At 40.9% G+C, this 144,179-nt stretch overlaps 1 protein-coding gene across 2 annotated transcripts; it reads right to left on the bottom strand.

Moving 5' to 3' along the window:
- Positions 1 to 70,520: 70,520 nt before the first annotated feature.
- On the bottom strand, positions 70,521 to 139,064 carry CLIC5 (chloride intracellular channel 5). 2 transcript variants are annotated; one of them, XM_066545934.1, is made up of 6 exons: positions 138,579 to 139,064; positions 93,889 to 93,998; positions 93,423 to 93,548; positions 91,982 to 92,088; positions 72,933 to 73,114; positions 70,521 to 70,713 (listed from the first exon to the last, which is right to left on the bottom strand). In XM_066545934.1, exons 1-6 carry the CDS (start codon positions 139,062 to 139,064, stop codon positions 70,546 to 70,548), a joined length of 1,179 nt encoding a protein of 392 aa, XP_066402031.1. In that variant the 3' UTR covers positions 70,521 to 70,545. The 2 variants fall into 2 exon arrangements, with proteins under 2 accessions (XP_066402031.1, XP_066402032.1); XM_066545935.1 differs by lacking the exon at positions 138,579 to 139,064 and adding an exon at positions 120,094 to 120,359.
- Between the last annotated feature and the right edge of the window lie 5,115 nt (positions 139,065 to 144,179).

The following is a 144,179-nucleotide window of genomic DNA, read 5'->3' as shown; positions in this document are numbered from 1 at the left end:
GACCTTAGAGGTGTTCAGTTACTGTTTTTCATAAGCACCACTTTGATGCCCCCTGTTTTGCCTTGGGTATTGGCTGTAGATCCTGCTGGCTTTGGGATTGTACTTTTAAGTCAGCACAGGCATTTTCCACTGACTTTGCTGGTTATGGGATCAGGCCCTATAAGAACATATCCCCCTTTGTGAGTATTTCATTAAACCAGTGCTCACCTGGCTCTCAAGCCTGTGAAGGTGAGGTATGTGGGTAGTTAGATCAGGCTCCCTGATGCTGTCAGATTTTTCTCTTTTATAGATGATTTAGGAAACACTGAAGGAGAATACCTACATACAACACATCATAGAGGTAGGATGAACACACCTATGCAACACCTGTGCAACTGAAAACCCAACTAGGAGCTGAGACATGGAATCACAGAATGATTTGGGTTGGAAGGACCTTGCTCCAACACCTACCATGGGCAGGGGTGCCTTCCACTAGGCCAGGCTGCTCAAAGGACCATTCAGCCTGGCCTGGAACACTTCCAGGGATGGGGCAGCAATCACTACAGATGCTACTGTCTCTCTGAAGTAGACTTAGAGGAATTCTCTGGAGGAACTTGAAATGCTTTTGCTAGTCATGCAATATTTTATCATAGAAAGAAATTTTTCCCTAGTGCTGAATGCTTTTAAGATATGACAGCCCCTGTGATTTGTTAATATTTACTATTTTGATTAGTTTAATACTTTAACAGATACAAGGAGGACCAAAGGGGAAAATGACATCCCACCGTGGCCAGAGATGAAAGAGGCTGTAATTTAAAATAAGAAATAACATCTCAGACCATTGTCTTTAGCTTCTGTATTGCCTCTAAAGGCTTATCCTTCTGCAAAACTCTTGCCATAAATTAAATACCTTCTCCACCAGCTGTAAGAAGGAAAAGATGATTTTGAAATCTGTTCTCCACTGGAAGAAAATGTGTATTCAAGCTGGACACAAGGTTGTGTAGGAGGGGACCAGGAGCCAGGTGCTTTGGGGCTGCAATATCTTGATGCTGATCTTGCCATCTCTGTAATACATTGAACATTTTTTTTGCTTGAGAAAGGCAGCCATTCTCTTTTTTAAAATGCAAATTCTATAAAAATTAACTCTCATTTATAATACTGACCCAGCACAGTTTTCTGATGAATAAAAAAGTCCTGTCTTCCTCCAATATATTGATTGCTCTCAAGAGTAAAATAATTGAATACTCCCTTATCATCAGGAGTGAAGTCATCTAAATTTTGCTTAAGGATGCTCATACTATTTGCCTCCAGATCCTTTGAACCAAAATTCTCCCTGGCTATGTATTCTTTGCCTAAAACAATGCCTCCTTCAATTCTTATGCTGATGTCATCTGAGGCATTCAGGATGTGCTTACAAAAACTGATGGATTAAACCTCACAATGACCCTGGAAAACAGAGAATTATTATATTTCTAACTTGGTAGAGTGGGGAATTGAGACAGAGCAAAAAAAATTCTCTTTACCCAAAAGACAGCTACATACAGTCTTAGCAGTGGAAGGCCTAAGCAAACAGAGCCATTTTTTGTTCTCTGCACTTCAAGTCCATTTTCTAGCAGTAATACAACACTTCCCCTCCCCTATGTAATACTTTCCCCTCTTCCTTCAAACATCTGTCCTTGAACCTCCTGCCTCGCTTAAATGCATTTTAATCCTTAGTTTCAATATTTCATTCAAGTCACCCCAATAACAGACACTTTCAAGAGTAAATAATTCCATTTTGAATCATCCCCTTTTGTATGTGAGTCATTCTTCCCATGTATCATATTTGCAGTCAGATGCTTTGTGCTTTCCAGCTGAAAAGTACCTCTTGTCTCAGTAATTATTTAGGAATCAGTATCAGCTTGCTATGTATTAGTAAGGGAAAGCTTCCAAATATTCTCAGAAGCTTTCTTGCATTTTCATCACAGCCAATTCAATGGCAAATCTGATTTTTATTCATATAGAATAAGCATGTCAAATTTTGAATCCCAGTACAGTCTTTACAGCAACCCTATATTATGTGTTCAGTTTATCCCATGTTTCCATTGTCTTCAAAAAGCACTGGATCAGGGAGGGATAGAGCTGAGATTTTGGAACAGGTTTTCATTGGCAAAAATAGAGTGAGGGGCCTGACCTGAGGCAGTTTGCATGCACAAGTATCATGGCTGTTCAAAACCTTTGGGGATTTGAAAGTCTCTTCCCAATGCCCAGTGCAGTAAAACAACCAGATCCACACCTGCTTTGTGGAAAGTGTGTCTGGATGGGGTGGAAGTGCAAAAGGGAGTGTGTGCTGTAAACTCACACCTGAATTTGATTCATAGCTGCCCTGTGTAGAGAAGCCTCCAAATTTATAGCAAAGGCAAATAAATTGCATTCACCGCTCTGCTGTTTGCTGTGATCATATTCAATTGGACATTGGAGTTCAAAATTAAGGTCTTGCCATCCTGTTATACCCAAAGTCTGGGTATAAATATGACATTTCCAGTGTCTGTGTGAAATAATACGTCATGGTCCTTGCAATATTCTGTGAAATTATTGTCCCATGTCACATCTGTGTCCTGTTTTCTGCCTTGTTTTGTTTTTAAACCCAGGAAGATAATTCACTTAAAACTTGAAGTTTTGGAAAAAGAATAAGAATTTATCAAATTCAGCAGAGGAACAGAATGCTTTTCCTGTAACCTGAAAGTTTATGTGGGATTTTGACAGCTAGAGGGAAAATTATTTCTCTTTTCTTTTAAGCCTGTCTCTCATCTCAGGAATTGAAGCTTCAAGGCTCTGGGCAGGCGAATGATGCCAGAGTCTATTCCAGGAGCACCCTGCAGTGACTGAAAGGACACTTGGCACACCCAGATCTCCTCCCCCATCCATGTTAATGGAGGATTCTCAGCTCGGGTTGGCCTTGGTCACTCAGGCCAGAAAATCCCCATCCATGCTGTCGCATGTATAGGAAAGGCTGACTGATTAAATAATTCTTCTACACCATTTTCCAGGTCCTTTTGGAACAAATGAGACAGAAAGAAGCCCCAAGAATGCCTGAAATAAGAACAGCAAGGTTCAGCATTTGGTACCCATTTGGGGGGCGGGGAAAGTGACACAAGGCAGCAGAGGCAGATATGCAAAAAATTGCATTTGGCATCAGGGAGTCAACAGATAATGAAATGTAGCTCAGGAGAAATGTGGGCAGAGGGAATTTGCCTTAGCTTATAGCTGGAATTAATTTGTGTTGTTGTGGTGTTCACACATCTGAGCCCACCTGACAGAAGTCTGCGTGTCTCCATGCCTCAGTAGTAACTCAGTAGTTACTCACAGCAACTATTGAGTAGTAACTACACAGTGTAACTGTAAATGTAGATTTCTAAGAAAGTCTATAAGGATCTATTTGGTGTTTCTAGAGCCTGTTGTTATTTTGTCATGTGTTTGATACCTAGAGGTAATACCTGGAGTTGGTTCCACCTTGGTTCAGGTGAGACAAGCACGGTGTAGGCTGAATCAGGGAGTCAGTCCTTTCCCCACTGCCAAGCACAGGTCAAGGATTTGCTGATCAACAACGATTTTTGGTTGATCCATTTTCAGCAAGTATCTTTTGCATCAGCAAGTCCTGCCTCTTCAAAAACTAAAGTGCTTTGCAGAAGTGTGTCCCTTTTGATCACAAATAGGTGAAGGCAGCTGATGTCTGTCCAGTGCTCACACCCAGGCTTGAGCTGTGCAAAAGCTGTGCTGAAATCCGTGCTCTGCCCACTTCACAATTAAGATTTGAACCTGCACTTTCTCATTTCTCTGGAAAGTTTCCTGGCTGTTTAATTGCTTTTTTTTTCACCAAAGAGTTGTATCTGCCTAGCTGGAGTTAGTGCCCTGCTGTTGAAGTACGTGTTAGTCCTTCTACAACAACAGCTGCTCACATGGCCAGTAGGAAACAAAAAAAAAAACCCTTAAGCACAAAAAAAAACCCAAAAAAGCCAAAAAAAAACCCAATCAAAAAAAACCAAAAAACAAAACAAAAAAAAAATTGAAGGTCTTAATTAAATTGACCAAGTGACCCAATGAACTGTAGGAATCCATGCAAGTTCTAGTCACTTCTTTAAGGTCTGGAGGGGAATTGAAATCTGCAAAATCTGCAGAAGGAACACTCTTCTGACAGCTGGGAGAAGGTGCAGGGTATGGATCTCATCAAAGACAGGCACGACCAGGAGCCTCTTTGGTTTGCCTCATTCATGCCTTGCCAGGTCTGCTCACTTTGATGATAGAATTCCTTCTCGTTGCAATTTCAAGGAAATGGGGAGAAAACACACAAAATACTTCGGAAAATGTCACTAAGGCTTTTAGAACAATTTTCTGTTAAGGAGGCAATGTTTTGTCTCTAAGGGGGATTTGCAGTGTTTCAACCAATCCTAAATAGGAAGCTGAACCAACCTGTCACTAAAAGTGAAACATTGACTCATGTTGAAGTTTGAGCCTAAACTTGTAACAGGCCTTGGGAAGAACAGCTAAGATCTCCTGCATCTGCTTCCTATCTGGAGGTAGAGGTAATTAACTTTGCTTTACTTTTGACTATGATAAAAAAAAAGATGAATTAGCACCAAAAATATAAACTTGAGTTAAAAATAACAAGTCTCCTCGTATTTATAGTGCCTCTCACAGAGAAGTAAACTCTTGATAAAACTGTCAATAGTTCCACAGAGTCACAATGCTCATTCTTTAAACCTTTATTAATCCCATTCAAAGAAAGAAAGAATTCAAAGTATTCCTATTGTTAAATGTGGTGAAGTGGGGAAATGCTAAGAATTCTGCTCCAGTAATATTCACTGTTTGTAACAGCTAAAATAACAACGCCCAAACTCATGGACAAATCTGACATGGAGACAACTTTCCTGGCCTGAAAGTTCTGAGAGCAGCAGATGATGCACATCAACTGTGTTGAGGAGACAGCCTAGGAATATTAAAACCTGAAATACACATAACAAGTGACAAGCTAATCAGTCTTCCATAAAACTTAACACAGCTCTCCAAGGAAGAGCTACAGTCCTTAGGAAAACATCCCTCTAAGATATCTGTCAGCAAAAAAGTAAAGAGCAGCTATTTCCATGAGATTTGTGAAGGTTAGAAAATACAGCACATCGACTAAATCCTGGAATACATGACCACACAATGGTAATAAACTGTCTGTCTCAGAGCCTTAGTTTCCCAAACTCTGTTGGAGGTGACTGAGACTCATTTCTAAAGCTTTCAGCTGGGATGTTTTATTTAATAGGTTTTGTTGTGTGGGAACTGATCAACACCCATGATATGATAAGGTCTGCCACTTAATTGGGAAATGGTTTGACTTAATGAATTTGAGCTCAGCCACTGCCAAGTGCTATCAGAGGGTGAAATCAATGTACCAAAAAGCCCCACCAAATGTTGTGTTATGGAAATGGGTGTCAGGATCTGGCTGGATCAGATTCTGATGGACCTAATTTGAGAATCACATGGTGAGGTTTTGTGGTTGGAATTATGCAGAGAGCCAGTCTAGGTGATCTGAATGGTGCCTCCTGGCCCCAGGAGATATTAAACCAAGGGATGTTTTGATCTCTGTGTTGTTTAAAACTTATTTCTTGTGTCTGTTTTCACACTATGAGTGCAAGGCATCCGCTTGCACTCATATTTGTGAGCTCTTAGCTGCTCTAATCAAGATCCTGCAAATGTTGTCTTTGGGAATGGGGCTAAATATATTCAAAAATGTTTGCAGGAGCAGGCATTAATCAGAGCAACCCTTTCTAAAAGGACTGCATTTAATTAAATTAATTATGTTTCTTTGTATTTAATTAATTCCATGCTTCAGGGTTTCCACTGGAGGCCTAGAGAAGCCAGGAAGATTTTTCTTCCCACCTTTGATGAACAACTTGGCTGCTGATTTTTGGTGTTTATTTTTTCCCTATTTTACTCAGATTCATCACAGATTGTCTGACATGGGACATGAGGTCAGGGGCACTGCTGCTTCCCTCTTGATTTCTTTTTGCTCCTGTACTCAGGTTTAAATTGCTCATCCGTTATAGGGTCAGGAAAATCTTCTCCATATCAGATTTGCAACAATTCTCTGCATTGGGTGGATTCCTTGGGCATTTTCACCTGGCCAGTGTCCTGCAATTAAAAGTGCCAAAATCAATGGTGATGATTTGAGTCTGTTTTGGTCTCATCATGTTCAATATTATAGTTTTAAAGGTGTTTTCCTTTCTGGTGCTACAGATTTAATTTTTAACTTTTTTTTTTCCCTGAGTGTTGGGCAATGTAGCTGATGATATTTGGATTTATGCAGAGAAAAGGCCCTTGGGGGACCTCCCAGGCTTAAGCATCTGCTACATCTGCTCACAGAGGAGTAGATTCTGTAACCCAGGTAATCTGACATCTCTGAAATAGCTGAGCCTGAAGTCAGAGCTTAAAATTGTTTTCATAATTCTTGGAGAAAATTATGCATCTAACAAAAGGCAGACTACACAAATGACAACAAACCACAAATTTAAAGAGATTCTAATGCTGGGCTCAAAAAAGATAAGTGATATATTTCAGAAATTATAGATTCCCATTACAGTTTATAGCAGCCACCACCCTGTTAAGGGCTCCAACATTGATCCATGGGGAAGAACTGTCCCCTTGCTGCAGAGGGAGAATGCAGAGCAGAGCCAAGGATGGAGGGTGGGATCTCCTCATGGCTGGCATGAAAACAAGGAGGAGACCATTTCTTGTTCTCCCTCCATGTGACAGGGCTGCATCTGCGTACTCAGCTTGAAAGAAAACCTTATGATGAGAGCTGGGACAGCAAGGTAGCCAGGAATAGATAGGGATTTGTGGTGACCATAATTAATTAGGGCTGTGACAAAATACTTTGCTCAGAAGGAACAAAGTTCATTGAACTTTGTTCAGTGTTGCAGTGGAATTAATATACTGATAACAAAACATGGCTTTATTTTATTTTTCTTTTTTAGAAATAAAGCATATTATCGATCATAGGGTTTAAATTGGGTTTTCTACTTTGCTTTTGATTTGGTTTTCTGTTTTGTTTTTTTTTATTTGGGGTGCATCAACACAGAGACACATTCTTCAGAAAGTCCCAGAGGAAAGGTCAACATCCAAGACTACCTTCAATGTGAATAACACAGGGATGGAATTGCAGAAATGCCTTAAGATCATTCTGTGTCTGTAGAGGACAAAGCTTGGTTCCCACTGGGACAGCTGAGACTAAAACCAGTGCCCTTAGAGTGAGGAGCAGGGGCCTACTGGAGCCTTGGGGCTCAGGCCAATGCTCTGGTTGTCCATGTAAGAGATGTAAGGAGACAGCAGCATAGCTCCTCAGCAATCCACCTTTCTGGGCTCTACCATGTGGAAACCTTAATTATCAGGCAAGTCTTGCTGTGAGCTAAGCCAGGACCAATGTCACTAGATCTTCTCAAAATCCTCCCACCCTCAGGTAGAGAGAGGATGACAGAAATGTTTTGATACAAGTACTCTGTGGTTCAGCTCACAAACTGGGCTGGGATTGCAAATGCTGTGATGAGGCTCAATGTAGAGTGTTCCAGGGCTTGCTTGAGATCAAAGGCTGTGTCATTTTTCTGCCAGAAATATTGGTCTGTGAGGGAAGGAAAATGATTGCTGTTAGTGCATCCTGTCAGGTGTGACTTGCGGGGGTTTTGTGCTCTTAGGGTTCCCTATCAAAAAAACCTGACTTTCCTGGCTCAAGTGAATTTTCTGCAGTAAGGGTAAGAAGAGAGATTTTTTTATTTCCTGGGCCTGATTGTGGAATGAATTTCCCCAGGAATTAATGAACACCACAAGACTCACTGTCCTCTGGTAAAATGCAAGGCATCTACCTCTGTGGTACCTCCTCTGACATGGGACTTGAAAAGATTCCTTGGGAAAGCAAAATCCCCTATGGCACACTGGTGTCTGCTGGGGAAGGAGTGACACAGAGCAGATGACAAAGGTCAGTCACATCTCTCAGTGGGCTCCTGGAAGGTGGTCATGCACTGTGGTTAGGAGCCCAACACAAAAAACATTCAAACATACCATCCCAGGGTCTGCCAGCCCAGCACGGCCCCAGATTTATAGTACAGCCACAAGTGGATTCTGCCTCAGTAACAGGATGCCTCTTACAGCCTCAGTATTTGTTGCTCTAAAACTCTAGAAGATTTTAGGTTGGTTGTTGCATTTTACTTTTTCCAAAAGGTTTTAAAGGGAAAAAAAAATATACAAGAAATTCCTTCCCTTTAACAAAGCTGTCTCCTTTTTTTAGATTTGCAGCTGAGGAAGGGTGTGTTCAAGGAAGAGAATGCCAGTTTGTTAGGAAAGCTTTTATTTAACAACAAAAGCAACCAAACACCAACCAAAACAAATGTCAACAAGCTCACAGGTAAATAGTGCAACACAACAAATCAGAAACTAAATGTAATGTCAGTCAAAAAAAAAAATTATCACTTCTAAGTAAAAGCTACAGATAGAGCAAGCCAGATGCCAAACTGATTTTATTATTCCTCTATTTAGCATGAATAGGCAAATGTCAAAATGCAGCATCTTTTCATTCGACAAAGTGGAATTTTACTAAATTAAATCAAGTTGAACAGAGAGACAACTGTAGTTTAGACAGGCACTCCCTCCCCTTCTGACACTGTGGGCCTGCTTGGCAGAATGCTCAGGTTTCAAATGAAAGAAATGTGTTGGAATAGAGCAAGCGATGAAAAAAATGTCCTTAACAGGAACTTCATTAATTAAAACCCAAGAGGCTGACAAGCCTTGAGCTAATATCATGCAATGTTGGGGTAGAGGGTATATAGTACTCAGATCTACAAGCCAGGTTTATCCCCTGCCCCTATTATCAGGACTGGAATACTGTAATTTAAACAGTATTCACTGCTGGAAAAGAAAAGAAAAGAAACACAACATCAATAAAACTGAGCATGTTGTACTTCTGCTAACCTTAGGGCAGTGTGCAGCTCTCATCATTTATAAAACTCTGGCTATCAGTGTGAGGGTGTTATGCTGGGGCACATCACCAGAGTATCTCTCAAAGTACCTAAAGCAGATTAGCCCCTAAAGCAGATTAGCCCCAGACTGCCTTCACAGCAGTTGTCATGGACTTGTTGACTTCTGGCATTTGAAAATCCACCTTGGATAGGATTGTGGCTGATTGTCCATGAGTTTTGAGTTTCTCTTAGCTTTCTACAGCTGGATTGGACTCTAGACTGGAGGGGCATCACCCGAGGGCCTTTTGAGAACTTTTTCTGGCAACAGCAGAAGAGATGTTAAGGAAGAAGGGGTACAGCATTTCCTGAAGATCACACAATCAACTAGGTTGGAAAAGACCTTTGAGATCATTGAGCCCAACCTATGACCAAATGCCACCTTGTCAACTACTGTCAGATGTACCTTGTCTTCCATAAGTCCTATAAAGCAGATTTTAACTTCTGGTTTGTAGGGTTGTTCTGCCTGCCATAATGCTGCAAGGTATTTTTCATCATAGGATCCCCTGTAATTATTCAGTTTGTCTCTGAATATTTATCAGAACTTTTTCCCTGCCACTCACTGCCCTTCAAGCTGGTTTTCTCTGGAAGTGTCATCAAAATATTTAATCCCCTTGCCAGTAAGAGCACAGAAAAAATATTTATTCCTGTCAAGTAAGACAAGGAGAGAGTGACTGGAGGGGAGTTTAGACCAGACAAGAACCTTGACAAGACTGATGAAAAATAAATCCAAGAACAATTAAAATAGGAACTCTGGGATGAGATGGTTCAGGCAGTGTCTTGATGGAACCTGAAAGCAAAGAGATAGAGAGACTGGTGGAAAGGCACGTTCCTGGACATTATGTAGTTGCATGAACCAGGCCTCATGTCTCCTTCTACAACCTTTGTCACTTTTAGCTTAATTTCAACATGTGGTGATAAGGAAATTTTGTGATAATGAAGCAGGAACAGCTGTCTTTTCAACTGGTGAGTATTTAGTCTTTTCACTGAGTTCCTGCCCTGCTCACTGACAGAAACAGTGATCCAAAAGCAGGGAAATACCACATTAGATTGGGAAATGTGAAATGGACATTTTTCACTGAGGACAATAGAAAGGAAAGGGCAGGAATTAGGGTTAGCACCTCGCTCATTGTGCACTTCTTTGCAACAAGACGAATTAAAGAATCAGTAGACCTTATGAGTCTCCTGTTGCACTGAGCACCTGTGGGATTAACATGAGGCAGAGAAAGAAGAAAAAAAATTGCAATATTGCAAAGGATATCATAAAGGAAACTGGTTTGCCATCTTTCCTTTTTGATTTGGTTTTAAATTTAATGTAAATTTCACACAGAGGAGGGAGCATATTTTTAAACAAAACCCACAGCCCTGTGAAATTTCATCTTTTCATCATGAAATAACAGACCTTCTTTCCGTTCCTTCTGCTGGTCAGTCCCATCCCAAACCCAGAGTCCAAAACCCATGCTCAATAAAGTATATGGAATAAAAACAATACACGTTAGAGTACCAAACAACTGGTAATAATCAGGCTTTTGAAATCAGGGGAGCAAAAGAAAAGGAGTTGGGCCCATTTGCCAAAGAAAAAGGAAAACATACCCAAGGCTATTGTAAAAAGAAGAAAAAAAATGGCAATCAGAAAAATTTATTTCTCTAAACAGAAATTGCTTACTAATATAAAGGTCTCCTCAGGGCAGAGGAAGGCTAGCAGCAGTTAGACGTAATTATCTCATTGACTTTCACCTCCAGCTCTATGGCAGTCCCAGAAATCTCAGCGGAGGTGGACAAACCATCTGATGACTCCAAGTAAGTTCTCCATCCATTATTTTAGGCCATATGAATGTCTGCATCCAAATCTAAACACAGCTTATAGCCTATGCCTATTTCTAAATTTATCTTGACAGTATCTAAAATTTATCTTGACAGTAGAGTATTTTTCTATTACTATTATTGGAAACAAGATAAGATTCCAGCTTTGACAAGTGAAGTTAAAGATTTCCACATGGGATTTGATCACAAAATTCTGGAATATTTCCTACGTAAGTTCCTAATGACTTCATGTTTAATGAAATTTTGAAAAATTGGACGGCAAATCTCAAATTACTAGAAATAGCTTTCAGTGAGAAATTCAATCTCAGTTAAAATTCTTCAGTTCATGGAGTTTATAATAAAGATAATTGAGCAGTGATGCAACTAGAAATTTTCACTAGAAAATCTGTGAAAATGCTCTTAAGGTGGGAAGCCTCAGCATGCAATCAGTCTTTACCCAATCAGAGAAAGGGATAAAAGGAATGGAAGCTCTAAAAATTATGAATAGAAATATGACAATGGAAGTGATTATTCATAATTACAAGCTACAAGGAAAGCAATGATATATTCACCTGAGGAACTTTTCAACAGGCTATAAAATTGTCAAAGATATATTTTCACCAATTCAATATTATGGCTTTATCAAACAAAAATTATTGGAGTATTTAGCCAGGCTAGTTTGGATAATCTGATAGATACATCTCCATATTAAATGTCTTTTCATCACTTTTCTGGCTTTAAATTTGATGACTAAATTAGTCTAGTGGTGATGTTCCAGCCTTGAACATCTATGAAGCCACAGACAAAACCCTTGCAGAATGAGCACATGGTTGTGGTGCTTTGGCACAGCTGAGGGTGGTGAGGCACTGGAACAGGTTTGTCAGAGAAGTTGTGGAGATGCCCCATCCCTGAAGTATTCAAGGCCAGGTTGAAAAGGGCTTGGAGCAGCCTGGTCTAGTGGAAGGTCCCTGCCCATGAAAAGGGACTGGAAATAAACAGTCTTTAACATGCCTTTTGACCCAAAACATCCTGTGATTCTGTGATTATGGTGTTAAAATTTGAAGTAAATTGCATGTTTCTATTTTAAAAGTCAATGCAGGATTCGTACAGCTCATGTATGTTAATTCCCAAATGAGGTGAAAGGGGTTTCGGCTGCTGGAGAAGACTCTTCATGTCAGCCTGTGCAGATCTTCCCTCTGAACAGAAACATGCAGAGCAAACTGCAATTTATCAGCATGAAAGAACTGCCAAGGGAGAAATTAAGATCTTCCAGTGTCTCACATGGAGCCTTTGAATTCAGGCTGTCTTCATAGTAGGAATATTAAGTGATCTGAGGAGACTGCCTTACAGTCATTCCCAGGCTTCTTTGTGGAGTAGCTGGCAGAAAAGATGGGAGGGAAACAGCAGAGAAAGGTGAAAGATAAAAGGAAAATTTTCAAGTGAAGTGTTCCACTTATTTAACTGACTAAAGTTCACCATCTGTGTAGAGCTGTGTTGAGAGCCAAGGAATTTGCATGTTACAGTGAACCATTTATGAAATACACAAATACACATATAAATATATTATAGTAAATTTTCTTGTAGCTGGGGTTTTTTTACCATTAAAAGACCCTGTTTACACTAATGTTCATAACTTTACATTGATCACTTGCTATAAGGAATCAACATTTTTCTAAAGATGCTAAGGATTTCACAGAAAGTTTCTCAGGAATACAGCTAAGGCACTCTTAAGCATTTACTTGAAGTTTTCATTTAACTTCCAAAATGGAAATATTTTTTTTTTCCTTCTAAGTGCTCCCACTACCACTTTTAGCTGCCTGATTCCTTATTTTGTTTTAATTGGATTATACAGTGTGTATTAGGATCAAACCAGGAAGAATGTTGCAGGTGAAAATTTTTTCACTTCATTACACAAATTGACCTCCCTAATCCTTTCTGACACATAAATAAGAAAAATCCTCTCAATAGCAGCACGTGATATCTCTATGGGTTTGCATGAAGAAATTCAGTTTCCAGCTTAACTTTGTTTATGTGAAAGGCTGCAGATTTACAACAATGAAGAATCTGGAGGCTCAGCTGCTATATTCTAGTAGATCTTGGCATAAAATGAAGTTCTGGGCACATCTGGACACTTAGTGGCAGCGTGTATGGGTAGGGAGAGAAACAAGAGAAGATGCACAGAGGTATCTTGCTCCTGTGCATTCTTTTGCAGTATTTGTCAGTCCAGCAGCATGTATAGCTCTAAATTATTCTGCACCTTCAATATCCAATCAGTCTTCAGCTAAACTCTCTGCATCTCTTTAAGGAAGTCGTGATGGGGGTTCGGTTCTATTGAACTCATTAATTCTTCTACCTTCTCCATGAAAATCGAGGTTTAAGTAGATAAAACCTACAGAGGGGTCTCCCCTGGTCTTGCACTTTCAGTATGGGATGGATTTGGATCAGGATGAACTGATCAGGATGAACTGATCATTTGTCCAAAGTGGACAAATGATCTGAAAGAACAAATAGCAGCACATGCAAAATTCCAGACTGAAGGATGAATAATCAACTGTACAAACACAAGTTGAGGAGTGAAAGTTTTAATAAAAGTGTCAGGGTGTTACAGTGGATCAGAGGCTGAGTGAAGGTCCATCAAAGCTATCATGCTGTTGAGAAAAAAAAAAGGCAAACACAAGACCATGAAGCCCCTCTTGCTCTCTTCAGGATCAGGATGTCCCCAGCGGATTACAGCATCCAGTTCTGACACATCTCTTAGGGAAGAGCATTCCCTGACCAGGACAGCAGAGAAATTCACCTGAGGTTGGGAGAAAGGCTAGAAAACCTGGTCTGGGAGAAAAAAATTAAAGAACTATTTTTAAGACAATAAACCTGCAGCAGCTCCTGAAGGTATCTACCATATATTCCTGTTTACGTGCAATGTCCATTTGCTTTCCTACTTTAGCCACCATATATGGACACATTTCCCTCTGCTCCCATTACTGAAAACTCCCAGGGATCCATAGAGTCCTCCAAATTTGGCTTTGACCTCCTCATCTCAAGCCTTTAGACAGCTCCAAACCTGTCAGCCAGCAGGTCAGGGCTCTCCCCAGCCAGCTGCCTTGCAGCTTCTGGATGAGGACTTGGCTGGGCCCTGTCTGCTGTGTACAAAATAATCTGGGTTTAGGCATCAACATGTACTTGATTTCTTCGCCCTGTAGAGCAGTGTCTTCCCAGCTAAATTGCAGGAGTTGTTATTTTGTAAGATAGCAGGAAAGTAGTCAGGTTTGAGCTATAAATGCAGATCCATTGCCTATTCAGCTCCACAAAATAGCAACTGCTCATCCTTAGGGCCATAAAATAAACTATAATAAAACACATACTTTCCTAAAAGAGGCTGTGATTCAGTGAAGCTGAAAAAGCTTCTTTCTGAATAGGCAATAGAACAGGTATTGGGATTCAGCCTCTTCCACAGGTGCAGCATTTGAGCTACACCAGACTTCCATGCTCACTGGCTGTGGAGAAATTTGTGATTTATTGAATTTACTCTGCACCAGGGAGGGTAAAACAAGTAAAGGTTGCAGGAGCATGTGCACTGCCATTGCAACACTTACTGTTGTGCTAAGCAAAGGTGCTAATCACAAAACAAAAAAAAAAGCCTAAACTGCTCAAAAAACCCTAAAGATACATTTTCATAGCAGAATATCTGATGCAGGAAAAAGTGTACAAATGTATGCAAACAGATGTACTGTACTGGGTAAATTGTGGACACTCCCATTGAAAAACCTGGCCATGACTGACCAGCAAGTTCAGAATAATTTGCAAAAATTGTTTAATAAGTAATCATTAATATGGAATAATTCCAGGGGAATCATGGAAGCTAAAAAAATGTGATAGACTTATTAGTTACATATTTTTGTGAATTATTAGCCTGCAGTCTGCAAATAGCACATATATCTTATTAAAGAAACTAATTTTCTTAGAAAAGAAGTCTTAGGATAGGCCTGAACTATAGTCAATATTCCAGCTGTTCAAACTGATTTTATCTTCATGAAAATAATTCAAGCCTCTATTTATTTTTTCTGTTGCTACTGAATGAGAGAACTCTGACTCCATGTGTTGCATATTCACCCATTCAAATATCTGATTATTGGCATTCCAGTCCCCTTAGTCTTTAGGCAATATCTCCAATGAAAAACTTCCCTATGAGGTGATGGAATATTAGATCAGACCTTGTGGTCATGATCAATCCACGAAACGAAGCTAAACACAAGGGAATTGTTTTTAAACATACATTGAACAAATCATCTGAGGGCATTGCAAACACTGAACAAAGGTGCAATTTGGAGAAGAAAATATCTTGTTTTGCCTCAAATGTACCAAGCATCTCCAGGAGCCCACCTTATGGGTGGATGTGTGCACCTACACACACTTGCACACACGCACAGAGCCAGGCACATGCACATACACATCCATGTGCATATAAATAGTTTCATGGCAGGTGCCTCCAAATGGCAGTGTTCCCACAGAATCCCCAGCTCTGTTTCTTGGCATGGAAGCAGACTTCCCTGCCGTGTAAAGACATGCTGTTACGCTCTTATGAGTTTTAATTTTCTGGCTAATTGTTGACAGAAGATCATGAAATCTCAGGGCACCCAGTCAACCCTGAGACTGCAAGGGAAAGTGAGGAGCCCAGACACACTTAGCAGCTCTTAATAACTTGTTGAATCTGAACTTCTGTCAACTCTGGCCTTTATTCTTTCCCTAAATCTGCCCTTGGAGCTGTTTTCTGTGTTGAGACATCTTGGGAGCCAACAACCAGCATGAAAGGAAGGATTGCTCTGCCCATCCTTGTAATCCCCTCTCTACAGGAGAGGTGCAGACATCTAAATAAAGAAAATTGCACTTTGTATGTCACCAGGCTCCTCATCCATCATGCTGCTCAGCCAAAATGTGTGCAAATATGCCCCCAGTGAGCTATCTATGGGGGAACAGAAGAGAGAGCAGGAGGGATTGCTATGTCTGCCTGGTTTCTAAGAAAGCAATGGACTCCCAGCCTAGGAAAAAAAAAAAGTGTTCTGATTAGAACACCACAGCCCTTTTTGATTCATTGCCTTGGAGAAGTGAGAGCAGCTTTGGCATATACCCCTGCTATTGTGTGCCAGCTCTGAGAGAAGCCACACTGAGAAGCCTGGGGCTGTACACCATGAGCAAAAAAAATAATCCACCGCAGTAATTGCTTCTTGTTAGTGCAGCTCAAACCCACAGACTGCAAAAGGTTAAGCTTTAGGTATAAAACCTAAATGGAGTCTGTCATGTTGTTCCCTCATAAATACAGTACTGTACTGTTTAGTTTGTTGTTTAAATCCTAATCTTGCTGGTGCCTGGACCTTCTGCAGAAGTCTGAACATGAGAGAAGATTTCTGATGTCAAATTCATTTTGAGAGTAGACATTTATTTTGTTTTGTTGGGTTGTGGTTTTTTTGGTGGTGATGTAGTTCTGGTTTATTCCTGATTATTTTTTTAATTAATGTTCTTACTCTCTTCACTGGAGTCAGCCAGTGTGAGCATGTGACATGCAGAAACACACGTGTATGATCATGAAACAATATTGTGGCCACGTGCCAAGGAGAAGGTCAGGTCCTCAGGCCATGAGCCCGTGGGTCTACGTGTGAACACCTTCACTGTGGGAGCACACCTGAAAGGGTTGGAACAGGGCTCCAGGCTCTCTCTAGGGAGGCTGTGGAGAAGCCACAACCCCCTTGCCTGGGCTCTGAAGAGAAAACAGATTTCTCAAGCATGGCTAACACTGTCCCAAAAGACTCTACACACAGTTAACCTGGGGAACTCACCACCACTAGACAGAATTGAAACCAAGGTAGAAGTGCTATTCAAAATATGGCTGCTGAAGAACACCACAGAAACATCCAGAAGTACCTTAGCTTGCATAAAAATATGTGCATATGGAAAGCAGCAGTGAATTTACATTCCTAACAGGCAAATTTCTGCAGTCTACACTCATTAACAAATTGCCTTAAAAGGCAGAGAAACAGTTAACCAAAGCGACATCTCCCTGCAGAAACACTGCATAAAAATGTACAAATGTTGTTTTCCTTCTCTGTATCAGCTTGTGTCCCAATGAACTCCTATAAATTATTCTGCAATACAGATTCTGAGTAGTACAGTTAAGCTCATCCCAGATAAGAAAGGTTTGTTGTTTGCAAAGATGTCATGGTTTTACCCACAGTAATAATGTATCCCTAGACACAGGAATCTCAGCCTGCTCGTGTGAATCCTCATGACTTGCTACAGTGGGAAAATATCAGAGTTAAAGATGGGTCAGAAGATGTCGAGTGAGGGATCAGCAATTCAGTCCCCTGAACTAACCTCTGGAAATGCTTTTACCAAATTCGGGGTGAAACAAAAGTTCATCTTGAGCCATTTCAGCATGACCTCAATTGTGCTGTTCAAGCTATACAGAAGGCAAGAAAGCCTTTCATAGCAATTTCTCTAATTTAAAAGTATTTTCATTTAACAGATTTCAAACAGATTCCATTTTTCTATGACAATTTTTGTGAAGCAATTCATTTAAGCACTTATCAGTATGACAAACAGGATATAAAACCAACTTGAGAATGAATGAGATTTCTAAAAGCAATTATTTTGCTCTTGGTTAAGACAAGAATTTTCATAATACTTTTAATTAAACATGTCTTGTAAATAGTCAAATAAAACTAATAATATTGGCAATTGTGCACCCACAAAAATTTATCAGACAACTTCCCCTTCTTTAAAGCAAGCAATTTAAAGACATTTGTTCACCTGCTCTACTCTTTTGCTTGAAGCTATTAAACATTCAGTTACACTGATCTGAGATTGCAATCATGTCTGGTGTGATGAAATGTGTTAGATTAGATTTACTGACTGGGGAGCCTGGATCACAACTGCTTCCTATTCACTTCAGAATGAATCTGAAATTACTCCTTTCAAAATCATTTTATGAACCTCAAACCTAATTCTAGTCTCATTTATAGGGTATTTTACGAAAACATAACTCAATTTCTATCCTCTGTCCTGACAACCCTTGTCAGATTCCTGCTCCACCAGCAGTTGCCCATTAGATTGGGTTCCTCAAGCATGGTCCATGCTCTCCTGATCATCTCTGTTGCTGGTCTCTGATTTGGGGGTGGTTGGTTCTGCCCCAACTTGCTCACTCCTACCCTTCCCTTTGGTGTCTGCTCTCTCTTTTCATGTCTGTGCTGCCTCCCACAAATGGAACTTACCACCAGCTGCTTCTCTATCACCCCTGTTGGGTACAGAGACTCTTGGGGAGCCAGGGTTTGGCTGATTTCCCTCTTACCCAGTATATTTTCCTCTAATTTTGCTAGTCTTCTAACTAATTTTTTTAGTTGTTATTTCCAGATAACTCTACATCATAATTTTACCAAACCCTTCAGTGCAGTTTTCCTCAGCTCACTTTTCCCTCACCATCTCCACTTTGGAGCTCCTTTCTTCCTAAACTTTCACCACGTCGGATCTCACCAGTGCTTTCAAAGTTGCAGCATCACCTTCCTCTGGGTTTTGGTGCCATTTCTTTTGCTCCCTTTCTGTCTCAGAGCATTCTGCTTCCCTCTTTCTGATACAAACAGGGGCATATGTGTTCCTGCTTTAGCACTGGGAGCCCTACCTACATGATGCCTTGTCAGATCCTGTCATCCTTTCCTCTGAATTTCTCACTTTCTTTTCAATTTTACTGCATTTCATACCCGTCCTCCAATAATTGTTCTCTCACTGCACCTCCAGAGATACTGGTCAGGATTTAGGGTGCCAGCACACTTTGACTGCTGGTTGTCACACTGAGCAGCAGCTGTCACCTTACCCCACCCTTGCTGTCCACAGCCACCTCTTGTTCCCTGTCTCACACCTACAAGACCTTGTTACCAACACTTGGAGAGTCACCAGGACCCACTGAGTCACCAGGAGAGCCTGTGTGTGAGCCATTAGCCCTTGGCAAACACGGTGTAAGACATCTAAAGTGGGAACTTTATTAACACAGGGTCTGTATTTATACAGCTCCTAGTTGGGGACCTGACCCCAGAGTTCAGGTTCCCCAGGGGCTGAGGCACAATGACTAATAATAGTACTAATCCCACAGATATCCGCAAGGGAATGTTTTTCATTACAATACAGATGCTGATGTTTGAGCACAGGGTTTCAAAATCTGCTTGCATTGTAATTTAAAAGAAATGGTTATGCTGTGGAAGGCCCTTTGACCCGTCTATACCTGCTCCCAAAGTGATATGAAATTCATCCCCTGCAGAAAGGCAGAACAATGAGCCAATTAGACCCCCAAGACCCACAAAGGGTGAGTTATGTCCATAGAGCACCTACATGTTATGAAAGTACATTGTTGAAAAAAGTACCCTAGCTCTGGAACAGTCTCTTTGAACACAATATAAATGCTACTGTGGACCACAGGGGTTAATCCATTACAACAAGGCAATTAGATTTAGTGACTGTTTGGAAGATAAAAGCAGCGAGTCATAATCAATCCTGAGAACCCAGACATGATAAATTTCCATAATTTCCTCTTACTTCATAGATCTGAGCATGACAAAGCGAGTTAGGGTGGAGTGGTTACAGTCCCATGTCAGAAATGCAAGAGGAATTTTATTTTTATTAAACAAGTTACATGTGAAAAAGGAGTCTTTCTCTCACTCTCCTTCTGGCAGTCCCATTCCAGATGGTGATGTGTTTAGCCCTCAAATATTTTGACAATGCTTTTTCCTAAGCTTTGAATGTCAGTTTCTGGAGGAAGACAGGAACAAAAGGGGCTTCTTTCCTGCTACATCCAGGGCACTTAAAATGGAAGGTCCTATTCACCATTTTCTGGTTAAATCCTGATCAGGATAGTTATACTCTGCTTGCAGCTTGTTTCACCCACCATGGTGGGTGGGAAAGCACAATTCCAGTCTTGTCTGGAGGTGGGACATAGTGTTATGCACACCCAGCTGCTTCCCAAGGCACACTTCAGCAGTGGACCTAACAATTTCTGCAGCTGAGAGTGGCAAATCCCCCAGCCATTAAGCAGTGTGCGGTCCACAGAGCCAACACCTCAGGCCAGTGTGAAAGGCTGGCTCAAAAGAAAACCACCCTGGTAGTTTGAGTTCTGCAGCACAGATCAGCCTGGCTGCAGGAGGATCCTGCCTCCCTGACCATGTCCTCCAACCGCTGTGTTGGCCTAAGTTAGGTAGCTGAGGTTGGATGCCTGCTTGGTGTAACTCCACTGACCTCTCTGTGTTGTGATATGCCTACAGAGGAAAAGATTTTGTTCTCACTGGGCATTGAAATGTTGACGTGGGAAGTCACAGCTCAAACTTTTCTGGAGATTTGGGTTAGAGGAACAGGCACTGCCACCCTGCACAGCACAGCTCCTCCTGCCAATGCTGCCTGGGGTTGGGGAGCAGCTGGGGAGCTGGGATTTGATCACAGGCAATGGGATTCATCTCAGTTTTGGCTCCCCAGAAATTAGTGGCCTAACCTAGGCAAGCTATTGAGACTCCTTCTGAACTCAGGAGGAAAATATAAGAGAGGGATTAGAATGATAGAAGCATTAGGTTGGGAAAGACCTTTAAGATCAGGAGTAGGCAGAGGTTACTGAGGGATAAAATCCCTAAATAGGAGGGATTAGTATATTGTGAAGGTGCTAACCATACAACACAATAAACAACTTGTTTAGGAAAGAAATTTAATGTTTAAAGAGCTAAAGCAACTCTTTTAATCTCTAGCAAGTTAAAAGCAAAAAAATTAGATAAGATGCCTGAAAATGTTTGATACGTCCAACAGCTAGTTAGCATCCTACTCACCTTTTCTCCTTTTCCTAAAAGAAAGCCCCAAATTAAGCAGATTGGTCTGGCACTTTGTAAAGATATAAGTTCAGAAAAACCACACAGGGATTCTCAGTAAGAAAAGCTGTCCCTAGTGGGACAACCCTATTTTTTCCTAGGAGAATATCAGAGTTGCCTTCTTCAGTGAACCCCCAGCTCAGCATCACAGGAGTTGCCAACCAAAAAGGTGACAGAGCTCTAAGAGCAAATAAACAGCATCCTTCTCCTCTCCCCATCCACCCATCAGACCCAGCACTGTGCATCTGCTGGCAACATTCGGGTCGGGAGAAGGGGGACGAGCTGCCTCTCTGGCTGTGGTGTTACTCAGTGACACATAATCCCCTGTTTGACAACTGGCCTGCATGTCTGTGGTGATGTGACCAGCTAACAGCAGTTCAAGCATTCCTCTACTGTGTGCAGCTTATTAGGCCTTTCAACATTTTTTCTTATTAATATGAGAATATGTGAGGAGGAAGAACATGGTACCAATTAAGTACAGCCATGAATTTTATGAACAGTATGCTGGAAACCACATTAATGACTTCATCAAGGCTAAGTGCACACATCAGCCCAGTGATATTTACTTCTTAAAATAAATGTAGAGCTCAGGAAAGACTCCCAGCTGACAGCCCTGAGGACCAAAGCACCCTCCCAGCCACAGAAAAGACACAGTGAAAGCAGCAATGGGATATACCTCACTGCATTGCCATGCACGTGTGGGCCCCAAGCCCATGCAAAAAGGTCACCTCTAGACTGGCAGAATAATTCAATATTCCATCCTTTGCTGCTTATCTGCACTTGGAAGAGGTTCCTGTTTACGCCAGCAGTAAGGGGATCTTTAGTGCTACAGTATCCAGAGCCTGGATTCTCCTCTGAACTGCAGCAAAACAAATCAAATTACAGTTCTCCAAGAGTCAGCATCATTTCAATGTACCTCTTTGCCTGGTAGGAAGCAGGGGCTCTGAGCTGCCTGTGAATTTAACCTTTGTTGTCTATTTGCTATTTTTTCCTAATATATTCACACCTTTTTTCCCCTTGGGTTCAGAAGAAGTTTACCATAAATATCCCTAAACCTTGCCTATTTTCATTACTGTGGTTCCCTTCTTCAACACATCCTTTGCCACACTGTCTAAAGATGACCAACATGAAAAAATATCTTATCCCATTCCTTATCATACTGACCAGCAATGCCTCAGTGACTTTACTCCGGGCATACCTGTTGGGTTATTCCCATCCAGCGGGTGGCCAGTGGTCAGCTCTATCCCACTGGATGATTTATTCCAGCTCCAGACATCAGACACTCCCACTGCATTGGTACACCTCAGGAGTGGACAGTCTCAGACTATTCTAATGAATGGTTGGCTTCTGAATGCAGAAAATTGGAGGTTTTTTAAAGACTTTGGGTTTTTTAATGGAAGAAGTCACTTAAAATGCAGTTTATGCAGTGAGAACAGTGAGGTCCAGATCTCCTGCAACAACAACAAATATTTCAGACAACCCCAACCACAAAATTCATATCCAGTTCAGGATTTGAACATCCATAAACTTTGTTCTTGGTTGTGAAATTCAGCTCAGATTCTCATGGCAAATAATTTCTAAGGCCAGTGTCAGAACTGGACCCAGGCCATTCTCTGCTAGGAACTGAATCACTGCACATAGAAAATGGGAAAATTGTCAAGTGAAGTGAAATATACTGAAAAAAATGCTAATGGACAACCCCTTCAACAATGGCTGTTACCTGGGCACTCCATGCATAACCCTGTGGGCTGCTTCACCCTATTTTCTTCAACTTTTATTCCAGTGCTAGTGAAATTTATCACATGCTGGTTTTGCACAGGTACTATTTCATGAGACGATATTTGAGATAAAACACAAAATCAAGTTTTGCTATGTATTCTTCCTCATACTGAAGGAACTAAAAGAATAAAAGAAATGGAAACAAAGTTTTTCCAAACACATGACAGAAAAGAATTTTTTAACAAACTGAATGATGAACTTGTGAAATTCATTACTTTTACATAAGATTACCGAATACACCTCAGGAGCTAAAACAAATAATTGATTTTAAAGTAATCTTCTTTTGATTACTTTGAGCAATGAGCAGAGCAGATCTATCCTGGAAAAAAAGCCATAATTTAATCTCTCTATAAAGAAATTTCTGAGGTTTATTTTTATGGGTTTTAATGAAGTTAAGCAAGTGAGGAAATCATTCTTCAGATAAATCCAAGTAAGAGTGCTCTCTTCAACAGAATTGCAAAATCACAGATCTTCTGGGTCTGGAAGGCATCTCTGAAGATTGCCCAATCCAAGCCCTTGCTCAGAGCAGGGTCACCTGCAGCAGGTTGCCCAAGACTCTTTCCAGGTGGGTTTTGGATATGCCCAAGGATGGAGATTCCACAACCTCCCTGGGAAACTTGTCCTTGTGCATAACCACTCTCCCAGTGGAAATGGTTGCTCTTATGTTTAAGTGGAATTTTGCTGTGTTTCACTGTCCTTTCTTCATTTACTGGGCTCCATGAGATGAGACTGGCTCTGCCTTTCCCCCTAGCCCCTTCAACCAAGCATTTATACACAGTGGTACTTTTATTTTTCTGATGTAAATTCTATATCACACAGTCCTGAAAACACATATGTGTGTATATATATCGATCTAAAAATATAAATAATCACAGTAATGTGGCTGGCTTTAAAACTGCACATGGTCCTGATCATTTTATAGTTACTCTTGTGTGCAAGCCTGCACAGGATCAGAACATTTAAAATAACCAATCTGGATCCCAACAAGAAATATGCATCTGACCTCAGGATGCCAGGCATCACACAACCATAGCTAAGAATTATGTGTGTCAGGAAACTTACGTGGAGAAAGATTAGAAATGGAAACTATGAATATTTAAGTGTCTCCTTGGGTTTTTTAATGTAAATTTCACTGAGGCCAATCTCTTCAGTCCATGTTTTTTTTTTAAATATTTCCATACCTCTCGAAGTATCTAAGGTATGTTAATAGCCAGCTTTTATGCAACACAAGCAAAACGACACCATTTCAACTTATCAGAGTTCCTGCTTAGCAAAAATGTCACCTTTACACAGTTTTTCACTTATTTTTGTTGAGAAGTAAAGTCTCTTACTGCACCTTTTCTGAATTAAAAAAGGAAGGGCAAAGGTGGATGATGAAACGTGCTGTGAAACACAGTTATATATGAGGAACCAGGCATGTAATGTGTATTTTCATAACGTTCCCAGCAGCAGCCAAACTTCCACTTCAGAAGTGCTAGCCTTTCACATTTCTTTTTTTCTATGGGAGGGAAGATTTCCAGCACTGTGTTTAGTTTCCATATCACGCTTTTGCTGGAAATGTCCTCTTTCCATACAGTACCTCTGAGTCACGGCTCAACGGGAACGCTGACTATAATCTCCTCTTGACATTAAGATGTTGCTGAGAGACCAGAGGATATTTCAAGCAGTGGAATTCATGTTCAGCCACATGTTTGGGCTGAGGACCAGTTAAACCTTGCTAGAGCAATATTTTTCTATGCCGTTAGTTTTTATACCAAACAAGGTCTGTAGTAACTGGATGCCTCAATTGAGCAAAGCTGTTTACAAGAAATAAATCACTCCTGGCATTAAGAAAGCACAAAGCCCGTGACTCTCAAGCAGAGCATCATTTAGATCTTTATTTCTCATAAACCTAACCCCCAACCCTGTGCATTCTCCTACATGGTGACTTTGAGTTGTGGTCAGTGCATTTCCATAACCCTGTATTACCATGCTTACCTATTCTTGCAGCTTACTTGGGTGGAAATGCATAATCCACGATTTTACTGCTCAAAAAAGGTAAAAAAATGCAGGTGAAGACCTGACATGAGGTAGAAATTTTATTTGCTTAGTAAACCAAACCTTAATTCTCATGCAAAAACCCCCAGTGATGCATGAGGACCAAAATTTGGCGCTGAAAACCGTGTGTGGCTGGTGCAAGCCCCTGAGTTTCAGGTCCTCTTTCCACCAGCCCACAGAGGATATGAGTTATTACAACTCCTGGTTCAGCTTTCCGCTCTGGAGGCTCCTGGGTTGCACCCTGACGTGTCAGGCAAGCAGGACCCATCTGACACTTGTGAGCCTCAGGCCTCTGCTGCAGACAAGCTTCCTCCAAGCAGAGGGGGAGTGCAATCCCTGGTGATGAGGAACTCAGTTCTCAGACAGATTTCAGACCAGGAGGTGGTTGTTCTGTTCCATTTCTGGAGCAGCACCCTCAGTTTTACAAGCCCCAGGGAGCAGCTGCTGCCAGCAGGGAGCACCGAGCAAACGCTTGGAAGGAAAAAAGGAAACAGACCCCAGCAGGTTGCTTGCTTCCCTCTCCATCACAGGAAGGTGAGAGCAGAGTGCTGGACCAGAACTGGAAGTCAACCTCAAACCCACAAGATGTCAACCCTGCCCATGGCCATTTTTGCATCAAAGTGTCAGTGACTGGGCACAACCACAAGGTCATCTCCATCCCTCCACCTTCCAGTGCAAGATCAGATCATACCCAAGAGGCTACAGAGCTTGGTGCTCCTTGGAATAGATTTCTTTCCAAGCTGGAAGTTTCTCATCTCAGATAAAACTGATATTCAAACCTCTGCGTGATGCATGTAGCTATTAGTTCCCCTTTTACAATGTCAGAAAAGGAGTACTTGCATTTTGGTGCCTGTAATCTCATCTCTCCAGACAGTTATCTTTCAGCATCAGAGCCTGCTTCTTCCTCTCTTTCTGTACAACATGTACCATAAGAAGACCTTGATTTTTGACTCAGACCTCTCATTTCCTCGCCATGGAACTGAAAAAAAGTTATTTTGAGACTTTAAACAAGTTCCCACGCAACAGAATTTCACTTTTTATTTCTCATATAGGTAGCAAAATGGTACCAAAAGCAGTTACTGCTCAAACATAAAGTGTTTTACCTAAATCATATATATTATATGATTCATTATTTTATGTGCACTGCCTTTGTCTTGAAACATTTTTTCAAATGTCCAAAGGGTTCTCAGCCCATTTTACTCACCCTTTGAGATCATCAAGTCCAATCATTAACTCAGCACTCAAGTGCACCCCTAAATTATGTCCCTAAGCACAACATCTATAATAATAATTATAAGTTCTCTTTTCTGCTGACAAATTAACAAAAATATTTGTCATTCAATCTCAAGAGTTTGTGTGCAGAAATTTTGTTTACTGTAGGAAAGGTGATTGACTAGATATTAATGATGACACTTCTGGTTCTAAAAATATGGCTTACATCCACATGAGAGTCAATTCCCTGTATTGTTTTCAGGTACTCTGCTAATTTTAAACAATTTGCTAATTTTCCCATTCTGCAAATGGCTTTTTAAAGATGTACATTGCAAGACAGGCCAAAGGATCCTGCTCAGAACAGCTACATTTATTAAAATAAATTAAATGGGATCAAGCCCCTTTCTCTGGTCCTAAGAGCAGATGGCAGAGCATAGATCATACCCATGTGTTCTACTTCATCCCCAAAAATTCCACTGTGTCATTTCCTACAGTGCTTCTCAGGAACACCATGAAGCAGCCAGCACAGACCAGGTGAGTGACCAGGTGAGCGCCTGGCACAGGCTGAGTTTCAGTGCAGAGATTTAGCAAAGGTCACTTTTTCAGCTTTTTTGGGGATTTGTGCTTTTTTACATTATTGAATAAAACATAACCTTGACTGATAATCCAGAGAACCTCCTTTTCCATACTTCAGCTATGGACAATCCCCTGCCCATCTCTGCACAGATGCAGAAAATTGCATTTTTGAGCAATTTTGAATTAATGGAAGCAGAGGTGAATGTTCCTGTCCCAGGCTCACTCCATGAATGCAGGAGCTGGGCTCCCTGTGTGGGCACAGGCTGAAGCTCTCCTGTGTGGGCAGATTTCCAGCCTCAGTGGCAAGAGCAGCAGGTAGATCTCCTGAGACTCACGACGGGAAACTCTATGGCTGTGAAGTGCCTTAAGATGCTTTGAAGTCTCAGCTGTGAATAATCATAACATTTCCACAAAACTGACATAAATTCTATGGTGATTATACTGAGTTCATGTTAACTGTGGAGCCAGAGGTATAAAGCTGTGGCACCGAGTGGCAAGTGTGCTCATGAAACTGGATAGCCCATGCTGTAATTTGTAAAACTGGAGCGTGTGTTTGGCCACTGGATAAAATTGGAACAGCTTAACTTTGTGTCATCAGTCCTAATAACATTAATAGCACTTTTTTCCTAGATGGTAATTTTGGCCAATATTCCTCAAAGTATTTTACAAAGTGACAAGTAAAATTAACTCTAGTTTATAGGATAATAATTCGAGGCACAGAGCGGTGAAATTTCTGGCATTAGGACTCACAGTCAAAGATCTGAACACCCTGCCCACCAGACTGCCTTCTTGGTGGTGCTAAATCCACATTTTGGACCAGCAGATACTAAACTCATGTCTTTATATACTCAAATGCCCTTTCAATGTTTTATGTATTTTGTAGGTATATTTGTAGGTATATATCTTCTATGTGTGATATAAAAGGTTCAGGCTAATTGTGCTAAAGAGAAAACAATTATTGGAATATTGTTTTGTGCCCAAAGCTGTGTGAGAGAAAAAAGCAGGAGAAAAGAAAGCAGGATAGATTTTTAAATGGAGCAGTATCACTCGTGAGTGCAATTCGCCTTTTTTAAACTGTTTAACCATCCCAAGAACTGTTGTTTTTCAGAGATAGTGAAATAGGGAACACATAGGCACAAACAATTTAGACAGATAAATTAAGAAAAGCAATTAGCAGGTAGGAAACACTCAGCCAGCTCTACTCATCTTATAAGCTCAAGTGTTGCCTTCACCCTCTCACACAGCAGTAAATAGGAACAGAGCCAGACACACTGGGTTTAAAGGTTCAAACACTTCCTCCTCCCCTGCCCAACAAAGAAGAGAGATGTCCAAAATATTTCCAAAGCAAATTACGATGGAGCCAACCACAAGAACGTCCTGCCATTTCACAGTGGCTTGTACCAAGCCAGTCCTGCTGTTTTCCCGGCGGAGTGGGGAGAAGAGTCGCAGCGTGTTCTTCAACCTCAGCCCCGTCAGCCTTTTCCAGCCTCAGGAATCTCTGCATAATTGATGACCAGCTGGCCTCTGTGGCCATCTAGGTGATTAGCAGTGTACTGGCAGAAGGGTGAGAGCCATGCACTTTGGATCACCCTCCATCAAAGTTCTCTTGTGCTCAGTGACAAGGTTGAGGATGGACTTGTCATCTGCATGGTACTGCTCCACCATGAAACACACCACTGGAAATCCAGGAGGACAACACCAGTGTTTTTTCTTACTTTCTGACAGCTTGGTTTTCTCCAGAGTTTTTCAAGACCTTTCTCTTGGCTTTCTTAAGAGTGGCTTCAAGTTCAAATGCCCCATTTCTAAAGGGGACTTATTAAAAAGAGGGAAATAAGCTTTTTACAGAGGGTGATAGTGATAGGAAATGGGGAAATAGTTTTGAACTAAAAGAGAAGAGAATTAGATTAGATGTAAGGAAGAAATTCTTCCCTGTGAGGGTGGTGAGGCTCTTGCACAGGTTGCCCAGAGAAGCTGTGGATTCCCCATCCTTAGTAACATCCAAGGCCGGGTTGGAAGGGGCTTGGAGCAACCTGGTCTAATGGAAGGTGCCCATGCCCATGGCAGGGAGATTGGAACTGAATGATTTTTAAGTTCCCTTCCAAACCCAAACCATTTTGTGATTTTGTGATTATTTACAATACTCTTCATTGCCCAGATGTTGGGGCCAAGAGCCACAAAAAGTCTTGGGTGCTTAACCTGTCCTAATTATCCTTCTAAGATCTAAATCCTTGAATTACCTCCCACCTAACTTTGGAGGTGCCTCCAAGGCACCATCAGCTGTATTCCGTGCATTTGCCACAAATCCTTCCTCCTGGCACTGCTAAAAAGCAAACAGTCTAACATGTGTGTCATTTCTAAATGCTGCCAATCCCCTTTTAAGGGTACAGCTGTATCTATCCAGGAAACTACTCAGCAGTGGGGAGGACAGGTGAATAAGGAAACTCTAGCTCTTCTTCACCACCTGATGTGGGATATCCCTCTGTGACAGCACTGGGAAGGAGCTGGCAGGAGCACAGCCCTCTGCAGAACAGCATGAGACCTTAACTCCATACTATTATTCAGACAACACTGTCCTATATGTGGCTTTCATACCATTATGACTCCTTTTATACATCTTCATAACTTTGTGAACTTAACCATTCAGGCTGAAATTTTACAATTGTGGTTCACCTGTTTACAAAACAGAGCCCAAGGAAAAATAAGTTCCATTGTCTCACAGTATAAAACTCAACAGAACACAAATAGGTGTTTCATTAAAAAATTCTCCTATCCCTCTTCTCCAGAGCAGGGATTTGGAATTCAGCAAGGGGCTTACCCTACTGTCAGAGACATGCCTTTTCCTGCAAAAACCTTCTCTGGTGAAATTATCCGGTGAAATTATCCTATGAAATGAGCCTTTGGGAACTCTGAGGTCGCACACACTCCACAGAGACTTTTTTTTTCAAGTTTAACAGCTTTGGAGTTTCCTCCAGTCCTGAGCCAAATATGAGTTTCTAGATAATTTGCTGCTCTTGGCTGTGGAAGGGGTGCTGGTAATGCTGGGGGAGCACGGGGACGGGAGATGCTTCTCGTGTGCTCCCATTGCTCCTCCTGCTGGAGCTGAGCAGCATGAGGGAGGTTACTGGGGAGGGAGATGGGTAAAGCACCAGCTGTGTGGGTATAACTAAGGCAAGGAAAAAGGCTTGTCCATTAAGGCTTTTCCCACAATTACTGAAGTTGGCAATTTATATGATTTTTAAAGGATAAGTGTACTTTCTGTGCAAGCTTTTTATGCTGTCAGTTGAATAAAAATAAGTAATTCTAATTGCATGGGGAGATGTAAGCACAAGTGTTCCCAGCACCAAGAGCAGGGATCTTAGCAAGAAAGCAGATGGGGCCTCTTACACCTCTCTTTTTTGTCCCTGTAGTCCCTTACTCCATTTCTCCACATCCTCTTGAGAGTTATGGGACTGCCACATGGCATCTCCTGGATCTCGAGACTTCTGATCCTGAGCACTGGATGAGACCAAGATGGTTTGGAAGAGACAGGATTTATCCTTTCATTATAGAGCCACAGAATTGTATAGGTTGTAAAAAACTTCTAAGAACCTTGAATTCAACAATTAACCCAGCAATGCCAAGCCCCCACTAAACCATGTCTACACATCTTTTAAATACCTGCATAGATCTTCTGCACATGGAAAGAAAACTGAGACTGCAAAAGCTCCCTAAACTATGGCTTTTCCTAATTTCTTGCTTGCCTTTGAGACCTAAAGCTTTTGAAGAATAGATAGATGTATTCATGTGTTTGTGTGTAATATCCATTTTCCCCAGCTCATTTGTGTCTGGAATAACACAGACACCAGACTATCCAGTGTGAAAATGTACAATATCCCAGGTAAAAATGCTGTCAGAAGTTGGCATTTGGCTATGGGCTGCAAAGCTGAGAGAAACCCAAAAAGGAAATAAAGGAGAGTGTCATGAATCCAGTTGCTCAATAACCTAATGCAGTTTTTCAAAGCCTCAGTGGTGGATTCCTGTCTCCAGGCTCTCTTGTGGTCAAGGAAGTGTGAGGAGCCACAAATGACAGCATGTTCTTGGCAGCAGTGTGCCCGCCTTGCAAGTCTTGCAGGACTCTGGTTCTTCAGGTCTTCAGGTTTTCATTCACCACAGAAGTAAAAAGGGCATACACATGATTTTCTAAATTTTCTTTCCATCTCCTGTACTTCATGCATATCCTCTGGTTCATACGTGTGTGAGTCTGAGAATGAAAGAGGAAACTGACGGATTTATCTATTTCACATCACTTTTCAGTAATGTTATTAGAAGGGAAATGAAAAAAAGAGAAGAAAACCTATCAAGCAATGAAAAGGCATTTTTAGAAATGGAGACAGTAGACAGAACTGAAAAAACCTGTCTGAAATGTCATAAAATTTTATATGGACATAATTGAAATTTCTCAGCAAATCCTGAAGGGAACAGATTTATTATACATAGTTGTGACACAGGGTAGCAGATGGCTGGATTCACTTTGAATTTCACTATAGTGGTTTTCTAAGTATCTCTCACCACTAGAAGACACAATGTCTGAAGTCCTTCCTAATTGTAAAGGTAAAAGACTTTGTGTTGGACACCATGTGAGATAGACTTGCTTGTTGAGATTCCTAGTGAAAGGAGGTGTTCAAAAATCACTCCTGGCAATTGGGAGAGGAATAAAGAACCATTGCCTCACCTCAAGAGCAGCTCCTCACCAGGCTGTGCAGGGCTGCTTTTTGAGTTACTGAGTAAGACAAGCTCTTCCACAGCTGGAGAATACCAAAGCTTCCTCTAGAGCTTCAATGAAGAAAACCAGGTTAAACCCAAATAATACTCCATGGTGAAAGTGAAAATCCCATTCTTTTAAACCACGTCTTCTTAGACAGGGATACATAACTGAAGTTAAAACTTTCTTTGGAAGACAGAGAAATTGAAAACTTTGCTTTGGACAGTTCAGAAGTTTTATGAGCTTAGACACACAAGGTGCAGACAAGGAGCAAGGAAGGATAAACAAAAAGCAATAAGCTTGAAATTCAACAAGAACAATTTAGATTTGACTAGAGAAGAAACTTTTTAAAGCTAGGAAAGTATATTGCTTAGGAATTTGAGTTTATCATTACAGGCTGCTTTTTAGAACATGCAAAAATGTCAAGAAAAACATGGATCATGTTCATATCTTCTTCAAGACCTTCATGAAGTCTTTTCCAGACTTCCTGACTTAATACTCCTCAAATTCTGGTATGTCACATGCACACATGTAAAACTACATTAAAAAGACACCAGTAAGGTTACAAAGCAGGCTTCAAAACATTCATAGAAATTAGGCTTTATGTTTTTCCTATCTTTTGCCCCTGCACACATGTGTGATGAGATGGCAGCATTATCATTGCCTGACTGCCATTTTCATTAGGAACAATGGCACTGGGGCTGGACTGGACAGGTATGGGGCCTAAATACCATGTGTCTTTCTATTCCAGACCTAAGTGATAATTGAAGGGTAAACTGACTTTTGCAGTGCATTACCAACCACTGTTCTGGATGTGCTCCCAAATCAGCTTTTTTTCTGCTGGATGTTACAGTGAGATGGATTGAAGACCAGTTTTGGAGCTGGTACAATTGAAATTGTGCTGCACCTCCTTGCTGATGATGGTGAGACCAGAGGTGTTTAATGATATAAAGAGACTGAAGAGATGCTGTAGACCTTTTGCTTAGGTAGTTTTTGATTTGGGTCTCCTTCAGCAGAGCTTAGGCAGACATCACCAGTTCTACCATGAGTGTGCTTTGGGACAGGTCAAGAAGACCACTACATCCATAACTTGTATTTGTAAGAACACAAATTTGCTCGACTGTCTAAAATGCCTTCAAAAGTAGAACTTCTAATTTTTTTTTCTACCAGCATGAGAGGAATTAATGAGATTACAGAATCTTGAAGGACTTACCAGTTTGCTGGGCAAAATCTTTGAAAGGTTTAATCATGTTTCAGTATTGTTTTGGTCAAAACAATAAAGGTGCAATAGCAATTCTGGTACATCTCTATAAATCTTCTAAATTTGAATGTGTGTGAAGATTGCATTTATGGTTTCACAAGCAGCTAGAATCTGTAATGCCTCAGAGGAACCACTTTGTCAAAGTGATGAGTGCTCAGATGGTTGGTTATAATCTGAGTCAACACTTCCCCAGTTACAGAGATGAAGAAGACATCATAATAATTGTCAAAATTTATGATCTCAGAATTAGTGGTTTAATTCCCCTTCTGCAGCTATTAGCTCCTTTTTTTTTTGCAACTCCACTTCTGCACTCTGCTCCATTTGATGCAAGCTTAATAAGCAAATCCTCCATTTCTTTTTCTGCTCCTTAATGTTACATGGGCAGTACTAGACACAGGAGCCTTGAGGAAAAAAATGCATATGATTAGATAACTAAAGACTATCATAATTTACAGTGCCAGAAGGCAACATTTGGGACTTGATTGACACCCTTAATTCTGCCATTTATCAGCTTTTAAGTGCTTGATTCTACAACTATAAAATGTTCTTTCAGGTTGGTTGGATTATTTATTTATTTGTTTTGAAATATAATATCCTAGATCTCAAAAAAACCCATTTTCCCTTCCCCTGCATGGCTCATCAGGTGCCACCATGCCAACATTCACGTGGGAAGGACTGGGCTCTATTGACCCAGACTGTGGACCAACCTCTATTAAAGATAAAAGAGAAACTTAGCACTGAGACTAAACTGTCCTCTCCTACCAGAGACTTGTGGAGATGAGAAAACTTCACCAGCAATTTTCACAGACATTTACTGACTTCAAAGGAATAATGAGCAATAGAAATGCTGGGAGTCATCCAGGCTGCAGTGAGCACAAAACCAGGGCTCATTCCTTCTTCCCCTTCCTCTCTTACTCCTCCCAGTCTCCTTCCTACTTCTGAGTATTCCTAATCCCATCCTTCTATGCTAGAAGACTCAAATACAGCTGCTCAACTCACAGCAGAAAAATATCAGGAGTCAAATTAAGCATGTGGACATTTAATGATTCCCTGGATGGACAGATTGAAGAACAGCAAGTCAGAAAAACAAATAGATAAAAGCTCCTAAATATGTAGCACAAGCAGAGGTATGATTTTGTCTGACCTGCAAAATACCTGATCTCAGATTTCATACTCTCACTGTGCTGAAAAACTGCATTAAAAATATTTAGGGATGCATTATACTAAATTTACAAAATCTGGAGTCAGCACTTGTTCACACACATCAAAGCCCCATATAAACATGGGCACATTTGACTCCGTTGTACAGATGTTAATGACTTTTTTTTTCTGTAGAGGTTTACTTTTTGGTCACTCCTGTGGTGGGGAAGATAATTTTCAAGAAGCCCAGTAAGTAAATTCAGTAAGGCCCAAGGAAGTGGGTATTGTCATCTGTTAACTACCATGTTGAGCTTTGAAGTCAGGAGAAGCCACAGTGCTCACCACATGGCCATGGTTAATTTTGAGTGGTAATGTCTTCCTCCAGATGACATTATGTCAACCACTGTAATAATGTGCTCTCTCTAGCTTTGAAGGGTTTTTTTTTTTTTGATCAGTGTCTAGGATTTTATCGGAAGAGTCATGGACCTTAGGGGAACAATTGCCAAAAACTCATTGTGAAATTTTGCAGGATCAGATTACTGTGGTGGAGAGAGGGTGAGAGTCCAAGGCAACTTTAGACAAATCTGTCTAACTCAGTTTATTTGATACAGGTTTTACAATTGCACAAAGCCTTATTTCCCTGTCAATAAGAAAATACTGTTGCTTAATAACAAGAAAATTACATGATGTTATTTCAGCTCAACAGAATGAGCTGAAATCTTGTAGCAAAACCTTTTTTTGCCTTAAGATAGTATATTTCTATTAATATGAAAGAATAATGTAAAAAATGTTTGTGAGAAAGACGTTTTATGAATGACTAAACATTTGTCAACTCTTTATTACTCAGGTATTATGTACTGACAAGACTAGTGCTCTAATACTTTATATTCTTTACCTTTTTATCCTTTGAGTAACTCCTTTTCAGTAAAAAGAAATTATCTTTCAGATCTGTAACAGTTATTAAATTAAATTAGCTGAATTAGATCCTCATTATCTCAATTAAAATATGATCCAGAGCTAATCAGGCCCCCTGTGTATCATCCATTACTGTATTACTCTTACAGTACTACTTACCCATGATCAAACAGCAAAACCATGAGATGACCAGAAACTGAATTTATGTCTCCAATACCCAACTCCAATGCCTTGACCACAACATCATCATTCTCTTAAATTGGTTGCATTTGGTTTTGGTTATCCCGAACCTCATCAATGAGGTTTTGCACAAACAGAAAAGAATCAGCATTGGGCTAAAAGTAGCAGCCAGTGGGAGTTTTCCAATCCCAATGGCTTCTGTGGGCTTGAACTGGTATTAATGAGGGCAGGACTTGCCCTTCTGCTACTTGACCCACAAAAGAATTTCAGTATGCAGTGCTTGAGAGGTAGGGATAACAGGAAAAAGATGGTCAGGATATGGATTTGTGCATGTCAGCTAGTTGGTCTTTTTATGCATTTCTTTTTCTGGGGGAAATGATCAATCATTCCTCAAATGTACTCATCTCACATCACCTTCACTACTATAAGAAGTGTTGCATATTGTTAAGAGTAATTCATGCGTCTCATCTTAGAATCATGTGTTTCAGCCAAGGCCTGCATGAGACCCACATACAGAGGTTCTCCTCAAGCTCAGGCGGTTTGTGAGTGGGGAGAGTTTGGATTCCAGCCTAACTGCCTTCAAGACACATGCTCTGGCAATCTGAGGAGTTAACAAATTTTAATTTAACAGATCTTGGTAATTTGCACCTAAAAACTACCCGAGAGAGATTTTGCTGGGTTCATACTTATTTTTAATAACCACAGAAGCTCATAATTCCTGAAGACCAAAATTCATGTTCAAGTTTTCCAAGGCAGAAAAGTGAGATGATGCAGATAGCTGACTGAGGTGACTTAATTAATGGTAAAATTAAAGGAATGTAGTAAAGTGATTCAATAAGCAAAGAATTTAGAACTAACATGTAATTGAGGCCACTCAGTAAGTTCAAATTCAGATCCTTTTCTGATCCAACACATTTGGTCTATAAAAATATCTTCTGAGACATATGAGGTACATAGGCTTTTGCAAGGTCAGCTGGGTGTGTTGTCATTCTCCTGCAACCATGAACTTTGCACAGTCTCAATAGCACAGAAGTAAAATTAATTAAGAAATTATTAGCTAGGAGATGTCAGAAATAGGAATGTCAACAGGAAATTAGTATTTAATAGGGTACACCCCCCGGGCTCCTACAGGGGTTAGTATTGTGTCATGTCATCCAGTGCTTTGATCATTGTTCTGTGAACAAGTATAAATATTACTGTTCATAAAGTTTTCAGATTGCACAGTTTTCCAGGTGGCTAAATAACAAATGAAGACTAAGCCTCAGTACTGAATGAATTGGATCAGTCAGTAACCTCATCCCAATCAAGCAAGAGATGTTTTGGCAGGTACAAATGGAAGTATAGCTCCATAAATAAGTGGTTTAAACAGTGCAAAAGATCTCCAGACCAGCAATGGATGCTTTTCTAGAAAACACAGATAGTTGCATTAAAGTTATGATTTGTCCAGGCAAGATGTAGGTCAGATCACATTATTTCTAAATGTTCAGTTTTGGATCACAAGAACCAAGTTAATCTGACAACAGGTGTACACTTCTGCACAGAAGTAGTCACTCTGGACTCTATAACCACAGAGCCATAGTACTATGGAGTGGTTTGGGTTGGAAAAGGCACTCAAAGATCATCCAGACCAACACCCTTTCCCTGGGCTGGGATATCTTCCATTAGAATAGATTGCTCAAAGCCCCATCCAGTCTGGCCTTGAACACCTCCAATGACAGAACATCCACAGCTTCTCTGGGCAAGTCATTTCAGGGTCTCACCACCTTCATCACAAAAAAATTCTTCCTTATGTCCAATCTAAATCTCCCTTCTTTCAATTTAAAACCATTGCCCCTTGTAGACACAATACAGACAGTGGTAATAAATCTTTCTCCACTATTCCTATAAACCCTCTTCAGATACTGAAAGGACACAATAATTTGGAGCCTTCTCTTCTCCCAGCTGAACCACCCCAGCTCTCTCAGGGGGAGGTGCATTTTAAACTCATGATGATCTCTTCCAAATATAGATAACAAAACTAGACTAGATTAAGCAATCCCCAAGGGATCTTATTTCTTTCCTTTGTTTATAGTAGATGCCTGGGTTAGCATCCTCAGTGTTGCTTTCTAAAGTTATACAAGGTAAATCCCACCTCAGGTGAGAACAAAGGAAACAATTCCCTCTAAGTCATGAGATACTAACATATCTTTTACCAAATTATACCTTCAGAACAGCATAAATCAGGAATAGCTCAATTCACTGTTAAAAAAATGACAACTTATATTGGAAGATAGTTTAAGAAATTATAAGAGTCCAGTTTTCAAAAACAGTTTCCCAGTTTCACAGCGTGCTTTTTGAATCACAGACTGTGTACCCCTCATATTTCATTTGTATCATGATATTGCAGATTGAGTGAAACAGTGTTTTTGTGGTAGTAATGCCATCAGTTTTCTCTTAGAATCAATTCATCAAAGTAAATTTCAACAATAACATCAATGTTTTCTGATTGGTGGAGAGTTCAGTGTGTCTTTATCACAAACTCAACCACATCTGTCCTTCAAGCAAGTCTCCTGACATTTCCAATGACGAGGAAGGGAGAATGGCAGGCCTGCTCACCCCTACGTGTCTGGCTTGCCTCCCTGACGTGACATCATTGCTCATGCCCTACTCCAGTATAATCGAGCAGGTCAGTGGTTATTCCAAGCCTCACCCATTCCAGATTCCACCCTTAACCCTCCAAAACGAGTCTTTTATAGTTAAATGATTCACTTATTAGGTAAAATAAACACGAAAATAATGTCAAATTAAAATAAAGCAAAGTAGCATGAAGTTAAATTCAGGCTGACACTGAGCAAACAGTCTGGCTGGAATCATTATACCCTTTTGGAAACAGGCACGGATATCGGAGCATGGATCCAATTAGTTTCAATTGGGAGGACCCTTCCTGTTCCTGTCTCCCTGAGCTTAAATCTCACCATTTAGATGTTATTTTAGAGCCAGGGACAACTGTCCTGCAGTTGCCATCTACAGGAACTCAAGAAACCTGCAAACTTTCTTCTGGGCTCAAGACAACAAGGTACTGAAACAAAGCATGTCATTTATCCTTTGAAAAGATCTTTAAGACCTTCAAGAGGCCTTGGCTTCTATGAAAACCTGGAGAGAGAGCAAACCCAAGCCAGGTTCACCAAGTGCAAGCACTGGTCTTCGTGTCTGGAGCCAACAGAGGGGCCAACATACACAGACAAAAAACGAGGGGAAAGGGATGTGCAAGGGCTGCTCTGCAGCTGCCTCAGAGAAGTGATGTACCACTATTTCAGGCTGACTTTTATTAATTGTGATCCACAAGGGATTTATTTAGAGGCACTACCAGACCACCTACAGCTGCTTCTTGGCTTTTCTGGTACCACCCCTTACCTCAGCCGAGCAGAGGCACAATGACACACAAAGTGATGTGAAAGAGCAAGTCAGCAGCACTGGTCAGACAGCTCTCCCTTGTTGAAGTTGTGGTATCATATAGGGAAAACACAAAACCACAAAATTAACTTGGTGGTGCCAAGCGAAAGTCAGAGAGGAACTTTTTACAAGGATAGGTAGTGATAGGACAAGGGGGAATGGCTTTAAACTGAAAGAGGTCAGGGTTAGATTGGATATTAAGAGGAAATTCTTTATATGAGGGTGGTGAGGGCCTGGCACAGGTTGCCCAGGCAAGCTGTGGCTGTGCCATCCCTGGAAGTGTTCAAAGCTGGGTTGGATGTCACTTGGAGCAACCTGGTCTAGTAGAAAGTGTCCCTGTCCATGGCAGGAGGGTTGGAATGACGTGATCTTTAAGGTCCTTTTTGACCCAAACCATTCTGTGATTCTGATTCCATGCCAGATCAGGCTATGTTGGACAGAGGATTCTTTACTGAGTATGGCTGCTGTTGGTACCACTCAAACACAAATCCCAGAAGAGGAAGTTTCCCCAAACTGAGCTTCCTTGAGCTCAGTGAAACAACATTTTTCATGCCCACATGGGAGAACAATTCCTAGCAGCACTTGTAGATTTTACACCACTATGGAAACCATGCCCAGCGTGTGTATAGTGCAAGGTTCATCCCCACTTGTTTGCAAACATTCCACCACTCTGAGAACTGGTAGTTCCTGCCAGCTATGTCACAAGAGGCAACATTTTAATATCCTGACCCAACAGAACCCAGGAACATCTCAGCAGCTACCTGTCATGAGGCAGCTGTGAGCACCACAGATATGAGCAGCTCCTGATTTTGTATGCAGTGAGAATCAAAAAGAATGTCAGGATGTAATTTCAATAACTAGGTCTTTATTTATATTTTATGAGGAAATGTGGACATTGAATACCTTTTATTTTATTCAAATTATTTGTAAAATCTGAAAGCAAATCGAGACACAGTATTTCTGCTGTGGGTATTTTTCTTCTGATTTCTGTGTATTTTGTGGCAAGCAGTTTTCATCTCTCTCTCTCTGCTACACCTGGAATTAACAATGCACATAAGTGTGTTATCTACATACTTAAATTCCCTTTCAGCCCAACAAAAACCATACATGTATTTTTTATTAATGCACTCTTGAATTTGAAAATTGGGTAACAGTGATTAAAAATAAAAATCAAAGCTGATATCACCATTTCTGCCAAGTCAGAGTGATCCAATCAAAACTTGGCATAATCAAGGGGTATGAATTCTTCCAAACATTCATTACAATCTTTAAAACAATCCCTCATCCAAAATCTGATACAGCATCAGTCATCACTCGCACAAAGCATTAACAAAAGAGGTATAAGAAAAGGCAAAAGCAAGAAGTTCTTATTAAAAATCACGCAAATGGGGCAAGAAAAAGCCTAACTTTATTTTTGCTATACTTGCCCTTCAAATATGACAGCTGATGTTGTTTACTTAGGCTTGTGTAGGTTCAGTATTCTCTGGATGGGGTCATCAGCTTTTCAGCAGGACACTTCACATCCTGGCAGTGTGTCACAGGGTTCTGGCCATACAAATAAAAGCCATGTCTAGACAATTCTTGAGAAATAAAACCAGTAAGATGGCATTGCTGTAGAATTGCTCCCTTTCTGTCCCTAGAGAAGCTGATGATCTGTCTCAGCATTTGGCAGCTGCAGGCCAAAACTACAAGCATGAATGAAAAAAGCTGGGACATAAGTTTGGCTGGGGAAAGAAAAAAGACATGAAGATATTACAATTTGTAGATGTCTCCAGATGTCTCTTTACTATTTCACGTAATACAGCATTTCATCTCTTAGTACTAAGAATGTCTTAGAAAGAAACATTTAAGACCTGTTTTCATTGTCATCACACTGTGAGCAAGCTTAGCGGACACTATGGCAGGGTAAATGTGTTCCCATTGACCCCACAGAAATCAGAAACTAATAAGAAAGGCTTCTGGAAACACCACCTTGAAGACACCCATGAAGAAAAACACTGCTAATCTCATTCCCAGTAATGCATTTTTTACATTTGTTGCCCAGGGAACCTGTGGATGCTCCATCCATGGAAGTGTCAAGGCCAGGTTGGATGGGGCTTGGAGCAACCTGGTCTAGTGGAAAATGGCCTGCCCATGGCAGGGGATTGGAACAAGATGATCTTTAAAGTCCTCTCCAATCCAAAGCATTATGTGATTCCATGACTCTATGATTTCCACAGTCTTCCTTGGCACAAGGTAAAGTGCACAAATTGGAATCCCTCCCGTATCTACTTTGCAGCAACAGATTGCGCCCATTCTGGCCCCTTGAATTTTGTAAACTGTGCAGTCTCAGCACGCTGGCTACTGTTTTGTATATTAAATTGTTTGGGGGGGGTGATATCAATAAACAGCTGCATGGTCAAATTAGTACTGTTTACTGTCAAATTAACAAGGAAAGTGATACTTTCTGCTCTTTGTTTATAACCCTGCACAGTTGGCCCTGGCATCAGAAAGACTAAATGAAAATGGACAGCTCCTGATGGTAGATGGTCTCTGAGATCAAGCAGAAGGGAAATTTTGTTTGTCTTATAAGCTAAACAGTATCTTTTCAGGTTCATGTGTTCAGAATAACAGCTATTCAGCTGCACCAGCTGTTTTGTATTTCACTGCTAATTGTGTGTCTCATTCCTTGCAGGTCATTGTTTGATTGTTGATGTTCACTCAGGATAAAGGAACAGGAGTCCAGAGCACATATGTGTGCATGAGGTAGAAGAGTGGGGAGATGTTTAAATTCCTGGATGAAAGTTGTATACAGCTGTAGGGTTTTTTGTTGTTGTTGTTGTACTGAGCTTTGGAAGATAGACCCTGGCCTTTCAGCACAGTCTCCTAGCTCTGCTTTTGGAAAGATGATGTAAAAGCAATGTCAAACACTTGTTTGCAACAGTTATGTGATACTGCACCCACACCGAGGGTGTTTTACTCCAAAAAATGCCTCAAAAAAATCTACAAACAGACTTTGAGTCTAAAGAAATCTGAGCTTTTCAGTCAAAATATAAATTTTGAACAGAACAGAATAATTGCTTTCATTAAAATATCTACTTTAATAAGGAAACTTAATTTATTCCAGCTGACCCTTTCTTTAGGTGTGGTCTATACTATTTGAATCATGAACATGTTACCTCTTCACCCTGTTTCTTGCCATTCACTCACTCTTCTGCCTTTTTTTCCTTCACCTCGCCAGTTACTAAAATTTCTCTTATAATAGTTTATTTTCTATGCTCCTTTCACTCAGACAGAAATATAGAAAGGCTGTCATCACATAGCAAAATAAAAATAAATGGCCATAAAAAACAAGTACAACCTTTGTTTGATAGTTTTCCCGCTAATTTTACATTATTTGCCTTATTGTCACTTCAAGACAGGTTTTTGCAAGACACATTGCTGTTGGTGTACCCTTGTCTTTAATCCAATAATAATTCTACCATGTATTTACAAAAGTATAGTTATGAGAGCTGTGTGGACAGCTTCCTCGAGCTGTATTTCTTGTCAGAGGAGACAAAACTTGGAGACAGTAAATACACAGACTGTTTGCATCCTTCTGTTAAATGCTCTGAAACTATGTGAATGAGTGTGGCATAAATGCTTGGATGCATTAAACCCAAAATGCAGCTCTTCTCTGTCTCCAGTTAAAAGGCTTTTGTGGTGATATCATGTTGATAAGAACTTTGAAATGCTATAAATAGGTAGATAGGATCTCTAAAGAATGTGTTTGAGGTCATTCTAACTCATCTATCTCAAGAAAAAATTCACTGCAGGCAACATTTGCAGACCACATAATGTTTGGCAAACAGCTAAAACAGTAAGAGGGGTCATTGTTCCAGAGGGGCAGATCAGTACCCGAGTTAGGTATGAAGGGTGGGATGAATCACATCCAAAGTGCTTTCAGGACACAGTTAGACATGTGCTGGGCATCTGACCTGTGTTTTAGTCACTGCAGGTTTCATCCCAACAGTCAGTGAGGTTCATCTGGCTGTAGGCACCCACATCTGGCCGGAAGTTCTTTGCCCAAGGTTCTACTAACCAGAGCAATAAGGTTTTGACTATAGTGGGAGTCAAGACAAATAGTTCACTGGTGGATATTGGCATCTGTAGACACCTGAAATGGTGAGTTAAGGTGGCATCTAAGTAACTTCCCTATGTTCCCTGTGTAAGAGATGGAGGTTAGAGAAGAGTGTTCCTCATTCCACCCTAAAGGGGTAACTGTAAAGTAACAGGTAGGATGCCATACTCTGCTAAATTCTGAAAAAACCTCCTTGAGTGATTTACACAATCCACACAGCTTTAGACAACTCAAATTCAATGAGATGAGAGAGAGGGGATGGGGAAAAGGCATGGGGGGAGAGAGGGGGGGAAAAAAGGAAGGAAGGAAGGAAGGAAGGAAGGAAGGAAGGAAGGAAGGAAGGAAGGAAGGAAGGAAGGAAGGAAGGAAGGAAGGAAGGAAGGAAGGAAGGAAGGAAGGAAGGAAGGAAGGAAGGAAGGAAGGAAGGAAGGAAGGAAGGAAGGAAGGAAGGAAGGAAGGAAGGAAGGATAAAATTGATTTTTCTTTTTTATTAGAAAACAGCATGATGTATTAAGAAACTATATGGTGATCTTTACTGGCATTCTTAGAGAACAAATGATAATGTGCTATAAAGCAAGATATCAAATCAGGATCCTATAAATTGAATTTTTTCCTGTACTTTCATCTGGATGTTTAATGATATACTTCTGAACCAAAAGCCTCTGTAATATTATTCCTTCAGTATAACACTTCACAAAGGACTAAACTTCAGAAATAACTGAAGCTATTTCTGAATGTTTCTGGACATTTTTAGGTTGATGAAAATGTGGAAACACAGCAGCAAAAGGTGCCCAAATAATATACAACATACCTCTGTTAAACCTTGAACATGGTGTCTACTTTATTTTACTCTAACAGCATTTCTGTTATGTGATGCCAACTAATGCAGGGCAACTGTAAAGTCAAAGAGGATAAAGGAAATCACTTTTTCAAATTTGTGCCAGACTCTTTCAAAAGACAACTAGGAATGTAGCAAAAAGTGATCAAAGGCAAAAGAGCCTGCCAGGCTTTATTTACTCTCTACTCTCTGTCTGTTGGGGATTGACATTTTTTATATTTTTGTTTCTTTTTTAAAAACAATAGTTTAGACAAATGTGTCTAGACTGATGGTAGAGCAAATGTGACATTAATTATGGATTCTTACACAGTGGCTCAGCTTATGCGGGCAGTTGCCAGTTCCCAGGGAAACAAGAACTGCCAGGCTGCCAAACTGGAAATAGCTGCTCATCTTACCATGGCCCCATCTCAGAGTGTGACTGGTATCAGATGTTTCAGCAGAGGCTGCTGGCACAGGGACCTGGGCAGCTGCAGGGCAGCAGAACCAGAAATGTGCTGCCATATGTCCAGGTGTTAATGGAGAGGAGCCTGCAAGGAGATTGATTTGTTCTCACAGCTCTGCAGGAGGTACTTCAGATCCCATCATGTGCCAGGTAAAAGCCAGTTTGGCTTGGAGAAGATTTTTCTGCAAATATGGTGAGGCTTTGTTAGCACCCAACCAGGCCCATTTAGTGAAATCCCTGAGCCTGATCCCACAGGATTGGTTTGCTCAGGCTTGACCACACAACAGCAGGGACCCAAGCATTAGGCAATATTGCAGATCTTTTGCAACAGTGGAAAACATCTTCCTTGCTGGGGACATCTTCCATTTTGGGAAGGCTTTTGTGCTATTCTGATTCCATTCCATTGGTGGCTCTGAATAAATGTGCTGTCAGCTAATAAACTAATGTCTTTCATGTCTCAGTTGCTTCAAAGTAATGGGTCTGATATTAAAACATATAATAATAATAATAATAATAATAATAATAATAATAATAATAATAATTTTGAAGTTAAATCCTTGTGTTTCGCTCTGCTGAAAATTGTGTCAGGACATCAGATCTCCCTGCATAATAACCCTTCTCTTTGTGACATCAGCAAAATATAGAATTATGGAATCACAGAAGGATTTGGGCTGGAAGGGAACTTAGAGACCATTCAGTTCTGAGCCCCTGCCATGGACAGGAGCACATTCCACTGGACCAGGTTGCTCCAAGCCCCTTTCAACCTGGCCTTGAACACTTCCAGGGATGGGGCATTTATAGCCTCCCTTGGAAGCTCTTCCAGAGCCTCATCAAACTCATAATTTCTTCCTGATATCTAATCTAAACATACCCTTCTTCAGTTTAAAGACATTTTCCCTTGTTCTATCACTCCATGCCCTTGTGAAAAGTCCCTCTCCAGCTCTCTTGGAGGCTCCTTCAGGTACTGGAAGAGGCTCTAATGTTTCTGTGGAGCTTTCCCTTCTCCAGGGTGAACAGCCCCAAGCTCTCTCAGTCTCCATAGAAGAGGAGCTCCAGCCCTTTGATCAGCTTAATGGCATCTTCTGGACTCATTCCAAGAGGTCCCTGTTCCCCTTGTGTTAAGGGCTCCAGAACTGAATGCAGCACTCCAGGTGGAGTCTCACAAGAGCAGACTGGGTGATCAACAGGCTTTTATGCCAAGATGACCAATGGTCATATTAAACGTGCTCATTCTTAAGAAATGGTTTGTGACAAGCATAATTCTTGAAAAAAAATCTGATCCAGTAGCCTCCTTCCAGCCAAAAACATAACTTTTCTCATGGCATTCATTATTTCTTTCTGTTGTGCTGATTCCTTACAGATCTTCCAGCTGATTCATATTTGGTCACTGATGAGCCACCACATATATTCTGAATTCTTGTGGCGTTTTAGGAGCACACAGCAAGATACAAACACATTGTAATAACAGGACAATCTCATTTAGTGTGGAACATATTGCTGACCATACTCAGTTTAGGCATAAAAGCCTGAGTTGTATTAGTGTCCCAGACCAGGTTCTCAGCTTCTACACAAGTTTATAGGTTTTGTGTTATCAAGAAAGGCATTTTTTGATATTTGAGCTTATTTAATAATCTAAAAAAACAATATGAGATGAAAGAAAGAAAGAAAGAAAGAAAGAAAGAAAGAAAGAAAGAAAGAAAGAAAGAAAGAAAGAAAGAGAAAGAAAGAAAGAAAGAAAGAGAGAGAGAAAGAAAGAGAGAAAGAGAGAGAGAGAGAAAGAAAGAAAGAGAGAGAGAGAAAGAAAGAGAGAAAGAGAGAGAGAGAGAAAGAAAGAGAGAAAGAAAGAGAGAGAGAAAGAGAGAAAGAGAGAAAGAAAGAAAGAAAGAAAGAAAGAAAGAAAGAAAGAAAGAAAGAAAGAAAGAAAGAAAGAAAGAAAGAAAGAAAGAAAGAAAGAAAGAAAGAAAGAAAGAAAGAAAGAAAGAAAACTATAGGCAAATTGTTCTGTCTTCTTTTAACAAAGACTCAGCATAATAATTTTTAGAACTTGCCAGTGACACAACCCATTATTGGTTTGCCCATATTAAAAACTTCCTGGCTTTATATTTAATCAAAAATAGCTCTGACTGGCAGAAGTGCTGAAGGCTGTAACCTTCTGGTTATCCACAGAACTAGAATAACAAGGGCAGCAGGGCAACCTCTCCTCACCCTGCCTCTTCACACTGTCTCTGTTCTCCCAGAGGGTCCAACTCTTCCCACTCAGTCCAGGGCTGTTTTGCTGAGTCTGACACCAAAACTGTGCGACTGAGTTTCCTGTAGGGATGCCAGGGATGAAACCAGAGTCAATGTGCAGCCACAAAGAATCCCTTAAAACTTAAGACTCAGAAAAATGACTCAGACTGGCTGAGGAAGCCAATTCATACAGATAACTACTCTCTGCAGCACTCAGGCTAGGGTGAAAGAGGTGGGTGAAAACTCCTGCCCTGTTATTAAAAAAGCAATTTCCCTGAATTCTCCCTGAATTGAATTCTCCATTGCCTTAAGTGATCTGCTGGTAAAAGTGCAGCAGTCAGCTCCCCTGGTGCCAGAACCACAGGCGCTGGGCACGGCCGAGCACCGCGCGTTCTCTGCAGACAGCACGCTTCCCAAAACTTCTAATTCCACGCTTTTTGAGAGGTGTAAATACAAGGCCACTGAAATCAGGTTGGGTGGGGATGGACCTTACTCTTCCCTCCTGTGTGTATTTAACATGGAGAGGCAAAGGTTATGGGGAGATCCCATTGGAGCTTTTCTGTCCTTAAAGGGGGCCTAAAAAAAGAGGGAGACTGGCTTTTTTAGGAAAGATAGAGAGAGGAGAAAGGGGGAATGGCTTTAAAAGAGATTTAGTTTAGATGTTAAGCAGATAATCTTCACTGTGAGGGTGGTGAGGCCCTGGCACAGGTTGCCCAGAGAAGCTGTGGCTGCCCCATCCCTGGAAGAATTCAAGGCCAGTTTGGACAGGGCTTGAGGCAACCTGATCTGTTGGAAGGTGTCCCTGCTACCTCATCTTTAATATCTGTTGATGTTCATGCTGAACATCAATTCATGGTTCTTTTTTCCCTAACGCACACAGAAAATCCAGATGCACAACCTCCTATTGGAGGATCCATAGTGCAAAGGCACTAAGCCCATTAAAAGCGTTTATTTCATTAAAAGACCAGGCTAGTGCCTGGTGTGAAAGGAACTATCAAGAAGGATAAGAAGAAGGTAGGACCCCCTGGGTAAAGCAAGATCTACCAAATGGCAGTAAAAGACACTGAATGACATGTTGAGCTTCCTGAGTAGCCAAATTCCCTTAAGTGACCAAATTCTCCTAGGTCCACATTTGGACTGACATTGTCCACCTTCCAATTTTATTTTTTTTTTAATTTCTAGGAGAATATTAATTTTCCATTACATCTTGGGCAAAGAAAAATTCCTCTTTTTCAGTTGAATGTATAAGTAACATCATCACATGGATTACAGAAATGAAATATCTGCCATGCTGTTCCCACTGTGCACAGTTTTATTCATTTGCTTAAACTTGTTCAGCTTCTGCCAGTAGTCAAATACTTACCTTGAGTGCACAAGAGGAGAACAGTGACTTTCCATCTACCTCCATTTACAAGATGTTTCCTTAACCATGTAAATTTAAGAAAGTGGTATTGTCCCATGGAGATTTCATCAGTGAAGAAGCTGGAGATATATTCTAGATATTTTGTGTTTAAGTACTTTTTTTATTAATGTTTCTCTGTGCCTCAGGTCCCTTGTTCTTAAGCATTAATGCATCCTAATGCAAGTAAAGTAAAATTAATCAGCTCTGTTTATTTAGCAAATTCCAAAACAGAAGTGATATTTAACATTAGTAAATAATGTAAATAATAAATGTGCATGTAAGTCTAATCTGAACTCATTTCCAAGAATGCCCTAAAGGACTAAAACACTGCAAAACAGTTGACTAGGTGTTTTTTGAAAGGGAATTAAGAAATACTTTTTTTATTTTCCCTTTGATTTTAAACTATATTTTTATAGGCTTTTATAAGTTTCTGGTAATTTCCCTGGTTTTGTTCATTCCTAGTTTTTTTATATTGAATAATGTCTATGTTTTGGATTAACTTATTTTGCTTTTCCCTTTCCAATATTTTTTCATTTAATTGGTCACTTGTCATGAAAAGTGCTTATCTTTCTCCATCCTTACTGTGATGAGAAATGTCTATGAGACAGCAGACAACAGGCATTTTTTCATAACTTTGTTTTTTATATAATTGGTCTTCTGGAACAGAAAATCCCTTAAAATACATAGGATGCAATCTCAGAATAGGGTTTTTTATTTTATGAAAACTTGGTTTCTTCATGGGGGTGAGTCTGAGGCTGTTGCTATGAATTATATGCTCCCAGCATCCAAAGATTTTGAATACTCACTGCCAAATGCCAGAATTTACTATTAATTTATTTTGACTTCTTCCTGCCCCATAAATGAGAGCTCCTGATACAGAATGGCTCATGCTTAGCATGAACAACATATGTGCAAGACTGAACACTCATGGAATACACACATTCCCTGTGAAAACACGGGCAAAGGCACAGCAGAGAACAGCAGGGGGAAGGGAATATTATCTAAGTTGTGAGAGGGAAGAGAAGAGCCAAAACACAACAAAAGGAACCTCTTGGATGGTGAGTGCCAGGGGAGGAAGCTGTGCAAGCCTCTGTGTGGGATCTCACCAGCATCAATGGGGTACTGATGGCCCAGGCTCAAGGCCCGCTGAGACCCTTGGAAATCCCTCCTGTGCTGCATCCCTGCCCTTTCTCCTTGACCCCCAGCCCTGTAGTTCTTGTCCCAGGCCTTCTTTGCTGACTTTTTGCTCAGCTAGCTCAGCTCATTAAAGTACCAAAAGATATATCCAACAAAAATGTGTGGAAATTAGCTGTTTCCTTCCATTTTCCAGTGGTAGCTCAGCTCACATAGACATTGGATATGCAGAGGAGCCACTCAAGGGAAGGTGCAGGACTGCAGGACGCTGGTCCTTGGCTGTCCCATGGATTCTACCCCACTGCCTACAAAAATCTGCCAACAGTTGTTTGTGATGGATAAATATTGATGGATAATAGGGTTAAATACTTTATTTTGAATTCAAACACACTGATGGCACCTATACTAGTACATAAACATGGGAGCAATGCTTCCCTGAATGTCTATGTCCACACTGCTAAATTCTCCCCGAAAGTGAGAAGCTGCATCTGAACAGCTGCTGGGAACAGTCTGAGCTCTCTGTTAGCTCCCAGCTCACAACTGGGTCCTGCTGGGTTCAGGCCAGAAACATGTTGGGGAAAAGTCAGGCAATTCAACAGCAGAGACAACAACGGGGCTGCACATGAAATGCTCCTTGGCACTGGTTAATCTGTCAAAAGAGGTGAAGATACTGTGTCTCTTATTTTAAAAAATTAAACAAATAAACAAAACAAACAAAAAACCAAGAAACAAACAAACAAAACCCCCACCAATAGCACCAGCAACATAAAAATCTGGATCGACCAAACCCACTACTGCTTCCCAAGACACTGTGGGCTCCATCCACATTTTGCTTCCTGAACCCCTCCTAACAGGATGCCTTGAGTCAACAAGTATTTTCTCACTAATTTGTTCTATATTTATCCCAAGGTTGAGTGACCAATCTTTATTGATTTCTTGCCCTCCATGAGAGTTTTGTTACATCTCCCCATCTCCTCTTTGTATCAGATGACCGTGCCATATAAACATTTCCCAAATACTCCCAGTATGTGCACTGTTGTCATTTCTTGAGTTCAGAGCTCAGGACTTATTTTCAATGCATATTCAGAGTGTGGGGGAAGGAGAGAAAAGGGAAATTTTACAGAGTGAATTTATTTCTTTTTTTTTGCACTAGAACTAGTCCATATTAATTCCAGTTGTGCTGATGAAAGAAAAATTGTTCTTGGTGTTGCCCAGGAGGCTCTTGTAGACTACAGAGTATTCCACTTCTTGGTTGTAGACCAACACAACCTCACAGAACACAGAGCTCTCTCTTCACAGCTTTCATCTGGCTCAGCCCTGATTTGCAGAGATATCAATAAGAGCTTTTCTCCAGGCTCCACTGGGAGATGTCTACAGCTCTTGCCCAGTTTGCTTCCTACTCTTCACATTTTGCTGGCAGCTGCCTCTGCCACTGGAGGGACAAATGTGTTCTCAGTATCTCCTAATCACTGGCCTATGGCACTGCAATGAGAGGAGGTTTTTGGGGGACTGGAGCAGAATTTGTGCCTTTCAGAGGGGTGTTTCAGTCAGTGGAAGCACAGATACTCCTGGGGGTTGGCTGTAACAGCAGCTGACAGCCCAATCCAGCAAAGTGTGAGAACCCAGTACTTCAGCTCAGGCCACCCCGATCCCCATTTGTGTGCACCTGAGATAATTCTCACTTGACTCCATCCATCATAAAGCTAAATGTCTAGTCTGAGATGGTCCTGAGATGGTCTTTGGGAAAAGAACAGAGCCTCCCTTCCTAGGGGGGTGTATCTACAAGAAGAAAGGCAAACAGCTTTGTGGGGGTGCTCATGTCACATCACTGATGGCAGATACACCTTGGTCTGAGGCAGCCAATGTTAGATGAGGACAAGCCCATCCCAGGGTTTTGGTGTGAGCCCTCATCTCAACAGGGTCACACCAAGGTGCTCTGGCCCCCGCAGAGGCCACACACAGCCCTTACTGATCGGGTAGTTCCTAAAGATAAATGAAACCCTCAGTTGCCCTCCCACTCCACCTCTGCCTTAAGTAAGTGATTCTCATGATTCATAGAATCATAGAAACATTCAGGTTGGAAGAGACCTCTAAGATCATTAAATCCAACCATTAACCCAGCACTGGCAAGCCACCTCTATCAGCACCACATGTCTTTTAAACCCCTCCAAGGCTGGTGACTCCACCACTTCCCTAGCCAGGCTGTTCCAGGGCTTGATAACAAAGTACTACAAATAAATTAGCAGACTGGTGATTCACAGGTGCAAAGTTTCTAAGACAGTTTAACATTTTTCTGATTGAAGTTTTTTGCAGAGTGGGATATCACTGTCCTGGTGGGAGACATCCAGTGCTGCTGCCTGAATTAATTGGAAAATCTGTCCCAGCCTGTAGATACCAAATGGCATGAAAATCAGCTACTGGATTTTTAGAAAACCCAGGCCCTTGCATTTCAATCAATTTCTTGTTTATCTCCTCCACAGCTGTCACCTCTTGCAGTCCACAGCGAGTCAGAAGCAATTCAGTGCTAGAAAGTAGTAAATAAAGAAATATAGAGAATTGCAAAGAAAGGACCAGCAGGCCTTATTTTCAGAGCTCATCTTCACTGGTACTGCAGACATGGCATCAATTTGCAGCTCTCTGAGACCCAACACTTGCTATTCACAAAGTTGGGTAACCACCTGCTCCTCTCAGCCACTGCATGTGCGTAACCTACACGGCCAAGAGGTTTTTACTACAAAACGCAGCAGCTCCTGGTTTGTACCACTCCAGGCTGCCCTTCTGTGAGAAGCCACACAGCTCCTCAGGATGCTGCTGATGGCAAACACCAGGAAGGGGTTGACCACTGGGTGCCACCACCAAGCCACGGCCCAGCTGGAGAGGCAGCTGCAGGAACCCAGCGGGGATGGACGCGCGGGGTCAGACGTCCGGTCTGAGCCAGGAGCTGGTTTCTCCCTGCCTAGAGAGCATGTGGGCATGCAACACATGCTTAAAACAAGGAGAAGATGCTTTGGAACTGGCATCTCCACCGCTGCCTTCGGTGCCCACAACTATGTTTGCACAAATATATGAGGGGTATCAAGAATTTTATAATGATACTCCCTCGCCCATGGTTCCAGTTAAAACCGCTGTAATAAACAAAACACACAGAGCACATCACTGGCACCAGAGGCTATAATTTTCTCTGAGCAGAAATATTACCAAAAAGAAAAAGAAAAAAGAAAAAATGCAGGATTTCATCCAATTTAGGAAGAAATCTCTGCAGACCTTTCATTAAACTTCTCAACCATTATTAAAGGAAAGTCAGTAGCCAAAAATTCTTTGATGATGACATTGAATCATTTGATGACAGAGTATTTTGGGAAAGGCTACAGATGGAGATCACTGGTAAAAACTTTGAGTCCCAGGAAGAATAATCTTTCAAATGTCACAATACTTTCTCTTTTGTGGGGGAACACTTTTAACCCTCTTTTAAAGCGAGCTCCACCTTTTCTCTGAAATCCTTTGGTCTTGTAGCTATGAGGAAAACAAAATGTGACATCTTTCCTTCTGAAACTGCAAATATCTTGAGTGATGGCAAAGAGAAAGCAAGTACCAAACAAGGAATCTTGGTACTGCAGGATATGAAACACGCAACTCTCAAGCATACTGGGAGCAGAGGTGTTCACTTTCTTATTTTCCTGCTAAAGACATTTCATAAAACCACAATGAAAACATGGGCTACATAATGAACAATTCATCACCACGTGACTCCTCATTACTCAAAATTCTGTTGTCTACATATCTTTATGTTTCAAATATCCCAGATTATTTATTTTTCACTAATTTTTAGCACCCAGCTGTGGACACCTTAAAGAAACTGCTTTTGAAGGTGCTGGTCAGTGCTGGTCAGAGGATGGAGTTATCTGAAGGTGCTTCTCTTGCTGTGTCACACCTGTCCAGTGACACTGACCTTTTATATGATCTTGTTTGGGTTTTCTTCATTTATATGAACTTCTCTCTAAATTCTGTGGAAATGCTCCTACTCAGTAAACCAAATGAGCACCTCTTCAAGCCCGTGTTAAACTCTATTCCAGCTCAACAGACCATGTAACCCCTTGACTTCAATCATGGATTTAAGGATAAGTATGTGCTCATGCATTTTTCCAGGTGGCAGTCAAAGAAAGGATGTGATCAGAGCTGCATCTGGCCAGCTTTGATCACCTGCAAAACAAAACTAAGGGCTACCTGTGCCCACCCCTCTGAGACCAAAACAGTGATTTACCACAGAGTCATAGAATAAGTGTTTGTGTTAGAAAAGACCTCACAGGTCATTGAGTCCAACCACTAACCCAGCACTGCCAAGGCCACCACTAAACCATGTCCCCAAGTGACACATCCATACAACTTTTAAATACCTCCAGGAATGGCTATTCCACCACTGCCCTGGGCAGCCTGTTCCAATGTTTCACAACCCTTTCTGTGAAAAATATTTTCCTAATATGCAATCTAAACTGCCCCTGAAAGAACTTTCCATTTCCCCTTATCTTTTTGCTTGTTATTTGGGTGAAGAGACCAACACCCACCTCCACAATATCTTTTCACATGGCTATAGGAGCAAGAAGGTTCCCCCTGAGCCTCCTTTTCTCCAGGCTGAACCCCTTTCCCAGCTCCCTCAGCTGCTCCTCCTCAGGCCTGCGCTCCAGACCCTTCCCCAGCTCTGTTCCCTTCTCTGGACACACTCCAGCCCCTCAATGTCTGTCTTGTCATGAGTTGCCCCAAACTGAACCCAGGATTCAAGGTGTGGTCTCACAGCACAGGGGACAGTTATTTTCCTGGTCCTGCTGGACATTCTATTGCTGAGACACAAATGAAGGTGTTCACCCAGTCCCCAGAGAACAGCAAATGAGTAAAGCAAGCAGGTGGCAATGACTATCAGCCAAACATAGCCCATTTTGGTGCTCTGGAAGGAACAATTCCTTTTGAGATGCTATTTAACTTAAAAATGCAATTTAATTTCTAAATGCTGAATTACAATGAGATATTTAACTTTGGTAAATGAAGATTAAATGTTTTGGTGGGGTTTTGCATGTGCATCCAAACCAGAAATTTTATTTGGAAAATTTTGACAGGATTACATTTTTAGTGAGAATTTCCTATGGGCTGAAAAATATTTTTCATCTGGGATACACATTGCTCAGAAGATCCTTTAACTCTCATAAGGTCTATGAGATGTGCATTCAGATTTTTGGGAGGTGATGACAGCATTTAGCTGTTCCCCTGGGAGCTCAAGACACCTGTGCAGCAAGAGGTTCCTGACTAGGTCTCTGGAGGTGATGAACCATGCTCAGGGAGAACATCAGGATTTCCCTGGCCTTGTTCAGAGTGGGCAAAAGCAGGAGAGGAGCAGGCCTGTGGTGTCCATCCCTTTGGCTGTGTTTTAGTTTGGGCTGGAATATAGTTAATTTTCTTCACAGTAGCTGGGATGGGGCTGTGTTTTGGGTTTGTGCTGGAAGCAGTGCTGACAACATGGGGTTGTTTTTATTATTGCTGGGCAGGGCTTGCATAACACCAAGGCCTTTTCTGCTCCTCACTCCATCCCACCAGTGAGGAGACTGAGGGTGCACAAGGAATTGTGAGGGGACACAGCTGGGACAGCTGACCCCAGCTGACCCAGGGGATATCCCAGATGATAATGTATCCTGTTTCAGAAGAAGGAGGGACGGGAGGATGTTTGGAATGACAGCATTTGTCTTCTCAAGTCACTGTTACATGTGAAGGAGGCCTGCTTTCCTGGGGTGGCTGAACACCTGCCTGCCCACGGGAAGTGGTTAATGAATTCCTTGGTTTGTTTTGTTTGTGTGCCTGGGTTTTGCTATACCAATTAAATTGTCTTTTTCTTAACCCACAAGTTTTCTCACTTTTACCCTTCCGATTCTCTCTCCCACCCCACTGGGGGATTGAGCAAATGCCTGCATGGTGCTCAGGGGCTGGCTGGGAAACCACCACAGGCTGATGCAGGACTGGTGGCACTGAAGGGATAAGGGCTTCTTAGTCAGTATTATTTATCAATTGCATTATTTAGCCCCAATGCATGGTGGACCTCAACCCTCTGCATGAGATGGGAGGTGAAGAGCTAAAAGGGAACATGGCACAGGGAGATGTGGCAAACAGCAGGAAGGAAGAAATGGTAATGAGATTATCATGTTTATTCAGTGTCTGGTGTCCTACATGTTCCCAGAAATAATGGAGCACTTGGAGCCTCAGAGGAGAGGGCTTCAGAGCATGATCTGTCTATTTTTTTCCTGTAGGACCAGCAGATGGCAAAAAGGCCCTAAGGAAACATCAATCCCTTTGGCTCTCACTCTGTCTTCCTAACCCACTGCCCCTGGGTTTGCCTTGCCACAGCCACCACTTGCTCCTCTCCTCTTCCTTTCTGTGGAGGAGAAAACCCTCCTGTGAGTCAGGAAAGGGAAGGGATTGTCTTGTTCTTCACATGGTATCAAATAATTGATACCTGATAATTGAGACAAATAATTAACCTGACTGTTTGAGTGATGAGTGAACATCTCTGGACAATCCTCTCTGTAAGTGGAGGCTCCAGTATGAAATCTTCCTTTCATTTGGAATGAAATCTTAATTTCATTTTGATTGCAAATTCATGGGAGTAGCACAATGGCTAAAGAACTTACTGTATTATTTGCATATAGTGTCAGATATTTTCATTATTTTATTGCTATTACTATGACAGGATGTCAGGCTGGGTGGACAATCTCTTTCAAAGCTTGCTGGCACTACCTATTGATGATTTGTCACCATCCCTTATGCTTCCCTGTAGTTTTTTTCAGAGGAAGGGATTAACCAAATGCTCTGCCCTCACCTCGTGACAGAGCCAGGCAGGTTCTGCTCATCTAAACTACTCTGGATAAACACCATCACTGAATTAAGGAGTGCTCAGGCAACCCCTTAACCGTGGAGAGAGTTGTGAACGTTGTAGCAAATACGTGGGACAAGGACATTTTCCAGCAGCTCAGTACTTGCTTAGCAAACCACCCTCCACAATGTTGGTTACAGCCCCCAGGGGCTCTGTAGGTAAAACAAGACCAAAGCACTGGGCAGAGAGAGGAGTGTTTGTGAAGGAGGATCTCTGCCCTCTGCACTGCCCAGGGCTGTTGGTGCCACCAAGGTCCCACCTGGCCACTGTGACTTGTGGCACTGGGAAATGCAGTAAATTTCATTCAGGTCTCTCCCAAAAAAGCAAATCATAAAAGTACATTAAAATGTGATTTGTTGAATGGCGACCAACATAACAAGCCACCCCAGACAGCTGATTTCCCCAGGCCTTCCCTTCCTGACAGGCAGCTGGAACTGATAAAGCCATAATTGCCCCTTCCCCTTCAGAGAGCATCATGGGGAGGGGTGGAGAGAAAGCAGCCTCTGTTCTACTTGGGCACAGGACTCTCGTGCAAAGCAGATCTTTGGGTGGAACTGGTGCAAGGGTGTAGAGAAAACTTGTATTTTAATCAACAAGTATCACATATATTTATAATACCTGTAAATACTGTTGTCCCTCTACGTTTCCCAGCCCTGGTGCTGCTGGTCTGTCAGGTGCTGGTGGAGAGGATGGATCAGAGCTCCATGCTGCTCCTCCATGGCACAGATGAGCCATCAGCAGTTTGGCTGCCAGAGGAGCTGTGGAATCAGGCTGGTCTCCCAGGAAACAATGGCATTGTTGCCACTGGAACAAACATCCTGGTGGGCCATTTGTGTTTATCTGGTATTTCCATTCTCTGCTGATTAACCCAGCCAAGTGAGGTCTTCATGTGGTAATTACAGCACAGCTCATTTGTGTGTGTTTTACAATGGTGTTGATATAATCCCACTAGAGCACCCCAAGCATGTGCAAGGAGTTCCCACCAGAAATCCAAATAACGCCCCAGCACTGCTGACAGCTTAATAACATGACAAAGTTCAGTCTTGCTGGATGTCAGGGACAGGAATGCAGCTCAGGCTGCTCTGACCTGGAGCTTTCAAAATACTGTACAGTTGAGGCTGAGTGTTTGACAAATAACCTTTTCTTTGCCTGCTCAAATCCATCAGACGCTACCAGGTGCCATGGAGAGGCCACATGCCACTGTTAAAATGTTAAATTGAGTGGCACAGCCATCGAAAGCTCTGAGGAGGGACATTTATCTTTATTATTATTGTTATTAATAATGCAGATATTGCTGTGCATTGCATTCCAAGGTATTTTTGCAGCACTAAATCATCCAAACGCCCATTGACGGCCCTGATAAATCACACAATAAACCAAAATTCAATACAGCTGTCAGCCCAGACCCTAAGCAAAATCTCAGTGAGCTTAATTATAAAGTTCAGGCAGAGACTGAGCCTGCTTCTGAGGGGACAAGGGGCAGCCTGGCACTGGGATGAGGAGCAGGCTGGCATTGCCGCTCCAGGAGCTCAGGAAAGGCTGCATCAGCCCTGTCCTCCCATCCACAGCATCCCAGCCCTGCCACAAGCAGCAAGGTGGGGATAGCTGCTCATGGCAACACCTCTCATTGCTTTCTTCTTTCTGCTCTTTCCACTCTGCTTTACTTCCGATTTATTTTAAGGTATTTCTCTCTCTTTGTATTATTTTTGCTTTTCCTTTTGTTCCTCTCCTTTCCTTCCATCCCTTCTCTTTCCACCATCACTTGCTTTCTGTCTCACCATCCCTTTCTTGCATCCCTTTCTTTCTCTCTCCTTCTTCTTCCCCCCCTGACCCCCCCCCCCCCCAAATCAAAGCAAGGAAACCATAACCCAAAGGAAGAACAAGAGTTGAACCTGTGCCAACACAATGGGCCAAGAGGCTACATATGGAACCAGCAAATCACAGAGCCATGAAGGATGTTAGTGATTTAAAGTTATGTATATTGAAGTCTGGATCTTAAAATGAATCCATAATAGTAGAGGTAACTAATGGAGAGACTTAACTGACAGCAAGCAGAATTTTTTTCTCTAACATTGTTATGTTCCCACAAACTCCTCTTTTCCTGTCCCCACCCTTCCCCTGCTCCCCTTTCTGATTAGTTCAACATCCATGCTGACAATGAAAGGCTAAATCTGCTGCTTTATGAATAAAGATTTTACCCTATACACCATAAATATGAGTGCTGGTTGCAGAGCAAAGCATCCAACTGGCTCCAACATCTGTGGGGCTCTCCCTGGGGAATCATGCCAGTGGCAAGGGATGGGGAATATTCCCAGCAGAGCAGGCAGGCAGCACAACTCTGGCTGTGGTGTGATAAATAACCTTCTGAGGATTTGGGATTCAGCAGAGATGTGGTGCCAAAGCCAGCTGGTCCTGTGGTGGCTCAAATCCCAGCTGCACTGATTTTCTGCCATCATTAAGGATGACAAGGGAAAACCAGACTAAAATGCTGCTCAAAGGGAAGGATGTCACTGCACATGTGTGCATGTATGGATAGGTGTGCATATGTGTACAAAACATTTTACAAAGCACAACTACAGCAAAGCATTGCTATAATTGCAAAGTCACTCCAGAGTCAGGAAAGATCAAATATTGATCATTTGCCCCAAATTTGCTACGTTTTATATGCAAGCTTCATGGTGGCACTGGGACCTGAGGCAACAGCTGAGGGGCAGGAGCTTCTGAGCAGGCACAGCTGCACGTGGAACCTAACCCAAATACCTGCCTTTACTCCTTGGTGGATATATGTATAAAAATTTATAAGTTTTTATATATAAATACATAAATATGCATGTGTATCTTGGCTCAGGCCATCTAGTACCCTCCCAAACTAACCTTTGAAATCAGCTGGAAGCTCATTTGTCCAGGGGGTGTTTCTAACAAGCCATTTGCAGGCAGCTATTCAGTTGAGGAGAGTAAAACAGTATGGACAGGAGCCAGTTCGTGCCAGTTTGTCCCAAAGGTTGGGAGTGATCCCAGTACATTGAGTTTATTGGTACAGCAGTCCCCTGAAATCACAGCACAGTGTGAAAATCACATCTTTAATAGGTGAAATGTAGCATCTAAAGCGAAAACTCATCTCTGAAGTTTTCAGTCTTGGTTCCCCACACTGTGAAACATCATCCTCTGCCCCTTGGGGACACAAGAAGTGATCTGGTGAATGTTTGTGAAGCAGTCACAAACAACGCTGCCGCAGAAAGCACATGATATTGTGACTGTTTTAAAGAGTTTCCAAACAGGCTGAGCAATAAGGAATAAAGAAGGCCCAGCACGACTCTGTGCCAAGAAAACAAATTGCATCACCCATTGAGGGCACTGATAGGCCAGGAGCTGTGCAGGATGTGGTGCATGAGCTGATGAAAGCTGGTACCACAACCCGTCCACACCAGGAGTTGGATGAGGATTACACAGGTGACCTGAACTCCAGCAGGTTCTTCAAAGTCCTTCCCTTGGCACCAATAATGTTCTTTAATGTTTTTTTAACAAAGGATTGAGGGAAGGGGGACTTCTTGCAGTAAGTTCTTTCTCACAATTCCCAATGAATGCAGTTTCTGTCCAGCTTTTCCCAAAACTTGTGGCTTTCAGTGCAAGGGAACCAGAAGAATTCCCATCTGTTATCTCTGCTTGAAAATTCAGGAACATAAGGGTTACAAGGCTTACGTGTATGCTAAAGAAAACACCCTTTCTTCTTGTTTTTGGCAGGTTAGACTATTCAAACTGCTGCACCTTCTTCCCTATGGCATTAAATTTCCCTTTTGCATTCTGCAATGCTGATTTAGGGAAAAACTCAAAGAGATTAAAGTCCCTGGGGTGTACACACAACACCCAAGAGAGAAGAGTTTTGTTTCCCTCTAGCTAGTGAACAACAGGGTGGGTTGGAAATTGGCCACCAGCCACTGGCATGGCCATGCTGGGCTCTGGAATGGTGGAGGAGCCAGTTCCAGTCCTGCTGAGGAGTGACCAGACTGTGGGTTTTCCTTTTCCTCCAGGCTCCTCCAGAGAAAGGCTAGATCCTGTCAGCGGTGGCTGAATATTGGCCAGATTGTGGGGCATGTGGGTATAGCCTATATTTATTTTTTTAAAGTATATATTTGTTTGATGTTTTGCAAGCATCTGCTTAAGATTTCTGTGCTTATCTAACGGGAGGAAAGAGGCCATTCTTCCCAAAGCCAATTCAGTGCAAGAAAATGTCATAACACTGCTGGGCCCCTTCGTTTCATCCTTCGCCAGAGGGACTCCATAGTTCCTCTGCTGCTCCTTGGAAAGCCAGGAACCGAAGGCTGGCAATTAAAGGCATCTGCTGGGCTCATGAAAGGAAAGGCATGCATGAGATATGAAGGATGGATGACACCTGAAATGTCTAAACTCTTGTCTGGCACAGACTGGACTGATTGCAGCATGTGGAGCAGGATGTGTGGAGTGTTACGTCAGGTAGTCAGATAAAAAAGAAAACCCAAACTAAACCCTCCTTGACAAAGCTTCCCCACACCCCATTGCTGAAGGAAGAGGTGCCAGCAGCTCCGTGGAGCCCATCAAGGGCTTTATTTTTTACATAGCAAGCAGGGAGAGACAGCAGTACAAATCCCCATCAGAGAGAGCGATTACCTGGGTAGAAGTGAATTTTCAGAGACTGAATGACCAAAAAAATGACCAGCAGCAGTGAGACATTGCAGTGGAAAGGGGAAGCTTTAGCTTTGCTCAGAGCAAATGCAAAAGGAATGATAAAATGAAGACAGGAAAAGTCACAAGTGATCTAGGTTGTTACTCACCCCATTTTTCATCATTCAGATCCGCAATCACAATCACTTATGCGCAGAAACCACTTATTTTACACAGTGCCTAACGGATCTGATGCACTCAGTTTTACTACTGTCAAACATCACCCAGACCAGTGTCCAGAGAGCCTGAGATCTGTGTTAGGTTTGTTTGTACAATGAGAGGGGACAGAGCTGTAGGGAATAATTTTTAATGAAATAAACTACAAAACCACCAGTGTCAAACATTTTTTGTGTATGGTCAGTAGGTCAAACCTCGAGGGTTGGGGCTCTTGGCAGCCCTCTGTGAATTATTCAGTACTGACCACTCTGTCAGAGATACTCATCAGGATGGAGCAGTCTCATATCTGTGGTTCTGGCATGACAGTGACATGATGGAGCTGTGCAAGGTGTGTTTTTTCACAGCAGTGTCCCCATCAGCCACAGCAGTGCACAGCAACCCTCAGCAGCTGAGTGACTGAACAGCAGAGCTGAACTTCCATTCAGGACTGGCTACAAATTAAGCAAAACAAGTATTTATTAATTCTTTGATGCGTCCGATGGTGAGTTTTTCAGATTCCCTGGATTTCTTTCATGCTTCCATGACTGGAGAGAAAGGGAAAGATCATCTGCTATGAAGGTGCACCTGGGTGTTTGCACATTTAGGGCTCAGTCCAAAAGCAATCAGTCAAGGCTCTGGATTTGTACAGTGCTGGACAAGTGAAATGGCATTTCAGTACTAGTTTGAGCAGAAACATTAGGCTGGCACTTACCATCTTGGGTCTGGAGAATTTGAAACAGATGCCCATTTTTATATCATGCACAACATCAAAAGAGATGTGGTACCAGAGCAGTGCAGCACTATAGAGATGTGACCCATTGGGTACAATGTTTGGGAGCAGAAGAGGAGTCGATATGTAAATTCAGAGAAATCCTGCTTGTTCCTCTCCAGCTGCAGCTGTTGGATGATGAACTCTTGTTGTTTCAGATGGAATGTGATTCCCTGTCATTTGCTATGAGAGGGATTCTGAGCTTCTGTATCTAAAGCACCTCTGGAACTGGCTTGCTTTGGGGAAGCTATATTCAAAGTTCTGTGCTGGAATTCAATTTACAATACTTCACATTTGTGTATTGTAATCCCAGGAAGAACATCCTGGAGCCAAGGCACCCAGCCCTCCTGTGGCTGTGTCTAATCTCTCACAGCAGAAACAACATAAGAAATGAGGCAAATGGAAACCTACTTCCTCATGGATTTTCTCTCAGCCCTGGTGTTTGGGGACTTCTTAACTTGGATATTGCTTCCAAAGTTTCATGTTTAGCAACACTTATGGATCTATTCTTCAGGAAGTTGAACCCCATACTCATTTTGATCTGCAGAGTATCATCCAGTAAAGGGCTCCAAACTTCTATTACACATTGTGTAAAAAGACTTTTCTTTCTGATTGCTTTAAACTTGCTGCTTGATTATTTAATTAGGAGCACATACCATCTGATATGAGAAATAGTGAATAGTCACACCCCATTTCACCCCTCCATTATTTTATATTATAATCACACCAGTTCTCATATCCCAATCTTAGAGTAAGGGATAAATATAGCTGTACTCAAGCTCTGAGCTCACATTTGGTTTTTTTGCAGGCAAAGAAAAGTTGCCTGTTTAAAAAAAATTTACAAAATTAAACAAAGTTCCACAATAACCCAATGAGAAAATAAACCACTTTTATTCAAATTATAAGGCGTTAATCACTCTTGGAATATAATTATAAACAGCTCCAATTCAGGAAGGTGGGTTTCTTCATTTAACACATACTCATTTGAAGGATACAAAAGAAGTATTTGCTTCTATATTCAAAAGCTTAAAATGAAACAATGAGCAGATACTTTTTTGTGTTTAAAACTTAAATTTAACTCTTCAATAATAAAATATACTACCTATTATACAAAAAGGACAGTATTTTATTCACAGTTGACAGAGTCTCACAATCATAATATTAAACGTGAACTGCAATGACATTTTAAATAGATTTTTCCTATTATTACAGATTATGAGGGTCAGAGCAGCACACAAAGGCCCTAATCAGGGTCCTGTCATGTAAAGAGCTGCACATGCAGAGAACAAATATAGAGTTCCTACCCGAAGAGGTTGCACTCTAATCTAAAATTGCACATTAAGAGAGGATGTTCCTTGACTGAAAAACACAAGTACACAAAGGGATCCTGGCTTGCTTTCTTATCTGATGGAGGCCTCTGGATACACAGTTACTTTTCACTGTCAGACACTATAAAATAGTTCTTTACAAATAAATTACTTTCCTTTGAAACTTATCTGGTCTGAGTTTAAAGGTAATTCCTGATTTCTCCACATGAATTTCAGATCTTGCTTTTAGCCCAGCACTTCAGGTGGGAGCCCTGAAGAAACCATTAGACATTTCTGTGATTAATGACATTTTGGAGGAGGAAATCCAGTCATGTGAACTCAGGTCTTGACCAGTAGCTAAAAATTTAAGTGTGCTTTCAAATGAGCTCTTTTTTGCCTGTATGATGCCCTGAAGAGGTATCAATGTCTGACCATCATGTCATGGTTCACTGCCCAAATTTTGCCTTTCAATATCAGTGCAGGTCTAAGCAACTGTGGGTCTGTTGGGGCACAGGTTGCTCACACACTGATAGGAAACTTGTCCACATATCTATTAAGACTTCCAGACTGGTTCCTGCTGTCCTCTCTCAGTGGGCTCCCCTTCCTCTCCTTCAACCTCAGACCTCCTCAAAGTAACCAGAACTGTGCTCCAGATGAGTCAGGATTTGAAAACTAGGTTTTGGAGGGTAAAAAAGCACTTCTGCTCACCCCCAAATCTTATTCTGTAACTTGGTTTTGATCTTCAGGCTTTAGAACTGAAAACGGGTCACAAAAAGAAATCTATTGATAACAAAATCATCATTTTCTAGGAAATACACAGCAGGACCCTTTATTAAAAAAAAAATAAAAAAGAAAGGATAAAAAGGAGCAAAGGGGGGTTACCATCATAGCTCTGAGGGTTTGCAGTGATGAGGACCTGTTCTCCAGGAACCAAACCAAGCAGCTGTTGGGAATTTGTTCATTGCCTCTGAAAACACAGTCAGGAGTAAAAACTGTCAGGTTTGCACCAGGAAAGAGGGTTGGGTTGGGGAGTGGGGTTTTTCATCCCAATTTCTTACAGTCGATAATGCCCAGCAATTTCCATCACTAAACAACACAACATACTCCTGGTTTCTTTGAAACACAAGGCTGGGAAACACAGCAGCACTGGAAATGAGAAGTGAGGCAGCAGCAGAGCAGCTCGGTGCACTTAAGGGAACATTTTTAAGCCATTTAGCAGGAGTATTGCTCCAGCACTGGAGGCTTTGAGCATTCAAGCACGACAGGGTGTGCATTGTTGTGCCAGAACTGCCTGCCCTGGGTGTGTGTGGTGTGGGGCAAGGGGCCAAGGGCTGTGTTTAAACGCACCCACACGAGAAATGCGATTTAGGCAGAACAAAGCACACTCCTGTTGTGCCTCCCCGTGATTATAAAATAGATCTGTGTCATTATAAATAGAAAATGACTGGTGACAAAGATGCTGCTTTGACTCACTTCTGAGGCCAAGCTCCTTCGCTGCGGTTCCTGATGTCAGACCAATTTAGCGGCTGCGCTGCAGGCGAACGTGTCTGATTTGGGGTTAGCCAGTCCACATCTCATGATGGCTTAATCTCATTTTAAAACAGCAGGGGATTCGCTGGGGTCCTTTGCAAGCATCGCTCCCTCACCCAAGGACGGCTTCGAATGCCTTCAAAACTCGCTGTGCCCACTGCAAGGCTCGGATTGCTAAATACCAAATTACCTTGCCCTCCAAGGGACTGCCAAAGTTTCGGGGTCTGTGAAGTTGAGGTCCTGCTTCCACACAGCTAATGGTGTGGTTCTTGTTTATTCCAGTGGGAACCAAATCAAAGACACAGAAATAATAGCGCTGTTTCAAAAGTGTAAGTTTTCCTCCTTATGCCACTTTCCATCCCAACAAACTTCACAGCATTATTAAATTAAACAATGCAGATAAATACTCTGAATATATAAATATATGTATATGTGTATATATAGTTTTTATGTTGTACAATAAGTAATTAAAAAAAAAAAACAAAACAAAAAAACCAAATACAAGCCCCAAAAACCCAAACCAGAAACTAGAACTGAAGCCTCTATTGCAGTATCTGGAATATTCTGTTCATTTACTCCTAAACATGCTCCTTAAAAATACCTGCAATCTTTCTGCTTCAATAATTTAATCAGAATCCCACTTACATTTGTATTTTATACCACAGTTTATTCCCAAAACTGGAGATAACCTCTCATTTCCTGAAAGCTCTTAAAAACTTTCTTAATGAAAGAGTAGAGAAATCTGCTGTTTGCAAATTCTACTTACTTATTGCTAACTTCCAAACTGAAGTAGTTAATTTAATGAAGGAGGAAAAAAAAGGAGTGAAGAAGAAAAAGACTAATTTGGTGCCTGTAGCCATTTCCCAAATTCTTCAGAGTTTATGGACCTAGAGAGACAGGGAAAGAGCAACTTCTCAGCAGTGCAGCAGAAATGGCCAAAATGACCCTGTGAAACCCAAGCAATTCTGGGAATTAAAAGATGTTCACTCCTGTTATGGTTCTACACTGCAAACTGCTTTTAGGGCTCCCAGTAGTACCCATTAGCAACAGCCAAGCTTTTCTGTTTTAATTTAATTTAATTTAATTTCCACCAACAAATTCCACCCTGTGGTGAGAATTGACAGTATCATGTTGAGAACCATTAAAGCATATTTGGATTGTTTTTACTCCATGTATACATAAAAAAAAAAAAATCCCCCACCCTTCTTAGTTTTCTTTGGAGAAGCCACTTCATAATAAGAGTGAGGCAGACACAATGGAGGCATCGTTGTGCTGTGGGATCCCACCGCAGGGAGTGTGGCTGGAGATACAGCAGAACATGCCTTGGCATTGCACTGCCAGCACAGCCTGGGCCCTGCTCCACTCTGAACCCCCCATGGGACCAGAGCAGAGCCTGGCAGCCCTGCTCATGTCCCTGCAGTCACCACCTGGTGTCCTTCCTCTGCACTAAGAACCTTTATACCACTCAGCCTCCTCCCTGAGTGCTCTCTGTTCTCTCTGTACCCGAAACATCTTCATGCTTATATCACCTTTGGCTTTACTGGGAATTCCTATTGGGAATTCCCCCACTGGGAATTCTGCCACCAGATTTCAAAGGGAAGAGAATAATAATGCCCTTCATTAATACAGACTTTTTGTCATGGCTTTTAGGCCCCTCTCCAGGCAGGCAGGCAGGCAGGCAGGCAAGCAAGCACATGTTTAACACATCAGTAGTCCCTGTTCACATGCTGCAAGCTAGAAATGCTCATTAGTGCTGGATCTTGGCTCCAGCTGAGCTCCAACACTTCAGCCAGGGAGGCAGGCTGGAGGAAAGGTGGCCCTCAAACCTTTCATCAGGGCTGCATCATCACTGGTGGAGCAGTTTTGGCTCCTCCAGAGGGTGGTGGGTCCCCTTGGCAGCAGAGGCACAACCTGCTGAGCTGTGACAATGCCACCATTCAGAGCTGCTCAGCTGATGAGCACAGCTCAAATCCACCACATTCAAACGCATCCTTGGGAGTGTTTTCAGGATTAGTATCCCTCCAGTGAATGGTGAAAGGGGAATGAGCTGGGGCAACAGGGGAATAAGATGATTGCTGTGGTCTCTGAGAGGCTGCTGAGTCCTGAGTGGGGACTGCTTGAGGGGTTACACAGGACTATTCGGGCTTTTACGTCACATGTTAAAAAATGGACATATCAAGCTTTGGAAAACAGAACTGGATGGGGTTTCTGGGCTTCTCTGGGGCTGAGTGTTGTTGGAATGTGGGACAAGGGAATAAAACATCTTAAGGCTCTCTGCTTTCCCTGCACATGAGCTGGAAGGGGAGAAAAGGGAGCGGGACTCCTCATTTCACTGCTGAGCACTGAGTGGGCTGTCCTAGCTCAGTGTCCAAGCCAGCAGAGCCCTCCTGAAAGGAGGAAATGGGAAATCTGTGACTCAGAGGGAACATGTCTACTACCTGAGAGAAACCCCCAGGCAAAGCCGCCTTCAACATGCTCCCTTGCTCATGTCTGTGCTGAAATTCAGAGTCCAGACTAAACAGTTACTTAACTCTTGGTTAAAGGGTCCCAGATGAAAAGACACAATTTTAGAAATTATTTTAATGCTGTTTTCTCCAAAAAAAAAATCATTACCTCCTTAAACTTCTCAACAAGTATAAACCTCCCAGCTTTCCTGCCTCCTCTGGAATTACTAAGTCATTGCAGACATCAAAATTAATGAAGAGATGAAAGATTCAGCAGAGAGACAAAATCTTACTGGAAAAATAGTTCTTAATATAAAAAACAATTCAAGAATAATGGATATGTTTAGAAAAGTAATAAACAAAGACAAATTTCCTGATGCTTAAAAGAATACACATTAAGGAGGACACAAGACCTAGGGGTTATTTTTTCTTTAAAACACCAATTCTTTTTTTTTAAATAATGCTTCCATGTGCTTCTGGTTTTACAGGAGTGTGATTTCCACTGGCTAAATTTGTGCAGTACTTTCAACTCAGTTTATTAGCCAAACTCAGGTGATGTAGACAGGGGGCTTCATCCCACCAGATGGAAGGGCTACACTAAAACAGTTTCTCCTGTGCCCATCCACAAGAATCCTGCTACTTATCACTGAGGAAATGGTTATGGCTAACTTGGAACTGAATTTGAGCACAGACAAGAGAGGGAGAAAGGTGTTTAGGGGTTAAAATAAAATAAATATATATCTAAAATAAATAGCATGTGCAATTCAGGTGAACTTTCTTGTAAGAAACAAAATTGTCTATTTTCTTTGTGCTATAGACTGTCACTTGCCCTGGCAGTGGCTTTTCAGCTGATGCAACCAGAGGAGTAACCAGTAGTTCCATATTCCACACTAGACCTGATAAAGCAGTATCATTATATGATTTCTATAGGAAAAAATGTTTCTTAGAACCCCTGGTTTAAACAGACTTTAAAGAGATACTCTTTAGTCCTACCTGTGCTGCAAAATGACCTCTTGGCAATTCAAAGAGTTCTAACAGAGAATAAGAGTAACTAATCTATGGGAGCCTCAAGAACTCCCATACCACTGCTAATAGAAGAAAAATCAATATTCCTTCCAATATGAATGGAGTGTTGGATTGACTGAGCAGGGAGCTTTGAAATAAATATCTAAGAAATGTTTGGATGAAATGGACATCTTCACAGACATTTGGTCTGCATTTCTGAAATGTAGATGATTAAATCCACATTGTTGGCTTCTTCCCTCTCTGCACTATGTCTTTCTTTACATCTTACAAAAAAATTTATGAACAAAGTTATTGTAAATCTGCAATGTCTGTCTTGTCACTTAGATTATTTTCAGAAATGCTGCCTTGCCAATGTAGATATACAATTCTGCATGATTAATATTTATTACTTATAATTCTAAATACAATGGAAGGTCACCAAAAATGCTCTGCCTAAAAGAGTCTGGAGCCCTTTACAATCTCGTTGGTGATGGATCCTGAGCCTTGAGAACTGAGCTCAAAATCTTAGCAAAACACTTTTCTATGTAGGATTTCCAGTATTTCCTGCTTCTGGCAATGGATAAAGCCAAGAAGCACAAAGGTGAGTGAAAGTTACAGATCTGAAAACATGAGCTTGGATTTCAAACCCAAACAAAGGTCAGGGAATGCCTGAACCTGTCCATGATCTTGGATCAGCCTATAATAGAGTTATGAGTAAAATGCAAAGTTAGGATGCAGAGTGAGACTTTAATTCAGACAGAACTGGCACTGTAGTTGAAAACTGCTCCATTTCCCTCTAATTTCTCATATACATCATTATATTTTATCTAGATATTTTGGAATACTCTGTGAAAAATTAATATATTTAAGGTTTTTTTTGCAGTTTATTGAAAGGAAATTAGCCTGGGGACTTTTAGATTTTATTATGAAATCTTAAAAAGTTTTTAAGAACATGCAAATCATCTCAGAAAAAGTTCATTTCATTTATAGATAATTTTCTTTTTGATATAAGCCCAACCATTTTTAAACATAATTTTTTTAAAAAACAGATGCAATTTGAGGTCACTGAAATCAACTGATTGTGATTTGGCCCTCTTCTATGAAAAACAGAGACAAACTTATAAGAGAATTTGAGAACTATGAGATTCAGCAAAATGGTGAAGATTCTGAGATGGAAATCAGGGCAGACCTTGGTTCACCTGCCTGAGATCTGCTGCATGTTTGGACAGTCTTCTTTTAGGACACAAATATAATAAGCAGAGAGTAAGAATCTGCATCTGCGTCTTTTTATCCAAAAGTTCAAAGCAACTGTGACTAAGAAAAGCTACTGACTGAAGTGCAAACTTGGGAAAAGGCAAATGAGAAAAATGTATTTTCTTGATTGACAGGATCATACTGAGAGTAAAAAATCCCCTGGACCATTGATCAGATAGAAGACTTTTCTCTAGGAACAAACTTGCAGAGCTTTGCTAATAACACTTTTCTAAACTGACCAAGCCATCCTGACCCAAGTGTTGAGTGAAAACAAAAACCAGAATGACAGAAAGAAAGGATCAAGTCAATTAAGATAAATAAATAAATAATTGCCAGAATTTTTAAAAAGAAAAAATAAGAAAATAAAATCACAGTAATTTCAATCTCATGAAGAAATGTTTTTAACAAGCCACATCTGCTTGTGCAGATACTTCTAATCTCATCTGATTTTTCTGGCTGCTATTAGTGTTCTCTGAGCCAGCTGATTTCTCAGCAATATTTTAAGGAGTGCCAGCCTTCGCCCTCCAGTCTAGCCACTGCTAAAATAGCCCATTCTAGGAGAAGACTTGGGAGTTCATGGATTTTCTTCCAAGGTTTTGAAAGTTCAGAACAAATTGACCATTGCATGTGAAACAATAGTCAACCACAAACTCTCTTCAGTCAATGAGCAACATTCTGCTCCCAGCTGGGTTAGTGTGAAAAGAGGAATTATCCCACTAAAGCAAAAGGATGGTTTCAGATTGTCATCAGCATCATAGGGCAGAGCCTGACTTTCGATGTTGTTCCACTTTCCCAGCTCTCTCACTGCAAACATTTCTGCTGTGAGGTTCCCCTTGGTCACAGCTCACCAGCTTAGGGTTTCCCTCAAATCACTGCAGCTTTAGCAGCTCTGATTAGAAGGGGAGCCACATCAAGTTACAGTTCAGCTTTATTTTATCTTTTAAAACAGCAATAAATCCCTTCACAAACTGAAACCCATGAACCATGTGCTCTCCTGTAGTACTGGAGCACATGAGTTTCAAGTGAAAGAGCTGTCATTCTGAATCTGCTGAAGAAATGTGCAAATAATCATCAGTGTAAAGCAGATGTGCCAGGTAGGCACTGCAGACAGAGGAAAATAATCTCTTTTAGGAAAAAATGCCTAATTCAGAATTGCAGAACCTGGCTGGGCAAGGCCTGGATGAGTGGGATTGAGGCACCATGCACGGATTTCTGCTAGCACACTTGCTGAATTCCCGGCTGGAAACTTGCCTCTCACTGTGCCAGCCTGCCCTCTCTGAGGCTCTCACAGCAAACTCCTCCTGGGGTGAGATGCTGAGCACTTGCAAGTGACCCATCTGGAGCCCAAGGCGACAAAAGCGCTTCCCCTGCCTGGAATCCATGTGCAGCGACAGCTTCCCACTGCTGATCCAAGTTTCCCAAGATAGCAATTACAGAGGAACTGACAACCAGGCAGTCAAGATGACAATATCCTGCGTGGTTTGGTTTGCTGTGCCAATTCCCTCTGTGGGTGCTGGAGTCAATCTGCTGCCCCTGTTATTGCTGTGTCTGTCTGTCTCTACCAACCAGCAGATCCACTGGGCATTTTGGCACAGGCCCTGCTCTTCCAAGGGCTGCCTGCTCAATTGCTCTTTCACCCTCTTGCTTTAAACATTCGGATCCAACAACACCATGCAAATTTTATGCAGAGTAGCATCTGCAAGTCTGACATATTCACTCAGGCTTCCCCCTCTTGCGCCAAGTTAAAAATTAATACCCTATAAACTCCTGGGCCTGCTAAGACAGAAGATGCATTCAGAGAGCTTATTTAAATATAACTGCTAAGAGCATTTCTGCTTTAGGGTCAAACTCCTATTTTTCTCCTCTCTCTCTCCTAAATTTTGCTCTTGCCTCAAGGATCTTAATAGAACTGAAGGAAAAAGCGTCCTTGAAATAATCTAGAGAAGAACCATAATCTAGAGAAATCACCAAGTTCTATGTGTTCCTAACTCTCTTACCTGAAATTTCAGCTATTTTTAAAACTCTAAAGGATGCAGGTCATGATGTACCCCCAACACAGAACAAGAAACTAGTCAAGTGGACTCATTTCCAATACTGATTGCAAATAATACTATTTGAGCCAGATCTTGGGTTAGACTTCAAAGGGTATCCACCCCTACCCCCCACCTCCATTCCCCCACCCCTCACCCCACTACAGCTGCCTTCCCTTTTCTCCAGGGAGAGGCAGATTTGTTGCTGCCCAATACACTTGGAACAGGTGAAGTCACAAAGATGACAACCAGACAGCATAATGATAAAGTACATGTTAAGGCAACAAGGAGCAGAGTCTGTAAGAGGGGATACTGTGCCATGGCTGGGGGCAGTTAGGACTTGCTGAGCCTCTTGGCCACATCTGCGTAGGCTTGCTCGATTTCTTTGTCTGCTGCACAGGTGTTGGTGAACTCATCCCTGCTGTACGCGTTCTTCAGGTACCGCCACAGCCCCGTCATCTCCGCCGGGAACTCGAAGTTGCGGTATTTCTTTGCAACAATCTAAAGCAAAGATAAAACACCTGAAAAAAACCCATCTCACAGGGGATGCATCTCCTTCTCAGGGAGCTTCTTGCTCTCTTCTGTCATATAATTAATAGCAAATGAGAGGAATGTTTGGAGAATCAGGGTTTTATCATAGAAAAGCCGTAGAAGTGCTGCTGGTTGTCCCATATCATGCAAGGCTGCTGCTTGGCCTAAGGATACTCTAAAGCTACGACCTGGCTACTGTCACCAAATTTCAACTTTTATGGTACTTGAAATTAATTGATTTTACCATATTGGGGTTTTGGGGGGTTTTTTTACGAGTCTTAAGTACATTACTTAAAGCTGAGACACCACATAAGAAGGGGCTGAATCATCAAGAGCAAGACAGATTTAAGAGAAAGGCATTAGTAATGATTATAACATATTTTCATATTAATTATTATATTTAACTTTTTTTATATTATAGTATTATATTTTTAATATATGTAATATATTTTGCCTGGTAAATGGTGTCAGAGGATATAACCACCTACAGCTGTTGGAAGGCTGTTGGAAGGCTGTTCATGAAAAGGAAAAATTCAGGGTGGTATGGGTACCATGATTAGGAAACCAAGATGATTTAGCATATATTAGAAACAGGAGCATTGGGATAAACTGAGGGAGAAAATGGTTATTTCAAGACTTGTTAGACTAGGAAATTGTCTATCAAGGCAAATTTTCGATTTCTAAAAACACTTAGGCCCTTATTCAGGAAAATAGTTAAGTGCATACTTAATTTTAAGCACCTGTACAGTCCCATTGAAGTCAATGGGATTAATCTGCACTTAAAGCTAGTTGGTTGGTTAAGTACCTTGCTGGATTGGGATATTTCAGTTTCCCTGTAGGAATATACCATATAGAATAAGCTTGTGGTGACAGAGTGAACTATCTGATAGGAAAGGATGGATTAGCTAATTTAATGAGTGCTTCTCTAATTTTTCTGACAGTATAAAATTGTTCCTGGGCATAAATTACACACATATGTGCCACAGAGCTCCCCTTTATTTTTAAAGCACATGGTAGAGCTGTTTTCCATCTCAGATTTCTTAGGACAGTCATGTTCTCAGAAACGACTATGATTTGTTTCTATTACCAGGATCCACTTGGTATAAGCAAGTCCAAATCCTGTCCTAAACTGCATTTAATTAAGCATTCTTGCCTTCCCTGATGCTTCACACGCATATGGGGGAGATAAAACCTGCTGGGCAACTTAAATCAACATTTTCAAAATTTCCAGCACACATCTTCCATCAAATGAAAAAATAATTCACCCTTTTCTTCTATCTGTTAAATGCTTTTCAGGCAATAACCTATAATAAAAAAATTTAATTCTCTTTTTACATCTTTCATTTCATCCCTAGGAGACAAGAACCAGTGAGGGGCCACACATTCATTTTGCATTGTCTGACTCCAACGTTGCCAATGAAGGCAAGCCAGAATAAGCACTAAACCTGTGAGGATATTATCACATTTCTCACCTGGTGACTTATGTGCTTTTTTAATTTTTTTTTTTTTCTTTTTGCATGTGTGCAGTCAGCTCCCAGGCTCGGTTTACGTTTTGGCTCACAGAGCCAAATTAGATGCATGACTTGGCTTTAATTCCTAGCTCACTCACTTGCCAAGGTCTGCCAGGTACTTGCGTTATTCTAAAGCAACATGTCATCTGATAAATTAAATAAATGCAACATTTAGAAGTCAAGATGATGTACATGATTTGCTCTTTACCAGCAACCATAGTAATCTGAAATCCTGGACCTTGGCAATGACTTTGATTTGTTAACTTCTCTGTGTGAAATACCAGATGGAATAAAAATTCCCCCAAGAGATGGACTGCTGATCTTAAGTTACAAATGGGTGGGAACTGACTAAAGTTTTGACATGTTTCTTAAGGGCATTAGGAACTAATTAATACAAAAGACTGCTGCTACTTACAGCTGGGTAAAAATAAAGAGACAAGACATCTAGAACTTAGTACTGTCTTCACCACTAATAAGTGATGGGACAATTTTCCCATGAACTAAGCATAAAGTTCCTTTATTTAGCCTGTAGAAAACACTGAAGAGCAAAACTGTGTTTCAAACTGCTCTTCTAGGCCTTAAGAACTCTCTGCTGAAATCCACTTTGGCTTTGGCACTCAGCTGTCAGAGCAAGGCACATCATATAACCATCTTTGACCAGCTCACGACATTTTTTACCTTCACAACGTGGAGCTTGGGCAGAAGGTTGCAGTCAGCAAGTGTCAGGTCATCTCCATCCAGAAACTTGCGTTTAGACACTTTTTCCTCTTCAGTGCTGTCTGCATCAATCTCCTCGGGCAGGGGAGTTCTCAGGTAGTCATCCAGCTTCTTCAGAGCCTTCACTAAACCCCTTTCAAGTGCTTTGCCAAAAAAAGTAAAGAATAAGTGATTAGGGTAGAATAAGAATTGTTTAGAAATGCTCATTATCAATGGCTATGGTAGTGTCAAGAAAAAAAAGCCAAGAAACAATTTATTCGCTGTTAATTTGTGCTCCAAAGCTGACACAATCCAATGGCAAAGTAGCCCAGCAAAGTACATCTGCATAAAACTCATCCTGCAGTGGGAAAAGGGACACAGGGACCTTGCTGTACCATGTCTTCTCCTGACAAACAACAAAAAGCAGTGGAAGAGATCACAGAAGGAAAAAACAGCTTGTCAAGATGAGACACCAAAAAACCACATATTGCCTATGATACTCTTCTGGTCTGTTGAAAGCCATCACACAGGAACTGGGACCCTGTACACTGCTCCTTCATTTTTCTAACCAGCTGCATAGGACTGCAATGAAGCAGAATTTTCTAGCATTACTTCAGCTCTATCAAGTCTTAATTTTACTTCTTTCAACACCCTTGCAGAGTAATTAAAGGCAATAGCAGTAATTCCAAAGATGCTAACCAGAGCCCCATAGAGCTGAAAGATATGCTACAAATTAGATGAGATATTAGCCAGTGTTAAAATTCCCATTTAACTCCAGTTCAACTTGGGTGCAAATGCTCTTTTTCAGAGATCTCAAATAGTCTTGCAATGGAGAGGAGACTCCAGACCTCTTAGTTCAGTTACTGAAGATCATGTCCCACACTGTTGCTGGCTCCAACAAATTCCAATGTTCAAATGCCACCTAGACCTTTACAGCAGAGTGCAAATTTTTCACTCAGGCAAGGAATTTGTGTTTTTATGCTTCACTGTCAGGACAATAGAAAAGCTTGCTTGCAATTGCAAGTGCAATTTGCACTTACAAACAGCTGGATAACTCTGTGCAGACTTGTGCATTACTCAAACTGCAAACACTTGGGGCAAAGAAGGGTCTTTCGTGTTTCTGTCTGAAGGGTGAAAAGTATGATGGAGTCCTGGTCCCCCACAAATGCCCCAAAGTGCTAAAGCAACAAAAATAAGAAACAGCAAGAATTTACAATGTGCAAAAATAACAACATGACTCATGGGCTTAAGGCCAGAATTTTAGCTGGTGAAAATTACCTGTGGTGATTTATACTTGCTGCAGATGTGGCCTAGAGTCATTATTAATGGCCTAATACTGTAAAATCTTATATCTCTGAGTAACTTACTGCCACTGAACTTAGGGGAGAGTTACTCAGGTGGTATAGCACCACAAGGCCTATGGAGATAAGTACAAGGACCAATGGGTTCAAACTGAAAGAGAGGAAACTTGGTTAATTACATGCAAGAAATTATTTATGGTTGCCCAGTGAAGCTGTGGCCCCATCCCTGGCAGTGTTCAAGGCCAGGGTGGACAGGGTTTGTAGCAACCTGGGATTAGTGGGAGGTGTCCACAGCAGGGGTTTGCAACTAGATGATCTTTAAGGTCTTTTCCAACCCAAACCTTCTACAATTATATGGTCCTAAATATATTTATGGACCACAACAGGCACTCGAAAGGGCTGCAGCAATCACCCTTCACAGAGAGCCTTGCTGGCACAGGTAACCACAGGCTCTGCTGTCAGCTGCCCCTGTGCTTTTGGCACTGGGAGAAAGGCAGCACATCCAGGGCCACTGAGAGAGTAGGAGCTGAACACCACAGAACATGATTTCCCTGCTGCCCTAACATCCATTAAACCTGTGCCAGCAGTGGAAGTCAGATTAAGCCACTTGATGCCTTGCTCCCACTGAAGTCTCTTGGCCCAGCACCAGGGAACCATACCAGCTCTTTTGTGGCTGACTCTGAGACACAGTGGCAAACCCTGGCTTAATTGATTGACTGGAGAAATGACTGCAATCCAACTGAAAACACCCCCACAAACATAGCAGGGAGGGAAGGAATTTTATTTCTGAAAGCAGAGCATCTAAAGCGACTGAAGTGCTGCCATGCATAAAACAAAAGTGTTGCCATCCTTCATTTAATCAATTCAAATTGAATTTTGACACTGACATTCTGCTGTCAGATGCTGGCAGTGGTGCCTTTAATTTCCTGCAGCTGTCCTGCCTCACAACTTCCACGGGAGGGTAGGAACTGTGGAGTGTGGCAGCACTCAAAGGATTTAGCAACGTCTTTTTGGTTTGACCTGTAACACCTGTTGAATAGACAGTTCTGCTTCTCTTGGTCAGCCTCAGACTATGTCTTACAGTGTGTTCATGCAGAGAGAGTGGACTCCAATTACTGTGATTTCATTAGTTTTGTTCATCTGGGTTTTAGAGATGGCTCAACACTGACCACTTTCCCGTATTCCCTTCACCCAGTAGGATTGTTGGTTCTCCAAGTCATCTGAGCAATATTCCAGTGTCAGGAGGATGTTTGATGCTTTGTGCTAGTCCATGGGATCAGTCAGGTGTGTGCACAGAGACAGCAGCAGCAGCAGGTGAGGTGTGCTTATGTAACTCTTCTGGAACTTATTAGGTTTTGGGGGATTTTTTTGCTCTCATTGCTCTATCAAAGTGCGTCATGGCTGTCCCAAAAACAATGCCTGGAGTGCAGCCTGTTTGTGACAGCAAGAAAAACAACTGTCTGAATTCATAGCTGGCTCTTGCATGCAGCAGCTTTAGGCCAGAAATAAGTGTGTATGTTCAGGGCTCAATACATCTGTGACCTAATTCACAGCGTTTGCTGGAGCCCACAGGATGCTGACACCTCACATTGAAATCACCACAGAGTCAGGACCATCTTATATCCTGACAGGCAAGAGCTGAACAACTACTTATGACACCAATGACCCCATTTTTTTAATCAAAACTCTTCTTAGTAAACTAGATCTTAGATCCTAGTAAAGTTCTCAGGACAGCCTGGAAAATAGGAAAATAGTGAATAAGAGAGAACTGCTCTCCTTCCAATTAAATTGTGACAAAAAATTGAAAAACTAAGAGAATTGAAATCCATAAATTGCCACATGAAATGGATTTTAGGTGCACAGGGTCAGATTTTTAAAGCCTGCTGATGATTACCAAGGCATTTTTTGAAATCCATATCCAAATATCCATGTTGCAAATCCTACTTTCTAGGTGCCCTAACACACTCAGATCTATCTGTAGGATTTGAAATCTTATGTTCCTTGAGAAGGTACTCAGGGAAATCCCCACTCAAAGTAGGAGGATGCATAAAAGAATCTCATTTTCTCTCTTACCTGGTAGATACTTATGCATTATTTGAAAGGTGAAAAATTGTGAATGGAGACCAGGAAATGACCTCTTCAGAATAGCCTACAGCTCTGTAACTCTTCCTCTTCAGAATAGCCTACAGCTCTGGAACTCTTTCCTGAAGAAAGAACTGTCTGGGTTCACATTACTGACCAAACTCATCTTGGATTAATTCCTTAAACTTGGACTTAATCCCAAATTTCCCATACTGTGGCTATTTCATTAAAAGCTGGGTGACTCTCTACATTGTCTCCACTGAGAACACAGGGGAGAGGATGCACTCACCAAGGTAGGGGCCATGTGAACACCAGTCAGCACCAGACTGGATGAAGACATTTAAAAAGATGTGAAGATCTAAAAGGTTCCTAATCCCCTATTTGTGAGAGTACCACCCACAGTGAATTTCAGAAGTGGCTGAGCACCTAATTCCCTTGGCAACTTGTCCTCTGGGAAACATCATTAAAGAACTAAATAGCTTTGCTGATAACAGCCAATGGGTGGGATTAATCTTCCCCAAAGTGAGTAAAATTAAAAGAATAGGTTTGAATTAAACACCCTGGGAGCTTCCTCTCTGTTCAGTGGAGTTTTCTCTTCTACACTTGGTTTTGGTGACCCCTAAATGAGCTCTGGGGAGAACTTCTCCTGAAGTGTCTAATCACACCCTCGCATTGTCTTGGTAACGTCAGGGTGGAGAATTCAACATTACAACACCAAGTAGAGCCAGGCCTGAGTATGTAGCTCTGTGCTGCTTTTGAAACTTCTACCTCCAACTGCTTCTCCACCCTGCAGACTTTCAATAGGAACTTAGAGATCCCAAATATGATCAGCTCTGAGAGAGGAGCCCTGTCATCAGCTTATCCATGCTACAGCTGAAATGTCTGAACTCCTGGAAACCATTTTTCTGGACAGTGGAATCACCAAGCACAAAGGCACCAGCATCATATAGCCTTCACTGGGATATATTTAATATAACCTTGAATTCCAAGAAATTCTACCCATGTATAGACAAAATCCATGGTGGAACCATCTCTCTCAACCTGCTCTACTTCATTCTGGGCTACTTATGCAGCCAAAGACAACTTCTAGCAATGACAGTCATGCCCTGTCGTCCCACCAATAATAAACAATAATATTAGTAAAAAAACCCTCATGCGCTTTTTGTGATTTTTCTTCTCCCTTCAAAACTAGGATTTTAAACAACTTTACTTAAGAATTCTGAGTTAGAAGCCAGAAAAATAGCACTTTCCAACCTCAAAGCAACCACAGAACACTTAATGAATGTATTACCATCTGTCAAATGCACAGGGTGAGGTTCAATTTAGCTGATGATACCTAATTCACATTGACATTCTGTTTTCAGCAGAAGGTTACTTGATGTTGAACAATGAGATTAACAAATTCTGACATGCACAGAAATACAAATAATGTAACAAAAGTTAATAATGGGCAAAACTCTGCTCTCAGTTACACTGACATAAAAGAGGAGTAACTGCATTGTCAACAAGCTATTCCATATTTACTCCAGTTCAACCAAGAACAGACTTTGGCTCTGTTACTCAACTCTTCAAGCAAAAACTTCCTTAAACTCTTAGTCTGTGCAACTATTTCCAGGGGATGGAGAGAAACCCTTGTGCCTTGAAGTACTTATACTACATCTGAACAAAACATTGGAAAATGTAATGCATGGAGCAATCCTGCAAGTCTAGGAGAGGGCCAGATGACAAAGATACATTAATAGGTACTCAGGGTGAAATTTTGGCCATCCTGGAGCTCATGGAAGTTTTGCTGTTGACTTCAGTGGGATTAGGATTTCTCCAGAAGCTTTTAAAGCCAAAAGAGACTATTTTAATCAGTTAATCTGACCCCTGAAATAATACCAGCCATAAAACTTCCAGCGTCATCAGTCGTTTCCATCTCTGTTTTCTGTGGGTCAAATAAGGCTGAAGCAAAATGGAAAGTAACTCGAAAGTAGTAAAAGAAAAATGGTTTGGAAAAAGTAGAACTGATTCAGACTGCTCACACCCACAGCATTTGTAGAGGTCAGGCAAGGACTCTTTTTCCCCTTCCTTGAACTCCAAATATTTCCTTCCTTGTTTAATGTTGGGACAAGGAGAAATAGCAAAGCAGACAAAGCACATAAACACCAATCTCTGTGGCCTGAACGAGCCACTGGAAGGCAAATCATTCCATATTAAAATAGTACCCAAGGAAAAACTGAATTACCACCAGAGAAGCCTCAATCTCACTTTCTCTATCTCTCTCACTCCCTGTCATAGGCAGACTGGCTGCCTAAATTTAAAATAGCTAAAATGAGGTGAGATGACTCCTTTTTTATGTGCTTGTGTGGAACCTCTTGCAGGTAAGGATTTCACGTGAAAGTTATTATGGAAAAAGATTCAAAGCATAGAGGGCACAATCAGAGTATGAAGAACAATAGATTTTTAAGCTAACTGAACATAAAAACTATTTGATGTATGTGAAAAGAGATCAAAAATAGTTTTTTAAACAAACTTTAAGCAAAAAAAAGAGCAAGATTTCTAAACAAACATAAAAACAAGGAAGTCATGTTTGGGGATGGTTGGTTAAGTAAGTCTTGCCTAGACATCCAATAATTTTTGCATCACTTTTTAAATGGTGACAATCTTCAAAATTAACATATCATTTCCAAATTAAAAGGAGAACAACCTTCTGCTTCAAACAGTTTAACAGAAAACACTTTTACTTTCCAAAGCAAGTTATTATTCACAAAATTCCACCCACATTTGCCAATAAATCAGGTTACTCACACCACCCATGGCATTTGCATTAAATAAACCTTTTGTCACAAAATATTTTCTCCAAGTCAAGGACAAATATATGCAGCCCTCTTTCTAAGTGATTATCCCTGTGACAACAAGGCTTCAAAGTGATTGAAGCCCAGCAACATCTTGTCTTTTGTAGCCAACATCTGAAACTACCTGAGGCTGATCTTGGTACAACTGCAAGGTTCTTAATTGTCAAGCCCAGGCAAGTACAACAAACCATGATCCATGTACAAAAATGAACAATTCCTGCTGCTACCCTGGATCGCTGATTGATGTTTTCCCTTTTTACTGCTTTCTTCCACTGCCCTCCTGTAAGATTTATCCTGTAACACACGCAAATGAACTTGGTGAAATACCAATGAGGGAAAAGGGGGAACAGTACATAAATATTCACAGTCTCAATCAAACCATCTGAGATTTATTTTTCCTTTAAAAAAACAAACCACCTTTCCTGATCACTTCCAGATTCACAGTTTGATATTATATGAGACCCAATACTGTTTTCTGGTAGGAGAAAGGAACAGGCTAAGAAACAGCAATTTAAGGTAAGAAAATAATATCATTCCACTAGTCTGACAGTCTGATTAAAAATCAAGGATTCATATTTTCACTCTATTTTTTCTCCATCCTGCCCTCTTTTGGTTTTTTTTTATTCCAGGCTGGCTCAACAGAGTATTGTAACTTTAATCTGTATAGATTAATTCTTCTCCATGGAGGAGCTGTGACTGCAATACACATGACTCTGTACTCCATATTGAACAGTTTACCTTCCCCCCTGTGATTTCAATAAAACCCTTGAGATCTGAGTGCTGCCTTGACTTCTTCTGTTCAGCCATTTAAGAGTTGGGTGCCTTGTCTAAGCTGATTCTGTAGGTTCCCTCTCTGCTCAGAGGGACTGAGCATCTCCAGAGGGTAATTCCTCCCAGCTGCCTAAGACACCTGATTCAGAGCAGTGTGACTCACTGCACACATGCCCTTCTTGCTGCATCAATTACAGATGAAACCTAAAGGACTAGCTCAGACTAGACACCTCACTTTCAGGGAGGTGAAGTCAGGCAAGATGAATCCTACCCTTTGAATGTAATTTCACAGTTCACCCAAGTGATCTAGGATAATGCCTCCAATTTTTTTTAAAGTTACTTAAATATTAGGGTTTACACCCCACAGGGCAAATAGATTGCCCATTTGAGCATTGCAGCATCCTTTCCAGGCATGTTTCTGCCTCATAAAATCCCCAGCTCTGAGCAGCAAATGAGTGGGAGGTCACTGAGAGAGCCATTGGAAATGCAGAGGAGGATGAAGGTTGTGTGCTCCCATGCATCCAAGGCATTTAGATGCCTAAGTCTGGGCCAAAGGGAGTTTCTGGGGTGATTCAGCTCTCCTATTAAAGATGTTCCACTCCAGATAAATAATTCAATATTCACTGGAAAAGAGACTTGTGCATGTTCCCACAATAAAGGTGAATGCCCACACAGCCTTGTGAAAAAGCCGTGATCTCGCTGTCTCTGCCCACTTAATGAATCAACAAATACCTCGGGCACACAGAAGAGAAATAAATTAGTGTCTCTTACTCCTCAAATCCACTTTTACCTGGTTTGGGGTTGTTTTAGGGGACAGGGGCTCATGTTCATCTTCCAGACAAGTCAGAGCTGGGACTTGAAAAGGGGTTTTTTACTCCCAGTCAGTGCTGGGGTGAGCAAACACCAGGAATGGGGTGAGTCACAAAAACACAGGGGCACACATGGAAATAGCCACACAACTCTGGTCCTAAATCACCTTTCAGACACTGTCTGAGCCAGGCATAAACAGGGACACATTTTCCATACATGTAGACACATATATGTTGTTCTGTGTATTTGCAGTGACAGAAATGGAGGTGCTAAGCACCAGGAACACTTCCTCCAGAACTCAGAGGAACATGAAGCTGACACAACTGAGCGATACCCCAAGCACTCTCAGAAACCTGGACACATCAAAGATCTGTTGATTTGCTTATGCGTAAAATTCCCCTTGCCTGACTTCTAATTTTTAGGTAATTAGTCTGATCTAATTGGTCAAGTATCCCTTATAGGTAGCAACAAGAGAAAAGCACCTCCAAAGGAAATTCTCCCAACTTTAGACTCATAGTTTAAGAAAAATCAAAATGCCCTTTAGAAACATCTCTCTCCATTGATCAGAAATAAACCAGAACTTTTGAATGACTAATATATAACTTTTAGACAGATTTAGGTGAGATGATCCCACCCTTATCATCTCTCCTCCCTTCTCACCCCATCTACAGACTGATGATGTGGATTGATTGATTGATTGATTGATTGATTGATTGATTAGAGCTTCACTCAAAAAGTTTGGGATATTTTGACAGATGTGTCTCAAAACCTCCATAGAAGGAATGAGAAAGACTGAAAACTCAACTCCCAGCTACCTTTTCTTAAGAGAGAGAACAATGATCCAAGGATTAAGAGGCTATCTGGATTTAGGAGACTTTAGTCTCTTCTTAAGTTTTCTATATTCTCTTGTAAAAATAATTTAAATCATTTGCTTTGCCACCTCCTATATACAATATAAAAATAAAAAAACTCTTTGGCCACAAACTTTACATGAGTAAAGCAGTAATGCACCAGCTGTGGAAATATGTTTCAGGTTATATGTGATAAACAGTAAATATAACAAAAGGAAGAGGCATCTTGGCATCTTTTTATTTTTGTGATACCATTTGTCCTATCCCCAAAATAAACCTAGCAAAGCAGGTGAATCAATAATACCTTAAATAGTAAATTAGACATGTTTTTCAAGCATCTAGAAAGATTGTTTTCACGTGTTTCTATTTTTTTACTGAAAACTCAGGTTTTCTCCCTCTCTTTTCTTATCCATTGTTACAATGGAGGCAAGAAATAAATGCAATACTTGTAACATTATCGTGAAGAATGCTGTCAGAGCACCTTCAAATGCTGTTTTTTAAGAAGAAAAGCCAGGTGTTCAAATGACACCAAAGGAAAGCTTCATTCTCAAGTCTCTTAGGAGTCCCAGTGACCCTGAGGGCAGGAAGCAAGTGAATGTAAAACTACTGGCCTACAAGTGCCCCAGGAAGAACAGCACCAAACTTGCCTTTCACAAATCATCGTGACCCTGTAGCAGCACATAAGTGACAAGAATCATTTCTAGGGCACGTCCCCAAGGGCCTAATCCTGACCTCTGCCATGTTAGTCTTGTGCAGGTGTCCCTAAAGCAACTGCAGACAGCAGCAGCTGATTTGCATCAGGAATTTGGAAAAATAAAATAAAATAAAATAAAATAAAATAAAATAAAATAAAATAAAATAAAATAAAATAAAATCAAGCCCTGCAGATTTTAAACACACATTATTTTATAGTATGAGATTATCCTACCACTATCTCAATTTTTAAGTGTGTTCACTCAGAGTTTAAACTTTTGTTTTGCTACTGAAGAGCAAATAAGACGATTCTGGGACTAACAAAGGAAAAGTAACTTCATGTGTCTGTGCTCAAGTAAGAGAAAAGTGAGATTCTGGTAGCGAGTGTAGCTGGGCTTCAGCAGCAGTGCTCTGGGGACCCCTTGTGTTCCAAGACTTAAGTGAAAAAATGTGTTCCTGTACAGGCTGTTGGTGCTTGAGTCTTTAATACTAATTTCTTCCAATTCCACGCATGTAGAAGAATAAAGTTTTCTTCTGCTTACACCAGGATAATCCCAATTGCATTCCACTGTTTTCAACTATGTAATTTAATTCTAGAATCAGTGAAGACACGAGAGGGAGACAAAGCAATGCCTAGCTAGCAGCACCTGAGGAGGAAATTTTAAGTTCAATTTTAAGTTAAAGCTATTAAGTTTCCAAATCCCTTACTTCACTTGGGAAAATCTCAAATAGATTTATTATTTCCAGAATTTTCTGTGTTCAATTTTCCAGAATTTTTGAGTTCAAAAATTGTTACTGAGACAGAAAAAGCCATGAGGCTATGAGATTTACAAATGAGTCACATCTTAATTCTTTCCCATTGTTTCTCTGATTTTGAGATTATTTTGTTTCAAGCCCCTTGAAATTACTTAGGGATCATCATGATTATGCCTCAACCTCCCTGAAAGGAGCAGAAGCAAAATCAGTTATAATTAAGTCTGGATGTATGAAAACAATCCAAGAATTAGTAGGGAGGTCACATTGCCTCTGTTGCAACTGAGCTGCTGTGGCAAGTATTAAAAACATTTTTCCCAGTTCTGGTGTCCACAATATAAAAAAAGGAAAAAGGCACTGGGAATTCCAGCAAGAGGTCAAAGGAAAACAGTAAGACAGTGTTCATGGACTGGAAAAAAGCCTCAAAGACAAAAGAAACTTCAATGCACCAAGGACACTTCAGTTTCTCCTGTTGTCCGCTCAATCAAACCAAATCCTTCTAAGGATGGAACATTAACATGTTTGCTCCGTGGGCAAAACTCACTGGGATGTGATTTGTGGGAGATAATAACACAAAGATTCTTCTGACCTCAAAGTCCATGAAATTCAGATTACCTTTTTCTGCAATCACAAAAACCAGGATATTTTTACAAGAATTATTTCTCTAATTCCCATTTTGTGACCTCATATCTAGCAGTATTTTCAAGCTGAAAGTCAATGACTAAAGATACATCTAATAAAGAAACTTAGCAACATTGATTTTCATTTACATCTCATTCTTCTTTTCCCTGTTATTTTATGAAGAACATTTTCATTCATTAAAAAAATAATAATTGAAAATATTCTTTAAAAATCTGTTTAGGGAAAAATAGAACCTGGGCCAATTCTTTTCCCATTGAAGTCATCAGTGGTTTGGCAAACTGATTTCCAGGAGCCAGTCACTTGTCTATCTACCATGTGATAGCTTGCAATGGCTAAATGGAAACCTGTGAACAATCCTGTCGGGACATCAAGGCCAGTTGGGTGTTTAAACCCAAATATTTGGTTATATAAGACTTGGACACTGAACTGAGCAAGGCCATAACTTCATTTATGTCTTTGCTGTGGGGAACACACTTAAGATACACCAAGTCTGTCACAACAAAGGGAGTTACCCACCAGGGCAAAACCATAGAGCAATGAAGTTAAAACTGAATTCTAAATAATAATGCAATTTAGGCCTCCCATTCCAGCAGCAAGGCGCTTAATTCCTCCCAGGACTGCTGCTGCCAGATTGCTCTAATCCACCTCCAGCTGTGCTACTGCTCCTGTGTGCGAGCATGGGAGCTCGGCTGGGAAACAGAACAAAGCATCCCAGCAAAGCCAGCAGCACTTGGAGGAATATTCCAACACACAGGGGAAATAATTCCCTCTTAAAGGAGAGTGTCTGCCAACTGCTGCTCCCATTGCAAGTGTTTCACTCTAGGCCTGGCCATGCATACAGGCCCTGACTCAGCAAAGGCTTGAGAAAGTGCCTTAATTTCATCATGTCATTAACCTTGTTGACTTCAGCATGTTCTATAACTTTAAATTATATAAATAAATATCTTCTTTTTTTTTTTTCTCTCTCTCTCTCTCTTCCTCCTTATGGTATGCTATGTCTTCAAAGTTGCTTCAGCACAGATATGTCAGAAAATTTTGTCTGTTAGTAAATTTATTGCAAATATTTACTATTCCCAAAATGGCTGCATCTAAGACTGTTAACCAGGCATATCAAGTCCCTGCCTTGGAGAGCCTGCTTTCTGATCACATCTGGACTTACAGAAAATGTTCCTTTTGTGTTGTTTTTAAATAATGGTTTTCACATTTCCACCAGGAAATCTTTGTTCCTCAATTAGCAAGGTATTAGAAGATGGAAAGTTCAGAAATATTCCCATGTAAGGTACAGATTTCTCAGATTAAGGGGATGGTGTGTTATCATTTTAGAAAACTGAAAACCTCTTCCTTTTAATGACATAACATTTCAGTTCTCAGTTTTGGCAGGTCAAAAGATATTGGTCCTTAAAGCTGTCACTGGTACCAGACAGAATATTGATGGCTCTGGGCCTCCAGCCAGCACCATTTTGAGAACTTTCAAAGAAGTTATTTCTCAAGAAAACTTATTTTGCAAACTGCTGTTCCTGGGCATTTTAGACTTTGATTACTGGGCAGAAAGTAGATAAAGCAATTTGGGACAGGTGATAAATGCAACTTGCAGCACTTCTTAAGAAGTTAGCACAAAGCTACACCACAGTTTAGTGATCTTTATATGTGTGTTTTTATAAGGAGACAGAGTGAACAGTTTTATTAGCATATCATGAGTGAGTTATGTGGGTCATCCCAAATGAATGGCAATAAAAGCTTTATATCACACTCACCAATATGTATTTGGTACTTTATGTGCCACAAATGTTGCAGAAAAGCTATTTTACATATGTTTTAAAGACTGGGTATTTTTTATATTAGGGCTGGTTTTGTAAAGCTGCCAAGCACTTTAGCTACCATGAGCCCAACATTATTCAGCTCAGGGGGAGTAATAAAAACTTGTTTAAAACGTTCTGAAATAGCTTCTTTTTTTTTTTTTTTTTGTGCTTCAATAGGCCAAAATTAAAGAATCATGGAATCAGCATGGAATAGTGGAATGGCCAGGGCTGGAAGGGACCTTAAAAGTCATCTATTTCCAACCTCCCTGACAGGGACAGGGACACCTTCCACTAGAAGAACTGTCATCCTTACATATTCCATCACTAAGCAAGTCCTTTTCTCTAAAACAATTATAACAGCTCTTTTTAGTCCTTCCTGGTTGTATGACAGAGAAAACTTGGTACTGTCACACCACAGGGCAAATTGTGGCCTGTTCTGGGCCTTGGACTGATGTGGGGTTTGTAGTGGAAAATGGAAATTCTTCAACTAAAGAGAAGGGATAAAAAAAATGTAATGGCAAGTTGACAAACAGACATCACACACATATTTATATTTTCACCTATATATTTCTATGGCACCTTGAAAATCTGTTCAAAAATCATAAAGCGTAATGTTGGTCCCAAATTAGAGTCTGATCCAAGATCCCTGTCACAGGAAACTTTCCATCAATACAAGAGCATTCAAACAGATTTTTAAACTTGCTCTGGCAAACTTAAGAGCAGCTTTGCCAGGAACTTTTCTGGGCACAGGGTGAAGCCTTCAGGCATGGAACAGGTCAGAAGGACCAAAGACTCAGGAGAAGCCATATCACAGCTACAGCAGTATTATGTCTCCTTTGGCTGAGAGAAGCCAGGCTGGAAGGAAGAGGGGTGATTCCCTGTCCTTCCCCACCACGGGTGGAGATGCCCTGGGGACAGATGTTTTGCTCTCCTGCTGCTGGAGCCAGATCACACCACACATGTCAGGATGTCCCAGGCTGCCCCATCACACATCAAGAAGCTCCTACCCCTGGCTCAGGTGCCACAGAGGGTCTGACCATGCAGCTGGTATTACTGTGAATAGTCTAAGCTGGGCTTGGCGTGAACAGATTTTCTGCTTAAGACAAGAGGAACACGATGGCTTCTAGGAAGGATCAGTGTGCACAGTTCAGCCTGTGCACATCCCTGTGCTATGGGTCTGACCCTCTGCTTAGTAGGAGTAACTCCACAGTGTAAAACTGATGTAGGGCAGTGTTAATTGCAGTCCTGTATGTGTGTGTGCATTTCTACTGCATGTGTGCATACACAGAGCACTGAGAGAGACATTTCCCACCTCACGCACCAAACCACAAAGTGTGATGGAGCTACTGAAAGAGGTGAACAGCACTTAATCACATGTGAGTTAATTATTTAAATGCGCTTTTATTTTTGGCCTCTTGATGTAAATCCAAACCAGACAAGCAGAGTCCTCTGGTCAGACTGCTGGAAATTCCTCTGCACAAAATCATGTTGGTGGTCTCCCAGCTCAGCACCTTCTGAGGAGCCCTACAGTGAAATATCCTTCCGTACCACTAATGAATGCGCCCACCCACACTGGAGCTGGTGCCCCCTAAGAACTCAATTCAAGAACAACTTTTTAAACTCCTACATGAAATCAAAGGGCTCATTCTGTGAGCCAAAGAACTCGCAATTTTGGGCGGGACAGTTAATGGGTGGTTACCCCAGGTTGTCCCCTTGGTTTGCAGCACACAGTCTCGCAAGTAAAAATAATAAGCAGGATACTGACTGTGTACACAGCATTCCAATTAATTAGATTTCATCCTCCTCCAATGAATACATAAATTGTTGCTTCCCTGGTGACCATACAGAGCATGAGTGACATGCTCAGCATCAACCAGAGGAACCAAAGTAAACACACAAGACCTCAGTTTACTTTCCTATGCTCAGACAAGACATCCTTCTTGATATTAAACAATCACTAAGCAATCAAAAACTCTCAAATCGGCCATGAAAACTTGAGCAAGAGCATCCAGGAAATAATTTTCAAGACTACTGCACTGAACCCTCCCAAGGGCTCTTGTCCATGTGTGAATGAGCCCTTGCCATTTCAGGCACAAGGGGTGAAGCCTGGTGACAACAGCCAGAGAACTGAATAATCCAGTGGTGCTACTGAAACACAGATCTAATCCCACAATGAGGAGATGACTCCTTCAAACAGGCCTGTTATAAAATTATCAAGTGGCACAGGGGGTGGAAGGAATCGAGTTCTGATTGAACTGACTTGAAATAATAAATGCACACACTTTCTTTAAACACAGCTTGCCACATCCTGAGAATCTGGAATCAATTCCTTCCCTTTCAAGAAGCTTAAAAGTGGTGGGACTTTGATATGGCATGAGCATGTTTGCTTCTGGGCTTACAGCCCTCACCAGCCTGTTCCAAAACTTTCAACGTTTTTATATTATAAGACAGAAAAGTTAGGAAAACAAAGATGGAAAAAAAGAATCAGAAATTCAGGGAACTATTAAATCAGGGCAGCCTTGCTGCCAAATACCTTTGGTAAGTAAATGAATCATGATCAATAACATATTGCCATGTAGACTTGCAGGAGAAGGTTATCACCTGCTTCTGTGCCAGGCAAAAAACATAACTGTGTGTGGCTAATGAAGTACTGCATGAATCCAGAAAAAAAAAATCACAATTTTTCTCTGTAATGCTAAAGCATTTTGACTTCAAAGTAAATTTAACTCATGCAGAAAAAACATAATTTTTTCCATGAAAACTTTGTCAAAATTGATAGGTTACTATGAAACACTTCTCTTTTGACAATGTTACATTTGTAAGAGGAAACTGTCTTGACAGAAAGAACCCTGTTTTGGTAAGGGGATGTTTCCGCCCTGATTGTAAAGCTGCTTGTGCAGAGCTGCTTTATACATTCATATATTTGCCAGCAGAGGGTGTCAGAATCTCAGGAACAGACCTACAAATGTGTCCTTGCATCTGTTCACTCAGCTACAAGGACTCAGACGCACACTAAAACAAGGATTTACCAATCTCTTGTCCTCACTGACTTTTCCACTATCAGGGGGAAAAAAAAGCATTTAGCTATGTAAAGGCTGTGCTAGCAATGCCATCTTGCCAGTGCTCCCAGGCCAGGAAATACCACAGTGACACAGCCAGCAGTGGCATCACCTGAAGTGTGACACTTCTCCATGGCCTTGGCTGCAAACTCTGCTACGAGTGATAGCAGCTTGTTCTTCTCTTTGGTGTGCATCAGATTCCCATCAGTTCTCACATCCAGTACCCTCACACTGCACAAATATCATTAATTATCCCAACCACTTCATGAAACTTTTCCACAGAGCTGTAAGAGCCCCAGGCTGGGGTGAGAGCTCACGTTGCACACACCACGACACCTGTCCTAAACCAGTACCCTACAAGGAATGGTCACACATAATGACACCTAACCCACACTTCTCACAGCCAGAGACAGGCTGATGCCACAAATGCCCAGCCTGATATCCCACACATTATTGAATTCACTTCCCTGACTCCTGAGTTAAGAGAACATAATTTAAACAACTTGATGTTTGGTGCTTTAACCACCTTGCTGTCCTGCCCCCCATCCCCTAGCCTCTATTGCCAATTAAAAGAAATTAAAACTATTGTTTATATAGCAATGTGGGTTCTATAATCTATTTTTAATTCACTAACAAATCTTCTTCTATTTGTGTTTTGATCATGTGCAACTGATGTTCCAGTCACTGGTGTGGCTTTCCAAATTAACACAAGCACTGGAATCAGCTGGAGCTAGGAACAGATACAGAGGATGACTATGAGACACATATAACCTTTATCTCAGAGCTGGGAGCTACAAAAAACATTTATGATAACCACAAACAGCAATCTCTGTTCTTTTTGGATCTCACCTGCTCATGTGGAGACAGGGAAAAGGACTTCACCTAAGTAATTATATTTTATGTTTATAAAATGTGGGGTTTTTTGTCACAGAACTATATACAACTACTTCTGCTGTTATATAGGATAAATAAAAATATAATATAATAATATTAAGATAAATAGAAGATATAATACAATACCAATATAATGTTACAATACATTAAAATGAATGTATAAAATTTATTTAACATATAAATAGAATAGACTATAATATTAATACAATATAAAAACTATTTACTTCAATAGAAAGCCTCAAGCTGTACTAGGGGAAGGCCTGGCTGGACATCAAGAAGAATTTAGTCAGTGAGAGAGCTGTTAAGCATTGGAATGGGCTTTCCAGGCAGGTGCTGGAGTCACCATCCCTGGAAGAATTCAAGAAGTGACTGGATGTGGCATTCAGTGCTATGGTTTAATTGACAGGGTCATGATCAAAGGCTGGACTTGATGATTTCAGGGTCTTTTCTAGATTCCAGATTTCCAGACTCCAGGTCTTTTGGGATTCTGTGATTCTATCCTATTATTTTAAATAATGCTGTAAAATGATACACACCAGATGAGAACTAGAGCCCCAGATCCCTTTTGAATCAGTGTTGCAATTTTACAAAAAAATTATTAAATACAAATCAAAAATAAATAGGTTCATTAGGAAATATGTACACAGTGTTGCTCTCCTTTCCTCTTTGCACAGTCTTTTTACTGCTCAAGAAATGTAAGACAGCTACTTTATGACTAACTCATTCTCCTCCATCCAAACCAGCCTTCAAAAAAACTGCTGTTGTTCAGATGAACCAGGCAGAAGGTGAATAAAACATCCCTGGGATTAGGGAGAAACTATTCTTCCTTAGCCCTTGAAAACTGACAGTCAATTACTCAGCTGAAATTGAGGTCTGCACTGACAGTCCCAGGGACCTTACTTCATTGACAGAAAGAACATAGTTATAGATAGAAAGATCCAGCTCCACTCTGCCCATGTCTGCTTTATTCTCCTTGCAGTGCAGCACTCCAGCTGTAATAAAATTAGGCTAAAAGCTTTTCTCTACTTTGAAGAGGAAAGTTGAGCATCAGTACATGCAGAGACTGCAGTGTCTGGATAGGACAGGAGCAGGAACCAGCTAACAAAAATGGAGTGAGGATGTTTGCAGGGAGCAAAGATTGTGTCTCTCCTGCAGCTTAAAAGCTCTGGTCTCTAAAACTTTGGTGTGCTTAATTGTCATTTAAAAGAGTACCTAAACCAAGAGTTTGTTATGCAGAACTAGGGAAAGCTCTCTTTAATCATAATGCAGCTTCTGAAAATGTGGAGTGCCTTGTGGGGTTAGCGTCCTTATCTCACCATAGTGGGTATCAGACCTTGAATTGCAGCTTTGCTTATGGACAGATGCAGACACCTCTAGGACAACCATTTATTCCTGGCTGGAGATGCCAGCCCTTGTGAGCCCAGGGATTTGAATATTGCAGCCACTGGAAGCAAGAGTTGGGACTGTGCATGTGGGGTAGCACAGCTGAAGATTTACAGTTGCACAGCAGACCATAAAACTTCTTTGTAAATGGCCAGAATATTTTACTTTCATTGTTACATCCATTTAGTCTAACTCTTAATTTATCTTCCTTTTACAACTTCCTATAAAGGTTAGCTGAGCATCCCATTAGCATTAGACAAAAAAGTTTTTAGCATCACTGAGAAGCGAAGCACTATAATTATTTCCTTCTGTTAACAACACAAATATATTACAGAGGAGATAGTTATCTGACATAAATCATCATTTACCCACTTTTATCTCATGGGTCAGCCCCAGGCAATGAAATAAAATTGCACAGATGAAATGTGTGGCAGAGCTGGAACCTGCAAAATTTGGTGTTTTCTGAATGATATAAGCCCATGGTATTCAACATGCCTTATGTCTCTGAGAAAGCAATAATACAAGGGAGGAGGTACATCAGTGAATGAGTGCAAATATTGTACTAGATCATCTCAAGGGATAGGATGTGTAAATCCACAGCTTTATGGAGCAACAGGAGCTCAGACCCGCTGGAGTTTTGCCTCTCTGAGGGGAAAGGAATGCGGAGGAGAACAGCAATTTCATTAAGACAGTGTGGGATGCATATAAATATGAATGGCATCTGGCTTTTGGGGGACTCTTTCTTTTCATAAACAAATGTGAGGGAAAATCTGGAGCTTACAGAGTGCAATACACACTCCTCTAAGCAGTGCTGGGGCAGAGGAGGAAGTAGCACAGGCCAGTCTCTTCAGTAAGCAGTTAGGGAGCCTGTTCTGGTGAGGGAGCTGGGCTGTATGGACAGGAGTCATGCCATAGCTGTTGGTAAAGAGCCTACCAAACACTCTGAGGCTCTTTTATTTACTACTACAGATGTAGTTAATTCAACTGTGGACATGTGAGTTGAGTCCACCTAACCAACCACCTCAAGCTGTTCAGCAGCAGTGCCTGATGTCATCTGAACACAGTTTACAAAAAAAAAAAAGATGAGAGAATGGCAAAATTCTTCCATTTCTAAGCACACAAACTCCCTGGCACATTTGGCAATGGTAATACTCACCAGCATTATCCTGCTGCTTGGTGTTTTTGATGTATGCAGAAAATTTGGAAAAGATATCAATTCCAGCAGTGTTTGATTCCCGGTGCTTAGCAGCCAGCTTGGGGTACCTGGACAGGAAAAAGCAGTGGGGAGAGCAACATCCTGTTACCAGCATCACAGCCATGGCTACAAATATAATTTACAAGAAGAGAGAAAACCCTCCTGTGTGAAGAACTGTAATTAACACTCATTATCTCAAAACAACAGCTTGGCAAGACCCTCTCAACCCTATCTGTTATCTGTCTGTGGAGGCAGGCATGTGGGGAGCTACACAGGGATGGTGTCAAGACAAAGGTAATTGCACTCGTGCTTTAGGTAACCACAATCCAAAATCAGCCTGAAATCAGAAGGAAACATAAATTTCCAGAAAGGTGCAGGGGAGTTTGGCAGCCAGATCTCTCCATTATGAATGGCAGCCATGTCTAATCCTCTACTCTGAAAATGTACTCCAGGATGCAATAGCAAAGGGTGTTAGGATTAACCATGTGAAGGAACATAAATGTTCCAGTCTCCACATCGCTTTTTACAGACATTTAGTGAAAAGGAATATATTGATTTGAAAGATAAACACAAATTAATGACTCCTACTGACTTCAGTGGTCTTGGAGCAGAGTATAGAAAATTTAAATGCCGGATCTCTTGCCTCAGGACTGGCCTATAGCTGCTGATTCACTTGGAGGTAAAATGCTCCATAAGGAACCAAGCCAAATTTGATGGATTCATAGATTCTAAGGTCCAACTCACAAGCCAACTATTTATTTTTTCCATTATCCTTGTATTAACTCCAAAATGTTTGACTTAGTAAGGCATATCTGGTAAATCTAAACCTTTCATTGGTACTTTTTTCATACTGAAAAAATCTGGGCCTTATTCCTGACCTGAATTAGTTTAGTTATAGTTTCCAGTTATGGGCTCTTGTCATTTCTTGACTAGAATAATGAGCACTTTTCTGCCTCCCGAGCCTGTCGTCCTCTGTAATCAGTTGCCCTTCCAACCTTCCTAACACACCATACAGCTCAGAAACCTCTAGTTGTTCACTGTAAAATGCTTTTCCTGGCACAGATATTTTGTGTGGCAATTCTCAGCATCTATTCCAAGTTATTTTTAGCTTTGCAAAATGTGGCCACCAGACCCCTACAATTTTTTTCTAGTACTGATCTCCTTAATTCTGCATACAAGGGCATCCTGAAATGTGTACAGAGAAAACATTCTGCAGTTATTAGTCACATAAGTAACCTTCACACATGGAAGTCATCTCACTGAAGCCAGCAAGTTTCATAAATAAATATTACTCCTGTAAGTAAAGGTTGTAGGAAGGAGTGCTTTTTAGGAACTCTTCTTAGGACATCTTTCATTCCTAGGAAATGGAATATTGACTGAAAAAAATATCTGAAGGTCTTACTTTGGAGGTGCAAGAATCTCTTCCAAGAATTCCTCAATCTTGTTAACATCTGTCTTGACTTCTCCATTAAATGTCAGGAAAGGTGGGTGGGTCCCAGGAGCCAGATTGTGCAGGTCAGCTGGCTTTCTGCAAGCAGAGAAAAAGTCATGAAATCACTAATCTTTATGGTCGGGTAGTTGCACAGATATTTATAGTTCCTACAAAATCAGTCTGCCTTTTTTTTTTCCTCTCCAGTAATTTGTGGTTGGAAGACTTTGAAACTACCCCAAGCACCCTGTTTAATATAAAAACATTCCACAAGTGAGAAAAAAAATAAAAACAACAGCCAAACCTGAATCCCAACTATTTTGTTGTGCACCACAGGCTCTCTAGGCCAGATAAAAATCTGATTTAACTTGGAGGGGTCTTTCTATAGTGGAAACACTAGGTCATACACCTATTTTCAATTAAACAGAACAATTTTTACCTTTTCAGATCAACAGTGGTGACATTGAACACAACTCCTTTGAGCCACAGGATCATGAAGAGACGCTGGGAGAATGGGCAGTTCCCAATGCTTTCTCCATCTATACCAGCCTGGGAAGGGGAAAGGAAAAATGGATTTCAGATTTGTTACTCATTTACCTCCCTCAAGACCGAAAATTGAATGGTGAAAGAAAAATGAGCATTTTAAAAATAACCAGCAGTGCCTGTTATTTAATACAGTTTATCATCAACACAAGAATGGAGTTATTGCAGGATTCCGCCCTTGTCAGGAGCTCAAGGATGCAACATGGAGCCTCTCCTGAGGACATCCCTAAGGAGATGCGCCCCTTGCTGATGGCAAGCAACATCCAGGGTGCTCTTTCAACTACTCTCATCCCTACAGGACTGCCTGTCTCATGGACAGGATGGACACACATTTCTGCTTTATTTAAGTCTGTAGACCGCAGTTTATATCAGCTCAGTATCTGCTTCACTGTTTTACTGTCTAAAACGTGTACTTTAGAGTTAAACCTAAAAACTCTGGACATTGAGTTCACTCTTGTTCATGGAGTTCATTCTTGTTCACATCAACAACTGCCTCAGACACAAACAGCAAGGTCCAGACAGAAATGTCCATCTGAATCCTTCTGAGGTTCAAGGCAGGCTTCAGCCACCACATTCAGTCTGTTCCTATCTCTAGTATCTAATGAATTGCCTACAAACCACTACACAACAACACAAAACTGCTAGTGTTAGCATTGAGGAACAGCCTATTTTTTCCTCTAAAAATTTATGGTCCTTAGCCATGCAAATTCTAACTTTGAGCCACGGAGGGATACAAATAACAGCAGCTGAACTGAGCCAAAGCTGTGGCCAAGGACAACATCCTTCTACAATAATCATGCTTGTGGCCAAAGCTTTCAGGACGATAATTGTTTTGATAGATTTCCATTTTAATTTGTGGTACCATTGTGTTTAAAAGATTCTTATAATCCTGGTGAAGCAACCAACCTTCCGTTGTTGACTCACATGGATTGCATAAGTGCATTTTAAGCACAGTGTGTGTCTGAAAATGGCTGATGAAAGAGCTAAGCAGATAAATGTCCTTTTCCTTTGGAGACAATATTACTTATTATAATTATAATCATTACATTACTTGGTTGGCTGTCATAAATTTTCTTTTATTAATATTCAAGCTGTGAGGTAGCATTTCTCTGTCTTAAAGAATGAACCCCTTCTAATTATTGCAGCTCTGTGAAACATCTTGAGACATGTCCACTTGGTACAAATTCAGGCCTTGCCTGTGAAATGTTCAGCCAAAAGATTTTCTTGTGAACATCAAGAGTCTTTCTCATGTTTGAATGCAACTTTTTACAGTTCTGGATTTAAAAACAAATTCCACATTTCCTGTCACCAAACTATGTGGAGAGTGTGAATTCAAGGCTTGGAGAGAACCTGACATGAATTCAGAGCTATGTAAAGAGATTTGATCTGGGTTCAGATTCAGTTTCAAGCACTCAGAATCTAGAGGTACTTGATTATAGGGGGGAACAGTCTGGCTTCAGTTTTACTTGGAAAATTATGGATCTGCAATATGTCTGGTACATGGCATATGCAAGGATCAACAATGTGGGTGAAAGAGTGGTAAAGCATGAGAATGAGTAAGAAAGGATGCATTTCCCATCTATCTGAGGTGAGAGTAGTCCGGTTTTGCGAAATGTCATGGATTTAATCATTAGGTCTGTTCTGGAAATTTCATGGCAACAGCAACAATGTCACCGTGGGAATACCAGGGACCACCATAGTGCATGCCATACTTACTACAAAATCACATTTTCTGATTTGGATTTTGGTTGTTAAACCGTTGCCAGGAGCTTTTGACTTCTTACCCTTCCGGAAAAGAGGCAAACGCCTGGGAGAAAACAGCAATATGACACCAAAATTCCCCTTGATTTTTTCACCATCTTATTCATAAATCACAATTTCATCTTCTTCAGGAAAGACACAGGAACACAATTTCCCTGGTCTCTGCATTTGTTTATTCTCATGCAAAGATAAAGGATTATCCAGACTTGCATCTTATATGTTCTCTGTCCTTCAAGGGAATGGTGAAAAACCATCTCCAGACCAGAGGACTAAAGGAGGGACAAAGCAGCTGAATCACACAATCATAGAATCAGCTGAGTCACAGAATCAGCTGAATCACAGAATCACACAATCTGCTGAGTTGAAAGGGACCCACAAGGATCACTGAGTCCAACTCTTAGCAAAGGACATCCCCAAGAGTTACACCATGTGCCTGGAAGAATGATAATGACAGGGGAGAAACAGAAATGATGTGTTGTGTGGGGCTAAGGGATGTAGAAGTCATAGAAAAAAAGTCATAGAAAAAGTTGTGAAATCTGGAAGAAATAAGATTGATTTGGTGATCAAAAATAAAATCATTTGTGTAGGTCAAATGAGGCCTCCAACACTCCCAATGGTCAAAATTCCTTCTCAACACTTCCAAAGCAATGGGAAACATTTATTGCCAGAGACAGATTGGGAATAGGCAGAGGAAATTTCAAAAACAAAAGATAAACTAAAGAAAAAGTACAGTATGATCTCTGTTCAAAGCTCTGGGATCTGGAAGCCCGGCTCATGATTTGGGTGGAGATTGACTCATGGGTTTTGATCTCATGTGACTGGCATAACTGAAAATGCTACCACAAATCACAAGGCAAACTGGTGACAGAGGAGGGAACAGAATCAAAATCTCCCTAGCAACACAACTTATCTATTATATTCAGCTCTTTTTCTGTGGAAATTATAGGCAAGGCACTCTTGGTTTTGTGAATCCTTTCTCATTGCCTCTAACAGCAGTCAGTAATTCAACGTTCAGCACTCATAAAGAGCAAAACCTTAGTAGGTAACAACTTCAAAGGCTTATCAGAGTGTTTTGAGATCCCTTGTGAAGTCTATTAACTACCAGGAGGAGATGAGAAAGGAAACTTGCCAGGCTTAGTCACTCTGAGGTTCAAAGAAACAAAGCTTTCTTAAAGCACTCCAGTAGCGCCTAAATGAAAATCTGTTACATATTTGTCCAAGAGTAAGGGCTCAGAAAGGCAGGAATTAAATAATACCATCATCAAGATCAAGAACTCAAGCAGTGGATGGAAAGAAAGGAACATATAATTGACAAGCTGGAGAACCACCATTAATCCCGCTGTTTTTCACAAAAGCTTTCTCATGCAGCTTCCCTGAAACACAGTAAAAGTGATGAAGCACTTATAAAATGGAGCAAGTTGGTGACATATGCACTCTCCCTGCCAGTAATATTGGATATTTCTGATACAATGATTGCAACTAAGGACAGGCTGACAATTCTGAATAAAAGACTGCAGCTAGGGACAGATTTGAGGCTTTGTGGGCACTAGGATAAAGAAGATAGAGTTGTTAAAGTGCACTCCCAACTGAGAAGAGCCTCACCTGAAAAGGCAAATTCCCATAGTGACCATGGAAAAGTAAAATAGATTTGAGGATTTGCTGGGTGAGACTCTTTGGCCAACCACTACTCACTCCACTGAAGTTTAACTGAGGTGCCCAAGGGAAGGTCTCCTGTGAGAGCAAGGCCAAGATGCACATCTGAAAGATGAATCTGTCCACCTTTCACTTTGACTGCATCCACTGAGTGCCTTAGTTTTAAGTGGGATGAATGTGGACCCCAGCAACAGAAAAGTCTGGAGTTTGCGGAGAGAGAATTTCTAGAGATTTATGTTTCTCCATCTTGGAAACAGCACTTTCTGCTCCCATTGCTTTCCACAAACACAATTTTATTAGTTTACCTACTCAAAAAGTATGCTTTTCTACTTAGTCTCCAGCTGTTTCTGTCCTTCACACTAAGCAATGCAAGGTCCTGCCCTGGAACTCAGTACAACCACATCAGGAAAAGCCTCCTGTCAGACCAGCTGCTTCTCTCTATCTGAGTAATGGCAAGAATGAACAACATGTTCTCCTTTATTAATTATAAGGGGCTCCCCCTTAAACAGTTCAGCTATTTTTAGTGAATTACTTAAACCTTAAAAACATTTGTGTGCATGCGTGGGGGCTGCATGAACTCATTATCAATTAACAAAATTTAGGTGGTTTCAGGAGGGAGAAAAAAATAGTCTTAGTGATTTTATGAACTTGTGTCAAGTATTTCTGTGAAGTCATGGCAGTATCAAAAGCCTCCAACCACTGCACAGCACAGCTGATCAATGTGAACAAGGAGCTCTTCTCAAGTTCAAGCTAATACTTTGCTATAAATGAAATAACTGGAATAAATTTCCTCACATATTCCAAAAAATACACCAACTGGTACATGCAATACACAGAGACAACTGTATATTATTTTAACTAACCTTAAGGGAGGAAAAAAAGACAAGTTCCAGTTTTTCCCAAAATACAGAACTTCAAAGAAATACACCATCATTAATAATGACTAAGCATCTAGCTTAAAAATGGCAGCACTGGAAAGAATTGCATATGGCAAAGCACTGTGGTTTTTCCAGGCAAATAATGTATTTGGGTTTATCTATCCCCCTTCTCCTTTCATTTTTCACTGCATTGAGGTCACTCTACACGTGGTCCAGGGGCCTGTTAGACTGTGGGGTAAAGCAAGGAGATATTTTTGATTGCATTAAAACACTTTTTTTTTTTTTAAAGGATTTTAACAAGTTAACAAAAACAAGCAGGCTAATTCACCTAAATGTTTCCCAGTAAAGATTAAGGAGGGATTTGATTTCATCATCCCTACAATCAAACTCAAGGCTCACATTACACATGGTTACATCCTCTCTGTTTTAAAACTGGGAAAGCTCCTGCCTTTTGACACTTACTCTCCTTACGCCCAGAATCCAAATGGGAAGTGAAAATCCTAATGGAAACGCAAAGCTGGCCAGGAAATATCCTATTTATTGTGCAATTAAGGAAAAAAAATCTGTCTTAGTAATTATACCACACACAGAATAGCACAAATCTCCATTGTAGGGAAAAAAACATGGGTTGCAACATGAGATCAGACATGCCAAGGTATTGCTTTAGTAAGGGTTTTTTTTTTTTTTTCCATTTTCTTGTCTTTTTTTTCCTCCCCATCCAAATGCAAAAGCCAGTGAGCTTTTTGGAGTGCCACCAACCAAGAGGCAAGCTAAGAACTGTACATTCATAGAGCAGCACTGGTAGGTCTTAGGTAAGAAGTAAATCTTGTCTCACAAGCCCTGTGTATCACAGAACACTCTTGTTGACTGTGGCTCTGATTCAGGAAAGCATTTAAGCATGTGCTGAAATACATCCCAATTCAGAGGAAGTATATGTTTGACTTTAAGCATGTTCTTAAGTCCTGTTGATTTCAATAGGACTTAAGCACATACTTAAGTACTTTCCTGAACAGGGGCCTATAAAAACAAGAATAAATTTGCTGTACAGCATTTCAACTTCATTGGACTTTTCCCGAGATTTCGTTTTGCTAGGAGAAGCTGTGGGCAGCAGCCTTCCAAAGGAGGGCAAGATAGAGCAGGAATATGTCCCTAAGCACACACACATGGAAATGGACCATGTGCATATATGTCAAACAAAAATAGAGCCTTGCCTGAAGGGCTGTCAGGGTAGTAAGAAAACAAAAATGAAGTGGTGAGACTCTAGCCAGCTCCCCAAAAGCCAGCCAAAATGCTGTCCAAGCTTGGCATTACATACAGGCATATATTTCAGATGCACATAAGCTGAACTGGTCTGTGCTGCTGGCCAATTTGAGGGGAGCTGGCTTCTCACACTGGGTTCCAAGCAGCTGAGCAGGGCTGAGCATCTCCAAGGAGCTGCCACTGCTCTCTCAGATCCCTGCAGCTTTGGAAGAGATGCATTTGTACTCTTGAGATGTTCAGGACTTTCAGGAGATGGAATTGCAGGTTGGAGACCCCATGGACATCATGCAGTTAGGACATGACAAATACTATCTATAGGTTTGGTAAATCATGATTTTTTCAACTTTTTATATCCACATGAGGGGCAGCATGGACAGGAAGGGATCAGTCCTATAGGTTGGCTTCTTCTAGAGAATCTTTTCGTTATGGTTTAGGATATTCACAGTTAAAGATCAGATTCATCTGCCACATCAGGTGAGGTCCTGCTAGCAGAGCAGCTGCATGCACAGGGATCAACCTGCACAAATAGGTCCCAGTTGCCTCAAGGGCTTTGTTGGAGTCACTGGCCACTGTATTTGCTCTTGCATGAAATAATTTTTGCTCTGAAATAAAGCTTGTGATGTCTGAGAACTCCAATCAGTCATGTGCAGTTTAGACTTGGAAAACTACAGGCTAGACATGGGTGAATGGTCTGATCACATGGAAAGAATTCCATGCTATTCCATCACCTCTTCTGCTTGCTTTTAAAGTTCCATGACTTGACAAATATCAGTGGAGTAGAAGAGCACAGTCTGACACCCTAGAACATGATATTATTTTCATTTCATTTATATTTGTAGAGTTGTTACTTAGCTTTGCATATGGTCAACCTAATGAGAATTTAATATTAGATAATCAGAAGTAGTGGGAACTATAACAAAACTTCCTACACCAAATATATATATATATATATATATATATATATATATATATATATATATATGCAAAAAGTTTGGTACCAATTTTTTTTTTCTAAGAGAACATATTCCAGCCTGCTCTGCTGTGAGGAACTTCTGAACACCAAGACTGACTTTCAGAGGGTGACATATAAAGGAAAAGCCCCCAGAAGAGTGAGAGTCATTAAGTAACACCAGCAGTACTGTAGAAAGAAATCACATAGAGCCTGTATTTATATTCTTTTAATGTCAGCAAAATACAAGCTAAAGGATGGGTGCTAAAGGCAGGCTGACATTTTCAGAGTGGCTAACAGTTTTAGAACTTGTGAGACAATTTGAAGGCAGCTGACTTCTCACAAGTATCAACTCTCTACACTTGGCAAATCATGCCACAAGCAACCCAAAATGAAAAGCTGATTTTAAAAGCCTCAGTAAGAGGAAAGTATCACTGACTGTGAGTTTCTTGAGCAACTACACAAAAAATTCAGAGTGTTCAAAAATAAAATCTCCATTGGAAGAATATTATTTGAGGAGCTCACTTGGAATTTGACAAATACTGATGGAGATGCATGAAAGCTTTGGTCATATCACCTTGAGGAATATACCTGGAGTTGTGGTCTTTGGCCAGCCCCCAGGGATGGGAAAGGTGCTGGGACCACACAAACCTGGGAGGTCACAACATGCAGGACTCTCAGGGCTCCTGGCTGCCCAGCAGCCCACCCAGCAGACAAAATTTCCTTCTAAAATTCCTATTGCAGTTTCCCTCCCCACAGAAAACTCACCACAGCCTCTGTTCACTAATGCTGTGAGTGTTTTAAAATGGGGTTTTTAGACTTAGCACAATTTAGAGCAAAATCTTGAAATTCTTCATAACCAAAAATGGCCATTCTTGTCATTGCAGATTGTGCACAAAGTTCCTGTGTTTCAGAACTTACTGGACTGAAAATACAGGTGTTTCATTCTTGGCTTGATGGACAAACAACAATCATCCTTTACACTTCTTCCTGAGCCTTTTCCAACTTAATAAAGCAACTGTGCTCCCATCACTCACAAGGATCCTGGCACAGGATCCTGGGTACCCACACCAGCCAGTGGATGCAACCTCAGGAAACAGCTTTTAAAAGCTTTGCTTTTTGGGAACCCATCAATAATTCACTGTGCATGAGACATCACAGGAACAAGAAAATAACTCAAGAAATGTCAGCTATATAAGTTTAACATATAGAAAGATACTGGGAAAATGAGTAACAGTAACTCACAAGGGAATGTGGAAATCTAAAGTTGCTAAGAAAAGACAATATGGACATATCAGGAACAAATAACATTAATTAACCCAAGTACATTTTGTTCTCTGCCAGGTTTCCCAGCACATTGGGTAGGAAAGAAGAAGCAGGTACCTAGAGCTGACCTCTGTAAGGTTTATGACATCAAATCCAGACCATATTTTCATTAACAAAATAGGAAAACAAGACCTGTATGAAACCTCTGCAAAGTGCTTGTACAAGTAGTTGAAAAGATACTTATAGAGCAGCAATAATCAAGTTTTCTGTTAGCACATAAACATGTAACAAATAGAGGTACCATAAAGGTCTGTGACAAGATGAGTCATATTTAATGTTTCCATTAGCAAAATGGAGGAAGGAACACACAGAACCTTACAAAATTTCCTGGCAACAACAAGCACAGAGAGGTTACTGGGATTTCCCAGGAGAGGAGTAGACTCAAAGTGATGCTAAAAAGTTAGAACAAAGTGTCTGAAATCACTTAAATGAAATTCAGCAAAACAAGCTTCAAGGTGTAAGATGTCAGAAAAACAAACTGTGATGTACAAAATGCAGGATGGGGAATACTGGTGAGGGAAAAGTGAAGGAGGTTTTACGTAAATCACAACGTGAATCATCTCTCTGTGCCTCTGCAGGAAACAGCAACAAGTTAATGAGAAGTACACGTGTTGCTCTACTACAACATAACAGTCTCCTCAAGCATGCATAAGACTGCTTCACAAAGAGCATGATGATCCATTGTTGTTCATGCCCACAGAGGATGGGATTAAGTATTTTGCTCAATTTGCAACACCAAAGATTTAGGAGGGGAAAAAAACTAGTGTAATTATAGGACTAATGAAACACAAAGCAGGCTTTCTAAGGAGATTGTGTAATCTGCATCACACTAGTAGAGGCTTTGAAGAAAACCAAAAGAAGCTGGTAAAACTGGTCTTGATTTATTTCATCTTGCTGCAGAGCAAAGAGGGGGCATAGAATGTTTTAAAAACCCTTTTTAACAGTATATATTAGTGACTCTGACAATAAAGCTGCTCCTGCTGCCAGTGCTGGATGCTTGGTGGCACAGACTTTTGTCTCCCTCTGACCTGCACAGGATGAAGTCTGGCCCCAGTGAAATCAATGCCCACGACTTTGACAGTACCAGAATTTCACTCAGAGGTTTCATGGCCAGAGGGGACAATTATCATAATCTTTCCTGACCTTTTTGCATCATACAAACACTGATTTTGCTCAGCCTGTAGCCAACATTCTGTGGCTGAACTATAACATATGTTTTGGAAGGGTTTCTGGGAGAGGCACAGGCCTGACATAGAGTGGTAGTAAAATCCCCTCTAGCGTTGCCTGTTTGCATTGCAGGGAGCAGCTCCTGCTCCCAAGGAAGCCAACATCCCTTTTCTGGGGTTTTCCAAAAGGTACCTAACTTGTCACATCAGTTCTACATGCAATCTTTTTTCCTTATCTATCAGTTCCATTTATGCACCTGGGTTCAAGTACTGGAAGGAACCTTAGTGACAGGATTTGGGCAGTCAGGACACAGCAGCATTCAGAAAATTCTCATGATTTTGTAAAATTCAATAGAGATGCTGAAGCGCCAGCTACTCTTGGTTGTTTTGGATACAATGGTGTATCTCCCAGGAAGAAGTAAGGGCTTTGAACAAGGAAGTCACAAATCCGTTTTATTAAGATAAATACTTAGAATCATAGTGGTTTGGGTTGGAAGGGACCTTAAAGATCATCTATTCCCAAGCCCTCTGCCATGGGCAGGGATACCTTCCACCAGACCGGGCTGCTCCAAGTGCCACCCACCCTGGACACTTTCAGAGATGGGGCAGCCACAGCTTCTCTGGGCACCCCGTGCCAGAGCCTCACCACCCTCACTGGGAAGAATTTCTTCCTAATATCCAATCTAAATCTCCTCTCTTTCAGTTTGATGCCATTTCCCCTTGTCCTGTTACTCTAGGCTCTTGTATATGTGTTCTCTCCATCTTTCTCGTTGGCTCCCTTCAGGCACTGGAAGGATCTTGTCCTGCAAGATTTTGATACCAGTGCCTGTTCAGCTCTGCATATCCATAATGCAGCTCCTTCATTTTGGAAGCTCAAGCCTGCAGGATCTTGTTGGGGTTTTTGCCTTTAGGTGCCACACCCACTGATGGGTTATATTCTAATGGAGTAGGTGGTGGATGCCCCATCCCTGGAAATGTTCAAGGTCAGGCTGGACAAGGCTCTCAGCAAACTGATCTAGTTAAAGGTGTTCCTAATTACTGGAGGAGAATCAAACTAGATGACCTTTAAAATGTCCCTTCCAACTCATAAAATTACATGATTCAGTGATAATGTACCATATCTAATTCCATAACAGTCAGTATTCACACAAAATATTCCCACTACATTTTCCACTGACTTCAGTGAAAGCAGAGTCATACTTTGGATTCACTAGTTTCTTCCTAATAAATGATTAAAACCACAAGTGCTCTGAGGAAAGAATTTGTGAATAACTCTTATTTAGCTATTCACAAAGCACCAATTTTAATATTTTCAGATATTGATGATTCTATATCCTGAGAGCTAATTAGATACCAAAAAAATCATTTCCCCCTGGGGAAGCTGCTGAAAATAAAATGAGAGATAGATCAGTGCCAAAAGGTGTCATAGGCAATGCAAATTCTAGCCAAATTATTCCTGTTTCTAGTGGAGATCAGGTGCAAATCAGGTGTTTCTCCAAAACAAGACTTGTGCAGAGTTCCCATTACAGTACCAGAATCCTACATGCATTTTTTCTTGTAAGAATTAAATCTGGCACATCTGGAATTTGGATGTCTGTTAAAAATGTCTGAGCCAGGGGTAGTAATCTGGCCACACAGCATATTCTGCAAATGTTGGTGAATAGCAGCCACATTTCCATGCCTCTAAGCAGCATATCAGACTAACAAATAATAACAGCAGCCAGGTGCTGAAAGTCAATGCTGAACCTGAAATAAGATCCAGGGCTGAATTATTTATTGAAATTCCATGACTTTATTTGCAGTCTTAGGAAAGAGAGTCACTTGCAGGCACTGCAAATAAAGGTCTGGATGGTGGGTGTTGCTGATAAGTGCATTTACCATACCAGCTGATCCCATAAAGTGTCCTGGGGGTCTTGTTCTGTACCTTATTAACATCATAAAAATACTGAATGGGTTAAAAGAGCAATTGGCAGCCCTCAGGAGGTGTCCCAGAGTGGGCAGGACCCGGCCTTCCTCTCTCCTTTTGCATCTCCAAAGTTCACAGCCCTGCAGAGGGCAGGGGGAAGCTCCATCCTAGGATGTGATGGGTGTTTCTGACTTCCCCTGAAAGCAGATCAAACTGCAAAGGACCAGCAAACCACAGGCCCAAAGCAGTCTGATGTTTGATGTTTGCACCACGTGTGACTTCCAAGCACAACCCACAATCACTCCAATAAACTAATTGTCAATACAATATTACTGGTATTTGGACCAAGCCTTAATGCCCTGAGAATAAAAATGCCTTATAAATAAATTTTCTGGTTTCCAGCTATTCACAGAGAAAAAATTACAGAGTTCAGTATCGAGGGGATACTTTTTTTTTTACTTTTCATATTTTGTTCCTTGCTGTATTTCATCTGATCATCTACACAGACATGCAGTCATATTTAGCCATTAGAGGGACATTGAACTACAAGGCAGTCTTTTCTGATGGCACTCCCTCTGAATATTTCCTTAAACAAGAAACAGAGAGCAAGTTCTGAGTTTATAAGTAGAAATACCTGCAGTGAAAGCAAGAATCTAAGATATACACACAAACAGCAAGTAAATGTTCCTTGGGATCCACCTAAAAGCAAAACAATTTGTGTGTTCAATATCAAATGATGGAGAAAATAAACAGTGGTGCTTTCCAAAAGCTACTGAGAAATTCTGAATAAGTGTGTGCATTAGTAAAAGTAGAATTCACAAGTATTTTTTTGTACAATGGGCTTCTGAATTTAATGTATGATAAATATTGTAAACATAAAAGAACAGATCAAAGAGAGAAGTCTGGAACACATTTCTTGTTTGCTCAGTATCCCAGTGCAGGATGATTTCTTAAATTCCTTTGTCTGTAATGTTTGGGCCAGTTCGAAATGCTTTAAAAAGAAATGGTTTTGATAATTTTCTCAAAACAAATTTTTACCTGATGCTCAGAGTGAATTTCCTCTGACTTCATTTTATCCTATTATACAGCATGAAAAACAAAAACAACCAAACCCAAAACCAAAGCTTAATTAAGTTTAATTCAATGCTATTCATCAAAATAATCAACTGCACTTTCCCTAGCACCTCTTCCCCTCTTACTGTCCTTTTGTTTCTGGGATCTTTGATGATGCTGTTAATTCCAAATATCATCTTTTTTTTTTTTATTCTCATCACTCCCAAATTCCTCGTGCTCCAAGTGGAGCAACCTCCAAAAGGCCCAGCAGTGACTCCAGCATGGCTGTACAGCAGAACTCTTCTCCAGCCTGTTCTCTCCTCCCACAGCTTCCTCAGAAGCAAGCAGTAGCCTTCTTCCCCAAATGTCTCCTGCTTGCATTCTTCCCCTCACAAGAAAATAATCACTATGTTGATTTCATTTCATTTCATGCCCCTCACCTTCCAGCCATATTCTCCATTCCCTGGCTTCACCACTGATTTGGTGACAGCAGCCAAGGATCTGTCCCCAGCTCCCATCCCTTTCTCTGGCTCTCCACTCTGCTTCTCTGCCATTGTTACCCAGCTGCTTTATTCAAATTAAGCAAATCCTTTTTGATATGGTGGAAATGGAGTGTGACACAAGGGTCATGCTCTCTAAATCTCCTCATCCATTTTATTGTTAAGTTCATCAGAAGGTGCCACCTTCTCTGGAGACAATCCAGGTTAATCAGGTAATTGAGAAACCAGGATTTGGCAAGAGAATTTCTGAACATTTTCTATACATTTGTGTACAGCCAGGCCTAATTCCTTCAAATACCTGGATAAGGTCTGAAAAATAAGCTGTTTTTTAAATCTTTACCTACAATTCTCTCTAAAATGGAGAGTTTTTTTCCCCTATTATTGTAAAATCTCAAGCACACGCAGCAGGTCTTCAAAAAATAACAAGTAAGAGAAATCCTATAATTTCACACTTCCAATGCAAAGCTAAGCATCTGTTAGTACAAAATCACTCTTTCTGGCAGAATGGCACAAGGTGATTAGTACTACTGCTGTACTCACTTTCAAAGATCCTGCATATGGCTTAAAAGAAATGTTAAATAAATATTCAAATAGTTTTAATAAGCTAAAAAATTATTAATCCTTGGTGCCTAGAGTGAAAGAGATGTCATGGGACTAAGTATAACTTTATAAAGATTATAATATTTATATAACTTTATAAAAATATATATAACTTTCTATAAAAGTTACATAACTTCTTCACAGCTCCCATCTTGGCCACAGCCTTCCCCAGCTCTTCAAGGCTGGACATGAGGAGCTGTCTACAGTCAGCATTTCTGAGATTTACTATTATTGTTGAATCATCTGTTTTGAGATAAACTCTGAATCATGAGGGCATCGAGCAGAGATCCTGCTCAGTCAGAGAACAAGGTGTTCCCACAAGCACAGGTCATAGGGCTGCTGGTGCCAACGGGCCAGGATGGGCAGGGGATGCTTCCCACTCTGAAACAAGTCTTCCCACATCCATGTTCACCTGCCTTTAGTAGAGACTGAATAGCAAGAGGACTCATGGAGTGTTTAGAGAAAGATGTAATGGAAGATTTGTAAATATGGAATTGAAGTATGTAATAGAAGATCACATTTGTGCACTCTGAGGAGCTCCTTGTGGCTCCATCTTGGACCAGGCTGAGTACAGAGTGCTTAATGCAGTGGAAACATCATTTTTGAACCTCAAGCAAGACCCAGTCCTAGGACTGGATCTAGAGCTTAACTGTGAGATTCAGAGATATTGTTATAAAAAAGAAAACAAAAACAAAAATTCAAATTTAGCACAAATCAGTACAAGAAAGGACAAAACACAATTCCTTGTCAAACTGCATGAGTGAGTTAACAATCAGAATGAAAAGTGAATTAAAATGAACCAAATTCTAATGGAAGACTGAAAATAAGCTTAATAATTAAGGGCATTGTTGCACTGAATCCTCTTGGCATGTCCTGGGCATTTAAAAGAACTACGCACAGAAAAACAACTAAAACTGCCATTCTGAGAGAACCTAGAACCTGCAAGAATATTCCATGATTCAATCCCTCTTCATTCAGGAAGAGCTTTTTAAAAAAACACTATAAATAAAATAAACAAGCAAAACAGGTCTCCAGTTGCACACTGAATCAGCAGCAATGGCTCATTACAAAACACAGAGCAGTGAAAGAAAATAATTTCCCCCCATGATATGCATTTGCATCTGTTTGAAGTTGCCCATTCAGCAGCTAAAAGCAAAAGGAAAGCAGTAACACAACGTGCCTGTTGACCCACACAAATTGAATCACAATCTAGAAAAACACCAGCAACAATAGCAATGATCCATCGGGGCTGGTTTCTCTGATTTCCACTTGTTTGGGACAATACACAGGTACAGGCACGCACCAGCAGGCAGAACAACAATAGCTACATGCCCTGGATGTCAGGGTTCAGGGTGGTTTTTTTGGGTGTTAAAATGTCATGAAGAGGACAAGCTTGGCAATCCATACACAGCCAGCCGTACAGATACCAGCCCAACCTGAAAATTAATTCAGTATTTTGTCAGGAGTTAATCCACGATGATTGGGTAGCTTTTGCAGTCACTCATCTGTGTAAAGGGAAAAGAGGGGAAATTTTACCTGGACATGATACTGGACTACACTGATATGAAAATGGATGTTGGGGCAAACGTTTCAAAGGGAATGAAGCCAAGGCACGGGGCTGTGGCATGACTGAGGCAATGACAGACAGAAAGGGCATTCCACTCTTGCATCTCCCAGTTTAGCTCTTCCTCATCTCATCTTCAAGGTCTGACCTGTACTAGAACAGCAATCATCAGCTCAGCCTTTGGAGGCCCTTCCAAAGTCTGGCCCTGGCATAACCAGGTTTGATAAGCACATAAGATAACCAATCCCATATTTAACCAGCACCTGAATTAATCACATTCCATTATCACACCCAGGACACGTAAGCAACCTCTCAGCATCATTTCTGTCAGACTAGCCTCAACCAAATTTGTGCTGCCATTCAGAGACACAGAAAGCAAAGATTCCTTCTCTGCTTCAACCAAGCCCTGTTCTTTTTTGTCAACACCTCCTCCATAGCAGTGCCCTGCTGGTTTGCAGATTTTCTGGTGTGTTTATTCCTTTCTTGTCCCTTGCTATGTGTGCTTCATTACAGCATATCTAGTCTTGGTCTGAAGCAGAGGCAGACAGGGCATGACTTCTTTGGTGGTTCATTCCAACAGGTAATCACCTTTACAATTACTATTAAGCCTACTCCTACTCTGACTACATTTGACCTTAACTATTAATATGTTGCACAGAGAAGTTGTGAATTTCCCATCCCTGGAAGGGATCAAGGCCAGGTTGGATGGGGCTTTGAGCTACCTGGTCTAGTGGAAGGTGTCCCTGTCCATGGCAGAGGGATTAGAAATAGACAGTCTGTAAGTCCATTCCAACTCAAACCATTCTGTGATTCTCTGTCTTGTTACACCTCTTACCACTGTACTAAAAAGATCCCTCAGATACATTTAATATTGCAGTCAAGTGATGCTTGCTCTTTTAGTTAAAGGAGAAATCTTAAGCAATATTTAACCTTAAAATTATTCTTCTCTACTTCTTTTTCAATGTCCTAACACACATAAGCTCTGTGTGTTATTTATAACACCCAGTCAAAAGATAATCTCCACCTTGATCCCTCCCTACTAACGGCAGTGGCAAAAAGAGAAAGTAAAAATGCATAGCTGTGATTAGCATGATTTGTGTGTTTGTTATTGGGCTATTTACTGTGAATTACTGAGCCTGAATCAGTCATGCTAAGTGCTGAACAAAACCCAAAGGACACAAGAGCTATTGACTAGAGGACAGAGCACAGGACCAAGGCGAGTTCTTGCTGGCCCTCCTTGCACAAGGCAATGATTCCTCAGCTTCTGCACCTGCAAAGTACTGACCAGGACTGTACAATGCTTTGGAAATACTATAAAAAGGCACCTGTATTTATTTTTTACCTCAGGGAATGGGTTTTGCAAAGAGAGTCATGTTCAGAGGTGGCTGCCAAAGCACAGAGCAGTCTGCACAGCCTCCTTTGCAGAACTGGGATCTAAGGATGCTTAATTGCTATCAACATCTAGGAAATATGGAGAATTTCTAGTATCACCCTGTGTTTTACTAGCAAGAATTAAAAAAAACCCAGCACTCACAAAAAAATCCATCTTCTGAACATTTAAAACTGAGGCCAAACAGTCTTTTCTGAATAGAGACAGTTGTTGAACTCAGCTGTCAGATTTCTGAGATAGAGAACACAAGGATTAGCTCCTCATACTTTGAACTCCACTGTGAGCCTGCAGCAGCACAGTCTCTTCAGAGGTGATAAGCCCCTCTCCAAGAAGTAGAGCATTACACTTATGTCCTTACCAGCAGCAGAAGTTAAAAGTCTCCTTCGGCATCTTCTTGGTTAAGAGAAACAGAAAATAAAGCCACACCTAAATCAGGCAAATTTCCTCTGTCCACAAACCCCATTCCCAGAATCATGAACAGGTTTTAACACCTGAGATATTGGTGAACAGTGACCTGAGTCAGATGTTTTTCTTAGACCAGAAGAAACAAAAAAATTGGCCAGAGAAGCTGTGGATGCTTCATTTCTGAAAGTATTAAAGGTTAGGCTGCACGAGGCTCTGAGCAACCTGGTATTACAGAAGGTGTACTTGCCCATGACAGGGGAGTGGGAATCACATGATCTGTAAGGTCCCTTCCAACTCAAACCATTCTATGATTCGATGAAATGCAAGAGAAGCAACAGAAATAGTTAAGAAATGGCTTCTTTACAGCAGGATTTACATAATAAAGGGGGGGGGGGATTTACTACTCCTATATAATATCCTTGCAAGTTTTATAGAATTTAAAGGAAATGAAAATCAGTGTCAGCCTTGAATATAAGGCCTTGAACATTTTAATTAACTTTTGCAGCAAGCACATACAGGTGAACGCCACGGGCTTCTGTCATCTGCACTGCACACAAAATTAGCATCTGTCAAGATGAGGATTTAGAAGAGCAAATTGTCACTATCTGAGCATCTTTATCCTCCTTAATAGAATGTCCTTACACCAGAGTAGCTATAGCAGGGGCAGTTTCAACTCCTACTGTCCTACAGATGCATTAATACAACACAGCCCTCCTGAAATGCATTTCAATTAGTGCTTTATTTCAGTTTTATGAAGGGTTGCCAGAAATACATAAAAAGGAGTTTTTTTAATGTGTTTTGGAAATCAGGTGCACAGGGGAAAAATTGGAGAAGCCCTTGAGCTCCAGATATAGAATACCTCTTAAGAGGTAACCAGGCTGCTTTGGGGACCAGCACAGTAATCATGGGGATTACAAGACTGGTATAAATTTAGGAGTCTGTTTGTGTGTGAGAACACGCAGGAAAAGCAGAGAAGATGCAACACATGTGCACAAACTTGGCACCAGAGAAGGACTGGTATCAGCATTTTATCAAGGTAAGGAGAGCCTGAAACACCTGTCTTGGGTCACCGAAGGAAGCAGAAAAGCACAAAAATAAAGAAATCCTGCAGAGAATTTGGGTCAAAACCTGGAAATATTACTGAGCTTAACATGTAAAATTCACATTGCAGGACCTTTTCACAGATTAGAAAAAATAATAAAAATCAGAGGGCTTGAATGATGGGAGCTGTGCTGTTGCTTTCTATTAAGATAAAGTGCTGAAGTGCTCATTTGTTCATAGACTGGAAAGTAAAAAAAAAGAAGTTGATTTGGATTTTGACAACACTAGGGCCATTTTAAGATGGCAAAGCTTTGCTAAGGTGTATTAGAGAACTGCATCTCAGGGGGCTTTGTGATCAAATTTATTTTCTGAACACATCTCCTCTCATGACACTGTACCCATGACATTTCTGTGATGCATCAGAGTCACTGAATCAAAGAAGATTATGCGTTAAATCATGGAAGATGACTTCAGCCAGTGAACACCGTCATTAATAAAATATAGATACATACAGAAGAGTAAAATCATAAACACTTCAAAAAATAAGTCATGAAATTATTCTTGAGAGGGACTCTCAATGATACTCATTTACAAAGAATCTTTAAATTTAAAAGAGTCAGAGAAAAAAATCCTATCAACTCATCATTCTACATTTATGTGTGTAGTGGCAATCAAGTTATGCAACAAACAGCAATGACATGTTGTAAATGCAATCAGTTTGATTAAGTTCTACCCTTAGGTATTATTAGACAAAATTACTGGCTTTGGAACTGCAAAACACAGCTGGATACACTTTGAATTACTTCTGTTCCAGTGTAATAATTTCCAAGTCTTAAGTTTAATATAAAAATCATGCCAGGAATACATGATACTGATTAAATTCCTCAGATATACAAAACCCAGATTTTTTAAACTCATAGCTCCAGATGTACATATATGTCCCTGCTACCACATCTAGATGAGTTTTACTTCATGTCAGCAACACAGATGAGCAAAAAAATGGAGAGAACAAGAGACAAGGAAGGAAAGGGAATAAGGAAATTACCACATGAAATTTTACTGTGCCAAACAAATCACTTCAAGCTATTCACAAAGTACCTACTACAGCACTTCAGGTACTGGCTCTCATTTCCTACATCATGTAAGATTTATAGACTGAATCCAGTACAAAACAAAACCCTTCCTTATCCCAACTGATTCTTCCTGACTTTAAGTCAACCTTAGCTTAAAAAAAAGTTTATCACTGAAACCTTCTATTATTCATGTACAAAACTAACACATAAAGTCACAGCCCTTTAACGTCTGCCTAAATCTGTTAAAAAGGAGTAATTTGAAAAATCTACCAGAGCTCCCAGCTGAACAATGGAAATACTACTAACAAAATAATATTTCTGTTACCCCTGCAGCACTGCTGGGATTATTTCGCTCTTATCTGGCACATTTTGAAGAATTATGTGCCACACAAGAACTACATGATATTGTTGCTGTGATGATCAATGTGCTCTCCTACAGAATCCTTACACAACCTTCCATTAAAGCCTATTTGCCACAGGCAGGAGGATTTGATACCAACATGAACTCCTGGAGCAGGGGCAGACGTACTTCCTGCGGGCTCTCCTGGAAAGGCTCCCTGTGTATTTTTGGGATGTTATGTCAAACGATCCCAGCAACATTTGCTGTTCTGGATTAGCCTCAGCAGAGCCATGTATTGCCAATAAAAGTTTCCTGAGGACAGTGGAGCTTCACTGTCATTGCTGAACCACGACACAGCAACCTGTGAGCCTGACTGGATGGGAGCTGCTAGAGATGGAAAAAAAGCAACCTGCAGCTAAACATAGAAGCACCCAGGGCACACTGGGGGCTAATTCTAAGTACCAGCAATAATAATTACAAGTATCACCAGTTCTTCATGGTTAAATTAAAACATAGGATTTACCCAATTTGACTGTGTGGCTCAAAAGAGCCAGAAAAAAGGAAGGAGCTAGCAAGTGGAGTTTGAACAAGATCTCAAATACACTTAGGCAGGCCTAATTCTGCTGCCACTGAACTCAGCAGTACAAAACTGACTTGCTTTTGTGGCCATGACCCAAGTTGAATGTTTCTGAATTCCTATTTATTCAAATGGATCCCATTTATAGAAAGTAGGCATGCTCAACAAAGCATTGAAATATGTTTCATTTTAATCAGATGTTTTGATGACAAGTGACATGTATATCAATACCATCAAGTTTAATAAAAAGCAAGTAGTCACAGCTGTTTATAGAGGAAAGCCCCCCAAACCATGGCAGATCAGGGTATCAATCACCTTTAATCATAAAAAAAGGATGAGACTGCGAACTTAGGCAGGAGACACAGCTGGAAATCCCTTCTTAAATTGAGAAGCAGTTTCCCAGGCAATCCTAACAACATCCCAGACTAGCTTCAAGGTGGCTGGGATAGTGAATATATCCCTGCCAAGTCACTTTATAAACTTGGCCTGCTTAAACAATTTACTGCCTGTCTCTAATATTCCCACCAACTAAGCCCTTGTCCTGACGCAAAACAAAACCTCCAAAAGCTCAGAGACAAAACAGACACACAGACACACAGACGCTGGGTTGTATAACTCAGGCTAAAGCTTCTTTAAAGTATTGTTTCTCTTATCACAAGGAAAAACAAGCAACTTGTAATTTTAAAACATTTGCTAGGTGGTTAAATGCCAATTTATTGAATTATTTTTTAAATATGTCATTTTAAAGCAAAGATAATTCTTGCCAAGATGGATGTTTTTCCTCTATTTTTAATTATTTTATTGAAAATGCTTAATTAAAAAAAAAATCAGAGGAGCAATGGTCAGTCCAGATAGCATTTCCCTGATTTAAGCAGGTCAGAAGTGGAGTTGTTACTGATTTGTCACTCTGGTCACTCCTGATTTGACAAGATCTTAGCAGAACCACTACACTGAAATAGTCGAGTCCCCCTGCATGGAACTTTCTAAACTCATTTACAGATGTTTAAACAAACCTAGTAAAATTATTTTCCTCCCTGGTGTCCAGACTACTGGTAGACCCTGTAAATGTTGTAACCTTAATACCAAAGCACAAGGCCAGGATGCTGGAGGAGGAGACTCAGGCTGCTGATCATGCACTGCCTCATCCAGAGCAGTTTGAAGAGACACAAATCATGGTGCCCATCACCTGCTTGGCAGCTCCAGAAGGTAAAAATTCAAGATACACAGTAAACTGTGTTCCCACTTAGACTCCCACCACTTCCAGGGTGACAGCTGAAAAGTGTCAGAGACTGCACCCACTGTACACATCTGCTTTGTAGGGTGGTTGTGGCTTTTTCAAAATGTGAAAGGCTTGGCAACAAAAAAATGTTATGGTCAGTCTTGGAGCACCAGACAGGTTGGACCAGATGTTTCAGTGTCATTATTCTTCCTTGTGCTTTTTTTATCTTTGTTATTTCCTTTTTATCTAGAAAGTTTAGCTAAACATAGGAATGATTTTGTATGAAAGCCAAGCTGAGATCAGGAAATACCCACACTTCTCAGGAAACAGAAATTAACTTAGAGACCTCCAGATCTGATTCTAATTTCTAATCATGAGCAAAACCAACTTTTTGAGGGCAGTCTGTGAATCAAATACACTGCAGAGCCTGTCTTGTTATAAAGGGTTAAAAGGTTCCTAGCAAGTTATCTTTCCCTGTTTGCAAAGCCAGTACTGGTTGTGATAACCCTGAAATTCTGAAACTGAAATCAGTTTTCTTATCAGAGTGACTCTCTCATATTAAAACCACAAAAGCCTTAACAGTAGGGAATTATTGCTTGCAACAGGTGTAACACTTTTATTTATATCTCCCTTTAAGGCTATGTGACAACACTTCACCAAAATCCAAACCAAGGCTGGTTTGAAATCAACTTTCAAGCAGAAATAACTTAAAAAATCCAGAAAATGCATCCAAAAAAGCCAGAACAAAAAAAAAAAAAAGAGCAAAAACAAAACCCCGCCTAACTTGCTCCTCCCTGAGATAATTTCTGGGATAATTGTGTCCACAAGAAGGGCAGCAGCACCTTCCTGAGAGCAGCAGCTCCTGGGGCTTTGCTGGAGCACACTGCTGGGGATGACTGCTCTGTCCTGGCAGCCAGGCTCCCTGACTGACCCATTCACTCAGAGCAGTAAGCTTGGTACTAAATCCTGCCATCACTTTTAGACATAATCCTAACAGGCCCAGTCAGCTGGAAGATGGGGACATGTCAAATGTCTGAAGTAGAGACTGTGGAAGTTCAAGGCCTCTGAGGTCTCTTGATTGCTACACTTGCAGCACCTTCACATTTTCCTAGAAGGGCGCTCAGTGTGACTGGGGGAACACTGAGAAGTAAAGCCTTACACATTTTAAGCAAAAGCTCTTGCTCACCTAATCCTAGAAAGGTTTGGGTTGCAAGGGACTTTAAAGGTGATGTCATTCCAACTCCCCTGCCAAGGGCAGGGACATCTTCTACAATGCCAGGTTGCTCAGAGCTCCAGCCAGCCTGGTCTTGAACACTGTCAGGGATTCATAACTTCAGGCAGCCTGTCCCAGGACCTCACCACCCTTATATACAGAACTTCTTCCTAAAGTCTAATATAAACCTAGCCTCCTTTAGCTTACAGCCATCCCCCTTTATCCTGTTTGCCCTTGTGGAAGGTCTCTCTCTAGCCCCTTTGGGTACTGGAATGTTCTATAAGGTTTTCCCAGAGCTTTCTCTTCTCCAAGCTGTTTTCATAGCAGAGGTGTTCCAGACCTCTGATCCAATTGGTGGCCTCATTCCTGTGGGTTCACATCTTCCTTCTGCTGGAGGAACCCAGAGCTGGATGCAGCAGTGCAGGTGGGGTCTCAAAAGAGTTGAGTAGAGGGGAAGAATCACTTCCCTCAACCAAGGACCTTCTGATTTGAGCTCAGCCCAGGACACCAATGAACATACTCCTAATATTAATCCATCAGTGTCACAGCAATGACTCCTTCTAGAAGCAGCTGCCTGCTAGCCTACCACACATTCTCCTACCACCATGATATCACCATCTTTTCTCTATCAGAAAGAGGGGTTAGGATATATCTTGTTACAGAACGTTTTGAAAGCAGGAAGGTTTTTAAAATTAAATTTACTTTGGTTCACTTGTGGGTCTGTTTGCTTTCTAGACTGCATTCTGAGCAACGCAGTCCTCTTTGCATCGTGTTTTGCTTTCCATGGGTACTATGTATCTCCCTTCAAATTAGCTTTTGATATTAGGTACTACTCTAATCCTGAAAGGCAAGGAATGTACATCCAAACACCTGTTTCCATCGCAAACAAAAAGAAGCCACAAAGTCCTGTGGTCCTCCCTCATGGGTTTTAATTGTATTACTTCACATAATAGGAGCACTATTTCAATTCTGTCATTATGTTCACGCATACAGGTGCAAGATTGCCAGGAAAAGCTAAATACACCTTCCAGCAGGGTGTCATTGTCGTTTATACAGAAGCACTTTGCTTCTCCAGCACACAGAGGACTGAAATCAGCCTGAGTTACAACAAGCTGGGTTAAGCACAGAGCAGCACAACCTCCCGAGGTTCCCTTCCCCACGCCGCTGCCGCCAGCGTCTCACGGCCGCACGCATCAAACCCTTCTCTGGGGCAGCCTCCCCCAGTTCCCTGTCAAACGAGTTTAGAGAGGGAATGGCTGCTGCAGAGTTTCAGTGCTCAGCAAGGGCCTGCTCACACAAGCTGCACATCTGATCAAGGCAGCACCACCTCCCTGGCAGACCTCACCGCTCCCACCATCGCTCTCCTCGTGCTCTGCCCCAGATTTGGGGGGGTTTGCTCTCAAACACTTGTTCACAAAAAAATACCTCGCAGATCCAGGCTGGGGCACCGTTAGAAAACAAGTGAAATCAATGGGGATGATAACAAATAGGTGTGATAACCACTTAACCTGTCCCTGCCACAGCAGCTCAGCTGTGTCCTGGTGGTGCCCAGCCTGTCTGTGCAGCTCAGGAGCTCCTGAGCCAGCCTGCATTAGGTTACAGAGCAGCTCTTTTGGTTACAGCCCCGCTCCCTGCTTGTCTGTCTGAGGCTCCTGCACTCCTGCTTGACAAACAGCAAAGGGAAATAGAGCAATTGTGTAACACCTTTCTTTTTTTAACCTGAGACAGAAAATGCTTTTACTGGGGACACTGTGGCTGGTGAAAAACAGCCCTTTCTGGTTTTTTTGGGCTTGTGGAAGATAGAGTTTCCAGCAGGACACATCTACTGCCCTACATTTTCTCACTTGTTGCTGCTTCTTCTGTGTGTTCCTTCAGGGAAGCAGGACAGAACTCTTTTAATGGGTGAAGTATCACCTCTATAAAACTCAAAAGTTAGGAATTGCTCATTGATCCAAACATCCTCTCCGTTAGAACTTGCCTAAAGTGTGGTCCTGTATATTTACATTTGCCACTTGGCCCAGTATCTCATGGTCCTCCAGAAGTGACCACTTTTCTGTTCTTTCCTGCCTTAAAACAGGCAGAATAAGTCTCTTCTCCTTTGCAGAGTTTCTCCTGGATCAGCATTCCTGTTTACCTCCCCCTACTAATATTCTAATCTTTGCAGTCACCCTCCAGAAAAGTTTTCACCTGTTCATGATTCTCATATTCTCCTATTTTTCAGCTTTCAGCTTGTCTTTCCTTTGGATGGTCTCTTTTTATTTGAACTTCTGAGGTGTATAATTTAATACTCTGGTCACATGCTTTACTATAAAACCTTTTAAACTTTTAATTAAATTAATGGCACCTTTCCAAAACATCAAGAATTGCAATTTTTCAACCTAAATGGAAAGTCTCCAGGAAGATACCAATTAATTCTTCTGTTCCAGCTCTGAGTTTTATGTGAGTCTGTATGCAATTCTGTAATATGCATTATGCAGGAAGTCACATTACTAAAAATGTTCTTTCTGGAGTTATAAATCTTCAGGTGGTGGCATGGCTTGGTTTAATGCAGTGCTCATTTTCCCCCAGTATCTTATGGATCCAGAGCTTCACACAATGAATCTGGGCAATGACCTTCACTTTAACAGCTGATGCAGTCAAAGAACCACATATCACAAACATCCATGTCAGCCTCAGTGAAATAGTGTGAGCACTAAAACAAATCAGTAGCTGCACATTTCCATTCGAGCACACATTTGACTGATGACAGAGTACCAAACAACATCACAAACCTATTTTTTAGCCCATAAACATCTCCATTAAAGACATTTTGGTAGAAACAGCTTGTAAGAGATGAGGTGTCTGGTTGTATGGAGTCATGCTGGTCCATTTTATTACATTAAGCTCTATGTAAAAAGTATCTATGGGGCTCTTATGAACCTGAAATTCTCGTCAAATCTGTTTGCTACGGAAAGAGACCTCACTGCTGGCTCAGTCACAGCACCTGCACCTGAACTGACTGGTTTTGGAAGATGTGTGAAGAGACTGTGTATACACATCATGGATGTGGCTGACATTTCAACTTACAGCCCAAAATATCCATCAGGGAGTACAAAGCAATTACATACTCTCATCTTGACAGAAGGGAGGGGTTGGAATTTGCTTTCCTAATCATTCAGGGCTCTGTTTGCTAAGGGTCTGAGGTAACTCCCACATATTTATAATAATGAAATGGATTTACAGGAATGGATTAGGCTCAGAGAGACCAAACACCTGCAAGTGTTCCAGGCCAGACTGGACAAGATTTTAAGCAACCTGTTCTAGTGGAAGATGCCCCTACCCGTGGCAGGGGGATTGGAACAAGATGATCTTTGAGGTCCCTGCCAAACCAAGCCATTCCATGATTTTACATAGGCATAGGGGATCTCAGCCTCAATTTGTGTAGAGGCCTTAAAACACTCTGAACATCAAAAAATCTGAGCTCTTCACTGAGACAAGGTTTGCATGAAGTTTGCTGTCAATAAGGTTGTATGTGTTACGGGTTTCAACCATGCCACTGATTTTAATGGTAAGGTTTTCACAGCCCAAGACCAACAATCATACATAACTTGAAATATTCTGAAACCCTACCACATAAAAGGTGTGGTAATTTTTCTATATTTTCATTAAATTGCTTTCTGTTCTCAGTTACTCTTCTATAAAATCAGAATAAGCTTCAGTCTGAGGAAACTGACAGTAAAAACTGATGAAGTTTTTATTGGTTGAGAAAAAAAAAGGGAAGTATTACAGTAAATAATCAGAAGACTGACAGCTTATTTCAATCCTCATTGTTTTATGGTACATCAGCATTTCAGACCTGACAGCCTCTGCTGAGGTACCAAATCCTCGTACCCCCCAGCTCTTCCCAAAAATGGAAAAGAAAGTCAGGATCCATAGAGCAAAACCTGAAGCCTACAGCCTCAAGTCTAAAGTTAGGACACAGTACATTGCAGGCAGCAGGCTAAGAATAACAGAACAAACTCAGGAGGAGAGAATTAACAATAAAGCACAGGAACTCTGACTCTCCCTCCACAACATTACCTAATTCCAATGTCACGAAGAAGAAAGCAGAGTGAGTGTGTGTGCAGGAGATAACAGGCTGCCACAGCACCGCTTCCGCTCAGCGCCAGAAAATTAAAGTTTGATTATTCAGTAGAAGCTGAGCCGATCTGAGAGTCACACCAGTGTCCAGTTCACAGTGCAACTTACCTTCACAAAGAGCTCAATTTCAGGGTCCTTTCCTTCCCCATTAGCAGCAATAGAGTCTGTCATTTTTCACCCCCAAGGCTACCAGCTGATCTCTTGATATTAAGTGGCAAAAGGAGGTTTCAACTGCACGGCGGGGCGAGTTTCCCTTCTGAACCGCTCCCACAAAGCTGTTAAAACATCACTTGTAATGATAAAGCTCGAAAGCACTGGAGTAAACAAGTTTGCAGGCAGTTAAATTAACAATAATTAAGAAAAGGCAGGCAGCAGAGGAGCAGTCCCTGTTACGGTAGTTCTGAGCAACAAGTGCTGCTGTGCTCTGGTACAGTATCCTCATCTGTCAGAGCTGCAGCCCTCGCTGCCTCCCAAAATAGCCCCGAGCATAAAAAAACAGAGGGTGGGGTTAAACTCATAGGGGAGGAGACAACCTCCTGGTACCTACGACAGGATCAGTCTCTGAACAAATAATTCTGCTCTTCCCTGTTTTCTGCGTTTCTGTTGTTCCCTCCCTCATTCTACAGCGGGGAGCACCAGGGACAGGGAAGAAGGAAGTCCTGCAGCCGGGCTGGTTTCGTTGCTTTGAGCAACCGTGATGTGTTTTGCTGCTTTTCTGAAGGGTGTTTGTCCTGCCTGTAGCTGTTCAAAGTCCTAACATTGTTATTCCTAAGAAAGGTAAGAGAAAAAGAGCCTGTGCAGTGGCTGTTGCATCAGTCAAGGAATGGGAAGAAAAGCAGAGCTTTGCCCCAGCAGCCCCCGCCATGTGTGGGGTACAAAGGGGTACAGGAGCCAAAACTGAGTACTCAGGTAAGAGAAGCACCTGTGATGTGACCACTGCTGATGGAGCTCAGGAGCAGAGGAATGGCAATGTTTGGGTCCCATAACTGTTTCTCAGCATGTCCCCCGGGGTGCTGGTTGTAGAGGGGGGACAGGAGGGCAATGATTTGCTGGGTGGAGCATGGGAGGACAGTTCCAATGGCCTCAGCCTGCTGCTGACATGCTGCTGTCATCCCTACTCCCTTTCCTTCACCCTGCATTCCTGGCGTGACTCACAGGGCACTGCACAGCAGCCCTGAGCATGAGGTGGCACCTATAGAAAGTCCTGACACAGCCAAAAGGCACGAAGGGAGGGAGTGCTGGCACAGGAGGGGACAGCAGGCAGAGGTGAAGGGGTCACTGGCACCTCCTCCTCATCCCCATCCCTGCCTGGAGGGACTTTGTGTCTTCCTGCCCTCGGGAAGTCTCTTGCTACACTTCTGCCCCGATCCTGCTTCAGGACTGCCAAAGCTCTGGCTCACAGGGTGTTGGCAGCTCGAGCTGCCAGACATGAGCAGTTTTATCTTCCCCTTCTGACCCAGCCATGCCTTTTGGGGAGGGTTTGGACATGATCAAACACTCGCCTTCCCTGAAGGTGCTCTTAGCTGTGTGCTTCTGTGGTGACCTCCAGTTCTCTCTGTAGGCATTTGACACAGCTCCAGAGCAGTCACAGCCAGCACCTCCACGGCCCTTTGGGTACGTTCTATGGGAATTTTCCCACAACAGCTGCTTCATGTGCACTACATGAAGGACTGAAATGGTTAACAAGTAAATCTCATTATGCTGTTGCAACTGTAATTACAACATAATCATCATTATAATTACTGTAAAAGTATGCTTATGGTTTTTAGATCTAATTAGCACTCATTCAAATAACTGGAAGGTTAACTATAAGAAAATTAAGTGTTATTACTCCTTTGATTTCAAATTTTTACATGTAATTTTTGGACTAGGCACATTAATTACCAAACATTTAGAGTACAATTATTCTTAAGCCTACTGGCAACTTTCCAAGGACATGGGCTAAGTGTACTTACATGTGGCAGAAAGAATCATTGCATTGTAATTATGCATTACAGTTATAAAAGTCTGCCAAAAACTTGAGAATAATCACTATATCTCTAAAATGCATCCCTAAATAATGCATTATTAACTATACAATTATAAGCTTTTGGGATTTGTAGAAAAACTGTTTTGCTCTAGCACCTCATGGCGACGTAATTTCCCTTTAATAAGGGTTCTTGGGAACGATAGGAAATGGATCATCTTGACTGAGGTTACCTTTAGCTCACTGAAAACATTGTTTTTCAGCCTCACTGAAAACATTGTTTTGATCTAGGCAGGTGGTTTGAACAAGTTATATCCCAGGACCATTGGCTCTGGAAGAGAAGATACTGCCAGCTATGAGCACAGTAATGAGGTAATGCTGCTAATGCTAAACCAAGGGGTAGAAATAAAATCAGCTTTCCAAACATCAGCACTTACAAGTTGTGATGCATGTGACCTATTTAGATGTCTATTTTAGAATGAAAAAATATGCCCTAGAATTGTCTAATTTTTTCCACTGAGCCCAGGGTAATGAGATAAACATGTAATGGTCAGACAAATCCTGCAGTAATTTTTAAGTAGAAGAAATCTATGGCTTTAGAGCCTGATTCCTGTGCCTGTGCCATCCCTCACTCCAGAAGTTGTGTGTGCCTTGTGCTTCTGAAAGTCAAACTCTAGATGTAGCAATTTCAGTAGAGCCTCAACATGTTAAAGCATTCAAATCCTTCCCTCCCAATTACTGTCTGGGTTTAGTGGTGTGTTATAATTACTAATTAGTTTGCAGATGAAGATTGTTGTGCTGAGGCTCAGCAAAGCAGAAGGGAAACTTTGCAATACAAAGGGAGCAAAGGTGTCCTGCAGCCATTTCCATCCTAACCCAGATATAAACTGCTGCAGGGATGGGCCAGATCCCACCTGGCTCAGGGTGCTCTGGGCAGTGCTGCCTCTGGGAGGTGCCTTCCCCATCTGCTCCCACCTCACCCCCTGCCCCAGGACCTGATATGGGTGCTCAGAGGCTACAGAAGTTGAGGAGTAAATACCACACATCTGGTGTTCCAGCTCTGCTTTTAGGTATCCATGGAAAGAATAAGCTAGCCCACCTCAAAAAAAAAAAAAAAAAAAGAAATCCCTCTGCTTTACAAAACTACCCCCATGGAATCCCTAGAAGAGACCAAACATAACAGACAACATAACTTGTTCATATAATGCTGGTTTTTTTTTAAAAAAAAGAGATTCTGGAAGCTGAATTTAGGATAAACATTGTAGAAGGCAGTGAGTAGGAGGAAATATATATAGATATATGGATACATATATATATATATATTTATATATGCACTGCTTTAGGAATCTACTCATGCATTTACTGCTTTTCTGTCATATAAAACTGACTTATCACTTACATCTGGGTGGAACCTTTCTGACTATAATGGTTTTTAGTGTCTACACAGCTCTTTTGTGTATTATGAAATCAGCTCTTTCTTTAGCCAAATTAAGGGTAAGATACTGATAAATAATTAGTACACTCTCATTTTACTGCAAAGAATGAGTCACTTAGTTTGGCCTATCATTTTCTCACAAGTCAGAAGTAGCAGAGGCTTTGAGTTACACAGAAGAACATTAGACACTGAATTATGAACTCCTCATAAGCCAAGTCATTATAGTGTGAGGTTTATGAGATATAGAAATGAATATGAGCACATCACCCCATTAATAAAAGAAGAGGACGGCTTCAGAAAGGGAACAGCCATGTCCCTACGTAAGACTCTATTGTAGGTGAGCCCTGGTGCACTATCAGCTTTCACAGGCCTGATCCAAGCTTCACTTCCAGCAAAGATTTGTCCCGAGGGGGTGAAGCAGAGGCCAAGCATCCAGAATGTAACTCTATCAGTTCTCCAGCACACTGCTACGTTACCAAGAAGGATCAGAGCACAAAGCACATCCATCCCCCAGTGCTTCCATCCAGCTCCTTCCATCAGAGCAGGTACTGCAAGTTTTATACGACACAGGCAACGTTTTTCATTGTTGGGATGAAAAGATGTAAAAGCTTGGTGCAGCTGCAGTAAATGCAGTAAATGGTATTCAGGGCTATGATTTTACCAGGGAATTATTTAACTGCTTAATTGTCAAAAAACCCCCACACCTAAGCAGCAGCCAGGGTTTTAATGGGTTATGGAAACATCTCTTCCAGAGGCAGTTCTGAATTACTGGCAATTTCCAATTGGATGCTCGTAGTTTTGATATGCAACACACTTAACAAGTTAACAACTGCAAGGAATCAATCCAGGGTTTTTTTGGTTTTGTTTTTGTTTCTTTTTTTAGTTACAATGTGTCATTATTGATTTCTTGTCTGAATTTCAGAAAAATCAGAAGATTTGTCTCAGATATTTGGGCCTAGACAGCAGGTCTGTTCCCATTCCCAAATGTACAAGACATGCAAGGACATACAAAGCTCTTTTCATCAGCCTCATGCCAGCACTCGGTGACCAGATACTTTCCCTTGACTCTAAAGATGTGCAGTGCCTCAAAATGTGTTGGTTTGATGGAAGAACTTTGATTTTGTTCCTTTTTGTAAATTTTCCCACACTCTAGGTAATGGAAGAAAAGACATCAAGAGATACAAAAACAGCTGTGCAGCCTGAATGTTCCAATAAATGGGATGGGATGGAAAAGCCTAGAGGAGAAAACTTTGCACTTCATTAACTGGCCAGTTTGAGGTAACCCACCCCCAGATATTATGAATCCATCACAGCCATGAGCTACAGCAGATCTCCTTTATCTTTTTATTAAAAAGCATTTTAGCTCTAAAATGATCTGGCTGAAACGCTTCTGTTTAGCAGAATGAAACAATTCAGACTGGAGTTTTGCAAAGTTCTAGTCCAAAACCATGGAATTATTTTAATACATAATTATGTTTTCATGTGGATGCAGCATCAAACTTTGTTGTAACATTAATAAGCATTAACACCTTCAAGAGAAAACCTGAAGAGAAAAACTGAACCTGCTGTTCAGTGTGAAGAGGGATTGCATTATGGATTATGATCTCAGTGCTCACATAGAAACAGTCTCAGGTATCCATTTGTAAGGAAGTGGCTCTGAGAAGGTACAAAATCATCTCCTAATGCTGCATTCAGTACAGAGGCTTCTAGAGGGCAGTGGTTTATTTCACTATCATTCCAAAACTGACATTTCAATTAAAAACAAAAGAGACTTCCAACCAGGACTGAGACTGCTCTGGAAAGTGGTATTGTAGGAGATACAATGGAGAGCATGACAGATTGTCCCAAACTGTGGGCCCTATGGATAATGCAGCTGATAAAAGGAGAAATGCAGAAATCCTCAGCCCTTGCTTTTCAAAATGAATCCTCCATGCTTTCAAGTGTGGTGGAGAAAAACAGAACCAGGTAATTGTGATGTACCCATTGTTGTTGACTCACTACTGTCATAGAAGTAAAATTACATTATTTTACTTCCAAGTCTGCAACCCAGTAAGTAATGCCTATTCCTGTCTTGTTTTACAGGAATTCATCATGCAAGTCCCTTTTTAGATTATTTCTGTTCACTTCTTTGTATACTTCTTATAATAAATTAAGTCTAAATTAATTAAGATTTGAAGTATGAGCATGCAAACTAGGATTAAATCCCTTCCCAAACAAAAGACCAGCACACAACACACTACTTTAATCCTGATTTATGAATTATTATTTGCAGAAAGTGTTCAAAATGGCATGTACAACTCTTGCATATCTCAGGCTAGGCTTCAGTTGCTCCCAGGAATTAAGGCTCAAAGAATGCACAGTTGCTGCTGATTTCATTGGACACATTAGTGTTTCACACTGTTGTTTAGAAAACAATTTGGCTGAGAGCTGAAATTACTTTCTATGTTCTGATGCACATTATTTCTAAAAGTTGAAGCCTTCAGCAGCTCACTTTGAAATTACTTATGACTCAGGCTAGTCCTCATGGGTTTACACACTGGCATCAGTACCTGCAGGGCAGGTAATGTGCATGGATCTGCACCATGGATTTTAGAATCCTTTGCTGTGTAGGTCCTGTTTGGCTTAAGAAAAGGGCCTCTGGATTTTTGCTCCCTGATAAACTCACACTGGATCAGTGTGAAATAGCAGGGCTCAACATCCTTACATCCCTCTGTGGCAGCAAAGTTTAACCTCTGGTGATGCCTCTGGTCAATGGCAGTGCTGCTAGCCTGGGTTAATGGAGCTGGCTGACCTTGAGCCTCTCAGTGAACTGAAGAACTCTTCCATTCTCCTTAATAAATTGCCTTCATTCATTTTTCATTTCACCTTTTGGTACTTCTGTGATAAACTTTCCACAAAGTTTGCCAGCTCACTTGCCTTAGTGCATCACCTCAAGCTGTTATGAAGTGAACTGCGAGTTCTTTGTTCTTTTTTTCCTTCCTAAGAACTTCAAAGTAAGAGTTCAACATCTTGCAGCACCTGAAGTTGACTTGGTGATACTCCATTTTAGGTTTGGTTGGGTTTTTTTGCTTGAGGACCCTTTTCACTGCAGAGTTAATGCAAACAACCAGGATGGGTTGAAGCAAGGTGGTGAGTTCAGCCCACATGTGTACTTCTCTTCTGCAAATGCTCTTTTACATTAGCAGATTTTTGCTGGTGATCAGCAAACCTAGCTCATTAGGACTTCAAAGAATATGTTCCACATCCTTAAGTGAAAGATGGTTGTGGTAATTCTTGAAAAGGTGGTTGGCTTAAGACCAACAGTACATTTTTAGTGAAATTCATCACTGAGCACAGTCTAAATAACAGTAGTGCCTTATTTAAGTCTGTCAGAACTGGGAATACTGGGTGATCTAACCAGAAGGACATAAGGGGTTTTTTTGCCTCTTAAATGGAAGATTTTCCAAAAAAAATTCCATCTTTTGCCAAATCACAAATTTTGACAAAGCATGTAGCAGGTATCACTTTCATAAGAAAAGTGTGGACCCTTGGCCACTGGCTGCAATACCTGGGAGCAACCTCACAGACCACCAAAATGTCAAAGCCCAGTTTGTCTTTGCAGTGTCGCTGCTCTGACACAACTCTGCTGCAATTCTGTAGAAAATGGACTAGGCTTTCCTGTGAGACCTACATCAGCTGGAAAAGTTCTAATGAGATATGGACCCCTTTACTCATTATTAGCAACTTCTACCCATTTCTAGCCAAGCAGCAAGTCAGAGTTGATACCAGACTAATTAATAAATATATATAAAGGTATCTCATGATGTTGAGAGAAAACTAAATTCCCCTGCAGAGGGTGGCAACAAACAGAGATTCTCCAGTTAAGCCTTGCCTACAGGTTCATACAGAAAATTGACCTTCAGAGAGGAAAAGCAGAGTTCAGAAGGGTGAAGTTGTGTGTGCTGTGAGGTTTGACTCCTCTCAGCTCTGGATCTCGACTAGGTGGAAGTCTGTGAGGGAGTTTCTGTCATCTCTGACCATGCTGGGTCTCCTGAGCAGAAAAAGATGACTTTGGGGTACAGAATTATCAAACTAACAAGCTCTGCAATTCTCTCATATGCCACAAGAGATCTAGCAATTAAACAACAAATTCAAAGGTAATTGAAAGGTAATTAAAAGGTAAAGCCCTTTTTAGAGAACTAAGTATATAGAATAAAAAGTGAAAGTAAGTTAGCCAGGTCATCTATCACTCTCCCAAGATACAAACCCTGCACTTTATTATTGTAAACCAGAAAAAAAAAAAAAAAAAGCTGTAATGAAAATGAAGGGGAATCCACACATAAAAACTTCATAGTGCAAAGCTTCATAAAATCAAAGAGGAGGACTCAGAGCCACTGGAAGTAATACATGTGGGAATAGTTACAATTGATAGGGCTGATAGTGCCACTGTTTTTTAATGCTTCCTAATTCTTTCCCCATTTACACCCTGTTTTCAAGTCAGTGTAACTTTTGCCAGACTTTAAAAAGGGAGCTTTTAACACTGGTGTTTTCTTTATTCATCCAAAGGACTTCAGACACCCAAAGATTTATCTTGCAATGCACTCAGCCACTGAACTCTGATTCCCCAGGCTACATCTTAAAACAAAAGCTCGAAAGTGAACAAAAATTCAAGGAAATGACCGAATTTCCCCAGAATCAACAGCAAGCTAAGAATAGATTCCTGAACTCCTCAATGCCAGCTTAGTCAAACCATTGTCAAATCAAAATACATTGGTTTTCCCAAGTGTTCAGAACTCCATAGTCATGGAGTACACTCTCCATCCAGGTAATTATGTGAATATATATACAAGTACAACATTCTTGTACACAGTATTTTATGGGCACGTTTCCAAAGACATTCCACCAGCCCACCTGTCACGCTCTGCTTGGAAAAATCTGCTTGGAAAATGTGGCCTTCAGTCTGTTTCTTTTTTTTTTTTTTTTTTTTTTAATTAACATAAGATGTACTTGGTTACCATCCCCATGAGTCACACAGCCCAGTCCTGACAAGTTAATTGTTAAGTGGAATTAGGCAGCAGAGCGTTCTTTGGTCACATCCTTGCAGGGACTTGGCGAGTGCGGTCTCCTCCCTGGCTGGCGGTCGGGAGGGAATGCCAGGCTGGCTGAGCTGCTGGCTGGGCTTTTATAGCCAGCCTATTTTTAGCTGTTATCAGCCCCTGGTGCGGGGCCAATCCGCGCCCGGGGCCGCACAGAAACTCTGCCCTGGCCAAACTTCACTGGCAGCAATCTCCCAGGGAGGGGCCAAGTGACTCTGAATTTGCTGCTCTGAACTTGGGCTGTTCTGTATTCGGGCTCCTGCAAGGCGCCAGCGCACCAAGGACACGCGTTAGGACCGTGAGCAAGTTACTGATTCAACAGATAAGCATCCTGCCTATATTTGGTGAAAATGAGTGAATTTAAGGGGCCTCATGAAGTCCAATAAGTGATGCAATCATTCAGTATGATATACATATAAATCAATCTCTGGTGTTTTTACAAAGGGGGTGATTTTTATGTCACCGTGTAAGTATGTACTGTGTAACTGGAAACTACTTACTGTGATTATTTACAAATCCATGTGCTCACCAAAGAAAGGGAAGACAGATTGGTGCCTCTTCAAAACAGGCCACATGGTGTATAATAGACTCTTGACACTGGACCTTTGTCCAACATATTCTTTTAGTAAGTTTTCGGAGCAATAAGACCTTGTAGTAGCATTAGGCTTTGTTTGAGGAATTAATTTGAAATAGTGAGAAAATGTGCATTAAAATTAGGAAGAATTTCTGATGATATTAAGAAAAATAAAAATTTTATAATTCAAATTAGTTCTCCTAGTATTTCTGTTTACTGAGGACTTGCCAGTATTATTTGGGCACCTCACTGGCCATTTCTGGCTAACAGAGACCCTCTTGCAATGAGGGGCCACCCAAAGTACCAATGTTACAGCTAAGGATGAACATTTTTATAGAACAAGTATAAATGTGGGCAAATATAAAACACTTCTGCCGATCAGATTTTTAATCAAATAGATTTTAAATTAATCCAAAAGTGGTACAAATACATGTGAGCAGAGGTCTGAAGAGTGATTAAATATCTATATTTCCGATGCAAAGCTTCCACTCTTTCCATTTGCTCCTCAACCAGGCTTCAAGTTACAGGGACACAGTGCTGAGGTCTCCCAAAGCACAGCAACATAGACATTTCACCTCAAATAGAATTTGTTTACTCAAACAATCACAGGTATCTTAAAACAGGAGGTTATTAAAAGAATCTTTTTGCTGCTTGTTTAGTTTAGCTATAAAAGCAGAAGCAACCTGAGACAAGATGCAGCTGTGAAAAAAAAAGGCACCTTTGTGTAAAGAAAATATGTGCAGAAGGGGATTACTATGACAACTGGCAGAAACAGAGACAAAAAGGATTGGCTGGTTTAGCCCCAAAACATCTGAGGTTGTCTAAGCCTAAACTGATTTTTAAAAGAGCTAAATGCATGAATGACTACTAATGGACCATGCTGGCACAAGAGCAAAGATGTTTTAACTGCACATAAATAAAGGTAATTTTGAAATTAAAGTGTCAAACCTTTATAGCAGTGACATTCTGAAACAGATTTCCAAAATTAATGATAATAGTAATAGTTTCTAAATAGACTTTGATCACTTTATGAATGAAGTATTGCATGATGAGGCTGTCTGTAACAGAATACTTGATTTCATGTCCCAAAAAGTCACATCCAGTCCTATGAATTTATTTTTCAGATTACCTAGAATCCTCAAAGAAACCATCTTAGTCAGTGTGCAGATTATTTCTACCTTTCTGTGCCTCATCTTTTATAAAACTATAAGCAGGAAGATAATGGTTTTCTCTCAGAAGATGTGTTCTCGAGTTTTACTTCTTTAACACCTGCATGGAGCCTGCAACAGAAAATCAATTAACTTGTAAATCAAAATCCTGGTTTTGAACACTGCTGGATGTACTGAAACCAGACCTGTGCACTGACAAATTCACCTCCCAGCTATCCCTGAGCACATCATTGTAACGTCATGAATGTCACTGACGTCTTGCATTACCAGAGACGAACAAATTCACCTACAAACAGTACAAATTCACCTACAATTGTTTCACTAATTGATGTGAAAAAGATCACCTAGAGATCTAAATATAAAAATCATACCTGCAGATGACAAATAAATGACTCATTTTAGAATGACACACTTCCTCCTTTTCTTCTGCTACACAAGTCAGTTTCATACAGGTTCATAACATTTTCCACAAAGAAGTAAATATTTTTTATGTGGCCACAAATACATAAAAATATTTATATGTCTCGTTTCAGCCACAAACAAAGTTATGAGAGGACATCGAGTAATTCTAAATGAACTAGTAAATACAGTGGCACAACAGTGGAAAATTTGCCTCCAATGCAGGGTCTTATGACCCAAAGAAACAAAGAATTTTTCTTTTCCCAATTAAAATCTTAAGCTGTGTTTGAAGCAGTATCTAGGAATTCAAACTCAGTATGTTCAGTTAACTTTTCTCTTCTACTGTGGTGTCTGAAATAAAATGTAATTCTAAAACAAATACAGTTGAAAGACACATATATGGGGATTGCTGTTTAAAAAAAGATAAGATTTGACTGAAGTTAAAGGAAGAGTGCTGGATCTCAGTCTTGGAAAAATGATAAAATGTATTAGATAATTTTATCTGGTTAATTTAGACAGTAAGGGAACAGCAGAAGTGTCCAACATCACACTGATCACTATTGCACTTCAGTTGTTGCTGAGTGGGGACACTGAAACAAAAAGGGAAATTAAATAGCCTGAAAAAAGAAATTCATCAATCCAAAGTTTGTTTCCAGATGTCCATTACTAGAATTCACTTAAGTCCAAGATTTGTATTTAAACTGTCACTGGTAGTATTCCATTTATTTAACTTCAGGTGACCAGGCCATTGTTTTCAGTGAAAGTTTATGGCTTGATGCAGTTGCCTAAGCCTAGATATACAGCAGCATTTGGAAGGATAGCTGAGGAAATCCATAAACATATATGAGACAGGATATATGGGCCAGGAAAGAAGCCTTTAGACATCTAAACCAGCAGGGGATGCCCGTGGTTGGAAAACTGAATTAGGCCCTGCTCCATACAATGAACAGAGTCGACCTAACAAGTAACCTTCCTCTACAGGTGGTGCTTGCACTTGGCCACAGGAATTAACATCCCATCATGCTATTTCAGATAGCTTTTTGTTGCAGAAAGAGCCTAGATATCCTGCAGAGGTGTAGTTAATGGCTTACAGACACACCTTCAGTTGGATGAGCCAAATCCAACCCTTGATATCTAAAGAAAACAAAGAGCAGAGCAGAAATGCTGCTTTCCTTTTGCAGACTCCAAAATAGTTGACATATTATCATCACTTGTTGCTCTGCAGGGATTATGCATTATTTTGCATTTGTAAAATCTTTGTCTCAGTAGAGCTGCTCTCTAGGTACTTCTAAAATAAGCAATTCAAAATAATACAAATTTCTCTGTTTTGGACAGGATTCATTTAACAGTTGACAATACTGCTACACAGATAAGTTTTCAAGGCCAGCAAAAAATCAATCCACAAATCCAAACATTTTTCACTCCAAAAATGTAGGTGCTGAGATGTTTCAAAAAAAAACCAAACCAGTCCATGCTGGGATAAGAGCCTTGTTTTCAGAACATCAAAGAGAGTATCACAAGATTAAATATATATAAGGAAAACAAACGAGTAAATAAATCCTGCTTTAATTTTCTTTCGGTGTGACCTCCATTACTTACATTGTGTTTGCCATTGCTGCAATCACTGTGCAGGGACAATTTCCTAGATAATCCAGGTCTGTATTTTGAAGCTGTTGCTACGCTGCTGCTCTATGCCCGGACACCGCTGTGGCTGGAGCCGCGCACTGAGGGGGGCACGGAGCACCAGCTCCAAACGGACTCATGGACCTTTCCACAGGTGCCTGAGTGAGGCACAGACTCAGCAAGGGTTGGAAGCAAGACCTTTTCCCCTTTGTATCCAAAAGATTAAGCAAACTGCTCTGCCCTGCTGCTGAAACACATTCTGCTTGTGTCTGATAGTTGGGGGAGTGGGTGTTATCTGCAGCAGAACGGCTGTCACTAATCTTTTCACACACACACTCACACACACACACACACACACACACAGAGTAATTTGGATAGGCATAAATCCAGCTGTGAAGAGACCCACAGCACGGTTTTCCTCCTCAGAAAGAAGGGTTAGTAGCTATTTGGTTTATATATGAAGACTTCAGAGATTACCAGTCTGCTGTACATGACAGAGTGGAGGAGGGAGCCATAAAGCCACGCTGGGTCTGCACAGTGATGTGGAAGTGTTAAGGGTGTATCTTATTTTCTGAGTTAGCAGAGCAAAAGCTCTGGTGAGGTGTCCTTCACACTGGATTTATGTCAGAGCAGCTCTCTGACTCCAAAACCATGCTGTTTTCAGTGAGGGGTGATCAGAGTCTGATCACACCACTAAGAGAAACCTAAATTCTCACAGAAGAGAAACCTAACGCTCTACAAGTCAAATGGCAGCCACAAACTGTGCAGTACTACTGGTTACACCTGCTTGCAAATGGGCAAGACTGTTACTGAAGCATTTATTGGGAAAACATCAGGGCTGGAGGAACCATACAAATGTTAAAGGATTCAAAAATACATTAAAATAGAGCAGATAAAGTGTTCTGACTAGAGAGTTGGATAAATGATGAATTAAAGAGGTGCTTGCTGTAGTAATTTTTATTAGCATTGCTATGTGCACTATCTGTACCTCCAAACTGGAGCTTAAGAATTATATAAATTAACTGGAGAAAGACTGGAAAAGGTCATAAAAATGACCCCTAAAAAAAAAAAAAAAAGACCAAACCACAAACATTAAACCACTCAATATTTAGAAATGATGACTCAAGCTTGAAGGCAAGCTGAAGGACTTGTTTAGTTCAAGAAAGCAAAGACTGAAGGAAATTTGGTCTGTGTCTTCTATATACATAAAGGTATTGTATATTAAAAAGAAAAATAGCATAATTCAGAGCAATAGAATTTTACTAAAGGAAAATATTGTCTCAGGACAATAATTAAGCATTGACAGAGACTAATTGTTTTAGTGCTGAATGGGCATCACTGAATGTTCCCAAAGAAGCATCTGTTAGGGATAGTCTAGATAAGACTGAGAGCAGAAGGACACATTACTTGGTATTCCAGACTTGTATTTCTATACTTAATTGTACTTGTAAGGTATCTCAAGCTATTTGCAGGAATAAACAACCATTAATTTCATTTTAATTATCAAAACAGGCATCACATTAGGATATTGGCTCCCCATGAGTCATTTCCCGCTGTGTACATGTTAACTTCAGCATCTTGGTCTGTAAATCTGCCAAGACTGGAAGATTCTGAAAATAGTTCTTGGATCTTTTCTTTGCTCAGATTGCTCAGTTAACGCTGTTTAAAAGGTGGATTATGAATCATTCAACCTTTTTCTAAGCTTATTATTAACCAAATAATAGTTGCTTACTTCTGTTAGATTCATTATTTATAGTATTTTTAAAGGCCAAAATGTTATAAAAAGACAAACTATAATTTTATGTACATATGGAGAGTTACAGCTGCCACCTGGCTTCAGCCTGAATTTACCTTTCTACCTGCAAACCTGGTGGAGAAGATATAGCTAAACACCAGCCTCATGTGCTGTATTGGAGTCAATCAGAAGACTAACTGGTTTCCATTGCTAGGAGGAATCTGGACACCCAGTTATGCTTACAAATATCTAACAGCCCACAACTGCAAATACAGCTGTTTTCCTCTGTAGATTTTGAGTATAGTAAGAAATGCTCAGTTCTGCTAAGCAAAACACCAGTTTAACCACTAACTTCTGACTGGACATCCATGTGGTTCTGATCTCTTCAAATTATACGTGCTTAAAATTAGATTTGTCCAGTGACTTCAAGTTCTGAACCATTAATACACATTCCTAAACAGAATTTTCTCAACAGATTCCAGAATGCTTCATAAAACAAGAGAAAAGCCAACTCATTAGGAAGAAGTGTGATTTCCCCAGTGACACAATGAGTCTCACTGTCCCCATGAGGAACATGGTCTGTCATTCTCAACAGTTCAGCTCAACCTGGGGAGTCAGTAGGGAAAAGCACAGAGTTAGGTGAGCCACCAAGTTGGAGTCCTCAGGTAATCCTGGCTTAGAAATCAAAGAACCACAGAATCATAGAATTGGTAAGGTTTGAAATAACACCAAGTCCAACTGTCAACCAGCACCACCACCATGTTCAGCATTAAACCAAGTCCTCAAGTACCACATCCACATGTTTTTGAATGCCCAGGGATAGTGACTCCACTTCCCTGAGTGGCCTGTTCCACTGCCTGACAACCCTCTCCATGAAAAAAAAAAAAAATCCAAATATCCAACCTAAACCTCCGCTGGCACAACTTGAGGAATTTTCTCTCATCGTGTCACTTGTTATGTGGGAGCAGAACCTGACCCCCACTGGCTCTGCGCTCCTTTCAGAGGGTTTGGAAAGCAAGAGCTCCCCGCTCCCTCAGCTGCTCCTCATCAGACCTGTGCTCCAGCCCCTTCCTCAGCTCCATTCCCTTCTCTGGACATGCTCCAGGCCCTCAATTTCTTTTTTGCCATGAGGGGCCCAGAACTGAGCCCTGGATTTGAGGTGTGGCCTCAGCAGTGCCCAGCACAGGGGACAGTCACTGCCCTGGCCCTGCTGCCACACCATGGCTGGTGCAAGCCAGGTGCCTTTGGTCTTCTTGCCCACCTGGGCACACCTGGCTCATACTCAGCTGCTGTCACCAGCACCCCCAGGTCCTTTTCCAGCTTTCCAGACACTCTTCTCACAGCCTGAAGCACTGCAGGTGTTGTTGTGACCCAAGTGCAGGACTCAGCACTTCAAATGAGGGAGTGGGAAACATCTTGTTGGAAAAAAAAAATGTCCTTTATTTTCCAGCTCCTGACTTAATTAAATTTTACAGAAGGATACCATAATTCCAAACAGCTAAATGTGTAGGTTCTGATTCTTAAATATAAGCATTGGTATCTACTAAAAGGACAGGAGGCAACAAGCACAAATTTAGATACACAAAATTCCATTTAAAACAGTTTTCCCATGATGGTAGGACATTAGAATGGTTGCACAGAGAAGTTGTGGTTTCTTCATCTTTGGAAACATTGAAAACCAAACATGACCCTCAGCAAGCTGTTGTAGGTGATCCTGCTCTGAGCAAGGATTGGACAAAGTGATCTCCAGAGATGCTCTCCAGCATCCATAACTCTGTTACTCCAGTGCAGTGATCCAACAGGTGCGGGCTGATGATGCTAAACCACAGCACAGCATTGGCATTTTTGCCTAACACAAGGTGTTTATTGCTTAGGGTAAAGAATTGCCTCCCTTCTTTTGGGAACTGTATTCCTATGGCACAAATGAGTACAGAGAGACTATAATCTGCAGTCAGTCTCAGGTCATCAAAAAACCAGAAAGGCAATAATTTTCTTCTGAAAGAAAATTGGAGGACTGCTTTTTAAATAACAACTTAAGCTTCAGGAAAACAAAAAAAGTTAAAATTTTCAAAGAAACCCAAATCTTCAGAACAAATATCATGCTCAATAGGAAACTACAGTGTACAGGGGAGAAGGCTGGACCTTGGAGCTATGATTGGGTCAGGCTCTCCTGTGCACTCACTAACACAGCTTGTGTGCCAGTCATATTTCTGTTCAAATTGCAAAGGCTTTTGTTTGAATAAATTACAGAGTTATTGAAAAGGCATTAAGGTGGCTGTGACAAGCCTGGACGTGCTGGAGTCACACAAACAGATTCATGTTGTTACATGCTGCATTCTGCTGTTAAAGGCACAGGGAATTCCTTTTTTACCTTGTGGCACATTCTGAAATAGCCCACTGACATGACATAGTTACCAAGCACTGATAATCACTGAAAAATGAGTTAAAGTGATGTAAACATTTTCTTGGTGTCTAATGAATGGACTACTGTAAACATTATCCATCCAGCTGCACTGTGAGTTAGATACCATTTAATCTTCCCACTGTTTCTGTTTTTTAGTTCTCTGACACTCACGTTTCCAGTCGTTCACAGAGATTTATTAGGTCTACAAGCAAAGGGAGGAATAAATAGGGGCAGAATTGTCATGATCACTATTGTCCTACAGCACCAGGTCCTGCTGTCACTGTTAGTGTCTGCAGAAAAGTGCAAACCCAGATGAACCCAATTTCAGAGCAACACTGGCCTCAGGTGGACTAGAGACCATGTGAGAAGGGAACCATCTATGAGTAATATTTATTGACACAACTGAGATATTAGCCCCATGTGCAAGACGTCACAGACCTCAGGGATTTCACTACTCTTGTTATATATTATTCTGTGACCTTCCATTTTACAGGCTGACTTTTGCTATCTAGATAATTAAAGAGAGCAATGCTGGATCTGCACTCCATGGAGTTACTGCTTTATTACCTTGACACCAGAAAGATAAAAAACCAAAAAGCCAAAAACTAAACATCAGCACGTTCTCAAGGAGTAAAACACTGTAACAGGAGCTCAGTTCAGTCACCCACCCAGCAGTACCCAGTGCCCTGCCCACTGGGCACAGCATGGATCACCGGAGAGCCTCATGTCTCAGCCTTTCAGCCAGGTGGGGATCTCTTGGGGCTCAAGGACATCTCAAAGACACCAGGCAGTCACGTTTCCAAAGTGAAGAGAGCACAGTTTGCCTTTCTCTCTGGAGTAGCTGATAAGGACCTTTATGGGATAATCAACTACTCTGCACAACAAAAGCAAGGAAAAGGACTTCCTCAGACCTTGTCCCTGACAGTTTTATTCAAAATGCCTCTCTTCTCACTTTTTCAAATTAACCCAAACTACTCTGCTTGAATGGGAACATCTGCACACATTTCTTTTTTTATCCATAGAAAAATAAGACGTTGTTATTTTGAAATAAGAGCAATGTAAAAGAATAAGAAAAATAAAGAGATGATTTTAAAGCCCAAATACAAGTTGCTAACACCATGTAGTTGCTAACCAACAAAATGTAATCAATTGCTGCAACTTTAAACACATACACAGGACTACATGCAGAAATATAAAATTGAATTAATGTCACAGCTCTTACTTTGACCATATAACCAATATATTTTAGTAATGACCATGATCCAGTAACAGAAATAGGACAGGTGCTGTTTCAAGGAGTCATTTAACCAAATAATGACTGCTGAAAATACTTCTCATTATGTGTTGTGAAAAAATCTCTTCTCCAGCTTCCAAAACACCCATGGAACTGAGAAACAGATTTTGATAATATTATTTATGTTGAAAAGTGACAAACTTCATGAGGCTTCTCTTGAAATGACAGAATATTATAATAATGGTGTATTGTTCAATTCAAGGTACACAAGATCTTGAACATTTTTATATAGTTAAAAAGAAGGAATTGTCAGGCCTGTGTTTCAGCCCAATGAATGATGAGAAAGATTAAATACAAGTGTGTTTCTGAAAGGAATCATAGTGTTTATTCAAGAACACAGGTGTTTACAGTTTTGAGACCTAAGTAATCCTTTATAAGGTGAGAGAAGGTGTGAAAGCCTTCTCAGTAATTTATACCTAACTGGAAATTAATGAAAATACATATTGAAATTGTTACAGAAATACTTACATCTAAATATTGAAAGAAACGAAAGAAAAACTTCTTTCAGGGATGAGCATTATTAAAACTATATATTCAGTTTTCTTCATAGCATTCACAGTTATTAATTTTGAGCTCTCAGTTACTAGATAGTGAAGTGCAGGGATAGCTGAACTAGCTCAACTAAGTAGTAGCAGCCTAGCTGTAACAGCAGAGAGATTTCCCAGAATAAATGAATTGCAGCAACAATCAGAATACCTGCACCATACTGCCATTTGAATGAATAAATCCCAGGCATTTCCACACAACACAAATCACCTCTTTCTCTGCTTACAGATGCAAGAGGTAAGTGAAGAGATTGGCTCCCTGCAGCAGAGTTGAGAACAAAGCAGTGGGTAGCTGTATTTCACTGATTTGGAGGACACACATATTGATTTGGGGTTTAAAAGTAGAGTATGCTTAGGAGCACCCAGGTTCTTACCTTTACAAAAACAGAAATCTCAAAATCTTCCTGAAAGTTGTTTGTTTCTCCAGAGTTATTGTTAAGGGGAAACTTGAGGGAAGTTGAAGAGTTGGTAAAAGTGCTCTGTCTCTGACGAAACTGGAAATCCGGAGGAAAATGCAGGTTGCTCTCAAACGCTGAGCCCTCTTCATCTTTATCTTCCAGAATTGGGCTCATTAGATCCATCTGCTGCTGTGGGTAGTCTTCTTCAGCACCATGGTGAGATGAAGAATCATCTTCTCCATCACTTCCATGCTGAGAGGCCACAGAATTATTACAGCTATCTTCTGAGTTCTTACTACCATCCATGTTTTCTGGGGTATTAGTGATGGAAAAAGGGGATGCTGAATCTTCATGGACATGATCAAAAAGATCAGCCCCTTTACTTTCCTCAGAATCTGAAACCTCAGAGACACTGCTGTTGTTAGCATTTTCATTGATTTCAGTGAAGACTGGATCTTCCATGGCTGCTGGCTGGTGAGCTTTGCCTGCCTGCTGGTACCTTACAGACTACAATTAAAGTGAGATGTTGACAGACAAGGCTCCTCAGGAGGAAACAGAGTCTGTGGTGTACTTTCTGAATGCTCAGCTACACATGGCAGATCTCCAACAATCATTTACTGAGAGCCTTGAATCAACAACTGCACTTCCACCAAGTAAAAGGCTGTCTCACTTTTAACCCCTTTGTCGATCTGACTCCTGGAAACTGTATCTCAAGAGGTGTAATCAGCTGTTCCTCCAGATGTTGCCTGGATAAGTATAGCAAAAACCAGCTAAAGAACCTATCAATACTAGAAAGCTACAGTTAAAAAAATAAGTATTCTTACATAGGAAGTTGAAAATAGTTCTACTGGAAATCTTATTTATGTAAAGAGGTATAAATGCGGACTTCACCCACTCACTCATATTTTCACAAAATAGGAGTAAGTTTTTTCACAAAAACTTCAAGGAAAAGCAAGGCAAAACTGCCTCAATAATACAAGCAATCATCTACAACATTTTAGTGGTTACTTACAAAATCATCAACAACTGAAGAATATTTATGAAAAAACTACCCAAAAAATTGTAAAGAGATAAATTTTATCTCTTTCCAACATTGCCACTCGTTCACTTTGGGGGCCACACATTTCACATTTGGCATTGTCTTCCTCTGAACTATAAACTAGGGCCAAAAACTGTAAAAGCTCTCATGAGCTACCCTGGGAATATAGGAAAAGAAAGCAATGAAGAAGTATTAATCATGATTACATATACATAATGCATCAATTATAATCACATTTTGGTTATGTATCTCCATGTTGTAAAACATACACTGTAGAAATCTTGTTTGCCACCTTGTGTATACAGTACCTTCTCTCTAATGAACGGAGAGACACACCAAACTGCACAGAACCTAAAGTGGTGAATACTGCCAGCTTTAGCAAAGAATTAACTGCCCTTATAGAGACAGATACACATTCCAGAGCAACTGAATTCAACAGACCTGAAACTTCTGGAATATCCAAACCTGCAGTTATCAGATTATTATAAAGTTACCAATCTATTAAAGTCATGAGAACTTCAAGCCTTATTGACTAAAGCCTTTTGATCTCCGTGTTTACTGCATCTGGATTACATAGATTATTACATGAATTCTTATAAACGAATATTTAATCTTTTGGAGTTGAGTCAAAAGGAAAATGAAGGTGTACTCCTGGCCCAGCCTTGTAACTTCCTGAGTGGTAACTGCCACAGCCAGGTTAGATTTCTTAAAGAAATAAAGAAAAGAAGTGAAAGAGAAAGATGGTAATTCAAGCCATTCCAGGCAGAACAAGAAGGGAACACAAGATGTTTCACAGTGTAGGACAGCAGGTGCAGCCTGCCTGGGATTTATGACTGTAGTTAACTGCCATTACCCTTATATTAAGAAGTTTAGAGTAATAATAATAGTTAAATATCAAAAGCAAAGCAATATTTCATCGTATTTAAACGTAGGGCTCCTAGATAAGCAGAAAAGTGCCAAGATCATGGTCACAAACAAGTTTAATCACTGTGATTGTACAGTACAAATATGCAGGTAAGTATCAGAGATCAATGAGATCTCTCAGTTCTCGAGGGCATTTCTGGCCTGCTGCAACTCAAGGACTGCAAGGATACATTACTCATTACCAAGGCCTAATTTCAACTCTTACTACCCCCTCATTCCTGCCTGGCACAAGTGGTCCATCACCAAACAGGACAAAGCACATCTCTTTAAATTAGCTGTATGTAACTCAGCCACAATTCCTCACTAAATCCTGGAAATCCTAACTCAGAGATTCTGAAATGGGTGCTGTGTAATCTGTCTTGCAAACTTCTAACACTCAAGACCAAGGCTAATGATAAGACCGATTTAAAATCATGAACTTAAATTACTGAAGTTCCAGAAACTTCACAAAAGCAATAAAACAGCAGGTAAGTTTTATAAATTCAACTTCTTTTAGGACTACTTTTCACTTCTAAGAAAACACTTGGATTTCTTCATATGTTGTAGAAAGACAAATGTATTTCTGCCTGGGTCTGTTCAGCTTGCTCTCAGCATGACTTTGATCAGCAACTCCCACTGATCTTCAACCCCTTCTTACAGAGTGCTTGCAGGATTAAACTCCTGGGATCATAAAAACTCTCTCCTTAATAACTCACCTTTGAGTTATTAAGGAGAGTTTGAGGGGAAAAAAAGAACACAGAAATATGCACGACACAAAGAACAAAGTCCAGTTGTAGTCCAGTCCATGACATTTTTTTTTCCCTCCATGAAGACATTTGCAGGATGCAGCAGCACCTGCTGGAGGGTTTAAAATATCAGAAGTAAAACAAGGAGTAAGAGCATAAGGTGAGTATTATTTAAAAATAAATACAGTTCATGTGGGTTTCTTTACTGTGAGTTATCCAAGTTCTTCTTTCCTCTGCCACCCTCCAAGAGCAACGAAAGTGATCATTAGGTGTCCAGTGAAATGGGAATTCTCTCCTGCACAGAAGTGAGAGGGAAGAGGTTGTATGAGGCAGGAGAGCAAAAAAAAGGTCTCAGCACAACTAAAGCCCTCTGAGTAACAGTCCCACCCTAAAGCCATGAGAATGCAAGATTACAAAACAGAGATCACCAATCTGATCCATTCCCTAAATTCCTCTGCTCCCAAATCTATAAGGTGTTGAGTTAATGTGGGAGTTAGTAACATAATACTTTCTGCTGCTAATTCTGTAATCCAGGTTGTGTCACTGACCATCTGGACCCACATGAGCCATTGGTAATCTTGGTCACCAGCTCTGCAGAAACACAAAAACCACAAGCAGTAAAGTTCATAAAAGGACAAAGAACATGAGCAATAGAACTCCTCACTTTCAAGAGAAGCTTGGTTTTTACTTTATGACTGAATTTCTGATTTTACTTCAACTTTATTCTTTTTAAAGGAAGACATACCAGAATCAACAAGTCCAGTTAGCATACTTAGACACAAGTTAAAATTTTGTTAGTGTTCAGCACCTGGAATAAGCAGATCACTGATTCTTTCTACAGTCCAGTGGACACCAACGAGCACCTCAAAGTACATCATAGAAAATGATGGAAATAATTACATCAAAAGGAGATGAAGATGGTCTTTTATACAGTCCAGTTATCAGAGCTCCCCACAATAGATTTGTCTGTTTAGACAGCAAGGCTGATATTTAACTACATTTAGAAGCCCACAAATGGACATCAAAACTGAGCCTAGGAACCCAGATCACTGCCTGGTTCACCCTGCAGAGACACATTGAGCTCAGTTCAGCAGCCCAAACACACAGAGACATTTACTGGTATTTAAGTTGTTTGCTTAGAGCAACTTGATTTATCTGAAGGATAAGGGCAATGACACACTCAGACTGCTGAAGCTACTACTGAAACTTCAGCAGTTTACCCTGAAACCCCAACAGAAATCTGCTCCTCCACCTTGCACTTATTTTAAAAATGACAAGCAGAAGACTGACTGACTTGTAAAGAAATTCCTGCATTGCTAGAGTCAGTTATCCCTCTCCTCCAGAATAGAAGGGTGGAAAGAACAAAGAGTGACAAGAATATCAGATCCCTAAAGAGAGCACCTCACATATTCTCAGAGATTAAGAATCAGAGGCAAAACCCCATATGACACTATTTAGTACAGATTCTGAAGACTTCTACCTGGGTACACCTTTATTGAAGCAATAAATTGCACATACTCTAGACATTCCATAATATTGTAAACTTCAACTCATCCATCAGTGCCACAAGTAGCTTCAGTGGTTCCCTGTTTAGAAATAGCAACCTGCTTTTACAGGAATTTCTCTGGTCATTTCCAGTTGGATATTCCTCTAGTTTTAATGGTTTAATAAAAGAGTCCTTCAGTTTTATTTTTCTCAATGAAGATACTTGCACAATTGAAGCAAAGAGCCTGTAAATCATTCCTCATAACCTGAAGAAATTAAGGCCCTTCAGTTGCTTGCTCTAAAGTATCTTTTTCCAGACAAAGAGATGCAAAAAAAATCTTGAATGGTTAAAACACTCAGAGTTCTTGGAAACAGCTGAACTTGAAACTGAATGATGGTAAACAAAGTTTACTGTCCCTCAGTTTCTGAGGGATCTTTGCATCCCAGAGGATCAGACCCTTCATTTACACTGAAGCGCACTCAATGCAAAATCATGAAGGTTCCTGGCCATTCAGGATGTTGGTTTTACAAAAAACAAAAAACAAAAAAAAATCCAAACCCTCACCAAAAAAAAAAAAAAAAAAAAAAAAAAAACAGAAAACCAACAACAACAACAAAAATAAAACCAAAAAACCAAGTTTTTTCCTTCATAAATATTCAAAATTTTCAAAGCTTTGCGACATGTAGTTCAAGGACATCATCAAAACTACACTGTGGACTCTAGGAGACAGACTGGTCATGGTTTACAGATATACTACAAGGGACTTGCAATAAATTCATACCACTTTGTTTTCACTCCTGGCTGCACTCAATACCTGGAGGAAATCAACCACAAACAAACTCCTGCACCATTTCCAGCCTCAGCTTTTGGCAGCACCTCATCTCTACACAGTTCATCAACATCCATCTAATCCTCTATCCACTGCCAATCTTGCACTAAACAGCGCGAGGACAAGACTTTATCCCACATTATGTTCCTTTATCTGTATTCTATTTGTACTGCAGTAAGAAAAACAAACACACCAAAGAATTATTTCAGAAGACAGTGGTTTGGAAAATGTTCAGGATGACACATTTTACACAGGAGTCAGCACATCCTTGAAGCAGGCATCCAGAAATCCATGTGCTGTTCTGCTGAACTGACCTGGATTCTGCAGTCTTGAGGGGCTGGTTCACGAATCCAGGACCCCACTGTAGTAATGGTGATTCACATTCACCCAGATTTCCTTGCCTGCTGGCTGCATAAAATGCATATTTAAAGCCAACACACCCATAAATTTCACTCTGCATATGACAGACATTTCTCCACTTGGAACCAGACAAACAATAGAAAACCACTTTGCACAGGACACTTAATTCTCATGTTATCAACAGCTTTTAGTTGTTAAAAATACCAGGAGTCAT

The sequence above is a fragment of the Molothrus aeneus genome, chromosome 3, assembly GCF_037042795.1.
Source record: "Molothrus aeneus isolate 106 chromosome 3, BPBGC_Maene_1.0, whole genome shotgun sequence".
NCBI classification, from domain to species: Eukaryota; Metazoa; Chordata; class Aves; order Passeriformes; family Icteridae; genus Molothrus; species Molothrus aeneus.
The sequence above is the reverse complement of the archived record's forward strand: the minus strand, read 5'-3'. Positions and strand labels throughout refer to the sequence as shown.

Bases quoted from the DNA above. Each gene is read 5' to 3' on its own strand.
- CLIC5 (XM_066545934.1), bottom strand. From the start codon at position 139,064: ATGGAAGATCCAGTCTTCACTGAAATCAATGAAAATGCTAACAACAGC. The intron at 93,999-138,578 runs GTAAGAACCTGG...TCCCCTTCCCAG, and splicing joins AGATTTCTGTTTTTGTAAAG to GCTGGTATAGATGGAGAAAG. The intron at 92,089-93,422 runs GTAAGACCTTCA...TTTCCTGTCCAG, and splicing joins GAGATTCTTGCACCTCCAAA to GTACCCCAAGCTGGCTGCTA.